The 133440-nt window shown below is 42.5% G+C and overlaps 2 protein-coding genes and 1 long non-coding RNA gene across 11 annotated transcripts; 1 reads left to right on the plus strand and 2 right to left on the minus strand.

Moving 5' to 3' along the window:
* Positions 1 to 44531: 44531 nt before the first annotated feature.
* LOC121283851 lies at positions 44532 to 93679 on the minus strand. Of its 2 annotated transcripts, XR_005944399.1 has the most exons (3): positions 93579 to 93679; positions 89510 to 90165; positions 44532 to 45595 (listed from the first exon to the last, which is right to left on the minus strand). It is a non-coding gene; the product is annotated as an uncharacterized LOC121283851 (long non-coding RNA). The 2 variants fall into 2 exon arrangements; XR_005944398.1 differs by lacking the exon at positions 93579 to 93679 and having other exon boundaries at positions 89510 to 90663.
* tmem126a (transmembrane protein 126A) lies at positions 90874 to 113349 on the plus strand. The gene is made up of 5 exons (XM_041198641.1): positions 90874 to 91078; positions 91413 to 91528; positions 95986 to 96179; positions 96647 to 96761; positions 113013 to 113349. The coding sequence occupies exons 2-5, from the start codon at positions 91422 to 91424 to the stop codon at positions 113218 to 113220; spliced, it is 624 nt and encodes a 207-aa protein (XP_041054575.1). The 5' UTR covers positions 90874 to 91078; positions 91413 to 91421; the 3' UTR covers positions 113221 to 113349.
* A 4240-nt stretch (positions 113350 to 117589) lies between these two features.
* crebzf (CREB/ATF bZIP transcription factor) lies at positions 117590 to 121275 on the minus strand. 8 transcript variants are annotated; one of them, XR_005944387.1, is made up of 4 exons: positions 120523 to 121275; positions 120152 to 120215; positions 119745 to 119813; positions 117590 to 118468 (listed from the first exon to the last, which is right to left on the minus strand). XR_005944387.1 is itself a non-coding variant. In XM_041198494.1 (3 exons), exons 1-2 carry the CDS (start codon positions 121230 to 121232, stop codon positions 120182 to 120184), a joined length of 789 nt encoding a protein of 262 aa, XP_041054428.1. In that variant the 5' UTR covers positions 121233 to 121275; the 3' UTR covers positions 119563 to 119813; positions 120152 to 120181. The 8 variants fall into 8 exon arrangements, 2 of the variants coding, with proteins under 2 accessions (XP_041054428.1, XP_041054429.1); XR_005944386.1 differs by having other exon boundaries at positions 120152 to 120227; XR_005944385.1 differs by having other exon boundaries at positions 120490 to 121275.
* Positions 121276 to 133440: the final 12165 nt, after the last annotated feature.

Genomic DNA, 133440 nt, shown 5'->3' on the forward strand with positions numbered 1-133440 from the left:
CAACTCCATCACTGGTGCCACAGTTGGCCTCCAATATTGTGTATGCGAGAGGGGTGTCGGGCAGCTCGAACTCACTCCAGCTACCTGTGCTCCTCCAAGAGTCAGCCTGGGGTCTCCAGGGACCCATAAGGAGGAGGATCCTCAGGTGCACACTCCGGGCCTATCCAGTCAGGTGACTCTGAGTGTCTGGCCTATCCAATTCCCCTCTTCCTATGACCTCAGCAGCTCTAGCTCCAAAGAAGGAGGAGGCTGCCACTGCCACACAGGACCCTCAAAGCAGGCCCTCCAGAGGATGCCCACTAAAGTCATCACAGACAGGGCGTCGCAGTCAACAGGCTGCCTCCACTTCCAGGTTTAGGGAGCACCAAGACAGGGTGAGAACAGTTAAGGAGAATTAACTCTTTTGGAGTCAACCAAATAGACTAAATTAACAAAATCAGGGACAAAATAAACACAGCACCTAAATTAGGGAACTGCAAAACCAAAGACAAATTTTAAAGGAAACTTACAAACATCAAATCAAAATGTGATTATCAGTGTTGATAAAGCACCGCAGTCCCCGCGGTGCCCAGCGGGCATGGAAGGCCTCGACGGTGCCAGCAGACACTGCGTGCTCCCTCTTCAGGGACACCTGGCCATGAACGTAGCCGCGGAAGAGGGGCAATCAGGTTGGACGACCCCCTTGATCGCCCACTGCCTGGACCTGTTAATGGCTAACTTGGCCAGGCCCAGGAGCAGGTTTGTGAGGAGAATGAGTTGCACAGCCTAGGCATGGGTGTTAATTGCTTGTACATACTGGTAACTATTGTCAATAAACCCCCAAGAAAGTCTCACTGCCTATGGCTCTTTGTTCTGATGAGCAGCGTCCTTGTCACTCAGATGTGAAATCTTTATGCATTCAATAAAGGCAGGTGTCGCAGTCCAGGGCCTCTTTCCTATGCTTTGTGCAGCCTTCAGACCAAAGTGATGGTCCAGCCTCACCCTTCTTGGACACATTACTAATGCCTGCACCTCAGTGGTGTTTGTCGTTGCTACCAGGATGTAGTGGGCAGGCGCCACAGAGTTCTCTCATTCTCTCAAGTATGCTCTCAGCACCTTTAAGGTGGGGCTGGACCCCATCTCTTCAGCATGCTGTGCTCCAGCTCCTGAGGGGCTCAGATGCTGAAGGTGGCAAAGCATCAGATGCTTCTAAAGTTTCATGACTAAGTCTCTATGATATGACCCTGATCACAGAGCACAAGAGAGCTGCCCTCAGCCAGACTGCAGTCAGGCGTTCTCAGAGGCTATGTGAAGATTAATGGAGTGTCATCAATGTACGTCATCATCATCCTCCTGCAATCGAGCGACTTCTAGGGCCTCCACCACCTCTCCATGACAGGAGCATTCTCACAGAGAGTATTCGCACTGCCATAAGACAGACTGGAGTTAAACATTCACAAATGCGATGTGAGGAACGATGGGATCACCTCACTGTGTGTCATCATCATCCTCCACAAATCTAACAGCTATGAGGGCCTCCCAAGCACGCCTGCCTCATCTAGCCAGTATGAGGGCCTCATCCCAGTCATCGTAGTCTCCGAGGACCTCCTCAGCCTCATCCTCATTGGAGAATACGTGCAGCTTCTCCATCTCCTCCTCAGCCAGCTTGTCTCCCCATTGGAGCACCAGGTTGCAAAGGGCACAGCAGATGATGACAATGTGTGACACCCTCAGCGGACTGTATTGCAGGGCTCCACCAGGCTGGTCCAAGCATGGAACCTCATTTTCAATATCCTGATGGTCTGCTCCACCAAGGTGCGAACTGCAGCATGAGCCTCATTATACTATCGCTCTGCTGCAGTCTGAGACCACGCACAGGTGTCCTAAGCCAGAACCTCTGCGGGTAGCCCTTGTCCCCAAGAAGTCATCCCTGCAGGTTTTGTGGACCCTGGAAGACTTCAGGGATCTGTGACCAACTGAGGATGTAGACATCGTGCAAAATCCCTGGAAACTGTCATTGTGAAGCCGATTGTGCCATATTGTCTGCTCATGCCACCTATCATGCGCGCCACTAGTGGGCACAGGAAATTCTTCCCCTTGTTTTTGCAAGCATTGAAGGCATCACATCTCCAGCACTTTAGCTAAGTAAGCCCTATTTTGTAGCTCTGTTTCTTCTAATCTGACTTTATTAAACAAACATGGATCACCTTTAGAACTGCCTTTTTTTTTAGTGTTCTGGAATTCTCTGAAGTCTTGCATTTTAATTTAGTTAGCTTACTAATCTTCCCAGGAACTAAAAATTACCTCTACAATACTAACATGGACAATGAACTAAATATTTGCAATACAGGCCACTTTGTTCTGTGTTTTATTCCATCCAAGTGTTCCCTTAAGCTTTACAGGATCTTGAGGATTCTTTCATTTCTCCCAGGACCAAACCACAACTCTCAGGAATCCACTTCGACTCCCTTCAGTTTCCCAGCTTGGCATTTAGACTTCCAGAGCTCCCGCTCTGTCATGAAGAGATATTAATGTATACAATGTTATTGGAAATTATGTTTTTAAATAGAGGTTTAGTCTGCATGTGTGCAAATTGGATTAAAGCCAGCTGGTCTGGGTGCTTTGATGTATAATAGTTTTGAGATGTAAACAGTAAGGTAGAGGGTATATTTGCATTTTGTTGAATAGAGCATTCAAGAGTGGGAGTGAAATCTTGCACCCAGCTAGGGACACCAAGCAATGTTTATATTACTATTAAAATTGGTACTATGAAAGGGTTTCAAAGGGCCTGGTGATACAATGAGAATTTACGTTCAAGGGGGAAGGCTGGGTATAACAGAAAGGGGTTTGTGTGTACAGGTCAGAGACATGTAAGATGTAAGCCCGTAAGCCTATCACTGTGTCTACGAAGAAACAAACTGAAAGGAATCTCATTTTGAATTTGTAAGGCGAAAAATGCTTTGCCTAATGTTTGCTTAAGTCTATTGGCTATTATTGCCTTAATGGAGATTAATTTAGGAATTCTTAAAAAGTTATGATAGTAGTAACTTGTAGCCATGTGTAAGTGTTTAATTTTTTTATAAATTAATAAATGTTTCATTACTTTGATATAAAACCCCTCAAGAACTGGTAGTCTTATTCCTGAATTTAGAGCTGCAACTCAAAACATACCAATTGAAAATGTAGGTTATGACAGTTGTTTAAAATTTCCCTCTGGGATTTTAAATAATTCAGCCTTTATCAGCTGCTGTGTTATAACATGCACTCTAAGATTTCACTGCCAATCTCTTCTGTTAGCTTTACCAGGCAAATCTGACAGTTTTGATTCCTCATGAATTGAGTATTTGCATCTGAGTATGGGCCCCAATCACAATTTCTGCTTAGTGATTCCATATCAGGAACGGTTCCTAATGGCCTCTATGTTCCTTGTTTTGGCTGCCAGCAGAGTCACCACTGCTTTCTCAGTGTTCCATGCTGAATAACAGTTTCTGTAAGGAAAGACACAGATAAACCAAAACAAAAAACTGCCTCCCTGCAATCTATCCCCACTGCAACATGGCACACCTAGGATGTCCACGTAGAGATTTAATCTAATTATCTCCCATTTTAAATCAGTCCTTTGATCTGAAAAGCAAAGGGATTTCTTAAGAGCTTCCCTTATCTACCCACTGCTTTCAAATCTTTCTTTGATCTGGGACCCACATGAATAATTTATACTTATGAAGACAACTGTGGACATCTCATCTCTGTGAAGATTCAGAAAGGGGTTACCCATTATTCAGCATTTTCACAGCTCTAACTTTGACCTTATTATGTTTTATGTCTTGAGTAAATGAGTTCATTGGCCAACCAAACTCTAACTGCACGGCTTCCTATGTTCTTATCAATTACTGCTTGCAATCAATAATGGGGAGAGACTGATTTAAGAATAAACAGTGATAGTTTCTTGAGACATAGGGCAAAGCACCGGATCATACATGCTCACTCAGAAGCCTCCAGAACTAGGCTTAAAATTCCCAGTTTCCCATTCTATAGTGATTCATCAGATTGGTCAGTACACTTGCATTATCTTAAAGGGACAGAGTGCCTCACTTTACTACATCCCTCCCCCTTTACTTAAAAGTACAGCTAACAAGCTTAAAACACATTAACTATTTACACAATAACTATTTACAGGTCAAGTCTCTCAGGAGACCTTCTTTGATGGGTTCAGCGGTGTAGCCCAACAACCTTGGCTGGTGTTTCCGAGACCTTTTTCATGGCCAGTTGCCCACTATGTCCTACAGTAGATGATCTCACCATCTTCCAGGTGCAGTCACGTTCACTCCTGCTGCTCCTTCCCTCCAAGCTGAAACAGATAAAGGGCAACAAGAACAAAGCAATACAGCGATGAGCTACATGATGTGTGAGGAGAAAGAGGAAAAGGAAAATAAATTTTTTTTGTTTTTCTTTCCTAGGACTGTCAATAATTTCTCTTTTTCTTCCTCCGTGTCCTTTTCTTGGTAGCATTGACTCGTATCTCTGTCTTCTCTTTAATTTCGCTGTTGGCTGGACTAGACTCAGGCATGAGCTGAATGTAAATGAGCTCAGTGGTTGGGTTTTCCAACAACTCTTCTGAGAATTCAGGGCCTTCTAGCTTTAAAACCTCAAGGCTTTTACGCAACTGCTGCTTCAGCTCTTCCAATTATTTCCTATTCTCATCAATAGTTTCCTGGAGAATCGCATATCGTTGCCCCTTCTCAGCTAATTAATTCCTTAACTCGGCCAGAGACATGTTTAACTCTTCCTTTTCTTCTTCATATCTTTCTTGTGGCATAAATTGGGAGTTGATTGAATTTTGTAGCACGCTGAAGTCCTTTAAGAGATTTTCCATTTCCTTTTGAAAGATGCTGATATCAGGTTGTACTCTGTCCCGGTGTAACTGTAATATCTATGGGCTTCTCTCATTGGGTCTTTGTGTACTTTTTTTTTGCAGCAACACTTATGGTTTCGAATTGGGAACTTAGTGGGCCCTCAAGATTTATCTCTCCCAACCAGTTCCTTCCAAGGAGACTCAGTCCACTACCTGACATTACAAATAGGGGTGATTTTGCAGATGGTTCCTCATACTGCACCTACTCTTGACATACCCCTTTCACATTTATTTCTTCATCCATGTATGTCCTCAGTTTTGCGTCTGTAACTTCTAACTTCAAAGGATGGGTTCCTTTACTCAGATATCTAAATGTATGCTCTCCAATGATGGATATCAACACTCCCATATCAATTTGCATCTTAATGGGTTGTACGTTAACTGGGTTGTAAGTAATGACTACATGGATTGGCTCAGTTCTACCCACTTTGAGGTCATATAATGAATGGATGTCTAATTCTATTTCTTCTGGCTCTTCCATGAGACATATTTCATGACTTTTCCTTTTGCCTTTATTGTGTTGTTTTAGCCTTTCTCTACAGCACTGCATTATGTGGCCATAATGGTGGCAGAAAAAGCACTTGACTTGTTTGAGTTGTCATTCGCTCATTGATGGCCTGGATGTATTTCACTCATTCATTTTGTGAGTTTTCACTGCAGTGCCATTGTTTTTCAATGGTCTGGAGCTAAAGAGTGTTTCCTGCCTTTCTGTGGAGTCCAAAGTTTTTGCGCCTTTCGTTGCCAGGTTGTCCCACTCAACCAGATGGACGGCGCCACTTTGTGTACCTTTTATAACTTCGGAATTTCCAACAGCACTCTCCATCATGGTAGCTAACTCTACTGCCTTATTGAAGTCTAGAGTCATATTGTCATAGAGGTCTACAGCACAGAAAAAGGTCCTTCAGCCCATCAAGTCTGTGCCGGTCGGACAAGTACCTAACTATTCTAATCCCATTTTTCAGCACTAGGCCCACAGCCTTTTATGCCATGGCATCACAAGTGCACATCCAAATATTCTTAAATGTTATGAGGGTCTCTGCTTCTAATACCCTTTCCGGCAATGAGTTCCAGATTCCCACCAACCTCTGGGTGAAAATATGCTACCTCACATCCCTTCTAAACCTCCTGCTCCCTATCTTAAATCTATGCCCCCTGGGTATTGATCCCTCCACCAAGGGGAAAAGTTCCTTCTTGTCTACCCTACTTATGCCCCTCATAATTTTATACACCTCAATCATGTCCTTCCTCAATCTCCTCTGTTCCTGGGAAAATAATCCTAGTATATCTAATCTCTCCTCATAACTAAAACTCTCCAGCCCAGGCAACATCCTGGTAAATCTCTTCTGCACTCTCTCTAGTGCAATCACATCCTTCCTAAATGTGGATTCCAGAGCTGCACGCAATACTCTAGCTGTCTAGACTGGTTCGGTTAGCAAACGCATTTGGATAGTATCATCTCCAATCCTGCATATCAGCTGGTCTCTCAACATATCACTAATGGATATTCTGAATTTGCAATGCTCAGTTAATGCCTTTAAAATGGCCACATAGTCAGCAATTGTCTCCTATGGAAGCCTGTTCCTTGAACTGAACTTGAAGCGCTGCATAGTAACTGAGGGTTTTGGTCTCAGGTGGCTCTGTACAATTTGTTTTAACTCGTCGCAAGTCTTCAAGTCTAGGGCGCTAGATGACGTAAGTCTGCTGATCAGCCCATATGTTTTGCTTCCACCTGAGGACAGAAGAATCGCCCTCTTCTTCTCCTCCCCCGCAATGTTGTTAGAATAAAAAAGAACGCTAGGCTTTCGACTTACTGAGATTAGTCATTTGAAATGGGGTCAAATGGATCGACACGCCCAAACTCCAGCAACGTGAACGAATGCAATGGGACCGCACTTCTGATAGGCTATCCAGGTAATGACGAATTTAGATGTTTGTCATGTTGTCTCTGGGGTCTCTTATAATTTTCTGTCCATAGCCATTTTTCATGTATTTATCCTTTAAGGGCAGTCACCCTTTTTTTAACTCTGCCTCTGCAGCTGTCGGCTTTTCTCTGCTGTGTTTCGCGCTCTTCTTGGGTTTTGGCAGGATCTCCGCTGTCGCGATTCTGCAGGGTTTATTTTCATTATAAACTGCAGCACTGCTTTCCGCTCCGATTTCATGCTGTCGCCTATTTTACAAGGCAAGTACAGATGCTCTTTCCAATGCTTTGCTCACCTGTCTTGAAATTTATTTTTTTTTGTTCTTTATCATCGTTGCCACTTTTTGTTCTTTATCATCATTGCCACTTTTATATCTTGGTTAAATGAGTTTGATAGCCAACCGAACTCTAACAGCAGTTCTCATCAATTGCTGTTTGCAATCAATAATGGGGAGAGACTGATGTGAGAATAAACAGTGATGGTTTATTGAGACATAGGACAGAGTGCCAGATCATACGTGCTCACTCAGAAACCTCCAGAACTAGACTTGTAGTTCCCAGTTGCCCACACTGTACAGTGATTCGTCAGTGCTGTCACATGATCAGTACACTTGCATTCTCTTAAAGGGATGGGGTACCACACTTTACCACATTATGTAAACAGTCTATCCTTTGAACTGCAATTGCTTTAGGCTTTGTTTACCAGCCTCTCAAACCCAGGTTTTTTTCCATTTACCTTACATTTAAAAATTCAATTCCCAAAACTATTTCTAAAACAAATGAATCATGAAATTAGACATTTTCACAAAACATTCTTCTAAACTTCAATGAGTATAGGCAATCTGCTCAACTTTTCCTCATAAGACGAACCCTTCAGCCCAGGAGTCAACCTGGAGGATCTTCTCAGAACTGTCTCCATTGCAAGTATATCCCTCTTAAATAAGAAGGCCAAGACTGTACTCTAGGTGTGATCTCACCAATGGCCTACACGGTTGTAGCTAGACTTCCCCTACTTCTATACTCCATTTCCCTTGTAGTAAAGGCCAATATTCCATTTGCCGTCTTAACTAGTTGTTGCATCTGCATGCTAACTTCTTGTGATTCATGTACGAGGAAACTCAGATCCCTCCGTTCCACAACATTCTGCAGTCTCTATTTAAATAATATTCTGCTTTTTTATTCTTCCTGCTACTTTGGGCAACTCACATTTTCCATTTATGTATATGATTGAAAGCTTGTTTTGAATTGGACTCCAGCAATTCAAATTCATGATAAGTGTTTAAAATGAGGATTTTAAAATATTACATTGATTTGGGAATTTTATGGCTCAATAAAGACCTCCTTGAGGAAAGTATCAAAGGTTGGCCACAGTTCTGGAACCATGCCCAATTAAGATGGTCAACATCTGTAGGGAAGAAAAGTGGAAGAGAGAAGAGGAGGTGAAAATTGTACAAGGTCTACTTGGTATCTAGGGTTGCCAGCCCTCCCGGATTGACTGAAGTCTACCGTAATTGGCATCTATATCCTGGTGACTATTGAGAGCAATCTGGGAGATTTTAATGGGATATTTTAAGAAAATAAATTAATATAACAAAAGCAAATAATTCAAATGGAAGTTCATTCATTGTTAAACAAAATGGTATCATCTGACTGCATTTTTCTTTCCCATGGCAATATAATGACATAATACATAATGCAAACCGGTAGTTCTGCCATAAAAGGCGCATATGTACACACAAATTTTGCTTGTTTTTTCACTGCACTCCCTGCCGAGCACTAGAAAAATTATATTTCAAAACAAAAGCCCAAAACATGAATGACGATGGTGAGCAGCAGTTGAACAGCGGCGCAGAAAAAAAGTAATTTTGCTGTTTTAATGATGAATGATGCAAAAAAAATGCATTCATAAATTAGTTTTGCAAAATCGACACAGTTATAGCAAAATGCATTCCATGTCATTATATCTGAGGGAAGATAAGCATTGACCAGCCACGCAGAGGACACAAAATACAAGGAATCAGAGAAACAACAGAAAAGAATGCCACAAATGATTTTTTTAAACAAAAAGAGACTCATCCCAAGAAAATCTGGTGACTGTGGTTGAAGGGTGCAAGTTTACCACAGCATTTTACACCAATCAAGTTATGCAAACCAAGACTGTGCAAACAAAATGCTTCGAAGAACTTAACCCGATTCTGAAATTAGAGAAATTTGTGTCTTGTGGATGGATATCAATCAGCATAACAGAGTCTTTTTTGGCACCAAAATCATAAGAAGGTACAGTTTTTTTTTTTCAGTTGGATCTGATGCCTCCAACAAAGGAATATTACAACCAGGTGAAGAAAGGAGGATGGACTCCCTCTCTTTTTCACACTCCTCAGTTGATGGTAACAGGTTTATTAAAAAAAAGAATTTATAAGGATGAATGTGCCAATTCAGGGTATGTACTTGACTGTTTGTACTAATGGCAAAGAACTCAGCCAGAGAGGTTTCCTTGAGTTTAAACAAGGGGTTAGTTTTTATTGTGCTAAAAACGTACCTAGGTAAAGATATGAAAACAGCAAAAAGGTAAACACACCTCCTGACTGTCGCAGACATACACACACACAAACATGCAAAAATACAAGTTACAAAATTGGCCAAATTAAAATTCAACAAGAAAAGGCAATTTTTGAGAGCTCACTGGTTGCAAGCGGCTGTAGCAATCCAAAAGTTTTGTTTTTCGGCTGTCGAAATTTAAAGCTATAGCTATTGTTTGCCCTTTCCTGGAATACTGCTGTGGAAATCAAGCTTTTTTTAGGATTTATCTGTCTGTTGAAAGCAAACAGGCTTAAATTTAGTTGAGAAAGAGGGAGAAAGAAGGGGCAAGCAGCTTTTTGATGTTACTTCCGCTTTCTGATGTTACTTCTGCAGACTGCTGTAAAGCAAGCAGAGTCTTTTAATAAAATGAATTTCAAAAAGGTGATTTCGACATCATAATGATGGTGTACTCCACAGAAGATAACTGATTAGCTCATGTCTGGAAAGATTTTGGCCTTTGTGTTATGACCTAGGTGATTAATGTCCAAGCCGTCACACCTGAATGGCCCATTCTTCCATGTGATGAGGTAGGGAGAAAATATCAACACCTCCAGGGTAGCCATTGTCTCTGTAGACTCTCCTTCTCCATCCTGACAAAATGGGAGGTTGCAAATTGTGGCAGCCATTTTAAATTTATGTCCATCCTTGAAGTAATCATTGACATTAGCAGGTGTGAAATTCCACAGGAGGGTTGTCTAGGCATGTCCTATTTTAATCCACATAGGAAGCTTCCAGAAGCTTGACCAACTTGCAGTTGTAGACTGGTCAGGTGACCTGTGGCAGCCATCTTAAGACAGCGTTTTTATTTCAACAGTTAAAACTGCCTTTTTAAAAAGCTCCTTATGTGAGTCCAGCAGATGAAATTGAAATTTAGAATTTAATGTCAACACATATCTGTAACAGAAGAAAATAAATTCTTCCCAGTAACTATGCATTACTTTTCTGCATCAGACGGAATTAAGCATGGCTTGCTTGATTTTTACAACGACAATGAAGAGACAAGTGAGGCAGGCAACTGCAGCATGTGTCTCCAAGATTCTACAGGAGAATGATCTCAGCACCAGCAATGTGTCTTGTGTGGCTGACAATGGCTCTGTAAATTTTGGGAAACATAGGTCAGTGTATCAGGAACACAAACAGCTTAACGACTGGCTGATACAGGTGAAGTGCAAATGTCATGTATTCCACAATTGCCTCAAAAATAGAATGAGGGCATTGATTTTTGAGGTACAAACACTCGCCCTCAAAGTATACAGTGAGTTTTCCTCCTCAGCCAAGAAGACAAGAGTCTCTCAAGTCCTTTTTCAAGTTTGTTGAAATGGAATACAAAACTGTGCTTCGGCACACACCAAACAAGATGGCTGTCAGTTAAGCCTGCTATTGAATGAATAGTACAAAGCTGTCCAGCATTGAGGGCATACTTCTGGTCAGAGGCGGAAGAAGGGTTTGTTAAGATTGTGTGGTGAGCAATCAGCAAGGAAAAACATGAGTCTCTCCTTCTTTGTAATGTTTACTTTCTACACAACCTGATGGGAATGTTTCATGATGCTGTGATAAAACTGGAATGTAAGAATGTCAGCTGCACAGAACTGCATGGAGTCATGGAGAGGCTCCATTCAAAACTAAGGAGAATAAGAAAGGACAATTCTATGGAAGATCAGCCCAAGTCATTTTGGGCAACGTCTCTCCACCTGACAGCAGAAAGTTGAGAGTTAATGAATAAGACATTGGGTGAAATTCTCTCATGCCCCCTGTATAATGGTGGGCAGCAGGGAGAATGCGGAGGTTGGTCAAAAAATAGGTTTCACGCCGGCGTAAAATGATGGAGGGAGCTACTGCTCCTGCCTGCCATGGCGGGTTGCAATTCCTACAAGAGGCCAGCGTGAAACCAATTTGCATCCTGCTAATGGGATGCAGATGAAGGCCTGATCGGTATTGCCCCCACCACACATGATCATCCGTGCCGCCAGCGAGAAATCATGCCAGTGTAGAACACGTCCTGACAACATGACATGCATGTATCAAGACTTACTTAAAGGAGGCCAAGGACTGCCTCCAGAGTTTGGGATGGAGGCTGCCAGCGGCCATGGACACTGGAACATGCAGCAGTGGGTGCAGGGAGCATCTATCAGATAGATCTTCCAGCTTCAGTGTCTTCAAAGAAGTCTATCTTCCAGCTTCAGAGTGTTCTTGGAGGTCCATCTTCTTTCTTCAGGGGGTCAATATTCCTTCTTCAGGAGGTCCATCTTCTTTCTTCAATGGAGGGTAGGTGATGTCTGGACGCCTTTTAAAAATGGCAGGATATGGTGGCGAGGCGTGAGCCATCCAGCTCGACCCACCGCTCGAAACATCGAGGAACTCTTCCAACTGCAGAATTTATGAGGTCAGGGTCGCCTGAATACCCAGCAGCCTCTTCAGCAGGAAACACTCCCCATCCCCAACCCTGCCACCTGACTTAGTCCAGGATGGGAGAATTCCACCCATCAAAACGGTCCATTGAATACCTGAAGAAATGGTAGAATTTTGAACCATTGTTTTTCAAATAAATGGCAGTGCTTTCACGCGACAATGATGTGAAATTTTCTGATTTTGAGAATCTTGCTACAGCAATCTGCAATGAGATTAACATTGACAAGCTATATGATGACTGCTGTGTTTTACAGCAATCAAGAGAAAGGGGTTGTCTCAAAGAAGCAGAAAATAGATCAGAGGTGGGTGGAGGTTTTCAGGAAAATGCCAGAGGGACAGCCAAATGTTGAAACTGGTCTCTTTCACACTTTCCATTCCTGTATTCAAGGCCTCCTTGATACTTGCTTCAAAGTAAAAACATAACACTTAGTTATAATTAATTAAGTTATTATTAAAGCAATGTATTGTTGATGCTCTATAGTTAGCAAACTAATACTCAAAAAGATGGGTAAACATGTTGAAATCTGATCTCAATTTGAAATAAAATTATCATAATAATAGTAATGTTAGCTAACTAATACATTATTGAGCTAACCTAGTTTTTCAATATTTCTTATTCTAGATTCAGAAGTGATATCTTAAAGATATATAGCTATTTTTTTTAAATCAATGACACTCCTTACACCCTCACACAATAAAATGATCGCTTGTTATTGCTTAGGGATTGAGTGGTACAATTAATGAAATTACATCATGCTGGAAAAAAATCTTCTGGGGTAGCCTCAGTCAGAGTTGGCAACCCTAGGTCTAGAAGAGGTGTGAACAACAAAATGATGAATAGCTGCTGTCTGAAAGCCAAACCAAAAGAAAAATGAGAGTAAAAGCAAAACTTGCAGATAAAAAGGGAATAAAAATGGGGACTGAGGTTATGGTCTGAAAATTGATGAACTCAGTGTTGAATCAGACACACTGTGAAGTGCCTAATCAAAAGATAAGGTGCTGTTCCTCAAGCTTGCATTGAGCTTCGTTGGATCACTGCAGTAGGCTAGGGTTAGAGAGGTAGCAAGATGGAGAACTAAAATGGCAGGTCACCTGAAGTTGGGGTCATGTTTATGCATTGAATGGAAGTGTTCATTTTACATCTACTTTTTTCAATTTGGTATACTGTATTGACTGCTCATGATGCAGTCTGATCTACATTGGGGAGACCAAATGCCAGTTGGGTGACCACGTTGCAGAACACCTCCCGACAGTACGAAAACATGAACCCAAACTTGTTGGGATGAGTGTGTCACTGTCAAGGGGGGTAGTTATTAGCCATCTCAAATTGCCCTTGAGAAGATGGCGGTGAGTCACTATTTTGAAATATTCAGTCCATGTGGTGAAAGTATATCCAGGGCAGAATTTTACGGTCCCTTGCTGGTGGGTTTGCAGATGGTGGGGGTGCATAAAATTCCCTGGATGCCCTTCCTCCCGCACTCCTGCCCACCCTCCTCCAACCATTTTTTATTCATTCATAGGACATGGGCGCTTTGGTCTGGCCAGCATTGATTCCCCATGCCCAATTGCCCTTGAGATGATGGTGGTGAACTGCTTTCTTGAATGGATGCAGTCCATATGGTGTAGGTACGCCCACAGTACTGTTCGGGAAGGGGTTCCAGGATTTTGACCCAGCAATAGTGAAGGAATGACAGTATATTTCCAAGTCAAGATGGTGAGTGGCTTGGAGGGGAACTTCCAGGTTGTGGTGCTCCCATGTGTCTGCTAACCTGTCCTTCTAGATGGTAGCGGTCGTGGGTTTAGAAGATGCTGTCTAAGCAGCCTTCGTGAGTGCCTGCAGTGCATCTTGTAGATCATACACATTGCTGCCACTGTGCATCGGTGGTGGAAGTGAATGTTTGTGGATGGGGTGCCAATCAAACAGGCTGCATTGCCCCGGATAGTGTCAAGCTTCTTGAGTTTTGTTGCAGTCTAGCAGGCAAGTGGAGAATATTCCATCACACTCCTGACTTGTGCCTTGCAGGTGGTAGACAGGCTTTGGGGGGTCAGGAGGTGAGTTACTAACCACAGGATTCCTAGCCCCTGACCTGCTCTGTAGTCATAGTACTCATATGGCTCCTCCAGTTCAGTTTCTGGTCAATGGTAACCCCCAAGATGTTGATAGTGGGGGATTCAGTGATGGTAATGCCATTCAATGTCAAGGGATGATCATTAGATTCTCTCTTGTTGGAGATGGTCTTTGTCTGGCACTTGTGTGGCATGAAATTCGCTAGCCACTTAGCAGCCCAAGCCTGAATGTTGTCCAGGTCTTGCTGCACACGGACATGGACTTCGTCAGTATCTGAGGAATTGCAAATGGTGCTGAAAATCGTGCAATCATCAGTGAACATCCCCACTTCTGACCTTATGATGGAGGAAAGGTCATTGGTGAAGCAGCTGAAGATGGCTGGGCCCAGGGCACTACTCTGAGGAACTCCTACAGTGATAATCTGGAATTGGGATGATTGACCTCCAGCAACCACAACCATCTTCCTTTGTGCTAGGTATGACTCCAACCAGCGGAGAGATTTCCCTGATTCTCATTGGCTCCAGTTTTGCTAGGGCTCCTTGATGCCACTCTCAAATGCTGCCTTGATGTCAAGGGCAGTCACTCTCACCTCTTTTGTTGAAGGCTGAAATGAGGTCGGGAGCTAAGTGGCCTTGGCAGAACCCAAACTGAGCCTCAGTGGGCAGATTATTGCTAAGCAACAGCCACATGGTAGTACTGTTGATGGCCCTTTCCATCATTTTATTGATGATTGAGAGTAGGTAATTGGCCGGGTTGGATTTGTCCTGCTTTTTGTGCACAGGGCACACCTGGCCAATTTTCTACATTGCCAGGTAGATACTGTAGCTGTACTGGAACAGTATGGCTAGAGGCATGGTAAGTTCTGGAACACATGCCTTTAGTACTATTGCCGGAATACTGTCAGGGCCCATAGCCTTTGCAGTATCCAGTGCCTTCGGCCTTCTCTTGATATCACATGGAGTGAATCAAATTGGCTGAAGACTGGCACCTGTGACACTGGCACCTCTGGAGGAGGCTGAGATGGATAATCCATTCTGCACTTCTGGCTGAAGATTGTTGCAAATGCTTAAGCCTTGTCTTTCGTACTGGTGTGCTGGGCTCCTCCATCATTGAGGATGGGGATGTTTGTGGAGCTTCCTCCTCCACTGAGTTGGTTAATTGTCCACTACCATTCATGACTGGACATGACAGGGCTGCAGAACTTATATCTGATTCGTTGGTTGTGGAATCACTTAGCTTTGTCTATCACTTGCTGCTTATGCTGTTTGGCACGCAAGTAATCCTGTGTTATAGCTTCACCAGGTTGATACCTCATTTTTACTTATGCCTGGTGCTGCTCTTGGCATGCCCTCCTGCACTCTTCATTGAACCTAGATTGGTCCCCCAGCTTGGTTGTAATGGTATAGTGGGTGATATGCTGGGCCAGGAGGTTACAGATTGTGGTTGAGTACAATTCCGTTGCTGCTGATGGCCCACAGCGCCTCAAGGCTTCCCAGTCTTGAGTTGCTAATTCTGTTCAAAATCTATCCCATTTAACATGGTGGTGGTGCCACACAACACGATGGAGGGTATCCTGATTGTAAAGACGGGACTGTGCGGTTGTCACTCCTACCAATACCGTCATGGACAGGTGCATTTGCGGCAGGCAGGTGAGCGAGGAAGAGGTCATGTATGTTTTTCCCTTTTGTTGGTTCCCTCACCACTTCCATAGACCCAGTCTAGCAGCTATGTCCTTTAGGATGCAGCCAGTTCAGCCTGTAGTGGTGTTACTAGCCACCCTTGATGATAGACACTGAAGTCCCCCACCCAGAGTACATTCTGCACCCTCAGTCCTTCCTCCAAGTGGTGTTCAACATGTAGGAGTACTGATTCATCAACTGAGAGGGGTGGCACGTGGTAACTAGCAAGACGTTTCGATGCCTGATTGACCTGATGCCACAAGATGCAACTCCCTCCCAACTGTATACCACTGTGCCGCAACCTCTGCTGGGTTTGTCCTGCCAGTGGGACAGGGCATACCCAGGGATGATGATGGTGGTGTCTGGGACATGATATGTTAAGATATGAATCCATGAGTATGACTACGCCAGGCTGTTGCTTGACTAGTCTGAGACAGCTCTCCCAATGTTAGCACAAACCCCCAGATGATAGTAAGGGGGACTTTGCAGGGTCAACAGGGCTGAGTTTGCTGTTCATTTTTGGTCGATGCTGGGTGGTACGTCTGATTTTATTCCATATTGACTTTTTAGTGATTTGATACAACTGACTGTCTTGCTTGGATATTTAAGAGTCAACCACATTGCTGTAGGTTTGGAGTCACACGTAGGCCAGAGGGGATAAGATTTTCTCCCCTAATGAAAATTAGTGAACCAGATGGGTTTTTTTTCTTAAACAACAATCGGCAATGGTTTCATGGTTATCTTTAGTCTTTTAATTCCAGATTTTTATTGAATTCAACTTCCACCATCTGCCGTGCTGGAAATGGAACCCAGTTCCCCAGAGCATTACCGTGGCTCCCTGGATTACTAGTCCAGTGACAATACCATTATGCCACCATCTCCCCCGTTCACAATTTTACTGGAGGCGTACGAAGCCTAAGGCAGCCCACCTTCCTTTGCTCCAATTGAGGCACTTGTGACCAATTATGGCTACTTAAGGGCCACTTCCTACCCAGCCTCAATTTTTTTCGGGGGCAGGGGCGATGCCCTGCAAGTCGACCTGCTCAGGCCTCGGGTGGGATGGGGGCACCTCAGCACCAACAGCCTCCTTTCCAAATTGGGCACATCTCCCACATGGTCTGCCCTCCCTGGGTACTCCCTCCCCACTTGGCCTTTCCGTTAGGATCCCCACCCCCTGGGCCTCACCTCACCTCCCCTCCCCGCCGAGACCTCTACACTTACCTGGTCCTGCACTCTTGGACTTGAACATAGGGACTGCTTGTAGTCCCAGTCCTGGCCACTGCTGGCACTAACGCTCCTGGAACTACAGATCTGCTGACCAATCAGATTGGCTAGTAGCTCCATGGTGGGACCTGCACCTGAGTGAGGGACAGAAATACAGTCTCCAGCCAATAAACACTCTTCTGAACTTTAAATGGCTGCACAGCTGCTGAGGTCAGCAAGGAGGCATTCCCCACCTACTCTTCGAATGGTAGGGTAGGCACCCACCATCTGAAAACTCCTGCCCCCACAGTAAGTTCCAGGATTTTGACCCAGCATTAGAGAAAGAATAGGGATACAGTTCCAAGTCAGGATGGTGAGTAACTTAGAGGTGAACTTAGGATGTGGTGGCATTCCCATGCGACAGCTACCCTTGCCCTTCTAGGTGGTAGAAGCACATGTTTGGAAGCTGTTATGGATAGAGAATTGGTGAGCTGCTGCAATGCGTCTTGTAAAAGGATCACAATGCTGCCAATATGTGACAACAGTGGAAGGAGTGAATGTTTAAAGTGAAGGTTTAAGGTGGCTGCTTTGTCCTAGATGATGTCAAGCTTAAGTCTTGGGGTCACACTCTTCCAGGTAAGCGGAGAGTTTTACATCACACTCTTGACTTATGCCTTATAGATTGTGGACAGGCTTTGGGGAGTTAGGAGTTTAATTATTTGCCACAGAATTCCCCACCTCTGATGTGCTCTTGTAGCCACAGTATTATATGGTTCATCTAGTTCAGTTTATGGTCAATGGTAACCCCCAGGATGTTGATGGTAGGGGATTCAGCAATGATAATGTAATTGATTGTTGAAAGGGGGTGGAGGGATTCTCTCTTGTTAGAGCTGATCATTGCCTGGCATTAGTGTGGCACAAATGTCACTTGCCAATTATCAGCCTAAGCCTGAATGTTATCCAGGTCTTGCTGCTTGTGGGCACAGGCCATTTAAGTATTTGATAAGTTGCAAATGGTACTGAATACTCAGCAATCAGCAGTGACCATCCCCACTTCTGGCCTTTAGCTGAAGGAAAGGTCATTGATGAAGCAGCTAATGATGGTTAGGCTTAGGACAGTAGCCTGGAGAATTCCTGCAGCTATGTCATTTAATTCTCCACCTTGCTCTCATGTTGACCTCTCTGTCCTCTGTTTACTCCAGCATTTCCACACTCTCCCATTTCACCTACTTGAAACCTATTACACATAGTTCAGAGGAAAGGTTATTGACCTTGAAACACCAGACTGTATTTTGCTGTTGCAGCGTGGGTCCCGGTGACAGTTCATCAACTAACCTCAGCAGTTTATGGGATCACTGGCTGCATTTTGGGGCTCCTGCCTCTTAAAAAGAGGGCAGCCTGTCACCAGGAGCTGCCAGTCAGAGAGCTGGCAGCTCTGCAACACCATCAGGAGTGTGGCCACTGCTGGGACTATGCTTGAAAGAAGAACATGCCATGGAAGAACACCACCCTTCCAACCAGGTAAATGGAGTCGAAAGTCAAGTGATGGGGCTGTTTTATGTATAGGTGGCCTTTGCTACTAGGGAGCCCCCTCCTAGGGCACAGAATGCCTGAATATGAGCCCATCCCCAAACCTGAGCCCACAGGAGGCCAGCATGCAGTCTCCCCACCTAGCGGAGGCCCATGCACTCTTGATAGAACGTCAGTGCCAGCAGGAAGAGGTCCTAATTGGCTACTTAAGTGGCTCAATTGGCCTCTGAGTGAGAGGGCCATTCCCCACCTACCCCACCACTGGTAAAATGGCATGGTGGCAGGAACACGAAGTGCCCTCCACACGTCCTACCTTCCTTCGCCAATATACAGCCATCACCACCTCCCAGCCTGTCCCTAGGAAGCTGACAAAATCCAGCCTGTTAACTCTTTTCCTTTCTCCACTGATGCTACCTGCTCAGTATTTCCAGCATTTTCCATTTTTATTATATCTTTGGAGCAGTATTATATACACAGGGGTTATTACAATATAAAATGAAGGCCACATCCTTAAATAATTCTACATTCAAAGTGTACAAATTCCATTGTAAATTAATTTTGGATACCTGGCTCAAGACAGAGGTGAGTTGTTTTAAACTGGATTTCCAAATATAATTATGATGCTTTGAATCAATATTTAAATTTGAATCGTACTTCAATAAACGGACCGAATAACAAAGACACAAGTACAAGATCAGTCATGCAAAATAACTGCTGCTTTCTCAGGGTTATATTTTACAGAATTTTACATCACAATTGGCAGAATCATTCATAGCTGCAATTTGATTGAAATTGGGCAAAGAGAGAAATCCTACCAACCACATGAAGGAAACTCCTCACACGGGCCAACTTACTAAACCCGAGGTGGCCAACAGCTTTAAAAAGAACAGCTGACCCAGCTACCAAAAAAGCTGACCTATGAATGTAAAGTAGTTGAAACAAAAACAGGAAATTCTGGAAACAGACAGCAGGTTAGTGAGTATCTGGAGGGCAAACCAGTTCATGTTGATGACAGAATCTGCAGTTTTATCTTATTATTTTAAACAGATAGTTGTGTAGCTTTGTAGTTGTAGGTACACACAGTATTCCTTCACTTGTATCAGAGGAAACAATATACAAGTACATGAAAGGCTGAAGAGAAAATTGATGATACATTTCTAAGAGTTTTTGTTCCCCTGGAATTTATTCTTTTGAATTTTGACAGTAAAACTTAAACAGAATGCACTTGTAACTTCACATTAGCAAATTTTGAATTAAAGTAAATTCAAAGTAACGTGGATTTTTAACAGAAACATACCCAGAAGCTATCGCAACACATGAAATCTTGTACCATCCCAATCCACTAAGACACTCTTGATCCAAAAGGAAACAAAGAAGGTAAGAGGGTGGGCAATCGCAAGTAATCAGAGGCCCTCAGGATTGCTGTGTCACCGAGAGCTAAATGGCTGTTCCTCCTAGCCCCTGAAGGAAAACATTTTTAATAATACTTATCTTTAGTTGGTTGCTGTTCGTTAAGCACATCAACAGTAGGAAAATCGAGCTTGGTGCCTGCATCCCTCAAGGGAGCCCAATTTCAGAAAGAGTTCCTAAAACAAGGCCCTCATTGAAATATGCAAGAGATCTAACATGTGTTTTAAAAGCTGGCAGAAGAACTGTAAGACCTAATACAGGGTCTGCACATCAGGGATCTTTGATTGTGAGACTTATACTCACAAAAGAAGTCATCTACTTCCATGTTCACCCATTCAAGATAGTACTTTATCCTGTTGTCCCTCTTTTATTTCCCTCTTCCCAGTCCCATTCAGTTAATGCCAACACTCTCCCTTGCTCACCAACCACACAATGCTGTGCTCAGATTCTCCTTGCTTTTCCCAAATCACCACTCCTTGCTCTACTCCTAGCCACTGACTCCATTCCTCTTGCTGGCAACTGTCTGAGGCTATGCCAGATTGTTCGCAACCTTGGTGTCATATTTGACTCTGAAAAAAGTTTCAAAACACATACAGCCTATCTATTTACATCTCCAGAACATCTTTCTATTCTAACCATGCCAGAGTTCATCTGCTTCTGAAATCCTCATCCATGCCCATTTGACTTCAATTCTTGACAATTTCAATGCTCAGTTTCCCATATTCTACCCTCATCAAACTTGAGGTCATCTAAAAGTCTGCTACCTCTGTTGTAACATGCCCTAAGTCCCATTTGCCCATTACACCATTGACCTTTGCTGACTCCCAATTAAACAATTCCTCAATATTAAAATTCCTCATCCTGGTTTTCAAATACCTTTATGCCTTTGTGCCTCCCTATCTCTGCAGATAAAAAGTCCTTCGAGATATTTGCGCTGCTCCAATTCTGGGCTCTTGAGCATCTCCATTGGTGGCTGTGCTTTCAGCTGCCAAGGCCCTAAGCTTGGGGATTCCCTCTCTAAATCTCATCGCCTCATTTTCCTCCTATAAGATACTCCTCTGCCCAAGCTTTTAGTCATCTGCCCTAATATCTGCTTATGTGGCTTGGTATCAAATTTTTTTCAGAACACTCTCATGAAGAACTTGAACATTTTTCCACATTAAAGGTGCTATTTAAATACAGGTTGCTGTTGTTCTCCCCCTTTCCCTCAACAGATTGCTTTCAGCTTTTGTCCCTTTCCCCTTCCCTTTCAGTTACTTCTATTAGCTCCTACTCGTTATTGACTTCCCCTCCACTGTCACAATTTCCTCTTTCCCTTTATTTTCCCCACAATTCACTGGCATCCACTCCTTCTTTCCACTTGTCTCAGTCTATACTGTCCATTCTGCCTTCTATTTACTGCTATACCTTCCTTCCCCAGCAGACATTCTGCCCATTGGTAGGAAATAGAGGCAGTTTAAGTAAGTTATATTTGTATGTTGTGGGTGTTAGGAATGAGTTTTAGCTTTAAAGTTTAAGTTTGATTTGTATTTCTGTATCTGCATTAAGAAAAGTCAAATTAAGCTTTAGTTTCACTTTAAAAGGTGCTTGCATTTCTAATGAGAGCACTGCAACTGTAAGCCAAGTTAAACAAACAAGAGTAGAAGAACAGTGCTGTTGCCTAGCAACAGGGGTCCAGCGAGGCAGGTCCCTCCCATAGACACACAGAAAAACTAAAGAAACAGGAGTTTTAAGTTCAGTTTAAAGTCAGGACTCGAGAGAGACTGGACACTGGGAGAGGGAGCTGCAGATTTTCTAAAAGAACCAAAAGATCCCAAGGCCAAAGGTGTGAGACAGGGACCATGGAAAGTCCCAAGCAGACCTTCTAGTCAAAGGGAATGGCAGGGACTTGGAAAAGGTCCTGTTAAGTGAAGTTAAGAGTGAGGTGCAGAGAGAAAGGCTCCAAGCTTCAGATTTAAAGAGGCAAAAGCTGCAGAATGCAAATTTAAAGTCAAAGCAGCTTGCAAGAGGCAAGAAGGTCCAAAGTGACAACCGAATGTCTGTAATTCTTTGCTATGGCATGTGAAGCAGTGGTACTGTTGACGGCTGAGTTGGTGAGAGAGGGTGCGTGGAAGGCAGCTTGAATGCATGTGTGGTGACGCAGGGAAGAGGAATATCAGAAGGAGAGTTCAAAAACCTAGAGGTAAACCCTTGCGGAAGGGGTTGGTGAGAAAGCGTTGGTTTGGGGGAAGATTCCAAAGCGAGTTCTTCGAGAGTGGTGATTGGAAACCCTCGCATGAAAAACAGAGTTCATTGAGACTGGTTGGCTCATGGTGTGACAAGCGTTTGGGAAGAGTTGATGAGAGATCCATAATATCCTGTTGAGGTGGCATTTGTCACTTGGTTTCAAAGCATGGTGTGTCTGACTACAAGGTGTTATAGGTTTACATAGATTGTGTACCTACTGGGAACATCAGAGCATAAGATAGCTTTTGTAACTTGTGTTATCCTTACAAATCTGTATATATCTGTAAAGGTATAGTTGTGGGTGAAGGAGTATTGCAATATAGTTCATACTTTCTTTTTAAATTTTTTTTTAACTTTCTTGTTTGATAAATGTTTTTTTCTTTTGTTAAACGTTCATTAGCTGACTCCAGTGACTCCATTCAGTAGCCCCTCCCCCAATATATAAACAAAAAAATTAAAAATTAAGATCTATCAAGCAGGGTTCCACTCTGGGATCAGGTTTGGTCCGGGGTTACCTCAGCTGGGATCATAACACCATTCTCATCCCCCAATATTTTACCTCCCCCTCTTTCCTCTCTCCTATTTTCTCAAATCCTCCCCTCTTTTATCAATCTGGTGGTTAATACACTGGATAGCCCTCACTTAGCCTCCTCTTTGTGTCTTTTCAACATTATTCACCCCAACTGCCATCTATTTCTGCTGAAGACATGGGAGCTCTGATTCTTTGCCCCTATATACTGAATGTAGAAGCTCTCCAATGGTCATTAGTACTGAATGTGTGTGTAGAGGGGGGACTGGATCAGTTTAGTGCATTAGCTATAAGATACATTGGGAGGGAAAAGGACAAAATACAAACCCAGGATCCAGTTGCACTGATTTTTTGTCAGAGTGCTGATACACTCCCTATTCAGCCCAAATTACCAACTTGTTGGTGTGTATAGTTTCTCAATAAAGGAGGGTAAAAAAAACATTGGAAAGAGAAAAGAAAATAATAATGTCCCACAAATGTCAGATTCCAGGTGGTCAATTATAGACTATCAATAGAGAACGGATTGGCTGCCTACATGTTTACTTAGACAACCATGTGTGTATGAACCAGCTAACTGCATCCAGTCAACAGATGATTCATTGTCTGAAATAAGGTGCTGAATAAATTCAAACTATTGATTATCTATTGTTAATAATCATCTGCAAAGAAAAAGCAGCCTTCTAAACACCAGGCAACTGGTTACCAAACACCAACCTTAGAAAGTTGACGATAAAGTATTAGTGCAAATAGAAAGAAAACCACCAGTATCAAAATAATCATCCAGTTCTAATCATTTAACTAAATCACAAGCAGGAAAAATTATGACATGGATCCAAATCTTCCCACTGGTTATCTGCAAGCAATGGGCTGAGTGAATTAATATCCAGATAAATTAAGGACAATCATCCAGATTAACGTGCAGGAAATGTATAAATCTGAATGAAAGGAAGTAGTGGATGGGTAATGCCATCTGGCTACAGGTAGATTCATTTTGCCCTGATTATGAAGAAGTCAAAGCAAGTATTTACATCACTGCATCAGTTACAGAGGAAGAAAAAAGTCTGGCTTGAATGTATATTCTGAAACATCTATTCTCTCAATGAGCTGTAGAAGTTCACTCTGAGGTGGAGCTATTTCTGCCTTGAAGTCTCTTCCCAGGTCCTGCTTTGGCTATAGCCAAAACTTCTAACTGGATGTTAATTTACATTTCACCTTATTGTATTAGTTGAATGAGGCAATGTTGGTGAATTTTTCAGATGAAAGGTATTTGCTAAATGTACACGATGTTTAAGACCAGTTGTAGGATTTGTCCCACAGACCAACGGATTCCTCAGAATTACTGTATCCTCAAGGGGGTGCTTATATCACTTTACAAGGACAAATTGCAACTCTTCCTCCAATAGCCCATTGCTTATTGAAAACAAAAACAGAATTACCTAGAAAAACTCAGCAGGTCTGGCAGCATCGGCGGAGAAGAAAAGAGTTGACGTTTCGAGTCCTCATGACCCTTCAACAGAACTAGGTGAATCCAAGGAAGGGGTGAAATATAAGCTGGTTTAAGGTGGGGAGGGGGTAGAAGTGGAGGGGGGTGGTGTGGTTGTAGGGACAAGCAAGCAGTGATAGAAGCAGATCATCAAAAGATGTCACAGATAAAAGAACAAAAGAACACATAGGTGTTGAAGTTGGTGATATTATCTAAACGAATGTGCTAATTAAGAATGGATGGTAGGGCACCCAAGGTATAGCTCTTGTGGGGGTGGGGGGAGCATAAAAGATTTAAAAATATTTAAAAATAATGGAAATAGGTGGGAAAAGAAAAATCTATATAATTTATTGGAAAAAACAAAAGGAAGGAGGAAGAAACTGAAAGGGGGTGGAGATGGAGGAGGGAGTTCAAGACCTAAAGTTGTTGAATTCAATATTCAGTCTGGAAGGCTGTAAAGTGCCTAGTCAGAAGATGAGGTGCTGTTCCTCCAGTTTGCGTTGGGCTTCACTGGAACAATGCAGCAACCCAAGGACAGACATGTGGGCAAGAGAGCAGGGTGGAGTGTTAAAATTGCAAGCGACAGGTTTGGGTCATTTTTGCGGACAGACCGCAGGTGTTCTGCAAAGCGGTCGCCCAGTTTACGTTTGGTCTCTCCAATGTAGAGGAGACCGCATTGGGAGCAACGAATACAATAGACTAAGTTGGGGGAAATGCAAGTGAAATGTTTCTTCCCCCTTCCTTTTGTTTTTTTCCAATAAATTATATAGATTTTTCTTTTCCCACCTATTTCCATTATTTTTAAATATTTTTAAATCTTTTATGCTCCCCCCACCCCCACTAGAGCTATACCTTGAGTGCCCTACCATCCATTCTTAATTAGCACATTCGTTTAGATAACATCACCAACTTCAACACCTATGTGTTCTTTTGTCTGTGACATCTTTAGATGATCTGCTTCTATCACTGCTTGCTTGTCCCTACAACCACACCACCCCCCTCCACTTCTTCCCCCCCCCCCCCAACCTTAAACCAGCTTATATTTCACCACTTCCTTGGATTCACCTAGTTCTGTTGAAGGGTCATGAGGACTCGAAACATCAACTCTTTTCTTCTCCGCTGATGCTGCCAGACCTGCTGAGTTTTTCCAGGTAATTCTGTTTTTGTTTTGGATTTCTGGCATCTGCAGTTTTTTGTTTTTATCATTGCTTATTGAAATGGTTTACACTACAAAAGGGAATTCAAAGGTCTCTTATAGTGTTACAATCAGGATGGTAGAAGCGTGCATATTATCTAGCCACAGTACTCCGCAGGTTGTACTATTAATTTAAAAGTTTAATTTAGTCACCAAAATGGTCTATCAGTTATCTTCATTACTGGTACCCAGGATAAAAAAGACTTTAACCAGGCTTCTTTCAATATACAACAAATTTATTCGTTTATTATAAAACAAAACTTTAACAAGTTGCAAGGACAGGTCAACACACAATTGTACTCAGGAAATATGACTATCTATCTCTTTAAAAATTCCCCCAGCATGCATACACACAAACAAAGGACAAACAGATAGTCTCTCTCTGCAGAGATGGGCTTTGGAGGATAAGGGTTACAAAATAAAGGATAAAGTTTGCAGGGTCTCGATGCTATTGAACTGGAGTTCCCTCACATGAAGGTGGGCTGATGATCCCTGTGGACGTCTGGAGCTTCTCATCAACAGAGCTTCGGCATGGAGAAGAATGTATAAGGCTGGGTCAATTCTTCCTGTCTCAGTTTTGCGGGTCCAAAAATGTAGGCATGGTGCATTCAGATGAGGATTATCTGGCTACAGGTTGATAACCACACACAGTTTCAAGTAAGGCAGAGATAGAGAGAGAAAGAGCCAGTTAGGATAGCCTTCCTTTCTCAGCTTATTCCCCAACAAGACTGACTTCAAACCCACAGTTTCAAAACTTAACATTTGCCTTTGCCAAGTGATTTCCAGTAAAACCATCAGTCTTTGTCTTCCTGCTTTCTCTTCTCCCTCCCCCCACCACCCCCACCGCGCCCCCCCCCCCCCCCCCCCCCCCCCATTCATTAAAGTGATTACATTTCAAAACAAACAGCCAGCCCTTCCTCAAATACCACTCAGGTCAGGCAATTTCATGGAAGACGGCTGCTTGTTGACAATTCCAAGCTGAACTTACAACCCTTTCAGAAATCCTCCAGCTCAGCATCCAAATGTCCAGATAATGCCATGTCCTTCCATATTTTAAAAGAAAAATTCAGTCTTGAAAGACATAATTCTAGCAATAGGCATTAACAGGAAAAGGGATTTTAGAGCAGCAATGTAGCTGATTAGAAGCCAAAAGGAAGAACTATTGGTGGAGGTGAAAGACATGGCTGATGCACTGGATGAGTACTTTGCATCAGTGTTATACAGGGAAGAGAACTTAGCCAAAGTTATAGTAAACAAAGCTGCTGGGAAGTAGGGAGAAATAAAAAATAAATTTAAAAAGCAGGTACTAGAAAGGTTGGCAGCACTTAAAATAGTAAGTCACTTGGGTCAAGGTGGGATGTGTCTTAGGATGCTAAGGAAAGTAGTAGAAATTGCAGAGCCACTGGCCACAATTTTCCAGTCCTCTTTAGATAGAGGACAGGGTTTTCCATGCCCACCAGCATCAGGCGTGTTCAGTGGCGTGAGCGGACAATATGGAGTGATCGGTTTCACAACGGCGTGAAACCAGTTTGTGATCATCTGCTCAGTCCTCTGCTGGCAGGCCATGTTTTCCACCATTGGACGTCAGGAACCTCATTGCATTACATCAGCATATCATTATTAGGTCTGCCTGCCAGAATCTTGACAACTGTGGCATACAGAAGTCTGGATTTACTCGCCAGAGCTTTGCTCACATCATGGACATCCAAGGAGCAGAGGATGCTGGAGCCCAACCACCAAAGGCACACTGCAGGAATGTTCGTGGCACGTTAGATGGATTCTCATGGCTCTGCTGCGAAGCAATGCTCGGAAGTTGGATAGTCACCATTGATGCTCACACTTGGTGATGGTCGAGGGGGTGGGAAAGGAAGGGCTAGGATCGGCTGGGAGAAGTATTGAGGTTGGGAGGGAGTAATTAAGGTGTCGGAGGGAGGCGACAGCAGCTGGGGAGGTAGGTGTAAGGCAGGCAGAAGATGCAAGGGAAGGAGTGCAGGGAGGGGAGAGTGTCTGGGGGGGGGAGGAAGAGGTGCAGAGAGGGGAGGAAGTAAGGTTGGAGGAAGAAGTAAATTCTGAGGAAGGGAAGGGACTGAGCTGGGTGGGGGGGTTGCACAGAAGTTCCGAGGCGGGGTGCAGAGGGGATGGGGGGTTGGGGGGTGGTGGGGTGTGCAGGTGAACATGCATGGGAGGGGAAGTCATTTAGGTCCATGTCTGCCTGTTGAGGAGTGAACTGAGGGTGGGCGCAGTATGGCAGAAGACCATGCATGTTAAATCGAAAGTAAAATGAGAGTCGTGGTGGGCGAGATCATGTGCTGCATGGGAATGTGATCAGTGGGTGGGTGGAGGTGCAGGTCAGCTCAGATGGGCAACTGAAAGCAAACCCTAGCAGGCAGTATTCAAAATGCTCAGGGCATTGAAGCGAGTGTGGAACGTGAAGGATTCACATGCGTGGAAATGTCCTTGCACAAGGCTCCATAAGGCCCTGTCACACACACACACACTCTTTTCCCTCCAGAATCATTCACGGGCCAGCCACTCCCTCTACTGTGACAGGTCTTCCAGGCTGTTTATTTCCACCTCTTCACTGGGCCAGTCCTCTTGGCTGCAGATGAGGATGTGGATGGAGCCGAGAGACTGGCTGGCTGAGATGTTGGTCCCTTGATAGAGCTCCCTGTGAACCAAAGTTGAGATAAGTAATGCATGGCAGCAGAGTCAAAAGCAGGAGAGAGCGCGCACTCAATTGTGTTGAGGAAGGGATATGGTGGTGCAGGATCTTTAGGTGGGTTCTCGCCACCGACTTCACCGTAGCCACAGGCATGGTCCACATTCCTCATCAGTCAGCACAATGGCATGGAGGGGCCTAATGTGGGCCACTCCACCCCCAGTCTGGGACCTCTCCCTGCTGATATGAGCAGTCTGCTCCTGCATGAAAACAGATGGAGAGTGTAAGCAGGGTGCAATGCACCGCATGGAATGTTTGCGTGGTAAGCAGCACCATGGACAGGAATGAGGATGTGAGCTCAAGAGGATATGACCCTGATGGAGATATGAGGGTGTGCGAGAGAGTTAGTGGTGTTGTCCCTTGAGGTGTGAGATCCCTGTGGATGTTTGATGGGTGGGCGATTGAGAGTTGAGAGTGATGAGACGAGTGACTTACCCTAGCGCAATAGATGAGAGCATTCATCCTGTAGGGGCATTAGGTGGCTGTCCTCTTTTGCAGGGCATTGGCACTGACCACTGCCTTCCAAGCCTGGTTGGTAACACTGCTGCCCATCCTGTGGCCAGAGGGAGGTTAGAGGACATTGTAGTGGGCCTCCACAGCATCCAAAAGGCGTTCCAGTAACACGTCGCTAAACCTGGGGCCTGTAGTCTTCTTGCCTTTCATGGATATCTTCCCTGCAGTAGTCGTGGCCTGGGAGCACAGTTGTGCGCACGCAGCTGGACATTAAATATGGCGCATGGCGTGATGAAGCAGCGAGGCGATGGCAGCCGGACAGCCATCAAAATGGTGCGTTTCCAGGGAGTGCATAAATAATATGGTGGGATTGAGACGATACGTTATTTCACACGCCCGCTACCACACTTAGTGCAAATCTGGGACGACTCCGTCCAGAGGGATGGTGCCAAATGACTTGAGGATTGCAAATGTTACACCCTTGTTCAAAAAGATGGAGGAAGATAAAACTGGCAATTATGGTCAGTTTAATGCTAGTGGGTGGAAACTTTTAGGAGCACCTCTGTTTCTGATATGCATCAATAGGAGTATATGGCAAATTTTAAAATTTACAGATGACGCAAAACTTGGAAGGTTAGTAAGCCGTGAGGAAGATGGTAATAGACTTCAAAAGGATATCGACAGGTTGGTTTAATGCACAGACATGTAGCAATGAAATTCAATATAGAAAAGTATGTGGTGATACATCTTGCTGGGAAGATTGAATAAGATTAGGTAATATAAACTATATAGTACAATTGTAAAGGGGATGCAAGAACAGAGACACCTAAAGGTACTTGTGCAAGACAGATTAACAGTGGAGTTAACTGGTTTAGACAAATGTTTGAATGACAATCAACCCAAGAGTAATGGGTACAGGCAAGAACTTGCTGTTAAAGCCACAATTAGATCAGCCATGATCTTATTGAATGGCAGAGCAGACTCAATGGGCTGAATGGCCTAACTCTTGCTCCTACTTCTTATGATCTTACAGAAGTAAGCGGAAGGCCTAAAAATCTCAGCCCTTACACGAATCTTTGAAACAGTACTCAGGCCAAGTGATTAATCTTCCAATTTCTGTTAAGTATCTAACTTGGAGCTTTTTGTGGGATGATAACTGAAGGACTCTAACCAACCATGAATTGGTCTTCTGGGATAGCCAAGCTGAAGAGTGAGTTCCTAGATGCAAGACTCCAGAGTTAAAAGGCATCAAAACCAGGAGAGTTCCAACCTGAGGTGACTACACATAAAGATGCTAGCAACACCTATGTTGAACTGAGATTCTACAACCGTGAGACAGTTGGAGGAGATGTGGAGGGTCAACCTACCCGCATGTAAACAGAAGGTCCATGAAATCTCAAACCTTACACGAATCTTTGAAAACAGTACCCAGACCAAGTGATTAATCTTCCAATTGCAGATGAATATCTAACCTGCTTTTTTTTGGGGGGGTGGTGCAAGTCAAATGCATGTAGAAGGGAATCTGTGTTATCGCGGTGCGACATGTCACCAAAATCTGACCAAGGCAAGTAAAAGCAAATTGTAGGAAGCTTAAAGGAAAATCAGTTGCAGCAGGGCAAATGTCTAAGCAGAATTCAGAAAAGACTGAATGAAAGGAATGAGTAGTATAACCATAGCAACAGTGCAGTAGCAAAGTGTTCTCTCAGAACCGACTACAGCAGTGGTTGTAGTTGCTCAGGATAGTCAAGGAGATTCTTCCCAATGTATTGATGAAGTGAGTCAGGTGACTGAAGTTAATTAAATTTTTTCTTCCTAAGGGAGAAGTCATCCCTTACGCTTCAATGAAATAAGTAAATAAATTGATACTTTGAGAGACACCTGAGCAGTTCAGTCATTGATGGTGGCTGATGATATGATTTCAGATAGTCTGATGGAAGAAAAAGTACTGATAGGGGGGTATTCATGGAAGATATTAACCTGCTCCTTTATATGAAATTAGGTTACAAAGAAACTTAGTGCACAAAATTGTTTCTGTAGGAGTTATGCCTAGGTGGATTTTTTATTGGGAAATAATTTGGCAGGTAATAGGGTATCTCCAAGAGTTAAGACTTTTGGGTGAAGTGAGAGAAACAGATTTTACAAGAGGAGCATCCTGATTGTTTCCAGATTACACAGTCATGAGGTCTCAAGTTTGTAAGGCAAGATAGGATAATGCAAAATCAACTTAAAGTGAGGATGACGATGCAGGAGTTCAATTCACCTGGAGTTTTTTTTTCAGGAAATTAGATGAGGATTAAAACCTTAAAGAATAAGGCTGACTTATTTAGTCAATCTTCTTTAATTGAAACCCAGAAGGTAGATCCTGATTTGCAGGTATTATCTCAAACAGTGTATTCTAGAAATAATCAGAAAAGGTTTGTGAATGTTATAACTTAAAAAATGATATATTAAGAAATTGAGACCTCCTCAAAGACCAATGGGTGAAGAATGGACCATAGTCCATCAAAGTGTTATCACAAAGAAAGTTTAAGGATTGCACAAGAGATTCAAATTGCAGGTCATTTAGGAATAAGAAAGACTCGCACACACCAAATGGTTGGATAAACCCAGCCATCAATTAAATCAGCTCCATTAATTCCTGTGCTTGTTTTCAGCAAAACATTTATTAGGGTTCTAATGGATTGTGTGGGGCCTTCACCTAAAACCAAAATTAGGTATCAATATCTTTTAACTATCATGGGATTATCTGTGAAGTTTGCAGAGGCCATTCCCTTAAGAAAGATTACTGCAAAGATGGTAATTGAAGGGTTAATTCAGTTTATAACTAGGTATGGATTACCTAGAGGGGTTTAACCTGGCCACAGGTCAAATCCAGAAACTTGAGCACATAATTCGGGCTTCAGCATTGGAGTGAGGGAGTGCTGCACTGCTCCAAAGGAGATGTGAAACCAAAGCCATCACCTGTGGTTTTAAGCAGGATATAAAAGATGCCACAGCACTATTAGTAGAAGAAGAGCAGAGTGTCCTCCAGGTGTCCTGGTTGCTGTTTGAGAGATTAATATTAACTTAAAAAGCAGATTATTTGGCCATGTTCCACATTGCTGTTTGTGGTAGCATGTAATATAGGTTGTGTATTTCACTTTCTTGCAACAGTGCCTAAATGCCCAAAAAGTATTTCAATGGGAGGGAAAGTTGTGAAAGATGCTACGTAAATAAGAACCCTGACTTTCATTTCTAACTTTGTAAACACTTCTTGTTCAACTTCTGGTGGACCAATATTAAAACTGTCAATAATTTGGATAATGCAGACCAGGACTGCAATGGATTTTAAACAGAGGCTTGAAAACCTTCTTAGCGTGCCGTTCCCTCCATGATACCCTGGTCCACTCCTCAGTCACCTCCAAAACACCATCCTTTCCATGGTACCTTTCCATGCAAATGCAGGAGATATAACACCTGCCCTTTAATCTCCTCTCCTCAGTGTCCAAGGCCCCAAAATGATTTAAGCGTACTTCTTTCAGTCTAGTCCACTGTATTTGCTGCTCATCCCCATTTAGTCTACAAGCATGGCCCCAAGCTCATGGCTACCTATCATTTTAATTCTCCATTTAACTCTCACACTCACATTTCTGTCCCCTGCCTATGGCACCTTTCCAGTGAAGCTCAAAACCAGTTTTAGGAACAGCATCTCATCTTTCAATTAGGTACTTTGCAGCCTTCCAGGCTAAACATCGATTTCAACAATTTCAAACCATAATCTCTGCCCCATTTTGCTCCTGTTTCTTTACGTGTTTTGGTTTCCATATTTTTGCTTGCAGTCAGCAGCATACCTGCTTTAGGTACATCTTTTGTTTCTTTCTTTTCTTGTCCATCACAATTCCCTTTGACCCTGTAAGACTAACTATTATTAAATCTCTCCTGTCTTCCATCCTATCACAGACAATCTTTTTGTCCTTGACCCACCACCCCTTGCTCAAATCCAATGTCATCTCTCATTTTTCCCAGTTCCGATTAAAGGTTACAGACCTGAAATGTTAACTCTGTTTCCCTCTCCACAGATGAAGCCTGACTGCTGAGTATTTCAGCATTTCCTGTTTATTTTTTATTTATTCTTTCACAGGATTTGGACATCACAAGCTAGGCCAGCCTCGAGGTGATGGTGGTGAGCCGTCCCCTTGAACCCCTGCAGAATATATGGTGTGGGTACACCCACAATGCTGTAGGAAGGGAAGGAGGTTTAGGATTTTTATCCAGCAACAGTGAAGAAATTGCAATATAGTTCCAAGTCAGGATGGTGAGTGGCTTGGAGACCAACATGCAGGCAATGTTCCCTTGCATCTGCTGCCCTTGTCCTTTGAAGTGGTAGAGGTTAGGGGGCTTGGAAGGTGCTGACAAAGGAGCCTTGGTGAGTTGCTGCTGTACATCTTGTAGATGATACACACTGCTGTTACTGTCCGTCGGTGGTGGAGGGTGCGAATGTTGGAGGTTGTGGATGGCATTCCAATCAAGCTAACTGCTTTGTCCTTGATGATATCAAGCTTCCGGAGTAGCTGGAGCTGCGCTTATCCGGGCAAGAGGACAGTATTCCATCATACTCCTAACTTGTGCCTCGCAGATGGCAGATATGCCTTGGGGAGTCAGGAAATGAGTTACTCACTGCAGAATTCCCAGCTTCTGACCTGCTTTTGCAGCCACAGTATTTATATTGCTGCTCCAGTTCAGTTTCTGGTCAATGGTAACCTCCAAGATGTTGATAAGAAGGATTCAGCAATGATAATACCATTGAACATCAAGAAGAGGTGGTTAGGTTCTCTCTTGTTGGAGATGGTCATTGTCCAGCACCTGCATGGCACGAATGTTATTTGTCACATCAGCCCAAGCATGAATGTCATTCCGGTCTTGCTGCATATGAACACAGACTGCTTCACTGTCTGAGGAGTTGCGAATGGTGCTGAACATTGCATCAGTGAACATCCCACTTCTGACATTATGAGCGAGAGGTCATTAATGAACCAGCTGAAAGATAGTTGGGCCTTGGACACTACCCTGAGGAACTCCTGCAGCAAAGACCCAGGGCTGAGATGATTGACCTCCAACAACCACAACCTTCCTTCATGCTGGGTATGACTCCAAACAGTGGAGAATTTCCTCCCCCCAGCCCCTCGCCAATTCCCATAGACTCCAGTTTTGCTGGTGCTTTTTGATGTCACACCCAGTCAAATGCTGCCTTGATGTCAAGGGCAGTAAACTCTCACCTCACCTCAGGAGTTCAGGTCTTCTGTCCATGTTTGGATCAAGGCTATAATGAGGTCAGTAACTGAGTGAATCTAGCAGAATCCAAACAAGGCAGCGATAAGCAGGTTATTGCCAACTGACAGCTGCTTGATAGCACTGTCGACGCCCCTTTCCATTATTTTGCTGATGATTGAGAGTAGACTGATGGGGCTGTAATTGGCTGGGTTGGATTTTTCTGCGGCATATCTGGGCAATTTTCCACATTGCCAGGCAGGTGGCAGTTTTGTAACTATACTAAAACAACTTGGCTAGGGGCAAGTGTGCTCTGGAGCACGTATTCAATAGTATTGTCAGAGCCCATAGCTTTTGCAGTATCCAGTGCCTTCAGCCATTTCTTGCTATAACGTGGAGTGAATTGAATTGGCGGAAGACTGGCATCTGTGATGCTGGGGGCCTCAGGAGGACCGACGCAGCACTGCTGGCTGAAAATGGTTGCAAATGCTTCAGACTCGTTTTTTGCACTGATGTGCTGGGCTCATTGAGGATGGGGGTATTTGTTAATAAACAAATTAGTTGTTTAATTGTCCGCTACCATTCATAACTGGATGTGGCAGGCCTGCAGAGCTTAGATCTGATCTGTTGGTTGTTCAATTGCTAAGCTCTGGCTATCGCTTGCCTCTTTTGCTGTTTGGTATGCAAGCAGTCCTGTGTTGTAGCTTTACCAGGTTGACCCCTCATTTTTTAGATATGCCTGGTGCTGCTCCTGGCATACCCTTCCTGCACTCTTCATACCGAACCAAGGTTGATCCCCTGGTTTGATGGCAATGGTAGAGTTGGGTATATGCCAGGCCATGAGGTTACAGATTGTGTTTGAAACAATTCTGCTGCTGCTGATGGCCCATAGTGACCCATGTATACCCAGTTTTGAGTTGCTAAATCTGTTTGAAATCTAGCATTGGTGGTAGTGCCACACAACACGATGGAGGGTGTTCCTCAATGTAAACATGGGGCCTCATTTCCACAAGGGTTGTGCAGTGGTCATTTCTACTGATGCAGTCATGGCCAGATCCACCTTCGACATGTAGATTGGTGAGGACGACGTCAAGTAGATTTTTCCCTCATTAGTTCCCTCATCACCTGCAGCAGACCCCAGTCGAGCAGCTATACCCTTGAGGACGCAGCCAGCTTGGTCAGTAGTGGCACTACCAAGCCACTTCTGGTGATGGGCATTGAAATGCCTCACCCAGAGTACATTCTGAGCCTTTGTCATCCTCAGGTGCTTCCTCCAAGTGGTGCCCCACATAGAGGAGTGTTAATTCATCAGTTGAGGAACATGGTAGGTGATCAGGGTTGGTGGTGGTGGTGTCTGGGACATAGTCACACTCCTTACAATGTCAGGCTTTTACTTAACTAGTCTGTGGAACAGCTCTCCCAATTTTGGTAACTTTGGCAATTTGGAAGATTTCAGGGTCGAAAGGGTTGGGTGTGCCATTGTCATTATCAGTATCTAGCGCGATTCGTCTAGTTCTATTCCTGACAACTTTTTTGTAGCAGTTTGCTACAACTGGATAGCTTAGTGGCCATTTTGGGGGGCAGTTAAGAATCAATCACATGCAGGCCAAAGCAGGTAAGGGTGGCAGATTTCCTTCCCTAAAGGACATTAGTGAACCAGATGGGTTTTTATGACAATCGACAATGGTTTCATGTTTCCATGGTCATCATTACCGAGACTGGTTTTCAATTCCAGATTTATTAATTGAATTTATATTCCACAAACTGCCATGGTGGGATTTGAACCCTGGTCCCCATGAGAAATACCCTGGACATTGAAATTACTTGACCAGTGCCATTAACACTGCACCACCACCTCCCCTTGTCAAAATACCAAAATATTGTTCAGCTTGTCAGTGAATGGGATGCTGAATATACAAATTCACAAACTACTCAAGTTGAAATTGTCAATAGGCTTTACAGAAAGCAATGAGTCATGTATTGTGCCTTGTACAGCTCGAAATTAACAGCCCAAATGCCCATGGCTTCATAATGCAATTCTTTCTTTCCACAAACTAGAATGAGCTCAGCTGCCTGGCACTCTCTCCACTCCCCTACTAAAAATAATGCGGGGTTTAAAACATTGCCATAATCTCGCTGGCCAGTTTTTCTAGGTAGTTAAAGAAAATAGATATAGCTTACTACTGAGTAAAAAAGGGGGAGATGGTGGCATAGTGGTAACGTCACTGAACTAGTAATCCAGTGGCCAAAACTAATGCTCTTGCGGCATAGGTTCAAATTCCACCACAGCAGTTGGTGGAATTTAAATTCAATGAATAACTTGGAATTGAAAGCTAGTCTCAGTAATGGTGACCATGAAACTATCACTGACTGTTATTAAAACCCATCTGGTTCACTAATGTCCTTTAGGGAAGGGAATCTGCTGTCCTTACATGATCTGACTTACACTGACCCCAGACACACAGTAGTGTAGTGGACTCTCAACTGCTCTCTGAAATGGCTTAGCAGGCCACTCAGTTCAAGGGCAAATAGGAATGAGCAATAAATGCTTCCTTGGCAGCAATGTCCACATCTTGCGAAATAAAAAAAAAGCTGAAATATCAGGACCCTAATATTCTTAAACCCATATGCAAATAACCATCTGGACATTAATACTGTAAAACTAACTCAGCAGGGGTGTGGGAACCATTAGAGAATATTAGAAAGTAATACGCACGGAATATTGGGAGAGGGAGATAGCACTAAGAAAGAGAATAAGAAGTTAATAGATGGAGTTGGAGTAAGGAAGTAAGTAATGACGAATAATTCAGGGTTACACTATGTATGTGAATGCACAGAATACAGTTAATAAAATTGGGGAGTTACAGGCACATGCCTTGTAGGATTATGACGTTGTGGTGATAATGGAGACCTGAATTAAGGAAGGGTAGATCTAGGTGTTAAATATTCCTGGTTGCAAAGTGTTCAGAAAAGATAGGAAATGGAAAAAAGGAGGAGCAGTGGCATTTTTGGTTAAGGAGTGTATTGCAGTACTGGAGAAAGAGGATGTGTCAGAGGATTCAAGGACAGAATCGATTTGGCTAGAGCTAAGGAATAAGGAGGGTGCAATTACATTGCTCGGTGTAATGTATAGACCACCAGCTAGAGGGAAGGTCATAGAGGAACAAATCTGCAAGGAAATTACAGAGGTGTAAACATTGTAGAGTAGTTATAATGGGGGACTTTAATTACCTGTATATAGATTGGGATAGTGGTAGTGTTAGGGGCAGTGAGGAACAAGTGTTCCTAGATTGTGTTCAGGAGAATTTCCTACAGCAGTATGTGTCCAGTCCAACAAGAAAGGAGGCACTGCTAGATCTGGTTCTTGGGAATGAGGTGAGCCAAACGGATCAAGTGACAGTAGGAAAATGTTTAGGAGACAGTGGATCATTGTATCATAAGATTTAAGGTTACAGTGGAAAAGGATATTGGTCAATCCAGGGTAAGAATAATCAACTGGCACAGGGTGGATTTCAATGGGGCTAGAAAGGAGCTGGGCCGGATAGACTGGAACCAAAGGTTGGTGGGAAAAACAGCTGCTGAACAATGGACCACCTTCAAAGAGGAGATTGTTTGAGCACAGTCAAGGAATGTTCCCTCAAAAGGAAAGGGTAGGACAAACAAATCAGAGCTTCCTGGGTGACAAAGGAATTAGAAATTAAGTTAAAGAAAAAGTGTGTTTATGACAGGTGTCAGGTATCAAATACAATTGAGAATCAAGCTGAATACAGAAGGTTCAGAAGGGCTGTAAAAAAGCAAATACAAGAAGCAAAGAGGGATTATGAAAAAAGACTGGCAGCTAACATAAAAGGAAATCACAAAGTATTCGAAAAGCACATCAATAGTAAAAGGGTGGTAAAAGGAGTAGAGTCAATTGGGGACCAAAAAGGGGATTTACACAGAGGCAAGAGGCATGGCTGAGGTGTTAAATGAATAATTTGCATCTGTCTTTACCTACAAGGTAGATGCTGCCTAGGCCATGGTGATAGAGAAAGAAACTCAGTCACTAGAAGGGTTTGAAATTGAAAAGGAGATATTGGATAAACTGTTGGTACTTAAAGCTGATAAGGCACCAGGACCGGATGAGATGCATCCAAGAATATTGAAGGAAGTGAGAGTAGAAATTACAGAGGCACTGGCAATAATTTTTCAATGTTCCCTAGATTTGTGGGAGGTACCAGAGGGCTGGAGAATGGCCTCCTCCTACACTAACAATTCTGTGATAGGAGGGCATCAGATTTAAATTCAGGATAAAATAACAGAAATGCAACCATTTTGGTTTGTTGCATCTTTAAACAGGTAACCCTTTTCTTCACCTCAGACTACAAGGAAGGCTCGAGCTAAATGAGAAAAGAAGTAATTTTAAGTGAAGGTATATGACTTAGATTCTGTCACTCTACCTTTGTGTCTGAATATAATCTGATTTGGATAAGTACAGAGTTCTGACTTTGAAGCCAGTCAAAAACAATTATCCACAAATAATTATTCCATTTTTTTTTAAGATAAGTTGAACTGTCTTGGTAATAAAGGTCCTTCAGGAAAAAAAAATCAGAAAGCAAATAACAAACATTTAACCTGCCCTTTCTACATACTATGTACCATCCATGCTATCCCTTTAATATCTAAGAATAATGTTCTGGATTTCATTCTGCTCAGAAGCAAATCAAGCAAAACTCCAGAATATCTAACCTCACATTATGCATTATTTTATCATTGACCAATTGTATTTCCTTACATTTCCATCATATCAGCAGCTCAAACTACCCCAAAAGTATTTTGTATACAGTTCCTTAGTTCCAAAGCAGATGTCTAAGCAGCTTTTTTTTTTAAAATGGCATTAATTGATGCAATATTAGATATTTTGCTGGGAGACTGGGGCATCAGCAACCTGCAACACTAAGTGCAGCATAAAATCAACTTTAATCAATAGTGGCTAAACTTGTATTGGATTCCTCTAGCTTTCAAAGTTCATGTGAAATAACGTGTTAAAGTAGCCATTCAAATCAGAATTTTAATTAAATTTAACCCCTTTTTTCTAAAGATGAAGTTCAGTTGTGAACCATCCTTCATAACTTGCAATCCGAATTGTCACTTTTATTGCCCTTCAATACATGTATTTTTTTTTAAAAATCATTAGTGACATGCAAGGGAGGGGAGAGCGGTTTTATTCTTAAGGATTAGATTTTTTCATTAGGTTCAAAACCAGCAACAATCTGGACCTGTCGGGGTGTTATTTTCCCACTTGGTCCTTGCCATACAATGTAAAACTCAATAATAAATTAAAACAGGAAATTCTGAAAATATTTAGAATGTCTAGGAGCAACTGACAAGAAAAATAAAGTTAGCACTTTGGTTCTAGCTTATATGTCAGAATTGGAAGACTTTCATGAGGGTGAAGAAACAAAAGGATAGAACAATGGGTAAAAGTAGTCACCATTGTTATTCCCACAGTTGTGTTCCTTCTATCGAGTTGCTTTGCTCAGTGAACACGTTTGCAAGCCTATCTAGTGGTGAGTGAGTTGGTAAACAAAATACTGCAGATGCAGAGACCCATGTAAAATGAAGCACATGCCATTTATTAACACAATTAACAGAGCACTAACACGTGTGCTTCTCCAACCAGCCTCTATTCTAAATTACTGATTAACATTGTAGCCCATGCTACACAGCAATTGGGTAATAGAGTCATGTGGTCAATCTGCTCACACTCTCTTAAAAAAGGTGTATTGCACCTCAAGTTACCCATTCCTCCCACTTTATTTGAAAATACAATTTACAATCTTTACAATATATCAGCTATTTACATAAATAAACTATTTACAAATTCAGTTGCTCTGGAGGCTTCTTCAAATGTGTCAAACTTCGAAGTTCTACGACTTCAGATGGTTTATCCAAGGCCTCCCCAGGAAGGGTCATCTGTCCACTAGGCTATCCAGTAGGAACTGGTAAGTTTGTTTCTTCGACTCTCATGCTCAACAGATCCTACTGGCACTTCCAAACCAAGTGGAGTTCCTTCCACCTGTGGTGTAGACACCAACAGCAATGCTTTCACCCTCTTTCGAGCCCAATTGCATGCACTCCTGCTGCCCTTCCCCTCTAAGTTCAACAATATTATGAAGGTCAACTGTTAGGAAGGTTCTCAAAATTAGGATGTTGGGCAAGGCTAAATTCACTGTATGATCAGCTTCCTGCTGTGTAAATAAACATTTTCGGGGCTATGATTGTAATTCTGCTTTTTCTTCCTACGCATCTTCTTTTGGTGGGTGTTCTTCTTGGCAGCGCTGACTTTAATCCCAGCCTTCTTTTCAATTTCTCTATTGGCCAGACTAGGCTTAGGTATAAACTCAATGAGTGAACTCAGAGGTTGAGTCTTCCAGCATTTCCTCATCAGTCAGCTCCTTTGAAAACTCAGGGGTGTCTATTTTTAAAGCTTCTTGGCTTTCACGTAGCTGATTCTTCAGCTCTTCCATTTCTTTTTTATATTTGTTAGTTGCATCCTGGAGAACTAAGCATTATTGTGTTTTCTTAGTTAATTTATTCTTCACCTTGGCCAGAGATATGCTGAATTCTTTGTTCTTCCTCATACCTTTTTAGAATTACAAATTGGGATCTGAGGGAATCTTGCAATATGCAAAAGTCTTTCAGCAGGTTCTCTTTCTTTTTGAAGGTTACTGAATTCAACTTGAACTCTGTCCTGAAGCGTCACTTCTACAAGTTCCTTTTGCTGAGTCTTTACATACTCCTTATTCCAAATAATAACATTTCCTGCTTCTGATTTAGATCTCAGTCGCCTCTCAAGATTAATCTCTCTTAACCAGTTTCTTCCAAGGAGACTCAGTCCTCTGCCTATCATCACTATTAGGGTAGATTACCGACTGATTTTCATAGGGAACCGGAATCTTGCATATACCTCTTACTGGTATGTCTTCACCAGTATGTCTCTTTAATTTAACATCTGAATTTTCCCGATTCAATGAGTGGTCTCCTCCATTTAGATATTTGAACGTATGTTCCCCTATGACTGTTGTGGATGCTGCTGTATCCACTTCCATTCAGATGGGTTTCTCATTGACTTTCACTGTCCGGTAGATTGGCTCTGTTTTACCCATTTATATGTAGTGAGTAAATATCTTGTTTCTTCTAGTTCCTCTACTATGTGGGTTTCATGATTTCTACCTTTTTGTTTAAAGTTTTGTCCTAATCTGTCTTTACAATATTACATAATGTGCCCATTACAATGGCAGTAGAAACCCTCAATTCTTTTAAATTGTTGTTCGCTTGCAGGCTCTCTGGTTTCATTCCTATCTTTATTATTGTGGGTTTTCTCTGTTAAACCTTTGCTTTTTGCTAGTCTGTTAATGGTGGCTGGTTCCCACCTTTCTGCAGAGCCCAGTGCTTCCGCACCATTTCTAACTGGTGCTTCCCTCCCGATGCAAAGGGTGGCACCATTTTGTGCTCCCTTGATTGCTTCTGAATGCGCTCTCCATTGTGAGTGCCAACTCCAGCACCTGAAATCTACCTGCTGAAATCTAAATTAATTTCTGACAATTACCTTTTTTGAATGGCATCTTCATTAATCCCACATACTAATCGGTCTCTTAACATGTCGTTAATCGACGTCCCATACTCACAGTGCTCTGTCAATTGCTTTAAGGCAGCTACATAGCAAGCAATTGTCTGTCCAAGGGTGCAATACCTCGAATTAAATTTAAAACGCTGTGCTGTTACCGATGGTTTCGGCTGAAAGTGGCTTTTCACAAGATCTATCAACTCAAAGCTCTTGGAATCTGGGGTGTGGAGTGCTGTTAGACTATGAATTAGGCCGTACCTTTTATTGCCACATGTTGATAAGAGGATCGCTCGCCTCTTCTACTCCCCACCACCCCCCCCCAACCCAATGTGTCGAAGGCCAAAAAGAACGCAAGGCGTTCAATATAATGTGACCTGTCATCAGTGGTCTGATCAAATGGTTTGATACAGCCAAACTGTGGCATACTGGAGGGAGATAACTTTGATGACTATGATGAAGACTGTACATACAATTGCCTTGCAAGGTATGGCTGATTTATTTCTGATGAATTTCCACAGCTTTCTTTGGTGTCATTGGCTGGTCATGTTTTGCCTCATTGCCAGTTATGTTCTGTCAGGTCGCTTGCTCAGCGAATACGGCTGCACGCCTATCAACTGGTGAGTGAGTTGGTAAACAAGATACTACAGACACAGAGGCCCAAGTAAGATGTTTATTGGCACAAGTAACAGAGTCCTAACACATGTGCTTCTCCAACCAGACCCTATTCTAAACCACGGATCAACATTGTAGCCCGTGCTAATACAGTCACGTGCTCAATCTGCTCACATTCTCTTAAAGGTATACTGCATCTCAGATTACCACAACCGCACAGATTAAAGACACATTACAAGTCATTTCCATGACTGTATTCACATGGGTGTTTACTTTTATTTTGGTGGGCAAGAAAATATTCATTATTTACAGGATTGGAGAATATACTAAAAGAGAGTTCTTATAATAATAATTAATGCTTCACAAAGATGTTTGTAATATTGCAAAATACTGCAGATGCTGGAAATCTGAAAATAAAACAAAACATTGGAAATACTCAGGGCAGGCTGCATCTGTGGAGAGAAAATTCCGAGTTCTGATGAAAGGTCAACAGCCTGAAACATTGACTCTGTTTTTCATCCACAAAAGATGAGGTTGAATTAGGGGTGGGATTTGAACCAACACTATCTTGAATATAAATTCACTGGCCATAATTAATCACTGTATTCAAAATGCCATTACTATCTAGCTAGGCCATACAATGACCTTCTAGGCTGAACCGAAACCACTCCACGTAGGATAGACACTGGTCTCTGCAGTATGCACATCATTTAATGTGCAAAATTGGCCCATACTTCTTTTCACCTCACCTTGTGCATCATTTATGCATCATCATACCATCATGGATGGTTTGTTTTCTGCCCTACTTTTATTATTCCTTCTTGAGCTATGGACGTTGCTGCAAGGCTAGCCATTCATTATCCATCCTTAGTTGTTCAAGGTGGTGGTTTGGTGGTTGGTAACCTTCTTGAAAAACTGGAGTTCATGTGGTGAAGGCCCTGATGATGTAAGAGGGGAGATTCTCTCTTTTATTCTTTCTGACTTCCAATTTTTTCTACCATCTACAAGGCATAAGTCAGGAGTCTGATGGAATATCCTCCACTTCCCTGCATGGGTGGAACTGCAACAACACTCAAACTCTCCACCATTCAAGACAAAGCAGTCTGCTCGATTGGCAGCCAGCTCACTTGAAACGTATACTTCCTCCAGCACCAGTGCACAGTGACTGTTGTGTTTTCTATCTTCAGTATGCACTACAGCAGCTTCCCTGTTGATTAAAAAAAATTCAGGATTTTGACCCAGCGATTATAATGGAACAGCGATATATTTCCAAGTCAAGATTGAAAGACTTGGGGTCCTGTGGGGGAAGGGGTGCAGGTGGGCAGCAAAGACAGGAACTTGGAGGTGGCCTCATTCTCATGCACCCGCTGCAATTGTCCTTCTAAATGGTAAAAGTTGTGAGTTTGGCAGGTGCTATCAAAGTAGTTTTGGAAGCTGCTGTAGTGCATACTGAAGATAGAAAACACAACAGTCACTTGTGCACTGGTGCTGGAGGAAGTATACGTTTCAAGTGAGCTGGCTGCCAATTGAGCAGACTGCTTTGTCTTGAATGGTGGAGAGTTTGAGTGTTGTTGCAGTTCCACCCATGCAGGGAAGTGGAGGATATTCCATCAGACTCCTGACTTATGCCTTGTAGATGGTAGAAAAAAATTGAAGTCAGAAAGAATAAAAGAGAGAGTCTCCCCTCTTACATCAATGGGCCACTTTCAGCAGTTTTCATTCAAATTATGATGGATGTCATTCCAATCCAAGAAGAAAACCTTTATTCAACTAATGAAAAAGCAGGTATTAAGAACACGTTGAATTCCTTTTGAATGAAGAAGTGTCAGGTTGTTGTAGTTAGTAGCACACTCACCCTCTTGAGGCAGAAGGGTTGAAGGCCTTTATCGACTTGAGAATATGGACTGGATTTTTGCCAAGTCGGGATGATTCGGAAGCCCTTTAAAAATGGCGACCAGGACCAATTCCGGGATTCCCAATTTTAGTAGTGCCTTTTAAGGATGCAAGCTGTTTCAGGTCACAAGTCCACACCCTGTACTCCCAATCTGGCTGGCTCCATTGTGTGCGATTGACATGTTCTGCAATTTTCATGGAGTCAAGCCAGTTTTTCAAAGAGTCGTGGCTGTGCATCTCAATAAGTGTTGTGAACCATTGTCTGCATGAGGGGACCTTTTGAAAGACAAATCCAAAAGGTCCTCCTCATGCCCTCCCCCATGGTAATACATTGTTTAGAACCAATGAACCCTAAAGTAACAGAAGGATGTGTGAAAGAACAGTTTAAAAAAAGTCATTGATAATTTTCCACTTTCTTTAAAAAAAATTTTTTTTTTTTAACTACAACCCAATAAAAACGTCAATCATCCAGGCTGTGTCAATAGCTGAAACTACAAGCACTTGGAAACCTCTATCTTGTGTAAATAAACATCATGCAATTGGCAGAAGAGATCGGAGAGCCAGAACTGCCAAAGCAAGCAATTTTTTCTCTGGGGCTCAAGTGTTTTAGCACTCTAATAGATGTCTCAGCCAGATCTCATTGTGCTCTTGGCTGCAAGCCCAGAAATCTATTAGGCCGTTGAAATGCCTGATTTATTCTAATTTATAATTTATTTAAACTTTGCATGCCTTAGTGAGGAATCGTCAACTTTACTTGTCGAAAACCATGCTGTTTTCTGCCCTGCTCACACAGATGCCATACTGGAAACTATTTCTAGCAATTGAGTTGCCACTCAAAAGCCATGAAAAGTCCATGAGCAGCTATCAGCTTAACAAATTGCCAAATGTCATTGCCTTTATTGCAAACTGCAAAAATTGGGTCACTGTTTTCAGCCAGAGAAGTGCAAACAGTCAGTTGATCATTTAATATTTAATACATTCTTAAGCTTTTCACAAAGGCAGAAGATTTCCTCATTACAAGTTAATCACTCGGAAAGTTGCCACTCGCATTTCAGAAGTATACTGTATATAGAAACCAAATTAACATGCAAAATTATATGCCTCTAGTAAATATTTACAACACAAATAACAGCTTAAACAAATGAAATGATTATTGAAGGCGCAGAGTAGTTTGCATTACAGCTAAAGATTAAAATTATTCTCTTTATATATGGTTGTCAAAGTTCACAATATTAAAATTAAATGGAAATAAAACTATTCATTATTTTAAAGCTAGCTTGTGCTTGTTATTAAATCAGAGTCCTCGATCTTTTGTCAAAGTAAGGTGGTCATGTTCCAGGGGAATCTTGGACTTCTAAGTAGTCAGATACACACAACCACACTTTCCGATTTATTAATGTTTCACACTTTGTCAGGGCCACAATTTTAGAAAAATACTGAAATGAAAGCTGTTGATCTTGTAGGATACTTCCCATGTAACTTTCCACATCCCCCACGTTTCTTCATTCCATTTTCTGGTCAATGTTAACATTACTATTAACAATTTCTCAATAGTAATGTAGCAACCAGAATATATACACCAAAAGTAATGCATTTGAATTTGAGCTTGTTGAATGGGCCACTGTATTGCATGGAATACTTCCATCACAGTATTAGATTTACAGCTCTAAATCCTGCTTTCACAGCTTAAAATAATCTCAACCCATTTCTTAAGCAAACAATACAAGAAACATGAAAACATTTCAAAAAATAAGACCTTTCAAAAGATAAGATCTCTTTTATACAATACAAATATCTTCTGAAACATACCTAGTAACGCTTGAAATAAGCCACTTTTGAAGATACTTATAACTCTTTCAACAGCACTTTTAAGTTGCCTTTCCTCCGGTTTCTTCAGTTTTGAACAGTAGTCCTCAAGAAGCAGTAAAGCACGCTGGGTGTCTAAAAGGCAGGAAGAAAAATGTCTTAGTGCAAAGATAAAAGTTTTTCAGAACCAGGATATACAAATATTTTTACTGGCTTATTTTAAGCCATCATCTCTTCCTGGATCATCAGATCCAATTTTGGCTGTAGTTAATGAGTGACACAATGTCTCCTTCATATGTTACATCACTTCAATCAAGGTCAGCTGAAAAGTAGACCAAGATGGAATCCTTTGCGACTTCAATTCCACCTGAAGGTTAAGTATCCCAAGTTTCTCTTGATGCTCAACCGAACAACCAAGGCAGTGTTTTGTTTGGGCACTCCAATATGCAAATCTCAAATGAATTCAAGGATATGTTGCTAAGTGCTATTCATTACTAAAATAAAACTACTCACTGTTCTAACAGTAATAAGATTCAAAGGCTTCTTCTGTAACTTCCAATAGAATATTTGAAGTGACATCCTAAAATCGTCATTGAATGTTATAAATGCAATTTTTAAACTACCATCTCAAAAAATAGGCATTAGCACAAATAGTACCTCCAAACACATGCAATTACCCAAAGTATATCTCGAATTACATCTGCATAGCACAATACATTTAAAACATTAGTCTTCAGTCCACTGCTGAACTTCAGTGGAATTCTTCGTACATTCCTCATGAAGATTTCTTAAAACACTTAAAAGCAAACGATACAGTCACCTCAAACTCAATACTCATCTCTCCCATTGGCATTTGAAGTCCAAGCTCAGCTATCTACTTCACTACTTTCCAACTCTTGTTACATTTTAGCACCATCCTGAAATATTGATCTTACAGACAGATGACCTGCATTTATATAGCACCTTTTACAATCTCAGGATGTTTCACATAGCACCTTTTATAATCTCAGGATGTCCCAATGAAGTACTTTTAATGCACAGTCATAGTTGTAACCAATTAATTACTTTTGATGCATAGTCATAGTTGTAATGGAGGAAACATGGCAGCTAATTTGCCCACAGCAAGCACAAAACTTGAATGTTGCTTGAAAGAAATATATTGGCCAGGGCACTGGGTATAACTCCTCTGCTCTTCAAAATAGTGCCACGAGATGTTTTACGTCCACCTGAGCGTGCAGGTCTGACTTATTAGTTTGGGTCCTGCCTGGGCCACTCAGCTCCTGCCTCATTACAGCCTTAGTTCTTTTGTCCATGTTTGGACTGAGTTCAAGAGGTGAGGTGAGAGTGACTGCCCTTGACTCAAGGCAGCATTTGACTAAGTGTGGCATCAAGGACCCCTGGCAAAACAGTAGTCAATGGGAGTCAGGGAGAAAACTCTCCACTGGTTGGAGTCATACCTAGCACAAAGGAAGATGGTTTGTGGTTGTTGAAAGTTAATCATTTCAACCCTAGGACATCAGTGTAGAATTCCTCAGGGTAGTGTCCTAGGCCCAAGCATCTTCAGCTGATTCATCAATGACCTTCCCTCCATCATCAGGTCAGAAGTGGGGATGTTCGCTGCTGATTGCGTAATGTTCAGCACCATTCACAACTCCTCAAATACTGAAGCAGTCAATGTCCATATGCTGCAAAACCTGGACAATATTCAAGTTGGGCTGATAAGTGGCAAGTTACATTTGCACCACACAAGTGCCAGGCAATGACCATATCCAACAAGACAGAATCCAACTATCTTTCCCTTGACGTTCAATGGCATTACCATCACAGAATCCCCCACTATCAATGTTCTGGGGGTTACCATTGACCAGAAACTGAACTGGATCAGCCATATAAATACTGTGGCTACAAGAGGAGGTCAGAGGCTGGGAATTCTGCAGTAAGTAACTCACCTTCTGATTCACCAAAGCCGATCCACTATCTACAAGACACAAGTCAGGAATGTGGTGGAATACTCTCCAACGAGCAGATCAACACCATCCAGGACAAATCAACCGGTTTCAGTGGCACCCTATCCACCACCATAAACACCCATTTCTCTACCACAGAGACAGTAGCAGCAGTGTGTACAATCTATAAGCTGCACTGCAATAACTCACTGCTCCTTCACGGTCACTGGGTCAAAATCCTGGAACTCTCTTCCTAACAGCACTGTGGGTGTACTTACACCACATTGGCTGCAGCAGTTCAAGAAGGCAGTTCACTGCCACCTTCTCAAGGGCAACTAGGGATGGGCAATAAATGCTGACCCAGCCAGTGAAGCCCTCATCCCATGAATAAAAACTCACCAAGGCTCTTTTGACAGCACCTTTCAAACACACAACCTCTACCACCTGGAAGGACAAGGGCAGCAGACGCATGGGAAAACCACCACCTGCAAGTTCCTCCCCAAGCCAGATAATATCCCAATTTGGAACTATATCGCCGCTCCTTCACTGTCACTGGGTCAAAATCCTGGAACTCCTTAACAGCATTGTGGGTGTACCTACACTACATGGACTGCAGCGGTTCAAGGCAGCAGCTCATCACCACCTTCTCAAGGACAATTAGGGATGGGCAATAAATGCTGGCCTAGTCAGCAGCACCCACATCCAACGAAAAAATAAAAAGATTGGCTTTGGTTTAATGTCTCATCTGTAAAAGAAAGCTTCAACCTAGGCATTTTTGTGCTCAAGTCTCTGCAGCGGCTACTTGAACTCAAAAACCTCCTGACTCAGGAGAGAGAGTGTACTATCAACTGAGCCATGGCTGACACTTGACAGATCTTAAGTCTCCACTTATATTGCTCACTAATTTTCAGAATAGCCACAAATTGAATAATAGCAATAATTTCACAATTACTATCTTCAAAAAAAACCAAAAGCAAGTTGACAAATAATGGCAGAATGGTGAAATGCTGCAAGGTACATTAACATTTTTAGGCATCAAATTGTATTATCCAATACTGTCAATAAATAATGTAGTTTAGGTTATATACTACAAAACCAGTTTATTAAAAAGACGACAATAAAACAGGTTTCAGCAGCTGCAAAGCAACTCTCTCTTGTTTGCTAGATGGGTCCTAGCTAATGCTTCATTAGTGAAAAGGTGGCTGATCTCTGATCAAAAGTCATCTTTGAATCGACAGCCTCTCGCTTCAAGTCCTATCCACCCATCCTCATGGTGAACTCTATTAACCTCTACCTCACAGTGGAGGGGTAGATGTTGGAAGGGTGAGACAAAGTCCATTATGGCATGAAAGGCAACATTCACCAGTATTTGGTACTTCTGGTGGATAATGGTAATGCAACGTGGACTGCAGCAAACGGCAAAAGCAGAGAAACATACTGTACCAGCCACCTACTGGAGCTGCCAAGCTACCTAGGCATCTTGGATCCTCCTTGCCTCTGGGATCATGCAAAAGCAGCCAGCAGTAGGACAGCAGCATGCATCCCTCCTTCACCATAATCAAATTCCTTAACGTAGGTTTAGCTATAAAGTATGAACTACGGATATACAACTAAGATCTACAATGTTGGGAGGCAGGTGAAGCAACAGGTGCAATCACACTGGGAGTCATAGATCTCAACGTGCACGTAGGCATTGACTCACCTTTGGGAAGGGCAGTCGGGGAGGTGGACCTACGGGAGATATACAAAGCAGAAAGAGAATAAATACAGCCTGGGGAACGCGGCCCACATCACGCACCTTCTGGAAGAGCAGTCGGAAAGGGGACATGTCAGCTGCTCGGAAGCGGCCCACACTGAGTTCGAAAGGACCATGAAAAAAAGCAAATTGTGACAGGAAAGAAGCAATTTGATTGGTTGGAGAAAAAGCTAGCTGTTTGGTGAGTATCTAGTAAGCATTTAAAGTTTATTCTATTCATAAGGGTTCAGAATAAAGTAGGAACTGAACTGTTGGTAAGGTTTATTGAGTAGGGCCCACTAAAATAATGTTTTACTTGGCTTATCCACTGAACAGCGGGAGTTCAGGAGATAAAACATTGCGAATGGAGACAGTCTGGAGCTTGAAAACTGTGCGAGTATAGAAACGTACATTTCTAAACAAGCACAGAGAAAGTAAGAATTTATAAGCACAGGATGCTGATGTGTGAGTAAGGGTAAAGAATTTCTCCTTTCTACTAATCCCCAGTTTATAGTTAATAGTACAAGAGTAAGGTTACAGCTAGTTAAAGTGAAAGTAAAAAGGTGATTTAAAAATTTAAGGTTAAGGCATGGCAGGACAGCTCAACCAAGCAGAATGCTTGTCCTGTGGTATGTGGAGAGTCATGGAAACTTCTCGTGACCCAGACAAGCCCATGTGCAGGAAGTGTCACCGGCTACACAAGCTTGAGCTCCACGTTTCAGAGCTTCAGCAGTGGCCAGAGTCACTGAGGTGCATCGGTGAGGCAGAAAACTAGGTGGACAGAACATTCAGAGAGGTGGTCACACCGCAAGTTAGGGGCAAGCAAGCAGATAGGGAATGGGTGACTGCCAGACAGCCCAAGAGAAACAGGCAGATAATGCAGAAGTCCTCAGAGGTCCTGCTCACTAACCGGTTTTTCCATTCTGAATATCGGTGAGGGCAATGGATCCTTGGAGGAGTGCAGCAACAGCCAAGCCTGTGGCAACCCGGGTGACCCAGCTGTACTGGAGGGGAGGAAGCAAGGCAGAAGGGTAGTACTGATAGGGGATTCTTTAGTTAGAGGATCAGGCAGGCATTTCTGCAGCCATCAATGTGACTCTAGGATGGTTTGTTGTCTCCCTGGTACTAGGGTGAAGGGTGTTACAGAATGTTTGCATGACATTCTTGAGGGGAAGGGTGAAAAGCCAAAGGTCATGGTCCACTTTGGTACTAACACATAGGTAGGAAGGGGGATGTGGTCCTGCAATCGGAATTTACAGAGCTAGGTAGAAAATTAGCAAACAGAACCTCTGAAGTAGCAATCTCTGGATTACCTCCAGTGCCACGTGCAAGTGAGTACAGAAAGAGGAAGATAAACCAGACGATTGCTGGAAAGATGGTGCAAGAGGGAGGACTTTAGGTTTCTGGGACACTGGGAGTGGCTCTGGGGGAGATAGCACCTGTACAAGCCAGACTGGTTGCATGGGAATAGTATGAGGGCTGAGTTCCTTGCAGGTTGTTTTGCTAGTGCTGTTGGAGAGGGTTTAAACTAACTCAGCAGGGGTGTGGATAGAGGAGAGGATATTAGAAAGTAATACCAGGGTGCATGGAATGCTGGGAGAGGGAGGTAGCACTAAAATAGAGAATAGTAAGTTATTAGATGGAGCCGGAGAAAGGGAGCAAGTAATGAAGTCTAAATCAGGGTTGCACTGCATGTATGTGAATGCATGGAGTATAGTTAATAAAATTGGGGAGTTACAAGCACAGATTGCCTTGTGGAATTATGATGTTGTGGTGATAATGGAGACCTGACTTAAGGAAGGGCAGATCTAGATGTTAAATATTCCTGGTTACAAAGTGCTCAGAAAAGATAGGAAATGGAAAAAAGGAGGAGCAGTGGCATTTTAGGTTAAGGAGAGTATTGCAGTACTGGTGAAAGAGGATGTGTCAGTGGGTTCAAGGGCAGAATCAATTTGGCTAGAGCTAAAGAATAAGGAGGGTGCAATTACATTGCAGAGTGTAATATATAAACCATCAGCTAGTGGGAAGCATATCGAGGAACAAATTTGCATGGGGATTACAGAGGTGGAAACATCATAGAGTAGTTATGAAGGGCTTTAATTCCCCATACATAGAGTGGGATAGTGGTAGAGTAAGGGGCAGTGAAGGACAAGTGTTCCTAGATCGTGCTCAGGAGAGTTTCCTACAGCAGTATGTGTCCAGTCCAACAAGAAAGGAGGCACTGCTAGATTTGATTTTAGGGAATGAGGTGGGCCAAGTAGATCAAGTGATGGTGGGTGAACATTTAGGGGACAGTGATCATTGTATCATAAGGTTTAGGATTACAGTGGAAAATGACATTGGTCAATCCAGAGAGAGAATAATCAGCTGGCAGATAGCCGACTTCAATGGGGCAAGAACAGAGCTGCGCCTGATAGACTGGAACCAAAGATTGGCATGAAAAACAGTAGCTGAATAATGGGCAACCTTCAATGAGAAGATGGTTTGGGCACAGTCAAGGAATGTTTCCTCAAAAGGGAAGTGTAGGACAAACAAATCCAGAGCTCCCTGGATGACAAAGGAATTAAAAATTAAATTTAAAAAAGGTGTGCTTATGACAGGTGTCAGGTAGCAAATACAATTGAGAACCAATCTGAATACTGAATGTTCAGAAGGGAGGTGAAAAAGCAAATACAAGAAGCAAAGAGGGATTATGAAAAAAGACTGGCAGCTAACTTAAAAGGAAACTCCAAAATATTCCACAAGCACATCAATCGTAAAATGGCGGTAAAAGGAGGAGTAGAGCCGATTAGGGACCAAAAAGAGGATTTACACATAAGAGGCAAGAGGCATGGCTGAGGTGTTAAATGAATACTTTGCATCTATCCTTACCTTCGAGATAGATGCTGCCCAGGCCATTGGTGACAGAGGAGGAAACTCAGTCACTAGAAGGGTTTAAAATTGATAAGGAGGTGGTATTGGATAAGCTACTGGTACTTAACATTAATAAGGCACCAGGACTGGACGAGATGCATCCAAGAATATTGAAGGAAGTGCGTGGAAATTGCAGAGACACAGGCAATAATCTTTCAATGTTCCCTGGATTCAGGGGAGGTGCCGGAGGACTGGAGAATTACAAACATTATGCCCTTGTTCAAAAAAGGTTACAAATATCTGCCCTGCGATTACAGACCAGTCAGTTTAATTTCAGTGGTGGGGAAGCTTCCAGAAACAATTTGATACAAAGAACATGGAAAGCGCGCATAAAATAAAGGATACTATTATAAAGGGTGTGCAGGAGCAGAGAGACCTGGGTGTATATGTACATAAGTCATTAAAGGTGACAGGGCAGAGAGAGCTATTTCTAAAGCATACAGTATTCTAAGCTTCATTAATCGGAGCATAGAGTACAAGAGCAAGTAGGTTATGATGAACTTACATAAGACACTGGTTAGACCTCAGCTGGAGTATTGCGTACAGTACTGGCCGCCACACTATAGGAAGGATGTGAACACATTGGAGAGAGTGCAGAAGAGGTTGAGAGAATGGTTCCAGGGATGAGACACTTCAGTTATGAGGAAAGATTAGAGAATTTGGGGCTGTTTTCCTTGGAGAAGAGAAGGCTAAGAGGAGACTTGATAGAAGTTTTCAAAATCATAAGAGACACATCTGGACAGAGTAGATAGGGAGAAACTGTTCCCGCTCAAATGGATCGAGAACCAGAGGGCACAGTTTTAAAGTGTTTTGCAAAAGAAGCAATTGCGAGGTGAGAAAAAAAAACTTTCACACTACAAGTAGTTAAGGTTTGGAATGTACTGCCTGCAAGTGTGGTGGAGGCAGGTTCAATTGAAGCATTCAAGAGGGCATTGGATGATTATTTAAATAGAAACAATGTGCAGGGTTACAGGGAAAAGGCAGCGGATTGGCACGAAGTTAAAATGCTCAGACAGCCGGTGCACACACGATGTGCTAAATGGCTTTCTACACCATAACAATTTTGTGAATTCTGTGATTCTGTGACCCTTAGGTGATGGTCAGTCACTAAATATATCCAGAAGCAGCATCAGCATCAGACAGCACTATGTGACGACCCGACTGCTCTATTTAGGGATGCACAGCTGGCTGGTTTTACTGAAGAACTCAATAAACAGAGGCCTAAACACAATATTCTTCTTGCATTACTGCCCAGCACACCACATCTGGGCACAATTAAATCCAGCAGTAAGAAAATACAGAAGATCGCAAAGACAAACACAAAGTCACCAGCCATGACAGTTGCATGCTGGCATGTCTGTTCCCGACTTGATCATCAAACCAACAGGTCTTCATGCCATTCAGCTCTGGTAGCTAGGGAACTTAATATGGAGGAGACATAGCTGCCCTTAGCGAGACAAGACTAGGAGATGGTCAGCTTGAAGAAATAGGAGCAAGATTTGAAGCAATCTGCCTCCTACAGAACAGAGAGGCAGGGATTGGTTTCACCATCAGGAGAGAGAGACTATAAATGATCTGGAAAGCCTGCCCAAAGGCATCAACAAATGCCAGATAAGCCTACTCCTTTCCATGCAACAACATGGGGGAGACAGCACTCAAGTGCATTTGCTCCCACAATGACTAATAGCAACATGTAAAGGTGAGGTTCTATGATGAACTGGACCATCTTACACAAACTATCCCTAAAAACAACAAAATCATCCTTGTGGGTGATTTCAATGCCAGAGTCAGACATGACAACATCACATAGGCAAGCATCTCAGTCAACATGGAGGTGGAAAGGAAAACTTAAATGGAACTCTCCTACTTTGGTTGTGTGTCAAGTACGACATTGCCATAATACTATGTTCTGCCTGAAAGGAAAATACAAGAAAACCTGGCAACACCCACGATCTAAGCACTGACACCTCCTTGACTATGTGCTTCTCAACCAGGAGGAAAAGGCTGATAACTTAAGCCATGTGGAAAGCTGACAGTTGGGCAAATCACCACCTGGATCTGCAACAAGCAGAGTCTAAAAATCCAGTCAAAGCATCATAAATCAACTTGTCAGGCATGGCCAAAGCTGGATGTCAAACTCCTCAGGAGACCTATTATTGCCATAGACCTTGCTACACAACTTGAAGCCCCTAGTGCATACAGCATTCCAGCAGAATTTGCAAGTGTAATACTGCAGAGTTTGTCATATTTACAGCAATCATCAGGATTATCTGGGATCAGGAAAACGTTCCACAGGACTCCAAAGGATGCCAACAGTCAGCATCATACATTAACTTGACAGATTTTTTTTAAAAATAGCCAGCAGGCCATTTTAAGTAAAAAGCAAAAAACTGAACGTCATCAATTTGAAACAAAATTAGGAAATGCTTAGGACACCACTATTCTGATGAACGTTTTTATATCTGGCATGTTACTTGTCTGTAACCCCTACAAATGCTGATTGACTTGCTGTGATTTCCGCCAATCTCCAAAAGCCTGCTATCCATCCAACTTTCCTTCTGGCTCCAACATTTGCTGACCAGGGACTGCTGTGCTAAACTATTTCTACATATTTTGCAATGGAAATATATTTGGAGAATAGTAATTCCAGTGAAATAATACTCTTTCCCCCTGTGACCCCATTTGAAGCATTAAAATTTCCGTCACCCCAGAGTGAAAGTTGGGTTGGGTGGGGGTGGAGCTGAGCGTGCTGGGGGAATGGGTGGTGCTGTTGAGAGAGTGAAGGAGGGACATTTGTATGAGCTGGTGAGAAGGGGGAGTGGAGTGAAGTTGAGCATGGTGGCAAGTGTTTAAACTGCAGAGTTGTTTTTTTAAATCCTACTTTTTCAGACTTTTTTCGCATCAGCAATCAGACCTCAAAGGTCTGTTAGGTCACGTCTACCATTAAAACAAAATACAAGGATTTAAAGGGGCCTCACAGCTATTGCTGCCTTGCAGTTTACAGCCCCAAAATCTCATCTCATGAGTGCACTGAGGGTCAACAACCCACATATTGGGAAGCCCTGGTGTAAATCGTGCACCAGACTAGGTGGTTTACTTTCTCAATTACCTGGGAACTGCAAACTAGAATCAAAAGTTATCAGATACCTCTCCAATAGATTTTAAAATTATATCACCTTTCATGATTTGAATTTTCAAAGTCCTTATGTGTTCTATAAAAAAGGAAATTGACCAATACAATGCAAGCATTAGAAACAAATCAGTACTAAACTATAATCACATGCACAAATAAAGTATTATACCAAACGGTAGAAAAAAGGCATTATGCCATGAAACAGAATGTATCAGTGCACAGTAGGACACTAGTTTCCAGAATTGCTTCCATTAAGAGCACGCATATACACACTATAAAAAACATTGGCAGCTTAGAGGTAAGTAGCACACTGACCTCTGTGACCTCTGTGCCAGGAAACATTAATCTAATGTACTTAGTTTAAGAAAAGAATGTTAAGGAAAGGAGCTTATATTTAACCCATAAGGGGCATCCCTAATAGTCTCAAAGCTGCTGCTTTTTAGTTTGTCATAAGCCAATCAACATGTTTACCCCCGTTTTGGCTTGTTACTGAGCCCATTGCATTGTAGGCCTATTAGATATTCAAAGTTTTCACTATAAAACACAAATATACTAGCTCTACTTGTTTTTGATTGCTAAGCAGAAGTCAAAAATTTCGACTCATTCAGGTGAGATATTGGGACATATTTCCAGTTTTGCAACCGCTCTCCCATTGAAGAAGTTTAATATGTCAGGACACAGGTAATTGCATTAAAACCAATACTTTTATACATCACTGTTCCTGGAGCTTTCCAACTCCAATTCCTTCAAATGTACAAAAGTTGTACATATTCAGAAATGCTGGTATCATATAATATGCAGACCTAACCTTGTCCCTGCTCGCAGTGGACTGATTTTCTAGAAGCAATGATAATTCTCTAAGTGAAATCAGAGTGCTCAAAATGAATATCCTCTATTTTCCATCATACCTGCCCCAAACATAGCCAACTTAACTCCCCCAAAGTACCTTCAGGAAATTAGACGATGTCCTTGTTAACAGTATGCATTCATACAGGCAGGTACCAGGCCCTGTATCTGGGAAGCTCGGGACCGGATTTGGGGATTTTATGGATCGAGTCCTAGGCCTAGCATGTAAACATAGTACATAAAATAAAGTCTGAAAAATAAAGAATAAAAGGGTTTTATTCAAATCACTACCTAGGGTGCCAATTTCAAATGTAGCCAGTTTTCGGGTCCTTACAGATTTTGGGGCACTGGATAAGGAGTCTGGTACCTGTAGTAACTAAAATGGAAAATCATACGAACCTACGACTTAGGAGCAGGAGTAGACCATCATTCCAAACATTCCAATGCACTTTGCAGAGACATAAGAAAAAACATGGACACAAATTCAAAAGGAGATATTAAAAGGTACAACCAGAAGCTTGAACAAAAATATAGGTTTTAAAGAGGGCCATAAAACAAGAGAGGGAGGTAAAGAGTTTGACAATTTTAAAAAAGATATTTTTTATTTTGTGGGGTCCAGGTGCCTAATGGCACAGCAATGAATTGAGGGCTTGGGTGGGGTGGAGGGGGAAGTGGGCACGAGAGAGACAGCATGCAAGCGATAGTTGGGGAGAACACAGAGCATGGAAACTAAATCAGCCCCTGCAGGCCTCTCCCGGCAGGGAGCAGTGTCTTTAACAAGATGAGGGGCGGAGCCAGTTGCCGTGAGACAAAGGAGAAAGCAAACAGAACAAAGCCAGGACTCGAGTGGCAGTGTGACAGGCGCCTAGGATAGCTTGAAGCCTTGAGGAGGGCTGAAGAGCCAGGAAGCGGAATTGGGACCTAGTTAAACTGACTGGCAGCACCCGAATCTAAGAAGCCTCAATGCAGAGAGCTGCCAGGAGTCCAGCAGCCGGACAAGCCTGAACACGCCTGGTGAGTGCTGTGCTGAGGAGCTGAGCCCCCGACTAGGACAGAGATCTGGAACATCGGCAGTGAATACTCTTAAGTAATTTTTTCTTGGAGTTACGCTTTCCCTTGATGCCAGTGGAATAAAAGAACTTTATTTTTTAACCTTCATGCAGTCAGTGTGCTTAAATCGCTCATTACATTTTGGCATTGTCGTCAGGATTCTACAGCACAGCCATCAGGTCATGGGAGAGGAGATGGCAAGGTGTCTGGCTGGGATAGAGCAGGTGATGGAAGAGTTGAGACTGGCAATGTTCACAAGGGAGGTTGAAGCTGCTCCAGTAACATTGGGGGCTCATGTGTCTGCAGAGGAAACCAAGCTTTCATGCCAAAGCTATGCAGAGGCTCCCCAGGTGCATTCCCTCAACCCTGCAAAGGAAGAACACAGTATCCATGGTCAGTTATTCTGTCTGCCAATAGGTAGGAAGCTGGGCTGATTTGGGTGGTCGGGGAGGCAAGGTACACCCAACAAGCCAGCAACCAGAGACTGGAACAAGAATGCACGACTTGTCATGGCATCCAGAGGCCTCAATAAGAGCAAGCAGGTGGCATTAGTGATGGAACATCTGTGCAAAAAGCCCATCGGGAAATAGTGGGGAGAGGTACAGACATTTAAAAGAAGTCTGCAGTGAACATTTGAGGTCTTGGCATGAGTTTTTGGAGACCGCAGTAGCCTGCTACCTGTTACTACAGAAGTTTTATGAGTACAAGCAAGCCAAGGGAGTGTGCCTGGTCTCCATATCCCTGGAGCTGGTGAAGTTGTTCGATCTTAGGCTAAGGAGGCAAGCGGAACAGATGGCTGCACAAGCACAAATCCAGTCCTAGCTGTCCTATCTCCACAGCAAGCCTTATGGCTGATTCCACCCATGGGATAATCCAAAGAGGTGTGAAATTGTAATGGGGTTGCACACATCAAATGAGACTGCCCTCAACAATCACAACAACCACAGATGTCAGGCCAGTGCAACGGCCTCCCCTTCCCAATGAACGTTAAACTAGTTGGGACTCCCAGCAAGATCCAGTTGTGGGGAGGGGCAAAGTTTTTTCAGAAAGAGGCTTGGTCTTATGCAGAACGATAGGGACTTGTCCGTGGAAGGCATGAGAAGTGTCATGCCTAATTAAAGATTTGGTGAGTAACAGTTGACACTTCTGCTCTCGTGTCAGAGAGCATCTTGCTGAGGGGTGGGAGCTGATCGTCGTCTCTTCCCCCCTCCAAATCTCCGCTTGCAAGGGTGAGACATCCCTTATTATAGCTAGATTGAGCTCTCTCTATCTGTCCTTCATCACACTTTTCATAACCTGGGTTTTGGGTGGTTTGTGACCCTATCGATACCCCCATGTGAATGTCAGTGGTGTTAGGAAACATCTGAGCGTCCTTAGGAGACATGATTGGTGACCAGTGTGAGCAGGAGGCTACTAAGTTGGCTGAGGGGATCAGGAGTCCTCAGCCTTGTTCTATGTACTCAGCTATGTACTGCACAGAGCCTTAGAACTGTTCAAGTGGCAATCAGGCTATTCTTTTACCTGTCAGCACTATTACTGCCGATCCACAATTGACCTACATTAGGCCTTGCAAGATTGCCACATTTCACAATTAGCCAAGCTACCAGTGTAACTCTGGGAGAAAAGATTAGGGTTCCCATGCAGGTTTCATGCAGACCAATTTCAGCAAAGATGTTTACCTCCAGCCGAGAACACCTGTAGGTGTCCTTAAACACGTCACTGTTGTGGAGATTGGACCAACTGGTGAAGACATTTCCAACCTCCTTTCAAAGATGGACTTTAGCAAATTGGAGGAGACAGCTTGTTTCTACTCTCACCAAGTGCATTACAGCTTTCATTAAGAATGATGACGACAACGTCGTCGTCGTGTATTGTAACCTGGTGAGCTACAGGGTTGTGATGATAGATGACCACCCAGTCAGGATTCCTCTCTGCCGATCCCACCCCATCACTGGGAGGAAGTCAGGGAGTACCTTTTTTTTAATTCATTCATGGGATGACGGCTTCGCTGGCTGGGCCAGCATTTAATGCCCATCCCTAGTTGCCCTTGAGGAGGTCATGATGAGCTGCTTTCTTGAACTGCTGCAGTCCCTGTGGTGTTGGTACAGCCACAGTGCTGTTAGGAAGGGAGTTCCAGGATTTTGACCCAGTGATAGTATAGGAACGGCGATATATTTCCAAGTCAGGATGGTGAGTGACTTGGAGGGGAACTTCCAGGTGGTGGTGTTCCCATCTATCTCTGCCCTTGTCTTTCTAGATGGCAGTGGTCATGGGTTTGGAAGGTGCTGCCGAAGGAGCCTTGGTGAATTTCTGCAGTGCATCTTGTAGGTGTTACACACTGCTGCTACTGTGCGTGGTGGTGGGGGGAGTTGATGCTTGTGGATGTGGTGCCAATGAAGCGGGCTGCTTTGTCCTGGTCGGTGTCAAGCTTCTTGAGTGTTGTGGGAGCTGCACTCATCCAGAAGTCATCTCTGGAACAAGGTGTCATCCAGGAGTCAGAGCCCATATGCCTCCCCCATAGTCCTCTTGAGGAAGAAAGACAGAACACTGAGGATGTGTGTTGATTACTGGGCACTCAATGCTAAGGTTCATAAGGGTGTTTACTCTCCATCTAGTATGAGGAAGGATTACAAGTCCTCAAAGGTACAAAATATTTCTGCAATTGCGATCTGGCCCATAGTTATAACCAGCTCCCCATCGCTGCAGAGGACATTGAAAAGACAGCATTCTGAACAGGCGATGAGGAAATCTTAGCAATATGGGAGTGGCCTCAGCTTAAGTTGGAGAGGGAACTGCGTGAGTTTCTTGGTCTGGCTGGCTACTACTGGAGGTTTGTATAAGGCGATGCACAGTTGGCCACTCTACGCCATGCTGAGGGAACCAGAGTGTGACCAGGAAGTGGGCGGGTGGAGAAAGGACACACGAGGCATGATATTTTACAAACTGTAACAGGGATTTGGACTCCACCACGTGAAGACTCCTTTTGCACTCTCAAGCATAAGCTCATCTCATCACCTGTTCTTGGTTAGCCAGATTTCTATCTCCCTTTCATACTGGAAACTAATATCAGTTTCACAGGGTCAAGGGCAGAAAAGAGTGGATGTCGCTTATGCCAGTTGGAGTTTCAAATCAAACGAGAGAAATATGCAGAATTATTCCAGTATGAAGCTCAAATTGTCAGCTTTGAGGTGGGCTATTTCCAGAAGTTCAGAGACATTCTGATCAGTGCAGAGCTTGAAGTGTTTACAGATAACAACCCCCTTAGCTACTTTCAAACCTTCACCAAACTTGGAGTAACAGAAACCTGATGGGCCGCTGAACTCACTCAATTCTGATTCCAGATCAGCTACAGGTCAGGCAAAGTAATGCGAATGCTGATAGCCTTAGTCGAAAACTGACCAGGGGAGTGAACCCACCCCTGCCTGGTTAGAGGGGGCTATGGCTGATACTCTAGCCGTGCCTCATGACAAAAGCGGCAAAACCCCAGTTCCTCATGACATTCGGACTAGGATTCAGCAGAGTACAACCGATGCACTTGAGCGAGATCCAAACCAGGTCCAGAGAGGTGCAACCAAGGGCAGTTTCACCTTTGCCATCCATCTCAAAGGAGGACCTCAGGCAACTTCAGCTGGTCGACTGACATTGGTAGACTTCACCACAACTTGAAAGGCCAACAGCCACCAGCCAGGCTCAATCTGATGAGGAAGACTAAACCAGCATGGAAATGGTTGAGGTACTGTAAGAGGATCAGGGAAAAGAATGGAATTCTCCATCAGGCAGTTCATGACGACGGGAGAGAGGTGAAGCAACTCATCCTTCCCATCAGTCTCAAGTATCAAATATTGATGGCAACTCATGATCAGGCAAGGCACCAAGCAATGGAGTAGACCACTGCGTTGACCTGGGGCAGTGTTACTGGCCCGGGACGATTGCCAATATTAAGGACTACTGTCAGAGCTGCGAGAGGTATTTTTGCCAAAGCTGGGAAGTGGCTTCATCCCAGCACGGGACCCCTCGTTGCTACTAGGCCCCTTGGGGTCCTCACAATGGATTTTACAATCCTCGACCCCAGTAGCAACAGGGCCAAGCACATTCTTGTACTCATGGCTGTCTTCAAGTTTACACCAGCTAGTCCCACTCAGAAAGCCTCAGCTATAGCCAGAGCATGATTGGTTTATCCACTTCAGTGTGCCCTGCCAGATCTATAGTGGCCAAAGGTGCAATTCCGAGGGCAAGATCCTACAGGTGGTGTGCAAGGTGCATGGCATTGTCGACTACCACATGACCCCCCCCCCACCCCCTTACTGGGGGGGGGGGGGGGGGGGGGGGGGGGGGGTAATGGACAGTGTGAATGATTCACCCATACTGTGTATGACTGATTGCGTATCTTGCCACCTGAGTGTAAATGTGAGTAGCCTGAGTATCTTTTTTTTTTATTCGTTCATGGGATGAGAGCATCATTGGCTAGGCCAACGTTTATTGCCCATCCCTAATTGCCCTTGAGGTGATGATGGTGAGTTGCCTTCTTGAACCGCTGCTTTTCATGTGGTGTAGGTACACCTAGAGTGCTGTTAGGGAAGGAGTTCCAGGATTTTGATCCAGCGACAGTGAAGGAACAGCAATATATTTCCAAGTCAGGACGTGAGTGTGGCTTGGAGGGAACTTCCAGATGATGGTGTTCTCATCTGTCTGCTGCCTTTCTGGAGCTGGTCTATGCTTACAATAGTATTCCACGTCCTCCATGGGTTAGTCCCTACACTCCCTCATCTTTGGAAGATGCCCAGTCCTTCCTGTGAATCATTTCCATTCACCCATTTTCAAGTTGACAAATGGATTGCTCAGCATCACACGAGGCTAAACCAGGTGTCCAATGTGGCGTCCAAGAGTAGAGAAATAAGCGCTGCGAGGAAAAACACTACACAACGACAAGGTTGACCTTCGATTAGTACATGAGTATTTCTCCAGAACAAGAATATCAGTCAGAATAAGATACAGGATACTGGGATCCTGAATCCCACAAAGTGTTCGAGTGGTTTGACACGGAGGGCCACAGTCATGCAGTGGAATCTGTAGCCAGAGGGCAGCTTCAGGAAACTGTTCAAAGAAGGGAGTTACTCGAGGTCAGAAGTCTAGCAGATGAAGTGGGGGCAAGCAGTTCATTCTGCGGCACCAAGGAACCTTTGTCGGTAGGCAGCAGCCCAAACAAGGGGGACTCAGTAGCAATGAGGAATCCTGGCATGACCTATGTGTTGCAAAACCAAGGGGTGTATCCTGGGGGAGAAGACCTACTCCGGTATTGGATGAGGGTGCAGAGATGACCGGCAGGGAGTCTGCAGCTGAAGCGACAAGTGCTGCCATTTATACGACCCCAAGCTGCATGACCAACCTGGACCCCTATTTGACTATTCCATTCCAAAGCTTGGGTGCCATTGAAAGTGCCATTACAGATAAGGAGCTGAGGAGATAATCTCAAACGAATGCCGGACATCATCCCAACCTTTACTATTTGCCCCAGTCAGTATTGCACGATCAAAATGCTGCCATCAGTTTGGATTCAAACATGCTAGCTATCACAGCTCAATCAAACCTGTTGATTAAGCAATTGCTTAGTAAGCAGTCACCATGTAATGTGTAGTTGCCAGGACAGCAACTCTTAAGCAGGGAAGTGTGTAGTGGGGCCTCCGGCAGCAGGTGAGTGGCGGGCAAGAGCACCTAGCAGGGAAACTAATCAGTCCCTGTGGGTCCCTCCCTGCAGGGAGCAGTACCTTTGACAAGCTCAGGGGGTGGAGCCAGATGCTGTGAGACGAGGCAGAAAGCAACCAGGACGTGTGTGTGGCAGTGTCAGGAACCTAGGGCAGCTTGAAGCCCCGAGGGAGATTGAAGAGCCAGGAAGAGGATTTGGGACTTAGTCCCAATATAGCGGTAGGAAGAGAAGCAATTGAAAGAGATTTGCTGGTCATAATTGAATATGTAAAAGTGAAACCAAGTGAAGCAGCCCAATCATATTTAAGGTTGCAGAGACACTGAGGAGGAATATACATGATGGTCACAATCAATGCCATTTCTATGCTACACAAGGAACACAAATTTGTTTGGAGATTCAAACATAGTGTTTCAGGAAAACAGCAGAAATTAAGGAGATACCAAAATAGTTTGAGGCTTGAGAGGAGGCTGTAGGTACAATACGAGGTATTGAAAGCGCACTTGCCTGAACGGAGGTGGAGCTCAGTGATTATGGTAGTTTTGAAAGGACACTGTCCAGCGAGGGATTGCCATTTGTAATGTGATCAAGCATTGGAGCCAGAATGGTGTATGGTTAGCAGTTTATTGGGGACTGAGTTTTAGAGTCACAGGTGGGGCTTGTGTAAACTCAGAATAGAGATAATAATAAAGGGAAAGCAGCACGAAAGGATGAGGAGAGGGCACGAGAAAGAGACACACAAACGTGTATGAGAGGAAGAGCGACGAGATCAGATATGTGAGAAGGAGACGACAAGAGATAGGAGAGTGTGCAACTTGAGAAGAGCGCAAAAGAGAAACAGAGAAATGCAAAATACCTCAAATAATGTTTCAGGAAAATTAACTTGCAACCTTTGATAGGTTATCCTAAAACACTTCACAGGCAATGTGGTATTGTTGAAGGGTAGTCTCCATTGTAGGAATACACAGCAATCAGTTTTCACAACCAATTCCCTACACAGCAATGTGCCAATCCACCAGATAATCTGTTTTAGTGAGTTGATAGGGGACAAATCTAAGTTAGGACACTGCGTGAACTATCCTGACTCCTCTTTGAATGGTGCCAGGAGATCCTCTACATACAAATGAATGAAGATGCATTTATGGAGTGCCTTTCACAACACAGGATATCTCAAGGTCACTTACTGTCAATGGTGTTTTTGAGGCCTAGTCAGTATTATAATGCAAGGGGATGTGACAGCTAAATTGCACAGTACATGATCCCACACAGAACAAATAAAATAAATAAATGGTCAAATTCTCTGTTTTGCATTAATTCCTTAATCAACATATGGAAGAAATATATCAAGGATGCTGGAAATCTGAAATAAAAACAGCAAATGGTGGTCATACCTTTCATCAGAACTGGAAAAAATTTGATGTAATAGGTTTTAACTAAGACAAAAAGGGAGTAGGGTGGGGGAAGACAAGAACCAAAGACAAGGTCTGACTGGGTGAAATTGAAGGGGAGATTGATTGGCAGAAAGGATAACGGTGCAAAGCAAAAGGAGATGGTAATGGGACAAGTAAAGAACCAAAAGACCGATCTAGAGGAGGGTGCAAATGGGAATAATAAAATCATCACCAATTGCTGCCATCCAAAAACAGAAATCAAAAAAGAAAAACTAATAATAATATAAAGCAAAAACAGAAAATGCTGGAAAACCTCAGTAGGTCTGGCAATTCTGTTTCCCTATCCACAGATGCAAATGTATCGAGACCATATGACTGCTCTTCAGAAAAATAATAATGGCAAGAGATTGTGATCAGAAATTGTTAAACTTCACGTTGAGTCCTAAATGTTGTTAAGTAACTAATCAAAAGCTCAAGAAATAGCACCTTAGCTTATGTTGAATTTCATTGGAACAGTTTAGAAAGCTGAAAGCAAAGGTGGGAGTGGGGCAGAGAATTAAAATCACAATGACTGGAAGCTTGGGTCATGCTTGGGGACTGAACAGAGCAAAGCCATCTGTCTTTGATCTCCCAATTTTCACCATTTGGAAGTATCCCATATTATCCTTTTCAGGTCCAAAGTGGATGATGTCACATTTGCCTACAATGAAATCCTCAGTTTTGCCCATTTATTTGGTCTATCAATGTTACTTTGTAATTTCATGCTTCCACCGACAATGCAACCTATTTCATCACTGGCGAATTTAAATATGTGGCTTTCTATCCAAAAGTAGTTTTTAAATATGGTGAATAGTTGAGGTCCCTACACAAATGCTGCACCACTACTCACACCCTGTCAATTAGAGTACCTGACCATTACCTCTACTGTCAGTCTCCTACCGCTCAATTTCCAAAGTAGGTCAATAATTTGCCTTCAGCTAATACTAAAGGGAGAATTTTCAGCTCAGAGAGCGGGTGCAGAGCCCGCTCGCCAAGGCGTAAGATGGCACGGGGTGACGTTGGGCATGCGTCCCTGCGTCACCGCACGTCATTTAGATTTTCAGTTCGGTGGGCACGCAGCCAAACTGTTAAAGATCTGTTAAGGCCATTAGTTAACTAATTAAGGCAATTGAGAAAGCTGCCCGCCCAACCTTAAGGCTGGCGGGCAGGCGAAGAGCCCAGGCGGCCTTCGCATTTTTCATGGAACCTCATCCATGGGTGGGATGAGGTTTCGTGAAGGGTTTATAAATTAAATAAATTTTTTCATTAAAATTCATTGATATGTCCCAGCTAATGTGGCACTGTCACATGAGGGGACATGTCTTAAAGTTTTTTTTTATTAAAATTTTCAAAACTTAAACTAATCTCCCTGAACCTCTGTGCCTCGGAGATTTCGCAAAAGAGCACACTCCTGATTCAGGGAACCCCCCTCACCCCATCGCCCACACAGCACTTCTGGGCACCCGTCACACTGGGCGGGCCTTGGTTGGCCCGCCCACCTAAGATGGTAGCACGGCCCCAAGTGGGGGGGTTCGCTATCAGGTCCGCGCCACGGCAGGGACGGGGCGGGGGGGGGTGGGGGATGGAATTCTTTCCTAACAGTCTATTACAAGTGACTTTTTGAACTGCTTTCTGTAACATGCAGGGACATTCCCCCATCCTCTTCAGAAACTTCAATTGCATTTATCTGGCATGATCTTGATAAATCCATGCTAATTCTCTGATCAACTAAAAATTTGAGGTATTCAGTCACCCTAATGTAGTAATTTCCAGACAACAGAGGTTTAGCTAACTGGTCTATAATTTCTGTTTCCTTCCTTGTGCTACATGCACAATTCTTCAATCTAAAGAAATCATTCCTGAATAGAGATAACTTAAGGTTATAGTTAAGGCATTTGCAATGTTCTCACCTAGTCCATTTAAAACTCTTGGATAGAACACATTTGGTCATGGGGATTTATCGTCTCTAGCGTCATTATTTTCTTCCTTAATGTTGTTTTACTTACATTAACTTTGGTGACTCCCTGATTCAAAAATAATTTCCTCAGGATTACTGGCAAACTGATCTATTTTAGTACAAATACTATCACTATTATTCGACACGTCCACCAGCACCTCATTTTCATTGAAAACTGAATAATATTGTCATATTGCCAATATTATTTGCTGTAGGGTGTTGGATGCCATTCAGTAGGTCTTAATGAAGTCTTTGTAGTCTTACGGAGGTTACCTATGTATTTATTAACTTCAAGGACGACGTACATACATACAGTAAAGAGTTCAAGCTAAGAACTGTCTCCATGCTTACTTGTGCACACGGCTCTGTCCAACATAAGACTGGCCCCTAGGTATGGATCATGTGTTCTCTTACACCACTGTGGGCATTACTGTACTCAGTTCTACATTAACCCAATATGTGCCAGACCCTTAAACTACACCATCCCCCAGTCTTTATCCAATGTATTTCAAGTTATTCTAACTTACCCCTTCTTTTTATGTCATCTCCCCCCTACAAGTCTGAGTTCACAGGTTCAGGCAGTCTGGAGGCCTGATAACCCTTCCATATCTTGTTCACACTACTGTCAGAGGAGTGGTAGGCTCTGTCATTGCAGGTAAACTCTGTTCATTTGAAGAAGGTTGTTCCGGCATCTGGGTATCTTTTTATCGTCTTTTTCCATTACTTGATATTGAACCTCTCAGGAGCTGGTCACTCGGCCCCTTAAGCATGTCCTGCCATTCAATAGGACCATGGCTGATCTAATTGTAACCTCCCACCTACTCCAATAATCTTTCACCCCTTTGTTTATCAATAATCTATCTACCACTGCTTTAAAAATATTCAGAGACTCTGATTCCACCAGCTTTTGAGGAAGGGAGTTCCAAAGACTCATGGCCCTCAGGAAAAAATTCTCATCTGTCTTAAATGGGTAGGCAAGAAGAAACATCCTCTCCACATCCACCCTGTCAAGACCCCCCAGGATCTTTGGTTTCAATCAAGTCGATTTGGCAGTTGTGGTAATAGGTAGTTGTTGTTTTATCACTTTTTTTCTGGGGTGAGCGAACATTGTGCTCGTTCCCATAGCCGGTTTTTTCTGGGGTGAGCAAACGTTGTGCTTGCTCCCACAGTGTTTTTCCCCCTCTTCTTTCATCAGGCAGCCCACTGCAACACGTATGGAAATTCACATTTCAACAATGGAACCTTAATTTTCGCCAAATTTTTGATTACTTTCACCTTTTCCAGTTGTTTTTTGAGCTTGTGAATTTTTCATTCAGCTCAATAACAACTCTGGTAAGTGTCATGATAATAACTGATTGTAGTTGTGGACTCCAGTATTATACAATATGGTACTCCACTATGTATGGGTCACCTGACCTAGGGGTTGATGGTCAGGTAGCACATATTGGAGCCTCTCTTGACAGAGTTCAGACATGCAGATATGGATTCATGTTAGGAAAATGTGTTATCAATAAAGTTAGCTCAGCTACAATGTTTTTCTTCAGGTCACTATGCTTCTTTGAACTTTTCTTTATTCTTGTAGGATTTTAGATTTTCTCTGCATTTTTGTAAGGTTTTAGGTTTATCCATTCACTACTACCATGTTGTAGGGTACTGGATACTGTTTAGTAGGTCTTAATGAATTTTTCATGGTCTTAAGTGGATTAACATTCATTCATTAACTACAAGAACTATGTGCATATATACAGTAAAAGATTCAAGCGAGGAGCTGTCTCCATGTTTGCTTGTGCACATGGCTCTGTCCAACACTAGGCTGACCCCTAGGTCCATGTCATGTGCTCTCTTACATCACACTGGGCAGCACTGTACTCAGACCCACGTTAACCCTATATGTGCCAGACCCTTACACTATATTACCCCTGACTGCCCTCCAACATAATTGCAAAAACTAACATTGATCTTGATATCGTTTGCAAGTTTTTCATTTATCCTTTTTGGAGCGCTTACAATCTGCTTTGTCAAAGTTTGCCGTTTCCCAGTCACCAGGATCTGTGCTTTCTCCGAATCAGAATCACAGAGTCAAAGAGTCATGAGCCCTGATTTTTCTGAGATAGCAGGGGCTGTGCGCCATGGCCAAAAGTCAGGGGGAGTTATTCTGCTTCAGTGACAGAGTGGGCCCAGGGCTACAGTTTATTAATGGTAGCCAATTAACTTGCTACCACCAAGCCCATCATCCAATTAAGGACGGCCACCCACTCCTAAGGAGTTGTTGGCCCAATCAGAGGGCTGGCAACTCAGCAGCCTCATCAGGAGCGCTGGCCACTGCTGGGACTGCACCTGGAAGATCAGGGTACATAAATGGACCTGTAGTCTCACCACCAGGTAAAGGGAGTCTTCAGGGCTGGGGACAGTCAGGCAGGCCCTAGCGAGGGGGGGAAGTGACTCAGGGCAGGTGACCCAATGCCACAAAAGTAGCCATTGCTACCAAGGGCAGGTCATTCGTTAGCCACAGTGTGCTCAAAAAAGGATATCCCTTCACCCTGATGGTAAGATACCAGTGGAGGCGGAAAGAGGCCCTCAACTGGCCACTAAAGTGTCTCAAATGGGCCCTAAGCAGGTCATCTACCATCTCTCCCTTCAATGACAAAATGGCACGGCAGCAGCAAGGCATCGAGCATCCACTGCTTTCCCACAGCATTTTGCCAGCCTTCCCACCGCTGACCCCAAAGGACTGGTAAAATTCAGCCTGCAGGAATAACAGTACAGGAGGCCACCATTGGGCCCATGAAATCTATGCCAGCTCTCCACAAAACAATCAGTAGGCCCTATTCCTCTGCTCTGTCCCCAGAACCCCTCAAGTTTATTTCCCTCAGCTAACAGGAACAATGCATCCTTGTCTACATTATCTAAACCTGTCATAATCGAGTACACCTCCAAGGTTTCCCTTCGCCATCATTTGCTCCAAGGAAAGCAACCTTAGCTTCTCCCACCTAACCTTCTAGCTAAAATCCCTCATCCCTGGAACCATTCTTGTAAATTTCCTCTGCACCATCTAAAGGACCCTCACATTCTTTCTAAAGGATAGTGACCATAACTGAATACAATCCTCTAGTTATGGCCTAACCAGGGCTTCATAAAGCTTCAGCATATCTTTGTTGCTTTCATGCTCAATGCCTCTATTTATAAAAGCTCAAGATCCCGTAGGTTTTGTTAACTGTTCTCTTGGTAGGTCTGGTCACCTGCAAAGATCTATGCACATAAACCCATGAACCTCCAGGTCCTTCTGTCCCTGCACACTCTATTTGCTCCATCAAAGCCTCTCAAATTTTGAATACCTCTATTAGGTCTCTGCACTAGTCGAAGCTTTCCCCATCTCTACATCTAACTGAAGTCCCTCATCCCAATAAACCTCTGCACATTCTAGGGAGAATTTTGCCCTTGGTGGGTGGGCTCGGTGGGGGCAGTTGTGAAACGCGAGCGGGCTGAGCACAAACTTTGCACATGCGCGCAAGTGAATGCTTCATAATCTCCGAGACACAGGGAGATGAAGAGATATGAAAAAAAAAATTAAAAATGTAATGAAACATGTCGCCTCATGCGACTCTGTCACATGAGCAGGGGCTTGCTGTTAACGAAAAATTAAAGTTTTTATTTTATTTTTATTTGCTGTTGGAAACCTCATCCCGCCCTTGGATGAGGCTTTCAAAAAATGCAAAGGCTGCTTGGCCTGCCAACCGTTAGGTTGGACGGGTTAATTGATTACTCAATAGCCTTAACAGGCCTTTTAATTGTCGGCAGGCGCGCTGCCGGCTCCGGTGGCGCCCACCAACCAAACTATCGCACAACTGCAAATTGACATTGATACACACGGCTGACGTCAACGTGTGTCATTTCGCACTCAAGCGGTTCAGGTGTGCACATGCCCTCAAAGTGAAAATTTCTGCCCTCTAAGATCTAAAAATCATTCTCAAGTGTGGTGCCCTAAATTGTACAGAATACTCCATCTGAAGCTTAACCACAGATTTGTAAAGGTCCAACTATCTTTCTTATTCCTGTATTCAATGCCACTATTTACAAAGACAAGTACCCCATATGCTTTCTTAATTGCCTTATCAATTTTCCCCTTTACATTCAAAGACCTGCAAATATGCACCTCTATTCTGGGTTCCCCGCTTCTTGCATCTTCTTCAAAAATAACACTATTTAGATTATACTATATTACACCACATTGCTTCGCCTAAAGCACAACACTTCACACATCTATGTTAAATAGGATCTGCTCATTTGGAGTCCATGTCTTCCCGAAGTCTGTTACTATCCTATTTACTATGTTGCCAAGTTTTTATATCTGCAAACTTCAAAATTGTACTCCTTATGTCCAAATCTATTTAGATACACGGAAAGCAATTTTGCTCATAAGCAGCCCTGGGGGTGTCCACTGCATTCTCCAATCAAAAAAACATCCGTTCACGACTATTCTCTACCACTAACCTTTAGCAAATGAAATACTCAATTTATCACCATCCATTTAATACTATGTGCTTCTATTTTCTAAATAAATTCCACTTCCCATGCTCTGCTTTTGCTGTTTGTCCCTTTTAGTACTGTGATTGGCTTCACTTTGTAGTTTACCAGATCATGTCTCCCTCTTGCAACAGGAACTCTATCTTCTCTCTCTTCCTTCTCTGCTCATCAAAAGAACTTGTTCCTTTGTGACAGCTTGGTTCACTCTTCCACAATCCTTACTTGACCTGCCCTTTCACTTTTCTGCTCACATGCAGAAGGCACAACACACATCCATTCATATGCTCCCACTGTAGTGCAGAACACCAAATGCTTCATGCCTTTAAGACAGTAATTCATGTGTACTTTCACTCTGACCTATTTTTGACCTTCTACACTGTTCCAATGAAGCTAAAAGAAAACTACATGAACAGCCATATAACTCCAGCTTGCTTACCTGACCACTGACTTGGAAAATTTCAAACAACTTTAGCCCCTATTTTCTTTACAGCAAGGAATGTTGGTGACAGGTTATTAAGAGGAGATAGGATGGCTTTTAGATTGGAGGCCTTTCATTGAACAAAGTACTAGCAGAGGAATTTACACATTTGACCTTGGCTTGCTAAATGTTCTTCAGGACCAGTGGACTCATCTTATTTCGCTAGCTTCGATTTTAATTTTAGGCATGAATCACATACTTTCAAAATGTTTTCTGGGTATTTTTTGATTGCCTAAACTTTATACACATCCTTTATTTCTCTACAATACTACCTCCATCCATCAACTCTTGTAAATATCATTGTTGCATAACAATTTACTGCTTATTTTAAGCAAATTACTTCTGCTTCGCCCACCACTTTGTTCTACTTTTAAATTACGATGCAAGATTGCATACCTGAAACAAATTATCTGTTCCCTCTATAGATGCTTTAACGCTCTTCTTTACCAACAGCATTTGAATTTTTCTTCTTGTGTATCAGATGAGACAGAATGCAACAGTCAAGAGTTAAAATAATACAAATTAAAAACAAGGAACACAAAACCAAAAATCAGCAGCATGGTAAACAAAGTAATTGAAAACACTAAGTGTGCACCCTTCAATGGGATGACCAATTTAAATTCTCAAGGTCATTGACCTAGTTCTTGCTCCACAGATGCCGCCAGACCTGCTGAGCACTTGCAGCATTTTATGTTTATATTTCAGCTTTACAAGAGCAAGTACTTTAGATGCTGTTCCAGGTGAAGTTTTAATATTAGCACTTTCACAATGATGCAGTTTCAGGTCCATATCTTCAAAATCTCAGGAGTCATCTCTGCAATGCACTCAGCCAAGGCAGTCTGAAACCATTCCAGGAGCCCATCACGCTTGGTGTGGGTGTGGTGCCATATGCAATATAACTTTGTTATCTGTTGTCATCCTTTCTTCCTCCATAGTGAAGGCTCCAGGAGCTCCTCAGGACGAAGCTGGCTGTAGGAAATGAGGCCATGGGGGTTGGGCAGGAGGAGGAGAAATATATTACAAATCTCTCGCTCTCTCCAATAGCTATTACAAAAGTCTCTGGGAAGAGTGTCCTGCAGTCAACATCATGGTGAAGCAGTCCGAGAAGAGCGTCCTGCAGTCAGTGTCGCGGTGTAGCAGTCTGGGAAGAGTGTCCTGCAGTCAGTTCTTGTTGAAAATAACAAGAGTGACATCACAAGACAGTGCAAGAGAGAGGCAAAGAGATCAGGACCAGCGTGAGAGCGGGGAAGCTTCAAAAAGTGACATCAAAGTTGAGAGCTGATTGATGTGTTTTTCTCCAGTTTAAAATAGATTAAGCAAAAGAAACATAAGAGTTCTAGTTTTTATTTAAAGTACATAACTAATTGAAGTTTTTAAAAAACTGTATTCAACTTAAGAGTTTTTTTTTCTCCAACTAGAGACATGGTAGGGCAGCTCAGTCCTGTGTAATGTACCGCCTGCAACATGTGGGAAGCCCTAGATGCTCCTTGCGCTCTAACCAACCACATGTGCAGGAGGTGCCACCAGCTGAAGCTACTTGAGCTCCGAGTTTCAGAGCTTGAGCGGCAGCTGGAGGCACTGAGGTGCATCCACAAGGCTGAGCGATTTGTGGATAGCACGTTTTTAGACGCGGTCACTCCACAGCCTACAGAAGTGCAGACAGAGAAGGAATGGGTGACCAGCAGTCAGAAAAAAGGTTTCAGGACCATAGTGGTAATGTGTGTGTGGAGCTAGATGTAGGTAGGGTTCTAAATGAATACTTTGTGTCGGTGTTCACAAGTGAGGGGGACGACATGGGTACGGAAATCAGGCAGAAAGACTGTGATATAATTAAAGAAATCAGCATAGAAAGGGAGGAGGTTCCAAGTGGTCTGGTAGGCTTAAAAGTAGATAAATCTCCAGGCCCGGCACCCGGATGAAATGTATCCCAGGCTGTTGCATGAGGCAAGGGAGGAGATAGCAGGGGCGCTGGCAATCATTTTCAATGCCTCCCTGACCACAGGAGAGGTGCCAGAGGACTGGAGGACAGCCATTGTGATACCTTTATTCAAGAAGGGAGGAAGGAATAAACCAGGGAAACTACAAGCCAGTCAGTCTAACCTCAGTGGTGGGGAAACTATTGGAAGCAATTCTGAGGGACAGAATTCATCTACACTTGGAGAGGCAGGGATTAATCAAGGACAATCAGCATGGTTTTGTTAAGGGGAGGTCATGTCTGAGCAATGTGATTGACTTTTTCGAAGAGGTGACTAGGTGTGTAGATGAGGGCAACGCATTTGACATAGTCTATTTGGACTTCAGCAAGGCTTTTGATAAGGTTCTGCATGGAAGATTGATAACGAAGGTAAGAGCCCATGGGATCCAAGGCAATTTGGCAAATTGGATCCAAAATTGGCTGAGTGGCAGGAAGCAGAGGGCGATGGTCGAGGGGTGTTTTTGTGACTGGATGCCTGTGACCAGTGGGGTTCCACAGGGATCGGTGTTGGGTCCCTTGCTGTTTGTGGTATATATAAACGACTTAGACTTAGGAGGGTTGATCACTAAGTACGCGGTGACACGAAAATTGGTGGGGTGGTAAATAGTGAGGAGGGTAGCCTTAGGTTACAGGAGGATATAGATGGGCTAATCAGTGGCAAATGGAATTCAATCCCAATAAGTGTCAGTTGATGCACGACAAACAACACACGGGAATACACAATGAATGATAGGACCCTGGGAAGTACTGAGGATCAGAGGGACCTTGGTGTGCATGTCCACCGGTCCCTTAAGGTCGCGGGACAGGTAGATAAGGTGGTTAAGGCTGCATATGGGATATTTGCCTTTATTAGCCGAGGCATAGAATATAAGAGCAGGGAGGTTATGCTGGAACTGTATAAAACGCTGGTTAGACCACAGCTAGAGTATTGCATGCAGTTCCGGAATCCACATTATAGGAAGAATGTGACTGCACTAGAGAGAATGCAGATGAGATTTACCAGGATGTTGCCAGGGCTGGAGAGTTTTAGTTATGAGGAGAGATTGGGGTTATTTTCCCTGGAGCAGAGGAGATTGAGGGGGGACATCATTGAGGTGTATAAAATTATGAGGGCATAGATAGGGTAGACAGGAATTAGGGTAGACAGGAATTAACTTTTCCCCTTGATCCCTCCTCCAATAGCCAGGGGTCATAGATTTAAGGTAAGTGGCAGAAGGTTTAGAGGGGATGTGAGGAAGAATTTTTTCACCCAGAGGGTGGTGGGAATCTGGAACTCACTGCCTGAAAGGGTGGAACAGGCAGAAACCCTCATAACAATTAAGAAGTATTTGGATGTGCACTTGTGATGCCATGGTATACAAAGCTATGGGCCTAGTGATGGAAAAGGGGATCAGAATAAGTCAGGTACTTGACCGGTGCAGACTGGATGAGCCGAAGGGCCTTTTTCTGTGCTGCAGACTTCTATGACTCTCTCTCTCCCCAACTGATGTTACAAATCTCTCTCCCCAATTGATATTACAAATCTTTCTTCCCCCCCCACACCCAAAATAGATATTACATATACTTCCCCACTCACCCCAGTTCTGCACTTAAAACGTATTGCACCCATGATCATTTCCAGTTCCAATGTAAGGTCAGAGGCCTGAAACATTAACAGTTTTCTTGGCCACAGATACTGTCTGCCCTTCCAGCCATTTGTTTTTTTTTATTTCAGATTTCGATCATAGGCTCATGCCTGTATCCAGTTCCATACCTGAAACATTTATCGCTAGACCCCATTTGAAGTTTTCCAACCTCTCTTCATTCAGTGTCATGTTAATTCTGTGACTCCTTTCCAAGATCACTAGTTAATCTAACGAAACCTAGTCAAAAGCTTTCTGGAAATCAAAGCCTATATTTTTAAAAAGCATATTATAAATTCCTTGAAGAAAGTCTAACAGATTTAGTCAAACTTAAAATGCAACAGGTTTTATGCAATGTCACGCCCAACAGACATGAAAATATTAGAAATGGTTAAAAACTGTACTCTCTTTTAAAAATTGACATTGTTGGACTTTTAAAATGGCTGCCACAGAGCACCTGGCTTTTGGACCTGCAAGAATTGGCGAAGTTTCTGGAAACTTCTAAAAACAGGATTACAATGACAATCGTCTTGTGCAATGTCACACCCTGCCATTCTCAAGATTCACCCCAAAAACAGCAAGGACAATAAAGCCGGTCTCTGGAGATGTCAGGTAACAAAGGGGACTTGTCAAAACTAATTTTGCATAAGGCAGTGCTCAGGGCTCCTGTCTGCCCCCATTGCATGTTGATGATTTTGACCATGAGAGGTGGAAGCTAGCTCGTTAATATGAACAGGCGGTTGTTTGCTTTCCATCGCATATCAATTGCCTGTCATCACATGATCAGAATGCTTTCATTTATTATAAATCCTGCTTGCTTGCAGAAAACAAGGCACGACAGACTGCAGAAGTTACATCAGTGCAGAAAGCTGGCTGTAACATCTACCATCTAGCCTGTTTTACAAAGCCACAAAGTTTAAAGCCTCCTCAAAACCTGTTTCCAAAAGATCCAGAATTCATCTAGAAAAAGCAAACTGATCCTCTGGCTACAAGTATTATCAAAGCTGCCTTTCTCAACTTGCTGCACATCTCTTATTCCCAAGAACCTCCAAGAAATCCTGTCTTCAGCTACCCGAACATATGACTCTTTAAATTGGAGTGAAAAAAACCTTCTCACTGGAATTTGATAATCACATGAACTGTTAATATTCTGTTTGGTTTTAAATATTTGTAGGAGCAAAACGCCTTTCTCTTGTCTTTGTCAGTATGGTGTATGTGTGTATAGTAGCAAAAAACTTTTTACAGGATTGTGTCTATGAATAAATAATGCTCCTGGCTTAAAAAGCCAAGAAAGTCTGCTGCTAGTGGCTTTGTAAAGAAAACCTGATTACATTGGGAAACACATCTCAGGCTTATCAAAATTAAATTAATCTGATTACAGTCAGAAGGTTTAAAGAATTAGGGGATTCAGTCTCTTTCTATCTCCCCTGTCCGTAACAGCATGTAGAGGGAGTGGGAAAGTGGAGCAAGAGGGTAGGTCTGGGATAGGGTACAAGACAGGAGAGTAAACAAAAGGAATAACGGGTGCAAGGCAAAGGCATTTAATCCAGCATGTTTTCCAGCCTCTTACAGATCATCCTTTTGTTCTTTCCCTGCCTCTGTACTTGCTTAAAGCCCGTTGCATCTCTAACTTTTTCCAGTTCCGAAGAACGGTCTTAGACATGAAACAATTGTTTCTCTCTCCATACTACCTGATCTGCAGCATTTTTTTGATTTTTTTTCCCCAGTTTCCACCAGCAACAGTATTTTGCTTTTAAATTTGACCCTTGTTCCCTAAATCTATGTTGACTGTCCTCTAAATGGAAAGGAGAAAAACAGGTAAAAAAATCTCAAGAGTAAATCAACATCATTAAATGCCTCTAGTGGAACAAAAAAAGACTAAGGCTGCTTCAATGTTTGGGATCAACCCTGAGCTGGAGTAGGTGTTGGAATTTTGGGAGTTGTCCAAGGAGGTATATTTAAAGGGACATTTGCAAGTTGGAAGTGGAGAAAAGGAAAGTTTTTGTGGATAGAGTTTCAAAGTGCAAAAGAAAATGGCTGAAGGCTGTCACTTATGGCAGAGGATTGTGGAAGATAAAACCCATGGTAAATCTCAGGCAAGGGCATAGAGCTACAATGAGCAAAATAATCGATTTGACAACCAAGGTGAGGATTTTTAAGCAATTGAGGCAAAAGCAGATGAAAATCAGCACAGATTAAAGCAAGAGGTGAACTGAATTTTATGAGACACCAAATGTGGACAGAATGTGTTCTGGATGAATTGGATGTTTTATAACTTGAATTTTCCTGTCAGCACAGAAGTCCTTTTTAGGGCATCCTGGTGGTGACAATTGTGGGGAACTTCACTGATCATTTATCAGAAAATGGTTTGCTATCATACTCATTGGGCCTACCCTGGGTTTGACAGCTATGCAGACCCAATTAATTCTACCATACCTTGGAGAAACAATTGTGACAACTCATTAAGCAGCAAGTATATAAAAAAATGCACATGTTGGTCTTTATCTAAAGAGGGCTGGAATACAAAGAGGAGCAAGTCATGTTTCAGCTGTATAAAACCTTGGTCAGATACCATCTGGAGTAACGTGTTCAGTTTTGGGCACTGCACTTCAGGATGCATATACTGACCTAGGAGGTTAATGTGCAGATTCACCTGGGCTTAAATTATGAGGGCAGAGTGCACAAATTTAGCCTGTATTCGCTGCGGTGAAGTGAGTTGATTAAGGTGTTTAAGATGATTAAAACAAATTGACAATTTATCTATTGACCCCATTTTCTCTGGTGGGGAAAATTCAGAACATGGGGATATAATCTTAAAATGAGCTAGGCCATGAAGAAACAAAATCAGGGAGCACTTCTCACACAAGGAGTAGTAGAAATTTAGAACACTCCCCCAATAGCCGGTGAACACTAGGATAATTGGAGCTTTCAAGACAGAGTAGATTTTTGTTAAAGGTGTCAAGCAATTTGGATTGATGACCGGTAAATGAAGTTCATTTGGACATCAGCTATGATCTAACTAAATGGTGAAGCCGACTCAAGGCTGTTCTCATATACCTTTCAAATAAATAGACTGTACAAATTTTTCAGTTATTTGTCAGACCAAATAATCTTGAAAAAAAGTTATTCAAAAATATAGAATGTCACACTAACATATTTCAGTGGTATTTAGAGAAAAACTGTGATTTCAACTGAGCTAAATAAAGTTTGGAGCCAGTTCGGTCTTCTCCAGGTGGTGAAGTTCTCGTGTGTGTTCCTGTTTCCCAGATGCCACCACCCACCGCTTTCCCCAGAGAAGAAGGAAGCATCAAGCCCTTCAAAAGGTGAGGGAAGGAGAGATCACCAGCCTCTGGTGAGCAAATACTCAGCCATTGGGAAAGGTGGCACGGAAAGCAGAATGCAAATAGGTTGCACACAGAATTTGGACTGCTACTCATTTGGGAAGATAAACACCAACTTAGATCATTCAGCTCAATCGGTCTATTTCCATTTTGTAACTTCTATCTAATTCCAGGAGATGGTATAAGTCTAAGTCTACATCAGTTCCCACAAAGTGGTAAAAAAAATAAATAGTGCACAAAAATATTTTTGAAAATAGCTTAGCACTAGATTGCAAAAAAGACTGCAGAAGGAAATAAAGGCATTTCTTTAGTAAGTATTCATTTGTTTATCTTCTTCAAAGTAAATTTACTAAATTTAAAATTACAGGTTTCAAGCTGTGAGGTTTTTGTCCATAACTGAAAACTGGAGAGATCTCATGGAAACAGAGTATAATTCCAGAAGCTAAGTCAACAGAAAAGCTACTGTGTTTCTTATCCAGGGCACAGTACCAAAACCGTACCAAGATATCAAAGCCAATGAAGCTACTTTAAAGACAAAGTTGGGACTCATCTAGAAGAGTGATCTAAAATATGACAGCCAGAAAGCCTAGGTTTTTTTTTGATTTATTCATGGGATGTGGGCATTGCCTGCTGGGCCGGTATTTATTACCATATCTAATTGCCCTCAAGAAGGTGGTGGTGACATGCTTCTTGAACCACTGCAGTCAAGTGGTGTAGGTGCCCACAACACCCACAGTGCTGGTTGAGAGGGAGTTTGAGGATTTTGACCCAGCGACAGTGAAGGAACGGCAATATATTTCTAAGTCAGGATGGCGAGTGGCTTGGAGGGCAACTTTCAGATGGTGGCGTCCCCATGTATCTGCTGCCCTTGTCCTTCTAGGTGGTAGCAGTCATAGGTTTGGAAGATGCCATCTAAGAAGCCTTGGTGAGAACCCACAGTGCATGTTGTAGATGGTACACACTGCTGCCGCTGTGCATCAGTGGTGGAGGGAGTGAATATTTGCAGATGAGGTACCAATCAAGTGAGCTGCTTTGTCCTGGATGGTGGGAATGTTGTTGGAGCTGCACTTATCCAAGCAAATGGAAAGATTTTGTGACACTCCTGACTCCTGGCTTGTAGATGGTGGACAGGCTTTGGGGAGTCAGGAGGTAAGTTGCTCTGTGCAGGATTCCTAGCCTCTGACCTGCTCTTGTAGCCACAGTATTTGTGTGGCTGGTCCAGTTTCTGGTCATTGGTAACCACCGGGATGTTGATAGTGCAGGATTCAGCAATGGTAATGTCAAGAGGTAATGGTCAGATACTCTCTTGCTGGAGATGGTCATTGCCTAGCACTTGTGTGACGAAAATGTTATTTGCCACTTGTCAACTCAAGCCTGGATATTGTCCAGGTCTTGCTGCATTTGGACATGGACTGCTTCAGTATCCGAGAGTCACAAATGGTGCTGAACATTGTGCGATCAGCAGTGAGCATCTGACCTTATGATGGAAGGAAGGTCATTATTGAAGCAGTTAAAGATGGTTGGGTCTCGGACACTACCCTGAGGAGCTCCCGCAGTGATGTCCTGGAACTGAGATGATTGACCTCCAACAACCATAACCATCTTCCTTTGTGCTAGGTATGACTCCAACCAGTGGATGGTTCCCCCTCCCGGTTCCCATTGACTCCAGTTTTGCTAGGAATCATTGATGTCACACTCGGTCAAATGCTGCCTTGATGTCAAGGGCAGTCACTCTCATCTCACCTCTGGAGTTCAGCTCTTTTGTCCATGTTTGAAACAAGGCTGTAATTAGATCAGGAGCTGAGTGACCCTGGTGAAACCCAAGCTGAGCATCAGTGAGCAGGTTATTGCTAAGCAATTGCCACTTGACAGCACCGTTGATGAGCCCTTCTGACGATCGAGAGTAGACTGATGGGGCAGGAATTGGCCAGGTTGGATTTGCACTGCTTTGTGTGTACAGGATGTACCTGGGCAATTTTCCACATTACCAGTATTGTAGTTGTACTGGAACAGCTTGGCTAGGGGTGCAGCAAGTTCCGGAACATAAGTATTGAGTACTATTACTGGAACATTGTCAAGGCCTATTGTCTTTGCAGCATCCAGTGCCTTCAGCCTTCTTGATATCACATGGCGTGACTCGTATTGGCTGGAGGCTGACATCTGTGATGCTGGCGACCTCCAGAGGAGGCCGAGATGGATCACCCACATTGCTGTGAAGTCACATGTAGGCTAGACCAGCTAAGGACAGCAGATTTCCTTCCCTAAAGGACATTAGTGAGCAGATGGGCTTTTATGACAATCGACAATGGTTTTGTGGTCATTATTAGACTTTTAATTCCAGATTTTTATTGAATTCAAATTCAAACCCAGGTCCCCACAGCTTTACCATGGATCTCTAGATTACTAGTCCAGTGACAATAACACCACGCTGCCGCCTCCCCAGAGTAAGGGTAGAAATGGCCAAAAATGTAGCACATTCCTGAATCAACTATAAACTAGCTCAGCAACTGTCAAGCTAAGACTCTGATGTCAAGCAATATTTAATACAAAGGATAGGGTAATTAACATACCCAAAATCAAAGCATGACACATTAGTGCAAACATTCACCATTACTGTAGACAAGAGGAGGTTGGAATTTCCTGTGAGGATGTAATTAGATTAGACTGAAATTTACAGTCTCTGTATCTATTTTTCTGATCTATCCTGCCAACCTCACCAACATATGCTGGAACATAAGAATCAGCATAAATAAGCAGAAATCAGCATAAACAGTTGAGACCAAAAGAATGTACAGAATTACACCATATTTGTTTCTGCAAATATGAAAATTAAAGTTTGAAATAATCAATTTAATTAGTCATGCACATTAGTCATTAAGAAAAAACAATTGTGTAAATTTTTCAAATTTTAATGCAACTCACACTGATGGCTTAAGAATACAAAGAAACAGAAAATACAATTGAGGATTTTTTTTAAATTGCATAAAAACTGCAATAAAGCACCCAGAAGTATGACTGTTTCTTGTTGCACATAAAATGCTGGATGTAATTTTATACCTATTTGAAATCAGTGTAATCACAAAAAACTTACATGTACCACTCCTTACCACAAGGGAGCCCTTATGAGAGTCATGATACATCCTGACAGAATAATGTATAACACTCTTACACCTGTATTTCCCCAATCTGTCACACAAGAAATTGGTCTTATTATCCAATTTTACATGTACATGGGCACAAATTCATAGGGCATTCTGACAAAATTTTAATAATTTTACACGGCTTATTCATTTGAATGCAGTTTCTTGTTAAGCTATCATAGTCTAACCTCCAAATGTGTTATCCTTTCCACTTTCAGATTTGGCATACTAATTACTGAGGGGTTAGGGCCAGAAAAGATCATATACTTACTTGCCAACATCCAAGTGCTAGTAAATGGCTCAAATTTGTTAAAGACACCTTTATCCTGTAAAGGCTGCTGGCTACCAGCTGCTTTTGACATTCTGATGCTCAGAAGCCTGTCTCACAGCAGGCAGCTCCTTTTAAAAGATAGATGCAGGTGATATAGTTATAGAGAGAAAAAAATCAGGAAATGACATTTGCCAGATATGTACTTATCCTCAATCAACTGTGAGGATCAAGTACTAATAAGAAAACTAAAATAAATCAAGGAAAGGGGCATACTAGCTATAATAAGTATCAAAAATGGTAATGACACAAATGAGAGTAAAGATAGACAAATCTCCAAGGCCTGATGGTTTCTGTCCCAAGTTAAAAGTAGGTAATTCTAGATGCTGTAGTCATGATCTTCCAAAACTCTCCAATTCATGAATTGTTCTCTGGTATTGGAGAATTGTCAGCATCATTCCATCATATAAGAAAAGAATTAGTCTAACATTTGTTGCGGGAAAGTTACAAGAATCTGTTGTTAGGGACTGAGTGCTTGGACAAATATGAACTGATCAAAAAGAACCAGGTGGATTTGTAAAAGGCAAGTCATATCTAATGAGACTGTTAAACTTATAATGAACTAAATAATGTGGTAAATAGGGGAAAACGCATTCTGGACTCAATGTGGAGATCAACAATTTCAGACTGTAACCTCTGCCCCCATTTTATAACCCTTTCTCTTCATTGGTTTTGGTTTTAACGCATTTTTGTCTTCTTTTTGCTACTGGATGGCAGCTGTTCATCATGCACATCTCTAGACAAATCTTTTTTCTTTACTTGTCCAATAACCACTCTCTTTGGCCTTGCATTACCAACCCTTTTTGCCATTTTCTATCTCCTGTCTTCCACCCTATCACAGAGCTTCCCTTTATTTTTGCCACCTTCCCCCCCTCCTTTATTAGTTCAAACTTATTACATTTCTAAATTTATTTTGCTTTTGTATGGTAGATGAGGGATTGTCAATGAATGTTATTTCTATGGACTTCCAGAAGGCAGATCCACTTAGGAGGCTGTTAAAAATGAGAGCTGACGGAATCGGAGCAAGGATATGGAATTAGTTTGGAGGTAGGAGATGGAGAGTAGGAAGAATAGTTAAGTCTTCTTGGAAGATTGACTTGTGGTGCCATCCCACTATTCCCCAACAACACCCCCCCCCCCCCCGCCACACTTCACAACCACCCCATCCTGGGATCTGTACTGGGGCCTCAACTTTTCACTATATTTATACATTTCTTGGATAGAGGGCTCTCTTCCTTCATCTAAATCTGTAGACAACACCAAGTCAAGGGACACAGGAAATGGTGCAGATGGGAGAGGATAACATTGTAAAGGCACATTGATAAATTGAGTGGGCAAAACATTGGCAAATGTCGTTCAACGTGGGAAAATGAGAGAATACCCACTTTGGTGGGAATCTAGGAACTATGAAACAGGAGAGAGATATTACTGACTAAATACAGAAGTCACAAAGTTAGTGGACAGGTATGAAAAATTAATACAAAAGGATGAATGGAATGTTGGCCTTTATCTCAAGGGGGTGGAAGTCATATCACAGTTGTAGAAGATTCTGGTTAGGCCTTATGAAAGTACTCTGCTCAGTTCTGGGTACCCCACCCCAGCTAGAATATTTTGGTTGTGGGGCCAGTTGCAATGCAGATTCACCAGAATGATACTGAGGCTAAAAGGGTTAAATTATGAGATCAGGTTACATAGTAGACTTGTATTCCTTTGTGCATAGAAGATTAAGTGATGATTTAATTGAGGTATTTTAGGTGATTAAAGGGTTTTATAGTTTCTCTCTATCTACCCTATATCCGCTAGTGGAGAAGTCCAGCAGAAGACGGCAGAACCTTAAAGTTAGATCTAGGTCATTCAAGTGTGATCAGAAAATGCTTCTTCACACAAAAGGGTAATGAAAATCTGGAACTAACTACAGAAAGTTGTGCCTTGGTCAATTGCAAATGTCAAAACTGAGATTGATAGATTTGTTAGGTACAGGTATTAAGGGTTATGGAACCAAGGCAAGTGGATGGAGTTAAGGTACAAAATCAGCCCTGATCTGACTGATAAACCATGCTGACAATGGCTCACTCTTTTCACACAAATTATTGCTCCAAAGAACAGCTCCTTTGCACTAGGTGGGAGAATATAAGAGAGGGCGCTTGTCATAGAGAAAAGAGTTCACAATCTTTGAGATCAAAACCATCCATAGAGCTCCAACTGCCACTACCTCCCTCTTCTACTCCAATGCTCTTGACCTCACCTCAGTTTCCCACTTAGTCTCCACCCGCCTCAGATCATTCTGCAGTTTCTCCACACCCATCTTTTCATTTTCACTTCCAGTTTCCACTCATTGATATTGTATATGGTTCTTTTGTGCTCAGGCACTGATCTTCACCTTCCAAAATCACATCAGCCCCCTCCTCAAAAAGCTCATCCTTAACCCATTCGTTCTGTCAAACTACTGAGTCATCTAAAAACTTCTTTTCCTTGAGGTCTTTGCACATGTCATTGTCTCCTGTCTCACACCTCTGTGCCCATCACTTCTAAACAGCTATTTCTCAAGCTTCCTTCCTGTTCATAATACCAAGACTGTCCTGGCCAAAGCCACAGATGGCATTATGCAACTGTAAACACTGTTCATTAATTACCCTGCCTCAGGTTCTCTGCAGCACTGGAAGCAGTTGATTACATACCTCCATTACATCTCTTCTGCAGGCCAGTTCAGTGAGATCAATATTCCTTTGTCCATTTGGAGATGGCTTCTCTTTCTCCACTCCTAAATTACCTTTAATCCCCCAAAGAACCTTGAATCCCCTCAAATGTCAAATTACACACTGTCCTCTGCAACAGTCTCTACAGACAGAGGATCTGTTTTCACATGTAGACCGATGACACTGAGCTGGATTTAACCTCATTTCCATGATCCCACAACAACAGGTGTCATTGCCCCCGCACCGTACTCCACCCACCACCATCTGACACATTGTGGATGATTGAAAATTTCCTCCAACTGAACTTTAGGGTCACAGCCTTTGCTTTTGGCTCCATCATAAGCTCCATTTCATTGCCAGACTCTATTCCCTTCTCTGCTAATTCTGAAGTGGCTCCAGATAGTGTTAAACCTTGAAGTCATGTCTGATCCTAAGCTGAGCCACAAACCCAACAATCTGGCCCCAATTATTAACTTCTATCCCATTGCTTACCTCTACCCTTCTCTCATCCCCACTCTTGTGGAGCTTGTAAACATGCTTTTGCCCATTATACTCAAATGTGTCCAATGTCTCCCATACTGACCTTCCCCTTCCATAAATTTCAACGTCTTCAAAAAAATTGGCTCACGCTTGACAATCATCCCTATCTTCATGAACATACTTTAGCTCCCTCTTTCCCAGAATAGAAAATGTACATTATTCTTCCTGGTTTTCAAATCCCTCCACATCCTGGTTGTACCTAGTTACTGTAGCCTTATGTCCTCTTCTCCACAATATGATCATTGACATTGACCTGGGGTATCCCCATGCTCTTCCGTTTGTGCCTCCTATAGTGCTGGAGACTTCAGCCCTCCCAACAGGATTCTTTCCCTAACATCCCTTTCTAACTACCTTTAAAAACCTCTCTTTTTCAGGAAGACTTTTGGACAAATAGTTCATTCTCCCCTCCCAACTCCTGTAAAGTCTATTGGAACATCCTCTACATTAAAATCTATTCTGGTAGACAATCAGACCATTGTTACATTGCAGGCTGACTTGCATCTGGTTCGCACCTAGGTGCATTGACATATGAACACAAGAAATAGGAGAAGTAGGCCATTTGACCTCCTTGAGCCTGCTCCACCATTCAATAAGACCATGGCTGATTGGTTTGTATTTATAATTCCACATTCCCATCTATCCCCGATAACCTTTGATTCCTTTGCCTAACAAGAATCTACCCACCTCAGTCTTAAAGATATTCAATGACCCCCACCTCTACTGCCTTCTGAGGTAGAGTGTTCCAAAATCGCACAACCCTCTGAAAAGATTTCTCCTTATCTGTCCTAAAAGGGTGGCCCTTAATTTGTTAAAACAGTGCCCCCCAGTTCTGGATTCACCCACAAGAGGAAGCATCATTTCTGTGTTCACCTTGTCAAGACCATTCAGGATGTTCTATATTTCAATCAAGTCAGCCCTCACTCTTCTAAACTCCGGTGGAAATGGGCCAAGCCTGTCCAACCTAATCTCATAAAACAGCCCACTCATTCCAGGTATCAATCTAGTAAAGCTCCTCTGAATCTCCTCTAACGCATTTACAACCTTCTTTAAATAAGGAGACCAAAACTACATACAGTATTCGAGATGTGGTCTCACCAATGCCCTGTATTACTGAAGCATAACATCCTTACTTTTATGTTCACTTTCTCTCGCAATAAAAGATAGCATTCCATGAGCCTTCTTAATTGCTTGCTATATTTGCATACTAACTTTGTGACTCATACACTACCCTCTGCACCTCAGAATTCTGCAGTCGTTCTCCATTCAAGTAATACTCTGCTTTTTTCTTTCTGCCAAAGTGAACAACTTCACAATTTCTCACATTATATTCCATCTTCCAGATTTTTGCCCAATTTCCTCAACCTATCTATATCCATCTACAACCTCATGTCCTCTTCACAACATGTTTTCCTACCTTTCTTTGTGTCATCTGCAAATTTGGCTGTCATGCCTTTGCTCCCCTAATCTAAGTGATTGATAGAAATTGTAAACAGTTGAGGCCCCAGCACAGACCTTTGCAGGACTCCACTTGTTACATCCTGCCAAGCAGAAAATGACCCATTTATGAACACTCTTTTCTGCCAGCCAGCCAGCTGGCTGATGTGTTACCCCCTACACCATGAGCCTTTATTTTCCACAATAACCTTTGATGTGGCACCTTATCAAAAGCCTCCTGGAAATCCAAACACAGCAGGTCTACAGGCTCACTTGCATCCATTGCACAAGTTACTCCTTCAAAGAACTCCAATAAATTGGTTGAACATGGTTCCTCTTTAACAAGACCATGCTGACTCTTCCCAATTATCTTGAGTTTGACAACTAATCTCCGTGGACAGGGGTATTAAGCACACACTGTTTTTTGTTCACATTCTGTATCAAAAAAATTCCCACATAGTCAAAACTTGGCACGATAAAAATGATATTTTGCACTGAGCTGGAGTTATATTCTGAATTGCATAAACTCAGACCACATCCACCCAATCCCTGGTAGTAAAAGGGCAAAAAAAATGTTTATTTGTCTTCAAGCACAAAGTGCAATGCATGACGATTTAAAGCATAAAATGGCATATAATCAATTCTCAAATTAGTCTAAGTTCCAGAACTTTTTGATTTATTGCTAGTCATGGAGCCTTACATAAAAACACCTTTCTTTAGTTTCCCTCTCTATATCATTCCATTTCAATTCAATTCAACAACCAGATGTGAGAACATCACGATAACTATCATGTTTTTCTACCTCTGCATCTTACTTTTCCTCTAGCACTAATACAAATAAATCAGCTGGGAACTCAACATGAAAGAGAGCGGCAAGCACAAACCCCAACTCCCTGGTGCTCCACAGATCAGAAGAAACCTTGTCCTGCCAGTGACACAGTATCTGAATACATTCCATCACCAAGTCACCTACTTGCATAAGGTTGATGCCACACAAATTTTTTCTCCCAGATCCAATGTGACTATCCATAACAGCAAAATTGAGAACACAAAGTGCATAAACATCTATGAATTACTTGATATCAAAATTATCTGGACCTAGGAGCTTACAGTGACTGGTTGAATATTGCTGAAAAGAGACATGTTACCAAAATTTTTCAGCTGCATTTATCAGGACAAATGCAAGAATGCCAAATTTCAAACAATCACAACAATTTATACCACAGGAGAAAATAGGGTGCTGATCAGTTGCCAAGTCAACTCTGATTGGCCAAGGCTTTGCCTTGCAGAAGGCAACAGGGAACTATAGGCTCCCCATGCTTGTGGGTAATTCAAAAAAGGCACAAGACTTGAATATATTCCTTTAGTTTGCAAAGAACTTTGCAATGCCAGGTATATACATCAACAATTGGTGATCAAATCAAACAGGTTCCTCCAGCTATTCATAATAGACAAAGTACAGACCATACTCAAACTGCCATTATTTGCAAAACCCAAAACAAAATGTCAATTGCTAGATGAGATTCTGTTGGACAGCACTTGCTGAACAATCCTGAGTGCACTAATAACTGCACTAGCAGTCAATTTAAGATAATTAGTTCAGCTCATAAGTCATTAATTTACACTTGCTAGAAGCAACATACATGCATATGCAGGGGCCCATTCTCTGCAAATGAAATGAAAATGTTCAAGCCTTGCACCTTTTTTTGAAATTCTCAAAGCATCGGAAGCCTATAGTTCCCCGTTGCTTTCTCCATGGCAACGCCTTGGCCAATCAGAGTCAATTTGCCAACCAATCAGCACCCCTTTTCTCCTGTGGTATAAGTTGTTGTGATCATTTATAATAAATCTGCATAAACTAGTACCTACAATGAAACAGTTTTCAACAGCAACATTTTAAGTATTGGGGAATAATTATCATGTTACACGTTATGTTTTTGTGGTAATGCGAGTCATAACTTTACAAAATTTAAGCAACAAAACTAATTCAGTGAAAACTGCATAGAAAATGAGTTACAAATCCTCAAGATTTTGGATTGCAACACAATTTTTAATCAAAATTGCAAATAGCTTGCATTCCCATATTTCACTGTTTGAAATACTGAAAATAGTCTTATCATAAAGTTCTGTTGTATTTTGTAGACTGTACTAATTAGTACTGTATGTGCAATGCTGGAGTCTGTTACAGTCAAAGTGTTGGGTGTGTAAAACCTTATGAAAACATTGCCTTATTTTTTGTGAATGCAGGAACATGTCTGTGATAAGCACTTCTAATATCCTTGGATGTGTAAAATATGCAGCAAAATTTATGCTGGACACGTATGACGATATATAACCAATACAATGTGTATGTTAGAGTAATATTCATTCGTTTCTTTGGTTAAAAACTTGCTCTGCTACACTTGAGGATTGTCCAATTTCCCACAAGATTGGTGGCTGAACAAATGATTTTATACTGGCTCAGTAGTTCAAAATTATGTCCAAGCAGCAGATAAATCAAATACTAAATGCAAAATATTTTAACCGTGAATACAAAAGTAATTTTAGATGCAGCTTTTCCATTTGTCTATTTACAGAAAGAACCCAATTTAAAAATAAGGAATTAACTTTGGGAAGAAGAAACACTGTAGCTTATCAGGTGGGACTTTTGTCATTGAGTTTGTGGGGTGATGAAGCAGCTTACTTACACACATGCCTACCTGATCAGGCTAAAGCCATAACAAAAATCAAAGGCACCAGATATCTTTTTGAATATTGAAACTTTAAGCTTAGGAGAATCCCATGTTCTGCTTTTGGTAGAGTGTACATAAAATAGGGCACATGCGAATAAAAAACATACCAACACCAATGAAACAATTAATTAAGAGAAAAAATGCTCTAACAAAATTCATTCTTAACTTAGTTTATTTTAGGGCGGCCCTTCACTTTGCTCAAACTAAGAGTGAATTGCTGGAGCAAAATATTTTTACGTGATGGCAGTCACCTATTAGTATCCAGCTTGACCAAAGCAAAATTCTCATTGGCTGACCAGAATTGAACAGAGTAAACAACACTGCATCCTTTACAAAAGTATTCACAATAATGTAGTAATTTTTGCTTTAAAAAAAAGGTTAATCTCGTTAAAGTACGACACAAAACTCATATTCCTAGAAACAAGCGCAGTTAAGGTGAAACAAATTAATTTGGCACTTTGCCAGTGATAACATTTCACTAAAGTTTAATGCACACGCATCACGGCGACCGTGGAAAACCTAACTCACCTTGTTTTTTCACCGGCATTTTTCTCAAAGTGCGGCGTTTGATTTTTATCAGCACTGATGTTCTCCAATTGTTGGGATGCTGACACCAGACACCGCTTGTTTTCTCTTCTCACTCCCGTCAAGCTGCCGAAACTCCGATAATAGTAAAACTTCCTCGTAACGAAAGCCCAAAAACTACAAGTACTAAAGAATACAAACAAATCTCAAATACACACATCCACAAAAATCCCAATAAAAAGCTTTGCGAAGAAACTATTCTTAAAAAAAATAAGCGAGAAAGGAATTTCCAAATGTTATATAACGGTAATTCACTGTCCAGTTCAAACTCAAAACACCCATTGGATTTGGGGTTTTTTTAAGGCAGAATCCAAATCCATTCGTTCCAAGAGAGTCTAGATATTCGCGGTAGCTCTCATGTTGGCAACAGAAAGTGTTTCTTCTTTCCCCGCGTGTTTTCTTCTGATGGCTTGTAAAATTTTCCAGCCAGATGGTGAGGCGTTGTGATACAGACAGGAGCCAGGAGCCAGAGGAGGAATCAGCAACCCGAGCTGACTGCCCTCAACATTAATCCACAGTACCAGCTTTAGTCATCTCACATCAATTTTTCAATCCCATAAGGAGCTGCTTCTGACGGACTCGGCCACCATCCCGTGCCACTGTTTGAGAAAAAGATTAATCAAAACAAACAGAAATATCCCGCAGTCCCAGATTAAAAAGGACCGGGGATCATTCGGGTACATGGAGAGTGATCTTCCCAAATAGGAACACGACACAAAAACACTAAAATTTTAGGTGACCGTTATTAACTTTCGGCCGGGATTCCCCTTCCCCAGCTACTCATAATGACAAGGGCCGCAGCTGATCTCTGAAGATGTCAGGGAACAAATTCATGAAGTGAGATGATGCGAAGCAATAGGGAAATACCAGGCCAGGCTCCGTGTGCTGGTGCAGCTCGGGCGGTTTGAACACGGGACACAGATTTAAAGGACCAAATCACTGCGACACCTGCCGGTCACATTTACTCAATTAGAATTTCTGATCGTAATTTAAACATAAATAAAACATGGACAATTTAAAATGCACCTTCCAGCGGAAGGGAATACTACTTGAATAAATCTGCGGAACCTTGGGCGATGTAATTCGATTGTCCTGCGGTTCCCCTCTCTTCCCCCACCCTCCCCCCCCCCCTCCCACCACCAAGTTTTTACCCGGTCCTCGCAAAACAGTCGCAGGTTTTGCTCAATGACGAAAAAGGCGCGCGCCACGTTTTGATTGACGTCCAGGAATCGCACAGCTGACCAATTGAGACTGCGGAAGGGGGCGGGGCTTCCTCTGTCATCGCATCGGGGTCGGAGCGAGGCAGGGGTGAAAGGGGAAAATGATTTGGTCAGGTGATCAATATGTATGCGCCTAGACTGCTGACTTAATGTAGAAAGACAACGTTTGATATTCACCAGTTTCTCAAATTTTATGATAGTGTTGTGTAAATTAGTGCAATTTTTTCTTTATAATAATCTACCTGGCAACTATTGCACTAAGTCGCAGTAAAGCTTGGAGAATCAATCTCAGGTACTTTTATATCTCGTTTACGAAATACACTAATGTACTTTCACCTCTCCACGGATGCTGCTCGGTCTGCTGCGTGTTTTACCATTTTCTGTTTTTTATTTAATGTAATTTTACTGATATTTTGAAGATATTGCCACAGCACTTCTCCTTTGCCAAGAACTGGACGTATCAAAGTCAGATCTGATGCTGATAATTCATGCACGATTTATTCATTTATCCAAATTCTACATATTAGCCCGGTTTCGTGGTAATGTTCTGACATCATTTTTGACTTGATATTTTAATATAATAAGATCTTTTGAATTACCTAATTTTAAATCTGAAATTGTCGTAGGTTTCGAGAATGGCAGATAATACATTACTTAGACAAGATTCACAACATGGTATTCCCAACCCAAATGAGATGGAAATGCTCCTTGAACGGTTTCAACAGCTTCCAGAATTAGACAGGTATATTTCTAATCCACATCAACACAATTATGTATTTAGCATTGTAACTGTACAATACATTTCAAAACAGTACTACCTAAAGAATCCAAATGAAGAACTTTCAATTCGCATTTATTTAAACTAAATGAAATTTAGCTAAGCAAGTGACAATAAAAGCCTCCAGATGAAGCATGTGTTTCAAACAAACATCTACAAGTTGACACAAGAACAATTTTAGAACATTCACAATCAGAAAACTGGCTCATATGTTTATAAATTTACAGATAGTAAACAGGAATCAAGTTGATGATACTGTCTTCAAAATGCTTATTAATTTATTTTTTCCCTTAATAGGGACTCAATTCTTTAAAAATAAAACAGGTGTTAGAAAAATGCTCTCCACCATGGTTCAAGCGTTTTAGCTGTTGTACCAAAAATACTCCCCTGTGCATTGTGTGCAGTCCAGTAAGGTTATGGAAGGGGGTGAGGATGGGGATGGAGGTGAGGGTGCGGGGAGAAAGGAGAAAATCAGGCAAAGCCCCAATTCTTTCTTGATCATTATACAGCAGTCCCTAATAAATTATATGCAAGTGGATGCAAGGAGAGGATAGAATTTGACTTGGCTGTGATATTTTAGAAGTCAGCTTGCTCCACTCACTTTTCAGACATGCTCATAGTTAATAGTCTCTTGGGTAATGTACCAATTACAACCAATGACAGAGAGAAATGGGGAAGGAAGAAAAATTAGAATTGCTTGTCTTTTTCTGCCAGTAAGAATTAGATCAACTTCCTCCCAAACACTTTCCTCTCTTGAAGACATAGCCAGGGATGGTGGATAGAGATATCATTCTGTTGCCTCAATTCCTCCAATGAAGAAACGTCCTTTTGATTCACAAAAAGGTGTCCCATTTTTATTTAAACATTTGCTTGCTCTGGTCCAATCAATGTAAGTTGTGTTGGTAGCACTCCCCCCTGAGAAGGATGTGGGTTCAGTCCCACTCTGGTACAGTACTGAGTGAGTGCTGCACTGTTCAAGGTGCCATTTTTCAAATGAAATATTAACCCAAAGACCCTATCTATCTCTCAACTGGTTTTAAAGGATCATAGGACTGTATCCAAGCCTGCTAGGTATGTTATCATGCATGATTATTAAACTTGGGTTGAGAATTTCAAAGGAAAGAATGACGGTATTTATACAGCACCTTTCACAACTTCAGGATGTCCCAAAATGCTTTACAACCAATTAAGTTGTTTTTGAAGTGCAGTCAATGTTGTAATGTAGGCAGCCAATTTGTATACAGCATGGACCCACAAACAGCAATGTGATAACTGATTGAATTAGAGCAATGTGATCTTTTACAAAGAGCAAAAAAGTTCTCCTGGTGTCCTGGATAGTATTTATCTCTTAACCATTAATACAAACAAATCATCTGGTCATATCGCATTGCTGTTTGTGGGTCAGTCACCATCAATTGGTGCATTATCCATGGCAACACCTCTACCAATGAGTCCTGTTACCAACCCATCAGCACTCTCTTCTCATTCGGTATAATTTGTTATTTCCCCTTAAGTTAGTATTTTTGCAAAGTGTCCTGATGAGTGTAAGACGAAAAGCTTCGATATGTCTCGTTTTTTCAACAAGACTCAAGTTCTATACTACCAAAAAACTAAACCACAAAACCTGTTCAAGGATCTTTTTTCTTAAATGTGTATAGCAACTGCTGTTGGAAGTTAAGGCTGAAAAAATTCAGAAATCAAATACCAATAATTCTAAATCTAATATTGCCAAGGTTCTGCTCAAGGTCAACATCCCCCCTCTCCTTCCATACTCAACTTTGGGATGGTTTGTTTATTGAAAAAAAAATTCCTTGGGACCATTGTCCCCTTTAATTTCTATTTGCTGTGCATCCACAGAGTTTAGGGAGAACATTACTTAGGACATGATTCCTCATGCACTTGGGGAAGGCAGGTTACTCCACTGCAATTTTATTATTGTCTCTAGCTTCTAGAAAAAGTACATATAGGTTATCAGCTTCCATTCAACTTAAGGTATGTGCGACAGAGTTCTCACCTTTTAGGAAGCTTGGAGGAAATTGGATTTTCTGTTCATCCGTTAATATCTAGGGACCAATTCAGCTCACAAACATTCCTTCTTAGAGTGGAACAATCCAGACAATTAACAAATAACCAGAGGACACTGCAAAACCAAGTTGTAGCAAAAGTCAAGGTATCCATTTACTATTCAGAAGTACCTATCCTAACCCATTCCTGAAGCAGATTATGGTGTTGCTTTGATTGCAAATATTTTTAGAAAAATATACCAAGCTGTAAACTAACACTAGTGAGATTCCTGCCCCAGATGATTTCTCTGATAGCTTTTATAGCTGGCACCCCAAAATTGTTTCTTTTTAAAAATATTTAATGAAATTTCTAATATTGAATCCATCCCTGCAATTTGGAAAGATACTTATTTTCCAATACTGAAAAATGACAAACTTGGTGAATGTACTCCCTAGCCCATTCCCCTTTAAATTGTAGTTCATCAGAATAATTTCATTTATAAATGCATACTGCTGAGTCATGTTTTGTGAGGTACACACACCTGTATAGATAACTGCTGAAAAAGAATATGGTGGCTTTCATTAAAAGGGTATTTGAGCTTTACCTGATGGAACTCCCATGTTACACTCCTCCTCTGCTCATCAGTTATTTCTCATCGCATTTCAAAAGGTTGCCCTCTATCTTCCCTACCTTTTTCTGTGTTTTCTTTTTCTGCTTGCATTAGCAACACTGCAGCCATTTAAGGAATGAGTGTGGGCCAAAGAAAATGAAATCTTCATCTATGATTGTTCTTCTCAGCACCAGTTTTACCCTCCTCTGCATTGGAGCATTCTAGTCCAATTACGTTATGAAATCAATTGTGTAAAGTCAGGGACTGAGACTCCTGCTTAAGTTTTAATCTGCACTGTTCTGACTTTATGAAGAAAATCTTTTTGGAAATAGCCAACAACAGGGCAGTACACTGGGCAAGTTTTCCATAACACAGCATATATTCATGTGACTGCAAACTTCTAGCAACAAATACACAATTTTGAACAGTTTTTAAGACTATTAGGAGAAGCTAAGACTATGTATAGATCAGTATAGTGGGTTTAAATGCAGTTAAAGAAAATAAAACAATTCAGCAATCCAGGAGAAGAGTTAGCTCTTAATTATGATGGAATGGTAGTAGTATTTGCAATAAATGTTTGATTTAGTCATGCATATTAGCAGGAATATGTTACAGAAATTGCAGAAACATAGTTGACCCCAGAATATGAAACTTACCTCAGTAAGCAGGTTGATAGAATATTCCTAAAGGACATAGGAAAAAAAGAGCTTTCAGGTGAATTTGGAAATTCAGTAATCACAGAGAAGTAAAATAGTCTGACTTGAATAAACTACTAGTTGGGGAGCAAAATAGTTGGTGGGGGGGGGGGGGGGGGGGGGGGGGGGGCGCTGCTCCCTGCTGCATGGGGATAAGAAAACATTTGACTTCAACTCCATACGATCTGGGTATGGCAATAGAAGCGGTACTGAATGCGATACAGTCACTCTCACCCAATCTCTTGTCAATGCCAATGGGGATAATTCACATCTGGACTTGGTAGTTCCATCCGTATCAGTGGTCTAAATGATTAAATTAAAATTTGGCACAGACGCTGGGTGATTTCGTGGGTTAAGCATTAACTTTTCACTGTAATGTTCCATAAAAAGTGAGCTTGAGCAGCTTCAAAGTAATTCTCTTAACATGAGAAGGAAGAATAGAGTATATGGCCCCACGAGCCTGCTTTGCTGTTCAGTAAGGTCATGACTGATCTGATCCTGGCAGCTCCACCTTCCTGCCTCTTCTCCATAACCCTTGACTCCGCTACTGTTCAAAAATCTGTGTCTCAGCCTTTTATACATTCAATGGCTCAGCCTCCACAGCTCCCTGGAGTAGAGAATTATAAAGATTCATGACCCTCAGAGAATAAATTCCTCTTCATCTCCATCTTAAATGGGCAACCCCTTATTCTGAAACTATTCCCCCTAGTAGGCAGTAAACCTCAGGCTTAGTGATTTAGCTTGCTGCTGTCCTCTCTGATTTGCCGATCAACTACCCTTTCCTGGATCAACTTTAGTAAATGTTCATGATTGGGTAGTACCAGCTCCCGTTAAGTCAGTATAATCGTGCATCAGCTATTAATTGCTCTCCTTGTCTGTAAACGTCCTACTTCGCTCACCTATAAATCATTTCTTCATTTCCACATATTGTTTTTCAAAATATTGCCGTATAGGCATATAGGTGATGCAAGGTAGCTCTTTACCATGCATCTCAAAAGTTTCATGAGCACTGAAGATTAAGTAATAGTTGGTGTGAGATGTTCTGTACAATAGTTTGTGATAGCAGTTGACATTTGTAATGAAAACAAGGTTTATTCTTTTCCTCCCCACAGAAAGTTTTTTGCATATGGACCCATCTACCTTGGGATAAATTCGGCATTTGCTGGTTTAATAGCCAACAGTTTCTTTCGAAGAATACTGAATATTGCACAGGCTCGTTTTACTTCCAGTTTGCCCATGGGAGTTCTTCCGTTCCTATCAACAATAGCAGGGTATAATGCTGTTGTGTCAAAACCTTTGCTTTCAGGTTAGTAAAGGGGTTTGTTAAGTATACTGCAAAAGCTTTGTTTATACAATAGTTACCCAGGCCCAATATAGTAGTCACATTCCTATTTTTAGTATTGAAGATGTTTTAAAGCAGTGTGTATACTGTGGTATTGTGTGCTTTATTTGGACAAATGATTCACAATTAGCTTTCCAAATGGAGATTTGGCAATGGGAAAGAAAGAGAAACTGCCATTATTAAACAACATGCACTATATAACAATCTTCACTCAATAAAACATCCCAACATCTGGGGTGGGGAGGGAAGGAATAAGATAAACTAGAATAAAGCATGCAGAGGGAGGAAACTAGCAGCAAAAAGGTAGGCAAAGGCTTTGAAGATATTATGCCATCTTTGCCAACTGGACAGCTGTTTAAAAATAAAGCTGAAATTGTTAAGATTGAAAGAGAGAATTTAAAATTGAAAAACTGTTGCCTTCCTTTCTTTAGGCGATCTCAACTGTCCCACGTGTGTCCTAGTTAGAGGAGGATTAGTAGCTTCTCTTGGAGGTGGCTTGTATCCTGTTCTCTTGGCCTTACCTATAAATGCTGGCCTTGCAACACGGTGAGCACTATATTGCTGTACTTGTTGTATAAAGCCATCTTGCCGCTAAGAATTCTTTTGATTTATAGTGACTCCTTGTGTCTCAAGCATGATATAATGTTTTGTACAATTTAGTGGGGGACCTGGAAGTTGTGGGGGAGGGAAGGAAATCAGAGCGATGACTGATGGGAAAGATTGTGTCCAATGTCAAAATTGATTTTCTATAAAGGGGGTAAAAATTTAAAATATTGAGTGCAGAAAAATATACTCACAATGCACACTAAATTGTATAAGTTCCTTCAACTAAAAATTGCATGGTATCAAGACCCAAACTAGGATGAGTCAGAAAATGAAATTCCATCTAATCTTCCCACAGCTGCATATCATCAGCAGCGTTCTTGGCTCAATTGTTTTAAACGTAAATAAAGGCAATTACAAGGGTGTGAAGGCAGAGTTGGCTGAAGTGAACTGGGTTAATAGGTAAAGAGGGAAGAAGGTAGAGAAGCAGTGGCAGACAGTTAATAAGATATTTCACAACTCTTAACAGATGTATTCCATTAAGAAAAACTCAATCAAAAGGATGCACCATCTGTGGCTGAGGTAGTTAAGGTGATATCAAATTGAAAGAAAAGGCATACAATGTTGCAAAGCTTAGTGATAGGCCAGAAGATTGCGGAAGATTTAGAAATCAGCAAAGGATGACTTTAAAAATAAAAGGTGAAATTGGAGTACAAAAAAAAAGCAAGAAATATAAAAACAGACAGTAAAAGCCTCAACAATTACATGGAAAGGAAAAGTGTAGTTAAAGTGAGCATTCATCCCTTAGAGGGTGAGACTGGGAAACAAGGAAATGGCAGAGGCTTTGAACAAGTATTTTGTATCCATCACAAAAAACATCCAAAGAATAGTGGAAAAGCAAGAGGCAAAAGGGAGGGAGGAACTTAAAACAATAGATAGCACAAGAGAAAAAGTAACGGCGAAAACTAATGGAATTTAAGGCTGACAAATCACCTAGACCCAATGACCTGCATCTTAGAGTCTTAAAAGAAGTGGCTGCAGAGATTGTGAATGCATTGGTTGCAATCTTCCAAAATTCCCTAGATTCTAGAAAGGTGCCAGCAGATTGGAAAACTACAAATATAACACCTCTGTTTGAGAAAGGAGAGAAACAGAAAGCAGGAAACAACAGGCCAGTTAACCTAATGACTGTCATTAGGAAAATGCTAAAATCCATTATTAAAGAGGTAGTAGCAGGACATTTGGAAAATAGAACCATAGAAACGTTACAGCACAGAAGGAGGCCATTCGGCTCATCTTGTCCATGCCAGCCCGAGGACACCCAGGTGCCCTTTCTAATCCCACCTTCCTGCACCCAGCCCATAGCCCTGCAGCTTACAGCATTTTAGGTGCAGATCCAGGTACTTTTTAAAAGAGTTTAAAGTTTCTGTCTCTACCGCCAACTTGGGCAGCGAATTCCAGACACCCACTACCCTCTGCGTAAAAAAGTTCTTCCTCATGTTCACCCTACACCTTCTGTCACTTATCTTGAATCTATGTCCCCTGGTTCTAGAATTCTCCATCAAGGGAAACGATTTTATCCTGTCCACTCTATCTATTCCCCTCATAATTTTGTACACCTCAATCAAATCACCCTCTCAGCCTTCTTTGTTCTAAGGAAAATAACCCCAACCTATCCAACCTCTTCGCGTAGCTACACTTTTCTAACCCTGGCAACATTCATGTAAACCTCCTCTGCACTCTCTCCAGAGCTATTATGTCATTCCTGTAATGTGACCAGAACTGTACACAATACTCCAGTTGTGGCCTCACTAGTGTTTTATACAATTCCAACATTATATCCTTACTTTTATATTCTATACCTCTGCCAATGAAGGAGAGCATTCCATATGCCTTCTTTACAACCTTGTCTACTTGAACTGTTGCCTTCAGAGACATGTGTACTTGTACGCCAAGATCTCTCACTTCATCTACCCCTCTTAGTATATTCCCATTTATTTTGTAATCCCTGTAACTGTTTGACCCCCTAAATGTATAACCCCACACTTCTCTATGTTAAAATCCATCTGCCACTTTACCGCCCACTCCACCAACCCATCTATATCGTTTTGAAGATTATGGCTATCCTCTACACTATCCATACTCAGCTAATCTTTGTGTCATCTGCAAATTTCCCAATCATGCCCCCCACGTTCATGTCCAAATCATTAATACATAACACAAACAGCAAGGTTCCCACAACGAGCCCTGTGGAACACCACTTGAGACAACTTTCCATTCGCAAGGGCATCCATCGACCATTACCCTTTGTTTCCTGTTACAAAGCCAACCTTTTATCCAATTTGCCACATTACCCTGAATCCCATGGGCTTTTACTTTCCTGACCAATCTGCCATGTGGGATCTTGTCAAATGCCTTGCTAAAATCCATATACATAACATCCACTGCACTACCTTCATCAACCCTTCTTGTCACTTCTTCAAAGAATTCAATCAAATTTGTGAGATAAGACCTTCCTTTAACAAATCCATGCTGACCATCCCTGACTAGTCCATGCCTTTCCACATGACAGTTAATCCTATCTCTCAGGATTGATTCTACTAATTTACTTACCACCGGTGGAAGACTAACTGGCCTATAATTGTTTGGCATTTCCTTTGATCCCTTTTTAAACAATGGAACTACGTTTGCATTTCTCCAGTCCTCTGGTACATCCCCTGTATCTAGTGAAGATTGGAAAATTACCCTCAGAGCATCTGATGTCTCCTCCCTGACTTCCTTCAGCAGCCTCGGAAACAATCCATCTGGCCCTGGTGACTTATAAACTTTCAAGGATTTCAACCCTTCGAGTACTTCCTCTCACTTTATAACTATCCCGTCCAATATCTCGCAGTGTTCCTCCTGGACAACCACATCTACATCCTCCCTTTCCTTTGTAAACAGAGACAAAATATTCATTCAAAACCCTTCCCACAGCCTCTGCATCTACACACAAGTTTCCATGTTCGGCTCTGATAGGTCCCACTTTTTCCTTAACTAATCTTTTAGCATTAATGTATTGATAAAACATCTTTGGGTTATCTTTAACTTGCTAATCTTTTTTCATGCCCTCTCTTTGATTTCCTTGTTTCGTTTTTTTACTTCGTCCCTGCACTTCCTATATTCATCTAGGCTATCTGCAGTGCTTAGCTTTTTGTGCCTATCATACGCTTTCTTTTTCTGTTTGATCTTCCCCTGTATTCCTCTAGACAACCAGGGAGGTCTAGATTTGGCAGTACCACTCTTATTTTTGTAGGAGACATGTCTACTTTGTACAATTAGGATCTCGCTTTTTAGTGCTTCCCACTGGTTTTCCACTGTTTTATCCTCCAGCAGTGCTGTCCAGTCCACCTCAGCCAAGTCCTTTCTCATTTCTGAAAAATTTGCCTTCCCCAAGTTCAAGACTTTTACTCCTGCCTTATCTCTGTCCTTTTCCATGGTAATGCTAAATCTAAATGAATTATGATCACTGTCCCCAATATGGTCGGCAACTGTCACTTCACCCACTTGCCCTTCTTCGTTTCCCAAGACTAGGTCTAGAATTGCAGCTCTTCTCGTTGGGTTTGTCACTAATTGGTTGAAAAGATTTTCCTGGACACACCATGAATTTTTCTCCTTCAGTGCCCCTTATATTGTTTGAATCCCAGTTGATTTTAGGATAGTTGAAGTCTCCTACTATTATTGCCCTCTTGTTCTTACAAGCAGAAATTTGCCTACATATTTGTTCTTCTATCTCCCTTTCACTATTTGAGGGTCTATAGTATACTCCCAGTAGTGTGACTGCCCCTTTTTTATTTCTAAGCTCAATCCATAAAGCCTCGTTTGTTGACCCATTTAGTATATCATCCCTTCTCACAAGTGGAATTTATTCTTTAACCATTAGTGCTACACCCCCCCACCACCACCACCCCCCCCCCCCCCCCCCCCCCCCCCCCCCCCTTCCTTTTTTATCTCCTACTCTATCGTGTCTGAAGACTATAACCAGGGATATTTAGCTGCCAGTTTTGTCCCTCCTTTAGCCAGGTCTCCGTTATAGCAATGACATCCTGCTGCCATGTGTCTACCTGTGCCCTTAACTCATCTACCTTGTTTGTAATACTCCTTGCATTGAAGTATAAACAATTTAACTCCGTCAATTTCCCTTGCTGGACACTTTTTAAACTTTGCTTCTCCTGTAACTCCATGTCTATCACAACGTCCCTAGCTAATGTTCTACCTCCATTTTTCTGATCTGAATCTGACCCATCTGATCCTACTCCTGGGATCCCATCCCCCTGCCACACTAGTTTAAATACTCCCCAACAGAACTAGCAAAAGCCCCCGCAAGGACACTGGTCCCAGCTCTGCCTGGATGCAGCCCGTCCAGTTTGTACAGGTCCCACCTTCCCCAGAAGCGGTCCCAGTGCCTCAAGAATCTGAATCCCTCCCAGCCACACCATATCTCCAGCCACGTGTTCATTTGGTTTATCCTCGTATTCCTGCTCTCACTAGCACGTGGAACTGGGAGTAATCCTGAGATTACTACATTTGAGGTCCTGCATTTTAATGTATCTCCTAACTCCCTGTACTGAGCTTGCAGGTCCTCTTCCCTTAGTTTACCTATGTCGTTGGTACCAATGTGTACCACGACCACTGGCTGCTTACCTTCCCTCCCCGGAATGTCCTGCAGCCGCTCCGTGACATCCCGGACCCTGGCACCAGGGAGGCAACATACCATAGATAAAAACAAAAAACTGCGGATGCTGGAAATCCAAAACAAAAACAGAATTACCTGGAAAAACTCAGCAGGTCTGGCAGCATCAGTGGAGAAGAAAAGAGTTGATGTTTCGAGTCCTCATGACCGGACTGAATATTGAATTCAATAACTTTAGATCTTGAACTCCCTCCTCCTTCCCCCTTCCTTTTGTTTTTTCCAATAATTTATATAGATTTTTCTTTTCCCACCTATTTCCATTATTTTTAAATCTTTTATGCCCCGCTAGTCTTTCCACCCCACCCCCACTAGAGCTACCATCCATTCTTAATTAGCACATTTGTTTAGATACTATCACCACCTTCAACACCTCTGTGTCCTTTTGTCTGTGACATCTTTTGATTATCTGCTCCTATCACGGCTTGCTTGTCCCTACTACCACACCACCACCACCACCCACACACCCCCCCCAACCAGCTTATATTTCACCCCTCTCCTTATATTCACTCAGTTCTGTGGAACGGTCATGAGGACTCGAAACATCAATTCTTTTCTTCTCTGCCAATGCTGCCAGACCTGCTGAGTTTTTCCAGGTAATTCTGTTTTTGTTTAGGCAACATACCATCCTTGATTCACATTTACGGCCACAGAAGTGTCTGTCTGTGCCCCTAACTATTGAATCCCCTATCACTATAGCCCTGCCACTTGTTTTCCTCCTGCCCCTCTGAGCAGCAGAGCCACCCATGGTGCTGTGAACTTGGCTGTTGCTGCTTTCCCCTGAGAGGCCATCTTCCCCCAACAGTATCTAAAGCAGTATATCTGTTAGAGAGAGGGATGACCACAGGGATTCCTGCACTACCTTCCTGAGTCTTTTACTGTTCCTGATGGTCACCATTCCCTTTCTGCCTGTGTAATCTTCACCTGCGGTGTGACCACCTCGCTAAACGTGCTATCCATGACTTGCTCAGCATCGCGGATGCTCCACAATGAGTCTACCCGCAGCTCCAGCTCCGAAGTCCAGTTAGCTAGAAGCTGCATTTGGATGCACCTTCTGCACACATGGTCCCTCATTTCCCACATCCTGCAGGAGGAGCATATCATGGGTCTGAGATCTCCTGCCATGACGTCCTTCTCAATTAAGCTAGTTACTCCCTTAAAAAATACACTAGCTCGGGACCTGATTTATGTTAGCTCGGAACCTTGTTTCTTGACTGATTATACTTGTACAGTACTACTCTATACTTTTTTTTAGCTCCTACCTCAGTATTAAGCAATGAATAACTTTAATAGATTAAAAAAAAACTCACCAGGATTTACTCACCAATCAGCTGCTTTTTTAAATCCACTTTCAGAAGAGTGTCCCTCGCAGGTCTGGTGCACTCCTGAAGGTACTGCCTCTCCCTCTCTTTTTGGTTTGAGGAGGATGGAGGGATGGAAACACTACAGCAATGTAATGTTAGGGGCTTTTCCATTCTTTGACAGTGGGTCCTCCTCGATCCCCTCTGGGTCAAAGTCATAGTCATAGAGTCATAGTCATAGAGGTCTACAGCACAGAAAAAGACCCTTCGGCCCATTGAGTCTGCGCTGGTCAAAACAAGTACCTATTCTAATCCCATTTTCCAACACTAGGCCCATAGCCTTGTATGCCATGGCATCGCAAATGCACATCCAAATACTTCTTAAATGTTATGAGGGTTTCTGCCTCTACCCCCCTTTCAGGCAGTGACTCCCAGGTTCCCACCAACCTCTGGGTGAAAAAATTATTCCTCACATCCCCTCTAAACCTCCTGCCCCTTACCTTACATCTATGCCCCCTGGTTATTGATCCCTCCACCAAGGGGAAAAGTTCCTTCCTGTGGTCTACCTTATCTATGCCCCTCAATCTCCTCTGCTCCAGGGAAAATAACCCCAGTCTATCCAATCTCCCCTCATAATTAAAACTCTCCAGCTTAGGCAACATCCTGGTAAATCTCCTCTGCACTCTCTCTCGTGCAATCACATCCTTCCTTTAATGCAAATTCAAGAACTGCACACATTACTCTAGCTGTGGCCTAACCAGCATTTTATATAGTTCCAGCAGAACACAGCAGAGGTGGCAGCACAGTGGTATACAGTTGGGAGGGAGTTGCCCTGGGAGTCTACAACAATGACTCCAGACCTCTCTCACCTCTTTTGTCCATGTTTGAACCAAGGCTGTAGTGAGGTCAGGAGCTGAGTGGCCCTGGCAGAACACAAAATGAATCTCAGTGAGCAGGTTATTTCTAAGTAAGTGATGCTTGACCCCTTCCATTACTTTACTGATCAAAAGTAGACTAATGGGGCAGTAATTGGCTGGGTTGGATTTGTCCTGCTTTTAGTGGATTGGACACACCTGGGCAATTTTCCACATTGCCAGGTAAATGCCAGTGTTGTAGCTGCACTGGAACAACTTGGCTAGGGGCGCAGCAAGTTCCGGAATATTGTCAGGGCCCAGAGGCTTTGCAGTATCCACTGCCTTCAGCCATTTCTTGATATCACGTAAAGTGAATTGAATTGGCTGCACACTAGCATCTGTGATGCTGGGGACCTCCGGAGGAGGCCGAGGTGGATCATCTGCTCAGCACTTCTGGCTGAAGATTGTTGCAAATCCTTCAGCTTGATCTTTTGCACTGATGTGCTTGGCTTCCCCATCATTGAGGATGGAGATATTTGTGGAGCTTCCTCCTCCAGTGAGTTGTTTAATTGTCCACCATTCACGGCTGGATGTGGCAGGACTGCAGAGCTTATATCTGATCCACTGGTTGTGGGATCACTTAGCTCTGTCTAGCACATGCTGCTTATGCTTGTTGGCACGCAAGTAGTCCTGAGTTGTAGCATCACCAGGTTGACACCTCATTTTTAGTTTTGCCTGGTGCTGCTCCCGGCTTGTGTCTGTAGTGACTTCTCCCAGAATGCTTCACTTCTCACTACCGCCCTCTGTTGGATGTTCTTCCTCCTGTTGAGTGCAAGAGTCCTTCTCCTCGATCCCCTTCTGAGTCACGGTGTCTGCGGTGACTTCTCCCAGAATGCTTCTGTCACTTCTCACTCACTACCACCCTCTGTTGGATCCATAATAATATCAGGCAGAGTCAACAGAAGAACACTAAAATAGCAGGAGTAGATCATGCAGCCCATTGAGCCTGCTCTACCATTCAGTGAGATCATGGCTGACCTTGGGTTTCAAATCCATTTTTCCCCCTTAGCTCCCCATATTCCTCAATACCCAAAGAGACCAAATATCTATCTATCCGAGCCTTAAATGTATTCAAAAATGGAGCATCCCCAACTACCTGGAGTAGAGAATTCCAAAGATTCACAACCCTTTGAGTGAAGTACTTTCTCTTCACCTCAGTCCTAAACGATCGGCCCCTTTATCCTGAGACTGTGCCCCCAAGTTTTAGATTCCCTAATCAGTGGAATCAGCCTTCACCTTATCAAGCCCCTTCTGAATCTTGTATGTTATCACCTCTCATTCTTCTAAACTGCAGAGAATATTGGCCCAATTTACTCAGCCTCTCATCATAGAACAGGTCCCTCATTCCAGGGATCAATTTAGTGAACCTTTGCTCTACCACCTCCAATGTAAGTATATTCTTTCTTAAATATGGAGACCGAAACTGCACACAGTATTCCACATGTGGTCTCACTAAAACCCTGTACAATTGTAGCAAGACTTTTTTATTCCTTTACCCCAATCCCCCTGCAATAAAGGCCAACATGCCATTTGCCTTCCTGCATGCTAACTTTGTGTTCCTTGGACAAGCTCAACCAAGTCTCTCCGAACATCAACTTTTACAAGTGTCACACCTTTTCTAAAAATATTCTGCTTTTCTGTTCTTACGACAAAGTGAATAACTTCACACATCCCCACATTATACTCCACTGCCATCTTCTTGCCCACTCACTTAACCTGTCTATATCTCTTTGCAGCATATATGTGCCTTTCCCACAACTGACCTTTCCACCTAGCTTTGTATCATCTCTGTCTTTTCATCTAAGTCATTAATATAGATTCTAAATAGCTGAGGCCCCAGCACTAATCCTTGTGGCACTCCACAATTCACTGTCAACTTAAATGTCCTGTTTATGCCCACACTTTGCCTCCTGTCTGTTAGCCAATGCTCTATCCGTTCTAATACCCCAACTCCATGAGTCCTTAGCTTGCCTATTAAACTTTTGTGTGGCACCTTATCAAATGCCTTTTGGAAATCCAAGTATACTACATGTACTGATTCTCCTTTATCTACACTACCATCTACATTCTCAAAAAGCTCTAATAAATTTGTCAAACAGAATTTCCCTTTTTTTAAAACCATTGAATTGTTCTAATCATACTATATTAAGTGCGTTGTTAAGACTTCCTTAATAATAGATTCCAGCATTTTCCCAATGACCGATGTTAGGCTAACTGACCTGTAATTCCCCATTTTCTCTCCTCCTTTCTTGGAAAGTGATGTTAGGCTTGCCAACTTCCGATCTGATGGAGCTGTTCCCAAATCTAAGAAATTTTGGAAAATCATAGCAAGCACAAACACTATGTCTGTAACCATTTCTTTTGGAACTGTGGGGTGTAGGCCATCAGGTTCTGGGGGTTTGTTGTATTTTAGTCCCTCAAATATGTTTTCTCTGCTGTTTTTATTTACTTTAATTTCAGCACTTCTTTTAGCACTTAGATTACCCTCTATTTCTACTGTGAAGACAGACACAAAATATTTGTTCAATGCCTCTGCAACTTCCTCATTCCCTGTGACAATTTATACTGTCGGTTTCTAAGGGACCAACTCTCTTTCTTTTTATATACTTATAAAACTCTTACAATCTGTTTTCATATTTCTGGCTAATTTACTCTCATTCTACTTTTTCCCTTTTTATCAACTTTTTGTTGCCTTTGATGGTTTCTGAAACACTCCCCAATCCTAAAACTAGTTACTGTTCTTAGCAACATTATAAACTTCTTCTGTTAATCTAATACTAATTTCTTGAGTGAGCCACAGAAGGATCTTTCTTGCTGAGTCTTTGATTTTCAATAGAATTTATTTTTGTTGAACATTTTGAATTGTTTCTTTAAATATTTCCCATTTTTCATTTACCGCCATAACTTTTGATCTATTTACCCAATTAGCCTTAGTCAGTTCTCCCCTCATATCTATGTAATTGACTAAGATATTTGTTTCTGATTGAAGTATGCATTTTCAAATTTAACATGGAATTCAATGGTATTATGATCACTATTTCCCAGTGGATCTTTTACAGACATTGCTAGTTAACCCTGCCTCATTATACAATACTAGATATAATAATAATCTTCCACAATGTATTGCTTCAGGACAAACTGTGACAAAAACATTGTTCAAACCCATCTTCAGACCACCCTTGCCAATTTTATTATCCCAGTTTATATGAAGATTAAAGTCCCCCAAAATTATTACATTGCCTTTGTTACAAGCTCCAATAATTTCTTATTTAATGCTCTGTCCAATGGTATAACTACTGTTAGGGGGCCTGTAAACTACTCCCACCAATATTTTCTGATTCTTGCTATTCCCAGTTTCCACCCATACTGATTCTAGTTCATGATCTTGAGGCCAGATCATTTCTCATTTGTGTTGTGTCATCCTTGACGATCAGGGCTACCACTCCTCCTTTTCCATTCTGCCTGTATTTTCAAAATATTGTGCACCCTAAAATATTTATTTCCCAACCTTGATGACCCTGCAACCATGTATCTGTAATGGCAATTAAATTAAACCATTTAATTCTATTTGTGCCTCCAGTTCATCTGTTTTTTTGCAGATACTTCATGCATTCAGATAAAAAAATGAAATTAAAGGTTCTTTTACTATTTTCCCTGCAATGACCTTATTTGCTGATGCACAATTAAACTCTCTGTCCCTTCCTGTCCTATTCTGCTCATCTTTACCAACATCGCTACAATGTTCCTTTGGCTCAGTCTCTCTCTTTGGATTTTTAAATCTTTTACATGAACCCACGCCACCCCCGTTTTATCTTAAGCCCTGTCCATGGCCCTAGTTACACCTTTGGCCAGGACACTGATCCCAACCCAGTTTAAGTGGTGCCCTTCCCAAAGGAATAGCTCCCTCTACCTTGAGCACTGATGCCACGGCCTCATGAATTGAAATCTTCTTCCCCACCACTCTTTGAGCCATGTGTTTAATTCTCTCATCTGCTTGATTCTGTGCCAATTGGCACGTGGCTCAGGTAACAATCCAAAGATGATCACCTTTGATATCCTGCATTTTAATTTTGACTATCTCCTCAAACTCTCCTGGCAGAACATCATTCCTGGTTCTGCTACCTATGCCATTGGTTCCCACATGGAACTCGACAACTGGGTCTTCCCCCTCCCACTCCAAGTTCCTCTCTAGCCGCAAGATGTCCTTAACCCTGACACCGGGAAGGCAATACAACCGTTCGTGGCTGCAGCGAACAGTATCTATCCACCCACCCCCCCCGCCCCACAAATACTGTCTCCTATCACTACCACATTCCTTTTCGCTCCCCCCACTTGAATGGCATCCCTCACATGGTGCCATGGTCAGTTCGCTCATCCACTGTGGTAACAAGCAGCCTTTATCTATCGGACAAAGTCAGGGCTGACGTTTCACCATCACATGCTGGATCCCCGAACCTGCCTTACTGCAGTCATACCTCTTGTCCCTGACCATTGACCAACAAGTTTTGCCTAACCTAGAGGAGTATGACTTCCTGGAAGAAAGTGTACAGGTAATTATTCCTCCTCCTCCCTGATGCCCTGTAATGTCTGCAGCTCAACAACACAATGTTGTGCAAGCTGCAGACACTTACTGCAGGATTGCAGTGCGTTCCAGATTCCTACATGCTGCAGTCACAGCACATTACCATACCTGCTATATCTGTCTAACCTTATTTATTATTTAATTATTCAATTAGTTATTAATTTACACAGCTAAATTCATAGTAAGCTACACTCTCCTAGCTTAGAGACAAGACCACCTACCAGCTACCGGAGGCTGGAAAAGATTGAAAGAGCACCTCTTTCTCCCTCTGCACCAAATTGCCATGTGAACAAAATTCTCGATGTCACGTTCTGTCTACGTCGCACTCAGGCATGGTCTCCTCTCCGTACAACCCCTTCGTGTGATTTGCAAACCTGTCTGCTTTTATATAGTACTGATGGCTCACTCGCCAGTCGCAATGCTAGCTCAACTTACTGCTACAACAATTAGCACCTATTCAAGTCAACCGCCTTCAGCTGATTGACAGATTACTGCCATTGTCACACAGCTCCCGTGTTACTTAAGTATTGCTCAAAAAAGAAACATATTGAAGGTTTTCATCTTGCGCTCATCAGGACACTATGCAAGAATACCAGTATAAGGGGAAAACAAATAATTTGTACTGTATGAGAAGAGAATGCTGATTGGCTTGCAGATGGATTCTGATTGGTAGAGGTGTTGCAATGGAGAATGCACCAGTGATGGTGACTGACAGTTAACTGCTAGGCATTACCCTGTGGAACGAGTCAGCGAATGGCTGTCACTTTTGTTTAACTGAAACAGGCGCAGTATGGATACATGATCTTTCTGTCTGCAAAGAGCAAGGCCCTGTGTATTAATATATGTAGCTTTCAGTACACACAAATGCACCGCATTGCGAACCCGACTGACGATCTTAAATTGATTGTCAGCAAACTTAGTACACTTTACACTGAGGATTATTTGGCAAACATTGTCCAATTGCAGAATTATATTTAATGTTGGACACTGTTTTGAGTTTTACAAGTACAGGCTGGTTGGGTATGGTCTGTACCTTGCCTGTTGCGAACAGCGGCTAGGACATGCTGTTTGATATGATCTGCCTGTCTTTGGGATGTATGGACTACGTACCTAGCATCACACTAGCACTGAAATTCATATACCACATTACTTATTTGTGAGATAGGCAGAATGTCTTTTTGACTTGATGGCAGCATCCTGTTAGTGGCGAATACCACTTGTGTTGCCACTGCATAGCAGCCATGTGAAACAGCTAGCTACACCTGTTGCTCAAATTTTTGAGGTGCCTTGCCTTTCCAGGATAATCTGAGGTAGACTGGGCACTTTTCAGGGTCCTATTTCAGCATCATGGTGAAGACGTGAGGAGATTATTACATGCAGCTGCAGATTTAAACATAGCAAACGTATCATCCACATATCGAAAATGTCCAAGGGGTAGGAGATTAGGTATCACTCCATCGAGGATACATTTCTCATGGAACCTATCGTTTCCTTACATGTCTTAATGGGCTCCATCCTGCACTCAATTTCACCTTTGAAATGGAGCAGTTGAATTAACTCCCCTTCCTTGACACACTAGTTGAGAACTCTGGCAGGGAGTTCTCTATCACTGGCTACTGCAAGCCTGCTTTCACCAGCCACTTGCAATCAATCAGTATTCTCTTCTCATTCAGTATAAATTGTCGTTTTCCCCTTATACTTGGTATTCTTGCATAGTGTCCTGATGGGTACAAGACGAAAAGTTTCAACATTTTTTTTTCAGCAATACTAAGATCTGTACTGCCAACCGACTTACATGCTACTTAACTAGCTTACCTTTTGAAAGTTCTATGTCAGAATCTGGCTCTTAACCTAAATCTAAATTTGAGAAAAACTTACCAGAAATTCCCACATGAACCAAATTCCTGACTTTGCACTTTGGCGTTGTCTTCTTCATTCTTCCCCTTACTCAGCATGGTTTTGTACAAGGGACATAGTGTTTGACAAATTTATCAGTTGTATTACTATTGATAGTATTAGGTGTAGTGTATCTGGATTTCCAAAAGACATTCGATAATGTGCCACATAAAAGGTTACCACAGAAGATAAGAGCTTATGGTGTTGGGGGTGATATATTAGCATGGATGACTAGCTAACTAACAGGAAACCGAGTCAGGATAAATGGGTAATTTTCAGAATGACAAGTGTCCCTAGTGGAGTGCCTCAGGGGTCAGTGCTGGGCCCTCACTATAATCCATACTAATGATTTGGATGAAAGGAACAACTGTTTTGAAGCCAGATTTGCTGATCATACAAAGGTAAGTATGAAAGCAAGTTAAGAGTAAGATATCAAGGGTCTGCAAAGGAATTATAGATAGGTTAAGTGAAAGGGAAAAATTTGGCAGATGAAGTATGGGAAAATTTGAGGTTGTCTAAAAGCAAAATACTGCGGATGCTGGAAATCTGAAACAAAAACAAAAATTGCTGGAAAAACTCAGCAGGTCTGACAGTATTTGGGGAGAGAAAGACAAAGTTAACGTTTCAAGTCCGTGTTTACCCTGAAGAAAAGTCATACGGACTCGAAATAACTCTGTCTTTCTCTCTACAGATGCTGTCAGACCTGCTGAGTTTTTCCAGCAATTTTTGTTTTTGTTTGAGGTTGTCTACTTTGGCAGGAAGGATAGAAAAGCAGAATATTATTTTAACGGAGAGAGACAACAAATTCTTGTAGTGCAGAGGGATTTTGGTGGCATTGTATATGAATCACAATGTCAGCATGCAAGTAGTTAGGAAGGCAAATGGAATGTTGGCTCTTATTGCAAGGGGCATGGAGTATAAAAGTGGGGGAGACTTGCTACAGTTGTACAGGATATTGGTGTGACCCCACCTAGAGTACTATGTGCAGTTTTGGTCATCTTACTTAAGGAGGGACACGCTTACATTGGAAGCCGCTCAAAGGTTCACTCAGTTGATTCCTGGGATGAGGGTTTTGTCTTTCAAAGAAAGGTTTAGCGAGTTTGGCCTCTGTATTCATTGGAGTTAAGAAGAATGAGAGGGTGATCTTACTGAGATACACAAGTTCCTGGGGGACTTGACAGGGTAGGTACTGAGAGGACGTTTCCACTTGTGGTGGAATCTAGAACTAGATGGCACAGTTTAAAAATAAAGGATCTCCTGTTTAAAATGGAAATGAGGATTTTTTTTTTCCTCTTAGAGTGTTTTCAGTGTTTGGAATTCTCTTCCCCAGTGAGCAGTGGAGACTGGTCATTAAATATATTTAAGGCTGGGTTAGACAGATTTTTGATTGACAAGTGAGTCACGGGTCATGGGGAGCAGGAAGGAAAGTGTAGTTAAGGCCACAATCAGCTCAGCCATTATTTTATTGAATGGTGGAGCTCAAGGAGCTGAATGACCTTCTCCTGCTCTTATTTTTTGTTTCTCTTATGTAAGGAAGAAACAACAAACCAGTGAGATCACCTCCACACTTAATTAGTCCATAAATAAAGTTCTCTACCCTCTTAAATTTAACAGTTCTATGTGAACAATTCAGTGTGTAATTTTGAATTTGAATTTCAAAGGAAAATATTCAAAATCCAGGAAGCTCAAGTTACTCTTCAGGGATGCAAAGTCCAATTATGTTTTATCTGAGGAGGAGGAGTGGGCAGTTGGAAAAATCCCACGAGAGGAAGCAGTAGGGATCTTTAAAGAATCAATCAATATCTGTCACTTTAATAATCCTGAAATATTATATAAAGTTTAGCTTTAGAGTTTTGACAGTTACCTGAAAATATTTTACTGTAAATATTTCACCATATGATTGTGCTTATTCATCAGTAAAGCTGCTTGACACTTTATTTGAAAACTGCTTTCTAAGACTGCAGAAAGATCTTATGAAGACATTGGTGTAGCATTTCCAAACAGTACAAGTACTGGGAACATTAGTAAAAGCTTACCAAGTTGAACGATAGGATACGCACTGTGGTACAGGGGGTTGGGAAATGTCTATCATAGTGAGGCATGGTTTAAGGACCAAATTCAGGATTCACTGAGGTTCCTGAGACAGCACCTTCCAAACCCACGACCACTACCATCTCGAAGGACAAGGGCAGCAGATAGATGGGAACACCACCACCTAGAAGTTCCCCTCCAAGTCACTCACCATCCTGACTTGGAAATATATTGTTGTTCCTTCACTGTCGCTGGGTCAAAATGCTGGAACTCCCTTCCTAACAGCACTGTGGATGTACCTACACCACATGGACTGCAGCAGTTCAAGGTGGCAGCTCACCACCACCTTCGCAAAGGCAGCCAGGAATGGGCAATAAATGCTGGCCCAGCCTGCGAAGCACACGTCCCATAAATGAGTTTTTTTTTAAATTCACTGCAAATTTAGCCAAAACCCAAAATACAACACATTGGCACTCATGCACAAAGTACACAAACTGGCTTCATGAGCTAGATCAGAGGAACTCATCAAATACGTCTGGCTGCAAGTTCTTTTTTGGAAAGAGAGAGAGGTTGAACTGAGGTTCTTAAATTGTGTGTGCAAGGGCTGGCATTCAAGTTATCATATGCAGCGACACATTGGTTATGTTATGTATCTGGGCCACAACTGCAAAAAGATTTTCATATTCTAAGAAAAAAACTTCAGTCCTCAGACTGAGGAATTATGCATCTTTAAATCAAAGTTATATGTACATGTACACAAAATTGTATTTATTTTCTAAATTCATTTTACTCTTTGTCCAGGTATAACACCGCCCCAATGCCAGAAAGGGGAAATATAATACGATTCTGGATTACTGTTTGTCAGCCAGTCATGAGGAAACTGAGCTTTGTGTTAATCCTTCAAGCTCTCTTTGGAGTCTATCTGAGTTCCAAGCACTATGCAATTTACATGAAAATGCTGGCACTTCCTCCAACTCCTACAGATCCTGAACTAAATGGAGAAAGTTAGAGAAAACAATTATTGAATTTAAGTACTTGGTAACTTAGTATCATGCATTCACCGGTGTTGAACTATGAGAAGATAATTTCTTATATGATCTTATAATAACTTGAGTAATAAAGTAATTGTGCAACCAAACAAACTAATCCACGGAATTAATGCATCTACATGACTGTTAATTTTATATCTTGTAATTGTGGCAGTGGCTCAGTTGATAGCGCTTTATCATCTGAGTCAAAAGGTTCTATGGTCAAGTTCCATTCCAGGGCGTCACAAAAGTCAAGGCTGACCCTCTAGTGCATTAATGTGTGAGTGCTGCACTGTGGGAGGTGCTGTTATTTAGGTGAGATTTTAAACCAAGGCTTCATCTGTCTGTTCAGGTAATATAAAAGATCCCATGGCACTATTTTGAAGAGGAGCAAGAGAATGATCCCTGGTGTCCTGCCCAATATTTTTCCCTCAACCAACATCACATTATCACATTACTATTTATGGGAACTTGCTGTGCACAAATCGGCTGCTGCATTCCCTTCATTATAAGTACTTCATTCGCTTTAATGTGCTTTGAGACATCTGGTGGTCATAAAAAGCGTTATGTAAATGCAAGTATTTTCTCTTCTTACCATTAAGTCAAAAAATGCTACATCAGTGGTGCAGTCTATAATTAAGGACAGGATGATTGAACCACTTGAAAGTTTTCAGCCAATTACAAAGAGCTAGCATGGATTTGTAAAGGCTAGGTTATACCTGATCCATCTGGTTGAGTTTTTTGAAGAGGTGACTATAGTTCTGGACAGGGGAATGCCTATGGATGTTATTTATAGGGGCTTCCAGACAGCATTTGTCCCTCATGACTGTTAGCATAAATTGAACCCCAAGAAATTGAAGGCAAATTGGCTGAACAGAGGGGACAGAGTTTAGGAATAAAGTGCAGGTGATCTAATTGGCAGTGGTGTCCTGCATGGATGTGTACTCGGGCCTCAACTATTCACCATCTTCATTAACAACTTAGATGATGAGATGGAAAGATCTAACCAAATTTACACAAAGCAGCAAAATACTGCGGATGCTGAAAATCTGGCATAAAAATAGAAAACACTAGAAAAACTCAGCAGGTCTGGCAGCATCTGTGGAGAGAGAAACAGAGTTAACATATTGGGTCCATGATTCTTCTTCAGAGGTAAAGAGAGGTATAAATGTGATGGATTTTATACTGTTTTAAGAGGAGGTGGAGCAAGATAAGTCAGAAATAGGTGGGAGCTAAGGAGAAATTTGACAAAGATATCAGGGACACAGGACAAAGAGAGTGTTAATGGTAGTGTTAAAGACTTAAAAAAGGTTCTGATAGGGGCATAAAGGTAACATAGCACAATATGTTAATAGCAGAACAAGGGACAGCATTCTGTGAAAGCACAACATAAGAACAAGTGACAGATGGCTGTGTGTGGATATGGGAGAAACTAACAAATAATTAATTAATTGGATTAAAAAAGCAGTAAAGATAGAGGAAAATGTTCAAGGTCTGAAGTTGTTGAACTCAATATTAAGGCCAGAAGCTTGTAAAATGCCTAATCGGAAAATGAGATGCTGTTCCTCCAGTTTGCGTTGGGCTTCACTGGAATGTTGCATGCGGGCACGAGAGCAAGATGGTGAGTTGAAATGGCAAGCAACCGGAAGGTCCGGGTCATGCTTGCAGACTGAGCAAAAGTGTTCTGCAAAGTGGTCACCCAGTCTGCCTTTACTCTCCCCAATGTAGCGCTTCTTCACCTGAAAGGAGTGTATGGGGCCTTGGACAATGAGAATGTTAAGAGGCAGGTGTTGCACCTTCTGTGATTGCAGAGGAGGCTGCTGTGGGATGGGGATGAGGACTTGGGAGTGATGGAGGAGTGGACCAGGGTAGCAGGTAATGGTCCCTACAGAATGCTGACAGGGGGGCTAAGGCAAAGGTGTTTTGGTGATGGCGTCATGCTGTAGTTGGCGGAAATGCTGGAGGATGATACTTTGAATGTGGAGGCTGTTGGGGATCCCTTCATGGTTCTGGGATGGAGGGGAAGGGGGAGGGCAGAGGTGTGGGAGATGGGTGGGACATGGTTGAGGGCCCTGTCGACCACAGTGGGGTGGGGAGAACACTCAGTTAAGGGGAAAGGAAGTCATCTTAGGAACGTCGTTTTGGAAGATTGCATCATCAGAACAGATGTGACAAAGGCAGTGGAACTGGGAGAATGGCATGGAGTCCTTATAGAAAGCAGGCTGGGAGGAGCTGTAGTTGAGGTAGCTGTGGGAATCAGTAAAAAAAATTGGTAGGCTATCACCAGAAATGGAGACAGATTTCGGAAGCTAAGTGTCACAGATGGATATGTGAAGGTGAGATGGGGATGGAAATTGGAAGCAGGAATCGATATTTTTCCAGGTCCAGACGAGCATGAAGCAGCATCGATATACAGGAAAAAAATTTGTGGGAGGGGACTAGAATCCCCTCCCACAAGGAATGTTACGCATACACTGCAGAAAGAGGCATAACTGGGTACCCATAGCTTTTATTCGGAGGAAGTGAGACAAGTTAAAGGAGAAATTGTTCAGTGAGAGAACAAGTTCAGCAAGGCAGAGGAGAGTGGTAGTGGATGGGGATTCTTCAGGCCTTTGTTCAAGGAAGGAGATAGCCCACAGACTGTCCTGGTGGGGGATGGAGGTGTAGGACTGGGTGTCAATAATGAAGAGAAGGCGGTTAGGGCCAGGAAACTGGAAATTGTTGATACTATATAGGGCATCAGAGGAATTGCAAATGTGATGGAAAGAGACTGGACAAGAGAGAGAATGCAGCCAAGAAAGGAAGAAATTAGTTCTGTGGGACAGGAACAGGTTGATGGGTTTACCAGGACAGTCCTATTTGTGGATTTTGGGAAGGAGATAGAAGGGGGATGTGCGGGGTTGGGAGCTGATGAGGTTGGAAGCTGTGGAGGGATCATCTTTTAGATGATGAGGTATCATCTCCAGTGAAGATGAGGTCAGTCACAATCTTGGAAACAACGGCTTGACGATCAGTGTAGTAATCATGGTCCGGGGAGGTAGTAAGAAGTGCTCCTTGTTAATTTATTTTTGCATTAAACTAGACAAGCAACTTGTTCATAACAAAAATAATAAATAGCTGGAAAAACTTAGGTATGACAGCATCTGTGGAGAGGAACACAGTTAACATTTTGAATCCGTATGACTCATCAGAACTGAGGAAAAATTGAAATGAGGTGAAATATAAGCTGGCTGAGGGGGGTGGGACAGGTAAAGCTGGATAGAGGGCCAGTGATAAGTGGAGGCAAAGAAGAGATTGCCAAAGATGTCACAGACAAAAGGGTGTTGACGGTGGTGATATTAGCTAAGAAATATGCTAATGGTGACATTAAGGGTTGAAAGCAGGACAAGCAAGTGACAGATAGTCCCACTGGGAGTGGGGTGGGGGGAAGGGATTGAAATAGACTAAAAGGTGCAGATGAAACAATGGATGGGAATACATTTAAAAATAATGGAAATAGGTGGGAAAAGAAAAATATATTTTAAAAATATAAATAATTAGAAAAAGGGGAATCAGAAAGGGAGTGGGGATGGAGGAGAGAGTTCATGATCTGAAGTTGTTGAACTCAATATTAAGTCTGGCAGGCTGCAAAGTGCCTAGACGGAAGATGAGGTTCCTCTAGTTTGCGTTGAGCTTCACTGGAACATTGCAGAAAGCAACTTGTTTGTTATTGGTTGACTAAAACTCTCGATTTTCACAAATTTAATCATGGATGGTATTGACATAGGAAGTATATCCAGAGACAAAGTAGTAAAATGTGTTGGTTATCATGTCTTGTTTGTGAGCACAGGATATTTATTTTAAAATTACAAGCCTTTTATGTTAATGTCATTCCATTACGTCTATTTCCTAATGTGATTCAAAGTACCACCAAAAGGCAGATTTAATTCTGGCATTGAAGTGAACGGCAGCACTTGAACATTGTCCTGCAAAGAAAGTGTCCACGTTTCATCAGACAATTATGTAACTAACACACATATCTGGGCTCAGTTTTACAGGGTCTGCAACAGTGGTATAGGAAGCAGGGGCAGAGGTGTGAAACAAAATGTTGCTAGGGAGGGCGTTGAGAATGCTCATCATTGTCATGGCATTCTACCAACAGCAGGGAATGGCAAGGTTAACCATCCCACCCAGAGGTCAATTGTGCCACAAGTTGCTGTCAGGGCCTCTTTCCACTCCCCCCACCCCACTCCCCTCCCAATCCCAGCAGGTGGGCCCACTGCTGTGTACAGAAACTGCCCAGTGAACCCTGGTGACCTTCCATTGCACTCACAGTGGCCCTCCACCTCTGCCTCCCCACCCTGACACCCCAACCAGACCACTCACTCCCTCTGCCCCCAGGGACACTCTTTTAGGCCTGCTTGATTGGCCCCAGTGACCCTAAACCCCACCTACCTTGTTGCGAGGGCAGTGTCCATCACTGTCTCTCTCAGTTGGGTGCAGTCCCAGCAAAGCCCACTGCTCCTGGTGACACTGAAGAGTTGCCAGCTTTCTGGTATGCCACCATCTTTTGGAAATGGACTCCCATCATTTAAAAGGCCAGGAGCCCTAATGGAACCTCATTAGCATAAAAGCTGGCCAGGGCTCCCCCAGACAACTGAAGCTGGGTTACCTTTGGCCTTCCAGCCCGTTGACCACCACCTTGATAAAAGCTAACCCAATGTTACTACCACATATAAAGTTACCAATTTTGCAGTAGGATATAAACCAAAAGTTTGCCTTTGTTGTGTGTATCTAATGCAATGGGCATATAGCTTTCGCAATGGATTTTACACTCAGATGCTTTGCCTCATGATGGATTGCATTTGCTAATGGTGAAATTTCATAACAAAGTTAGGGAGTGCCAGTTTATGGTTTATCCATAAATGAGGTAAAAGTGCTCAACACAGTTCTTTCCAACATTCCAGCAGACAAAATTCAAACAAGAAAATCAATAAATAAAGCAGATTTGCCAGGACTCAATGGCCAAAGGTTGCACTATGTCCCTCACTACATTTGAGCCACTGGAGGAGCTTTTTTACCATTTGAGTCAATAATACAATTGTCAAGGTTTGTATTTTTGAAAAAAAAACAATTAAAGCAAATCAAAATTACAAATTATAATAATTATGTAGACTTTCCATCCTTTATAATTCTGTGAAATCAAGGGTATCCGGTACCATTCTTTTCCAGGTCAGAGGTAATGCTTGGCTGTTATGGAAAATCAAAAAAGTGTTAATACTGATGTTGATTAAATATAGATTTAGCAAAAATGGCTTCAGCAAAAACAACTTACGGTAAAGAGTTTTCCAATTCATTGAAGACTTCTATTTCTTAGGATGGGCAGGGGAGTGTTAATGGGGGAAAAAAAAACATGCAAACTAACAGTGGTATAAAATGCCCTTCAAACAAACAGACAATTCTGGATATTGGACCAATTATTAAGCATCATAAGCTGAAACTATTGATGTTTTCTAGGTATTCTGCAATTTTTAAAAAAATGAGAATATAAATACATAATATTAAACAGCATTTAAGTTCAAATTACCATGCTAGTTTTGATCATTTAAGTTATTAAAGTAATTAAGGATAAACTTGCCAGGATGATTATATGATTACACTAATACATCTCTAAAAAGATCTCTTCCATTGATAGAGATTTACTAATAGCTCAAAACTCCATACAGTCAGATTGGATTGCAAAGGATATTTCTCTTTCAGAGCATAAGCTGCAATTTCACATTCACAAGTGTTCCTGTTTTATTTAGATAGCTATTTTAGTTGGATAAAAATCTGCCGCCTATAAAGGTTGGAAAAAAATCAAGACAATAACAATGGGAGCCCACTAGTCATGGTATAAGATAAGCAATCTAGAAACCTCATGCAAACTTGAATTCAGTAAATCTGCTAAATACTGTGAAAGCTCCCAGATCATCATAAAAATCCAAGTTGTTCATTATAGTCCATCAGGGAAGGATAAGGAATATGCCACCCCTACCCAGTCTGACCTCATACGACTTCGGTCCCACATTGTATGCTTACAGGTTACATAGAGCAAGTTGTATGTTAGCTAGTTCTTTTCCACAGAGAATACTAGACCCGTGGAACAGGTTATCAACTCGTGTGATGCAAACTGGGTAACAATTTACTAAGTTATTTTCCTATAAAGATACCAGACTTCAGCAAGTGAACATTTCACTGAAAGGGTAATGTATGTAAAACTTCCACCCACATTGCAATACTGTATACTGTACCAATGAACGTCCTCTTGAAGCACTAAACAGAAAGAGCTTTAAACGTCAATCATGTTTGCAACAAAAAGGAGAAAAGTTTATTTCAACAGAATAATCTACATGAGAAAATTCAAAGTATTCCATAGAAGCAAGTTACAACATACGTGCATTATGTTGCATGAAAATGTTTACTAATTGTAAATTTCAAATTGTGATACATTAATTAGCATATAATCTATTACTTCTTATACTACCTTTAATATAAAGGAGGAATGAGGCCAACAGCTGGTTCCATCACTCTTCAACTTCCAGAGAAGTATTCACTTAAGCATAAAGAAAAATAAGGGTGCTAAATAAATTGTATTTTGTAATAAGTGATGTTTCACAAAGAGCAAATAATACAGTAAAATTCTATAAGACATCAAGTTTTATAATGCAACATGTTTTAAACATATGGCAGTAAAACACAGTTTACTGTTGTCAACTTACAATTTACAGCACAAACAAGACTAATTCAATCCTAGACAAATACAAAGTCAAAACATTTTTTGGGGATTTGGTCACATCAATCCCTCTCAGAAACATATCTGTAGTTAATCAACATTAACATCCTTAGTTAATTATTTTAACATTTAAATATTCAAATTACTATGATCCTTACCACATTGTGAAGATGTTATGTTAGTCCATTTCAAACCCAACCATCCAGTATGGCAGGGAAACACCTAGAAAAGAAACTATCAAAAGATGTAAGCAGTAACTTGTAATTACAACATTGCCAACAAAAGTTCGCGTTAGTATACTTTAAAAAATGCGTTAATGAAATAAGCATCATTAATCAGAAAAAAGTTTCTCTTTGCACTGTCCAACATTGTCCCAGTTTCAGTTTACGTTTCTTTTTAAGCAAAATACATTAGTGGTCCTTTGCTCCTGTTAAATGGCCGTCAAAGAGAAGGGAAAACAAAATAATGCAGTTAAATGGCAGCAACTTGACCCTACATTTTGAGCGATGAAGATGCACTTTGTGCACACCTGGAACAGAATTCAATCGAGACGTGGCTCTGATCCACATGCAGACAAACTCCTCCCGCGGTTCCTTCCTCCTCTTCGGATTTCAGCCGTTTCCCGGGAATCGCGTAGTCGTGGTCCTGTCCTTCGGTGTCTCTGCAGAGGGACGAGCTCAGTTTCATACCGTCCAGGCCGCTCAGCCTGTTCAACAGCCGCGCCAAGCTGCTCTGGTTGGCGAGCACAGCTCTCAGGTAGCGGGCCTCTCCCTGCAGCTCGTCCAGCCTCCGGCTCAATCTCTGGTTCTCGGCCCGAAGCTCTTGGTTCTCGGCCTGCAGGCCGCTGGCGCGCAGCTCCAGGCCCGTCACATACTCTTTCTTCTTCAGCCGGTTTAAGCGAGCCGCCGTCGCCGCAGCGTTCCTGTTCCTCACAGGTAAACTGTAGCGGGATGGCTGCTGTCGGGGACCGGGAGTTGCCACATCCGAGGCCCCCGAGCTGGGGACCGTCTCATTCCCACTGGATCCCAAAGGGCGGTTATCTTCAGGCGAGAGCGGAAACAATGGGACATCGTTCAAGTCCGGAAAGCCCAGATCACCGGCCCCCATTTCAACCAAGTCCCAAAGGTCTAGGTCTGTGCTCCCCAAAAAAAACTTTCCCGACTGATTATTGTGGGAACTGGCCGGGCTCCGGGCCTCTTCCAACCGCCTCATACAGCGGCCGCTCTGACTACCAGACATCGCAGCGGCCCCGAGCTCCCTGCCGCCAACGACAAGCGGAACCGGAAATCACAACAACAACAAATTACATTTAGACAGCGCCCGGGAAATGGCGTTGGAGACTGAGGAAAGAGAGATGGGGGTAGGGAAATGGAGGGATTAAGATTGAGGATTGGAGGGATCAGTTAAGAGTTGGAGACTGTGGAATGAGCGGAACAGGGAGAGGGATGGGGAATCTAGGAGAGGTGGAGATGGGACTGGAGGGATTGGGAGGGAGATGGAGAGAAGGGAGATTGTTAAATGGGAAATTGTAGGAACAGGGGAGAGGGAGACAACCGAAAAGAATTTCGGGGGAGTCGGGGACTCTGGAGGGGGGAGAAATTGAGATATGGGGGCTCAGACAGAAGGGGAGAGAATGAGAATTGGGAACTCAGGTAGGTTGATAAATAGGGGGTCGGGGAATGGGAGAGGGAGACTATTGAAAGGGAGCTCATTGGGAAAGTGGGAGAAGGGAAGAGATAGGGAATGGATCCTTGAAAGAAAGTGAGACTGAAGAAAGGTGTTTGTGCAGACCCCAGCATTTCCTGCAGAGCCGGGAGCATCAGCAGGAATGTAATGTGCATAACCATGGAAACATTTCACTTGGTCCCTTCATCCTAAATCATTATTAAGACATTAATGTAGATTGTGAGGCCCCAGCACTGATACTTGTGGCACCAGATTAGTAACAGCCTACCAACCTGAAAATGACCCATATATTCCTACTGTCAGTTTTCTATCCTTTAGTCAATCCTCTGTTCAGCTAATATATTACCCCCAACCGCATTTGCCCTTATATTATGCAACAATCTTTTGTGTGTCATCTTATTGAATATCTTTTGAGAAGCCAGATACGCTACATCTACTGGTTCCCCTTTATCTCTCCGGCTAGTTACATCCTCAGAAAACTCAACCAATTTGTCAAACAAAACTTTCCTTTCATAAAATCATGTTGATGCTGCTGGATCATGTTGGCCCATAACTCCAATCTCTGGATGGTTAGGCCAGGGAGGTACCCTAGAAGATGTGCTGGGACTTCCTCATCCTCAGAAGTCCCTGCAGAATCATCGTACACCAAGAAACATATGATACTCCGATTTAAATCGGAGGCTCCGGATGGTTCCAACTGTTTTACCAGAATAGTTACCAAAGAAAAGTTGGAAGAATTGAAACCACTTCTAAATCCTGGGTAACGATAGTACTGACCCCACCCCACCCCCATGATCCCCCACGGGATCCTTCAAATACACCCCTACCCCACCCCCCCACCCCAATTATCCTCCTTACCCATCAACTGCTCCCACACCTCCCGACACCCTGACTACCCCAACAACCCCACCACCTACCACCCCACCCCCAGCTACCCTCCCAACCTCCCGACTACCCCCCAAACCTCCGACTATCCTCTTGACTGCCCCCACACCCCCTGACTACCCTCCCAACCACCCAACTACCCCACCCACCCCCCAACTACCCTCCTGACATCCCGACTATCCCAATACCCTCTCCCGACTACCCCTCCGGCCATTGACTGACCACCCAATCCTACCCACTGACCACCCAACTCATCTTACCCCTCCCCACTGTCCAACCGACCCCCCACTGACCACACGAACTGCCCAATCCATCAACCCATCCCACCCACCCACTGACCACCCAACACCCCCCCACCCTGCCCATATTCCTATCCTACCCTTTTAACTTGCACACTTACCTTCTCCCTGGCTTCTCAAAGTGGCTGGGACCTTTAAACATACCTGTTTTACGGCAGCTGATGCCGTAGAAAGGGGGTGTGGCTTCCTTTCATCTGACTGTGCTGCGCCTAACTGTGAAGACCTTGGGAACCGGCTGCACTGCACATTTCTCACCCGGCCTAAGTTGGAAGGTCCGGTGAGAAAAGTGCAACTGCATTGCAGTGTAAGTAAATGAGAGCAGAGTGCCAGTCTGACTCCTCAGAAGTCCTGGCCCATTATGATTTTCTAGGTCATTACCATTATCACTTGTGTTATGATCTCTACCGGTAGAGCCTGGTAAACTTTACAAAGAAATTCAAACTCCCAATTATTAACTGAAAAGACTATTCAACAATATTTCACGTTTTAAAGGGAAAAAAAATTTTTACTGACAAAAGAAAACAAAAAAGCACTTTTAACATTAGATCTTTTAAGCATTTATATTTTGAACCAAAAATTTGAAACATAATTCTCCCCTTTTAATTTCAACCAAAAACTTCTTTTTTTATTAGTTTCTTGATGTTATTCAGTTCTCTTGGAACCAAACCAAGATGTGTCATAGCTCCCAGGAATTCTCTCTGATTATCCTTAATTTTCCAGTTATCTTCCAAGGTGAGCGGGTTCTTGGGAATTAGCATTGGTTAGGCGAATCCTCCAGCCCTACTTCAACACCTCACAAATTTGGATTTCCCTAGCCTGAGCATGGGCCTCACTCGCATACTTGTGTAGTGACTCCAAATCAGAAGTACCCCTGGTTCCTGATGGCCCTCTGCTCCTTGGTCTGGCTGCAGGCAGGTTTTCTCCTTGCCTTCTCTAAGCAGTTCCCAGACACACTGGGCAGCATTTTCTGCCCACAGGGCGGGCGGGCCCGACCCAATCTCCGGCGGGTGGGGAGCCGATCCCCGCCAGAGAAGCAGGCCCCGCTGTCATTTTAAGTGAGCGGGCCAATTAAGGCCCGCCCAGCATGACACCCAGCGGGAAGCGCTATGCGCTTCCTGTGCGGGCGGGGGAGTGGGGGGATTCCCCAAATGTGAGAGTGCGCTCTTTCGCATATGCGTACAAAAGAGCGCACATCTCCCTGAAGCTAAGTGCTGCCTCAGGGAGATCGCTGACAGCTGTATAAACTTTAAAAATAGAAAAATAATAAAACCCTTAACATGTCCCCCTAATGTGACAATGTCACATGAGATGGGACATGTTAATAAATTTCACTGAAACTTTAATTAACTTTAAAAACCCTACATGAAACCTCATCCCGCCGCTGGATGAGGTTTCATGTTTTCTCTATTTGCCTCCGGGGCTCCTGGCCTGCCCGTCAACCTTAAGGTTGGACGGGCAGGTCCTTTAATTGTTTTAATTGTCCTGTCAATGGCCTCAATTGGCCATTGACAGGTTGACGGGCGGGCAGCTGATTTGGCTGTGCCCCCGCCTTCCTGAAGATTCCCCCCGACATCATCCCGCGTCATTTTGCGCCCCCTGCTCACCAACGGCGAAATTCAGTCCACTGCATGCACAGAATGACTATGAAAACAGCAGAGATATATTAAAACAAAAAACAACTTTTTAACCCCACAGGAAATGTGTCTCTCTCTCCGCCCCCCACACACACACCTTAAACCAGCTTATATTTCAACTCTTTCTTGGACTCGAACTCAAGTTCTGTCGAAGGGTCATGAGGACTCAAAACGTCAACTCTTTTCTTCTCCGCCGATGCTGCCAGACCTGCTGAGTTTTTCCAGGTAATTCTGTTTTTGTTTTTGTTTCTAACCCCACAGCCCATCTCCATGGCAATTTGACAAGTGGCCTGTTCCCAAATAGAAATTAATTATCTTTAACTTTAAATTTGTCCTCCGATCTGAAAAGTATGTAGATACCTTCTGTTTACCAGGTGCCTTTCAAACCTTTGATCTGGGAAAATTATATGAATAATTCAGTTTGCACCTTTAACTTCAAACCTTCTCCTGAGATGCCTACAAGCAGCCAATCTCTTCAAGAGATATTCAGAAAGGCTGCTATAATCCTAGGTGTGAATACCTCTCACCACCACCATTCCAGCAACACAATTGGAACTTGCCCTTTGATGTGCAATTCTAGGCCCATCTGGTAAATTATCCAGACCAAACTTTCCTTCATCTATTCCACATTTAAAATCACTGTTTCCTGAAATAGAATAATATAAACCAAAAATTACAATCCTAAAACATTTCTTTCTTAAAGATTATGCATTTGTAACACTTTCCTAATAATAGATTCCAGTACCTACACAATGACAAATGTCAGGGTAACAGGTCTGCGGTCCCCATTTTTTTTCTCTCCCTCCTTTCTTGAATAACTATGTTACATTTTGCCACGTTCCAATCCACTGGGACCATTCCAGAATCTAGAAGATTTTGAAAGATCACAACCAATTCCTCCACAGTCTCTGTTCTTTTAGAACCCTAGGGTGTACACCATCAGGTCCATTGAATTTGCCAGCTTTCATTTGCATTAGTTTCTCCAATGCTTTTTCTTTAGTACTATTAATTACTTTGTTATAGGGTGGAATTTTAAAACCCCACTGGAGGCAAAAATGGAGGTGGGTATAGAATTTCCAGTTAGCGTGCCAGTTCGAAGGCACAGACCAGCACGTGTTTAAGAGTGGCCAATTGAGGATATTAAAAAGCCTATTTAAGCCTCCTGCGCCAAATGGAATTTTCCAGTTGGCAGGCAAGCCCCCTGCAGTGGGCAAAACACAGCCAGAGAAAGGAGGCTGCCTTCCAGTGGTAGTTTGGGAGAATACTCTTGAGCAACTTTAAAAAGCAGCCCCCCCCCCCCCCCCCCCCCCCCCCCCGTCCTCAAGCATGGACAAAAGAGCTGAGTTCCAGAGATGAGGTGAGAAGGCAGCATTTGACCAAGTGTGGCAACAAGGATTCCTAGCAAAGCTGAAGTCAATGGGAATCAGGGGGAAAACTCTCCACTGGTTGGAGTCATACCCATCACAAAAGAAGATGGTTGTGGTTGTTGGAGGTCAATCATCTCAGTTCCAGGATATCACTGCAGGAGTTTCTCAGGGTAGTGTCCTAGGCCCAACCATCTTCAGCTGCTTCAGCAATGACTTTCCTTCCATCATAACATCAGAAGTGGGAATGTTCACTGATGATTGCACAATATTCAGCACCATTCATGATTCCTCAGGTGCTGAAGCAGTCTATGTCCAAATGCAGCAAGACCTGGATAATATCCAGGCTTGGGCTGACAAGTGGCAAGTAATATTCGCACCACACAACTGCCAATGACCATCTCCAACAAGAGAGAACCTAACCATCACCCCTTGACATTCAATGGCATTACCACTGCAGAATCCCCCACTATCAACATCCTGGGGTTACCATTGACCAGAAACTGAATTGGACTAGCCATATTGTAAAGAACATATCTTTTTATTTCTGTTGGACTGTGTACTAAAATTATAATGGCTGCAGTTTCAGACATGTCTACAGGAACAGTGAGAGGGATATATAAAATGTTGCTGTGTTAGAACAGAGCATGCCATGAAAGACAGGATGGTGCCAAGGTGAAGTCTGGTTTAATGGGGAACTGCCTGGCAACAATGTTTTTATGGCTCCAGACCAGGTTACCAAGGTTTCTATGAGGGCAGCGCAGCTGAATATCTCCAAGCCTGAAAAGGAAATGTTGTGGTGTCTTTGATGAACGGACCACTGGAGACTCAGGTACAGGTTACGATCGTTTATTCGAGCAATTGCAAGGAGGACACCATCTCAATGTAGCTTGAGACAGTACCCTGCCAAACTACAATATGTTCATCATATTTATACATTATTGGTCACGTACAAGAACAGTTCCCAGATTTCGATCTTGTCAACATATTGGTTTACATTAAACAGACAAGTCTCTGGTACAAAGGTACATGCATCATCTGGCCCCACCTACACCCAGGCAGAGACCTGCCTTCCTTTCTAAGCTGGGACCATCTGTTCTTCCCCTATCTGTTGAAGAGCACACTTAATCTAAAACAAAAATAAAATAACCTGGAAGAACTCAGCAGGTCTGGCAGCATCTGCGGAGAGGAACACAGTTAACATTTCGAGTCCGTATGACCCTTCAACAGAACTAAGTAAAAATAGAAGAGAGGTGAAATATAAGCTGGTTTAAGGGGGGGTGGGACAAGTAGAGCTGGATGGAGGGCCAGTGATAGGTGGAGATAGCCAAAAGATGTCGTAGACAGAAGGACAAAGAGGTGTTGAAGGTGGTGATATTATCTAAGGAATGTGCTAATTAAGGGTTTAAGGGTAGAAAACAGGACAAGCAAGGTACAGTTAGCCCTAGTGGGGGTGGGGTGAAGGAATCGAGAAAAGCTAAAAAGTAGAGATAAAACAATGGATGGAAATACATTTTAAAATAATGGAAGGTGGGAAAAGAAAAATCTATATAAATTATTGGAAATAAAAGGTGGGGATCGGAAAGGGGGTGGTGATGGAGGAAAGAGTTCATAACCTAAAACTGTTGAACTCAATATTCAGTCCCGAAGGCTGTAAAGTGCCTAGTTGGAAGATGAGGTGCTGTTCCTCCAGTTTGCGTTGAGCTTCACTGGAACAACGCAGCAAGCCAAGGACGGACATGTGGGCATGAGAGCAGGGTGGAGTGTTGAAATGGCAAGCGACAGGGAGGTCTGGGTAATGCTTGCTTAATCTATGTTATTGCCATTCCCTGACTCCAGTCTAACTCTTCTATCATATTTACATTCTTCTTCGTCCTTGCTGATGCTCGCAAGCCCTGAGAATGTACAAGTTTCAGCATTCTCTCTGTCCCAGCCTGAACTTTAAATATTAACTACTTAGCAATTATGATTTTGCATGCTGGGATATTTTAAGTCAAGTCCATTGACCATTATTGTATTCCTTTATTTCCCCATAACGGTAAAGATCTAAAATCTTTCTCCAACATGGAAGATTCCAGTAATTCTACAATAATAGCTAGCTGGCTTTTTCTCCTCATATCTCTATAACCTGTTCTCTCTCTGAAAACCCCTGTCAAGAGGAAAAGGGTAAAATCACCATTAGAGACATTGAAAAGCAAGTGTTCAACCAGGAAACTAAAGACTGAAAGTGCTGGGAAGACCACCTCGTGTCATCAACCAAGAACTGAAAGGAATTTGGAAGACATTGATCAAAATCAACCCATTGAATCCTGTACTCTAGAATTGGCGCTATTGAACTGCTTAATCCCACCTTAAAAATCCATGTTTTTGTGTGTCTTATGTGTCTTGTATGTGTGCATATAGGGATTTAAGAAGGGGTAGGGTTTAGGTTATAGAGTTTGAAATTAGCAGTTCATATTTCTTCCTTTTGCCACTAGTTAAAGACAAATTATTCAATAAACAGTTATTTACTTATTAAGTTTGCAAACCTGGTGCTTGTATTCTGTTAACCTAAATTAAACAATTAGGTGGGTTGATCAAACTTTTTCACATTTGTTGCTGCTCGGGGAGCAGTGGGACTTGATATTGCAGTGCACTATCCCCAGTGAGTCGCAACAATACAAATACTGTGGCTGCAAGAGCAGGTCAGAGGCTAGAAATGCTGCGGCAAATAACTCACCTCCTGGCTCCCCAAAGCCTGTCAGGAGTGTGATGAAATTCTCTGCACTTGCCTGGATGAGTGCAGCTCCTAAAACACTCAAGAAACATGACACCATCAGGGCAAAGCAGCCTGCTTGATTGGCACCCCACCCACAAACACTGCCACCACCACCAATGCACAGTGACAGCAGTGTGTACTATATACATGATGCAGTGCAGGAACTCACCAAGGCTCCTTAGACAGCGCCTTCCAAACCCACAACCACTATCATCTAGAAGGACAAGGGCATCAAACACATCGGAACACCACCACCTGGAAATTCCCCTCACCATCCTGACTTGGAAATATATCACTGTGCCTTCACTGTCACTGGGTCAAAATCCTGAAACTGCCCCCCGCCCCCCCCACTCCCCAAACAGCACTGTGGGTATACCGGCACCACATGGACTGCAACACTTCAAGAAGACAGCTCACCACAACCTTCTCAAGGGCAATTAGGGATGGGCAATAAATGCTGACCCAGCCAGTGAAGCCCACATCCCATGAATGAATAAAAAAAACCACAACCATCTTCTTTTGTGCTAGATATGACTCCAACCAGTGGAGGGTTCTTATTGACTTCAATTTTGCTGGGACTCCCTGATGCCACACTCTGTAAAATGCTGCCTTGATGTCATGAGCTGTCACTCTTTCCTCATTTCTCGTATTCAGTTCTTTTGTTCATGTTTGGACCAATGATGTAACGGGGGCTGGAACTGAGTGGCCCCAGTGGAATCCAAACTGAGCATCAGTGAGCAGGTTATTGCTTAGCAAGTGCCACTTGGCACTTTCCATTACTTTGCTGATAACTGAGAAGAGACTGATGTGATGGCAATTGGCAGGATTGGACTTGTCCTGCTTTTTGTGAACAGGATTTATCTGGGCAATTTTCCACAATATTGTATTTACTGTGTTTTCGTTGTACTGAAACAGCTTGGCTGAGTGTGCTGCTACTTCTAGAGCATAGGTTTTCAGGATAACAGCTGGGATGTTGTCAGACCCAATAGCCTTTGCTATATCCAGTAACTTCAGCCAATTCTTGATATTATGTGGTGTGAATAATTGTCTGAAGTCTGGTATCCATGCTGGTGGGAAATTCAGGAGGTGGCCAAGATAGATCATTCACTTGGCACTTCTGGCTGAAGCTAGTTCCAAATGCTTCAGCCTTATCTTTTGCAATGATATGATGTGCTAAACTATCATTGAGGATGGGATGTTTTTGGAACTGCCTCTTCTGGTTAGCTGTTTAATTGTCCACCACTATTCTCAACAGGATGTGCAGGACTGCTGAGTTCAGATCTGATCTGGTGGTTGTGGGATCACTTAGCTCTGTCTATAGCATGCTGTTCCCATTGTTCCTTTGGTATACCAACTGTATACCTCTGGTGGGTCTAGCCCGCTGGGGGGATAGGAGTCTAGGATATTGACTTTAAGGAATGATTCTGTGGGTATGACTGTGTCAGGCCATTGCTTGGCTAGCCTGTGGTGCAGTTCTCCCAATTTTAGCATAACATCCAGCTGCCAAGGTGGTATTTGAACCCTTATACCAAGAGCATTAGCCTGGGCCTCTGGATTACTAGTCCAGTTACATTACTACTATGTCACCGTCCCCCCCAACTTCATCAAGTTGGCACCTAATGTTTAGGTATGCTTGATACTGCTCCTGGCATGCTCGTTGAACCAGGTTGGTCCCCTGGCTTGATAATAATCGTAGAGCAAGGCATAACCTGGTCATGAGGTTACAGATTGTTGTTGAGTACAATTCTACTGCTGCTGCTAATGATGGCCCACCATGCCTTATGGATGCACAGTTTTGAGCTGCCAGATCTGTTCTGAATCTGTCCCATTTAGAATAGAAAGTGTTCACAGGACTTCATCTCCACAAGGATTATGTAATGGTCACTCCTACCAATACTGTCATGGACAGAGGCATTTGCAACAGGTAAATTGGTGAGGACGAGGTCAAGTAGGTTCTTCCCTCTTATTGATTCCCTCACCACTTGTCACAGACTCAGTCCTGCAGATATGACCTTCAGGACTCTGCCTGCTCGGTAGTGGTGCTACGAAGCCATTCGTGTCGCCAACTCAGAGTACCATCTGTGCCCTTGCTACCCTCGGTATTTTCCCCAAGTGGTGTTTGACATTGAGGTGCACTGATGTATCAGCTGAGGGAGAGAAGTAGATGATAATCAGCAGGTGGTTTCCTTGCCCATATTTAGCCTGATGCCATGAGACTTCTTGGGGTCCAGAGTCAATGGTGAGGATTCCCAAGTCCATGATCTTCCAACCATATACCTCTGGTGGGTCTAGCCTGCTGGGGGAACAGGAGTCTGGGACATTGACTATAAGCTATTATATTGTGGATGACTGTGTCAGGCCATTGCTTGGCTAGCCTGTACAGTTCTCCCAACTTTGACATAACTTCCTGGATGTTGGTGAGGAAGATTTTGCGGGGTTGGCTAGGGAAGTTGCATGTGTTGTTTCCAGTGCCTAGCTGATCCATCCAGTTTTATTCTTATTTGACTTTTCTGTAACAGTTTGATACGATTGAATGACTTACTAGTTAATTTCAGGGGGCAGTTAAGAGACCACATTGTTGTGGGTCTGGAGTCACATGTAGGCATGTTTCCTTCCCAAAGGATATTAATAAAGCAGGTGGATTTTCAATAATAATCTGGAAGCTTCATGATCATTATTAATCAAACTAGCATTTTATTCTAGATTTATGAATTAATTGAGTTTAATTTCCTTTAGTTGCCACTGTGGGATTTGAATTCCCATCTCCAGGATATTGGTCCTAGCCCCTGACTTACTAGTCAAGTAACATTACTACAATGCTACCACTACTGTTCCTCTGGGACTTCCAAAAGTTGTGTTGCCTGTCTGCTACCAGGGTTAAAGACATTTCCTTACAGCTGAGAAGAACTGGAAAAGAGGAAGAATCCAGTTGTGTTGGTCCACATTGGAACCAGCAACCTAGAGGTAGAACTAGGAATGATGTTCAGCTGAGAGAGTTCGAGGAGCAAGTAAAAAAAGCTGGATTTAACATGAGCCATGTACCAATGGCAGAGGGAAAACAGATTAGAAAGTTAAATGTGCAGCTGAAGGAGCAGTGTGGGAGGCAGGGGTTTCAGTTCAAGGGCCACTAACACCAATACTGGGGAAAGGCAGAACTGTTCTTTGGGTGGGCACCATGTAAACTGGACTGGCACTAGTGTCCTGAAGAATTTAAAAACTGGAGCAATAGACAGGGCTTTAAACTAATAAAGTGAGGGTGGGAGGATTCAGAGAAGGCTAAATTCAAAAACTGCTCTGTTCTATTCAGAAGCTAAAGGCACTATATCTGAATGCCTGAAGCATTCACAACAAATTAGAAGAACTAATGATATACATGGGAATTAATAGGTTCGATCTAATAGTCATTATGGAAACATGGGGCAGAATTTTACGTCCCGTGGGCAGGTGCATGCCCAACCTGATCGGGAGTAAAATAGTGTGCGATGACATTGGGCGAGCGTCCCAAAGTCATCGCGCGCACTCGTGATATTTTGATTGGCGGGTGCGCGCAAGAGTTGGGAAGTATGCCCACCGACAATTAAGAGGCCAATTAAGGCCATTAATCGATTAATTTAATTCTATTTTTCACTGCTGAGCTAACCTTATTGTTGGCAGGCAGGTGACTAGGCCAGGCAGCCTTTGCATTTTTGAGGAAACCTCATCCATAGGCAGGAGGAGGTTTCCAACAATAATTTTTAAACATTTTTGAAACCTCATTTTGGGGAACATGTTTCCCTTATTTTTAAAATCTTTATTTCTCATTTTAAAATTCTTCAACTCCCTGAGGCAGTCCTGTGCTTTCAGTGTTCGCTGGCCCGCGCATGCGCATTCTTCAGTTCTCGTAGTCCTCTCGCCCCCCCCCCCCCCCCCGCCACCCTGGCAGCGCTGAGGCTCTCAGCGTGCGTTTCACACAGGCTAGCCGTTAATTGGCCAGCCAGCTTGACATCGCAGTCGGAGCCCAATCGTTACGTGGCTGTTCCCAGGCCTGTCTGCCGCGCCCACCTGATGAAAGGAAAATCCTGCCCATGGTTGCAAAGTGACCAAGGTTGGGAACTGAATATTCCCTGGACATTTTCCTTTTCTATTTTCTGAATGTTGACGTAGCTCTGATAACAAAGAATGGAATAAAGACAGTAGAGAGAAAGCATATTAGCTCCAAAAAATATAAAAAATTAGAATCAGTTTGGGTGAAGCTCAGAATCATCAAGGGATAGAAAATGGTGGTGGGAGTGATTTATGGGTCTCCTAACAATAGTGTAGGACACAATATAAATCAGGAAGTTAGAAGCACCTATTATAAGGATAACACAGTAATCATGGGGAAACACAAATTTTCCTAAAGACTGGGCAAACTAAATTTGTATTAATAATATGGAGATAGATTTCTAAATCAATATGTCATGTCAAGGAACAAACTAGGGGACAGGCAGGCTATTGTTACGACGAGGTTAACAGGGCTGAACTGACTCCTCTCTTTGTCCCACTCCTAAGTCAGTTATAACAGAGTTTGAATTTAAAATGGACGTGATATTGTCAATTTAATATATTTAACTGTATATAGCTCGGTGCAAGAAATAAGCCACCCAAGTTCCTTAAGTTAACAAGTAAATAATTTTATTGCTAAAACTCACTCAGGTAAAGATGCAGAAATTAACAAAAAGTTTAAAAGGTACAAATATGTCCAACTACCCATTAATACAAAAGCAACACAAACACACACACAGTTTCCCCCCATAGATAGAAAATGGATAAGGCAGCACCGATGGATGTATTTGGATTTTC

This window comes from Carcharodon carcharias, chromosome 11 (assembly GCF_017639515.1).
Source record: "Carcharodon carcharias isolate sCarCar2 chromosome 11, sCarCar2.pri, whole genome shotgun sequence".
Lineage (NCBI taxonomy): Eukaryota > Metazoa > Chordata > Chondrichthyes > Lamniformes > Lamnidae > Carcharodon > Carcharodon carcharias.

Bases quoted from the DNA above. Each gene is read 5' to 3' on its own strand.
- crebzf (XM_041198494.1), bottom strand. From the start codon at position 121,232: ATGTCTGGTAGTCAGAGCGGCCGCTGTATGAGGCGGTTGGAAGAGGCC. The intron at 120,228-120,489 runs GTAGGGTCAAGT...ATCTTTTGATAG, and splicing joins GCATCTTCATCGCTCAAAAT to TTTCTTTTCTAGGTGTTTCC.
- tmem126a (XM_041198641.1), top strand. From the start codon at position 91,422: ATGGCAGATAATACATTACTTAGACAAGATTCACAACATGGTATTCCC. The intron at 91,529-95,985 runs GTATATTTCTAA...TCCTCCCCACAG, and splicing joins CAGCTTCCAGAATTAGACAG to AAAGTTTTTTGCATATGGAC. The intron at 96,762-113,012 runs GTGAGCACTATA...CTCTTTGTCCAG, and splicing joins AATGCTGGCCTTGCAACACG to GTATAACACCGCCCCAATGC.